Here is a 141,772-nt window from a genome sequence, read left to right as displayed (position 1 = left end):
ATAATAGCCACCGTTAGTCATATCATGTGCCCTCTTTAATGCCCAGCACCTAGTTACCCTCCCCCACCTCCCTTTCCTCACTCAGTTCGTTTCCCAGAGTCAAGAGTCTCTATGGTTTGTCTCCCTCTCTGATTTCTTCCCATTCAGTGCCCCCCATACCCCTATTGTCCTCTGTGCTATTCCTTATATTCCACATATGAGTGAAACAATATGATAATTGTCTTTCTCTGATTGACTTATTTCACTTAGAATAATCCCTTCCAGTTCCATCCATGTTGATGCAAATGGTGGGTATTCATCCTTTCTGATGGCTGAGTGATATTCCATTGTGTATATGAACCACATCTTCTTTATCCATTCATCTGTTGAAGGACATCTCAGCTCCTTCCACAGTGTGGCTATTGTGGACATTGGGGTGCAGGTGCCCCTTCGGATCAATACATTTGTATCTTAGAGATGAATACCTAGTAGTGCAGTTGTTGGCTCATGGGATAGCTCTATTGTAAACGTCCTGAGGGGCATCCATACTGTTTTTAAGAGTGGGTGTACCAGCTTGCATTCCCACCGACAGTGTAAGAGGGTTCCCCTTTCTTCACATCCTCTCCAACATTTGAAGTATTCATTTTTAAATAGACTGTCTTTTATGGTTGATGCATAGGAATTCTTTATTGACAAGTCTTTGTCAGTGTCTGTGCTGCAAATCTTTACTTCCCAGTCTATGGCTTGCCTTTTCATTTTCTTAATGGTCATGAGATAAGGAGAACCGTCACATTTTTATGAAGTCCCACTGGATCTTTTCAAAAGGTTAGTGCAGTCTGTGTCCCACCCCAAGATCAACATTTTCTACACATCTTCCAGAAACGGTCTAACAGTAAGCTATGCTCCATCTCAAATTTCTAAATTCCATTTTTAATTCTAATAGTGTATTTATAGACTATTTTGGATTGTCTGTGTACCCATCATATTATCTGTGTATAGTGACAATTATCCCCTCAATTCTTATACCTTTTGTTTCTCTTGCCTTATAACTCTGGGTAGATTCTCCAATGCAATGTTGAATAGAGTAGCATTGTTTGAGGATTTTAATATACCTTTCTCAGTATCTGATAGAAAAAGCAGACAAAACATTGGTAACAAATGTCACCTAATTGACATATATGGAACATTACCTAATAAGTGCAGGATACATTCTTTTCTAGTGGTCGCAGAATATTACCCAAATAGATGGTATGCTGGGTCACAAATCAAGTCTACAATTTTAAAAGCCTGAAATTAACTAGATTCTATTCTTAGACCACAGGGGAATTGAGCCACAGTCATAATGAAAAGAAAACCAGGAAGTCCCTCAATGTTTAAAAAATTAAATGTAACTTTGCTGCATATCCTAAGGGTCAGAGAGGGAATCGCAATGGAAATTCTCCACCTTTCCATGTCAGGGCTCACAGACAATGGCCCTCTATCTGTGAAGAGCCCTCACTATCCTAATCTAGATGGGAGATCAGATTCAGAGCTCTGCCTGCCCCAGCCACACTTAGCAGCCTTGGCCTGTGCCTCTGCCCCCAGCTGCCCTTTCTGGTGGCCCTGAGCTAAGGGGGTCAACATGGCCGTATGGTAATGGGAAACTCCCCACTCCTAGTGATGATGGTGCTATTGTATTGTCCTCACCACTGCAAAAACATGATTTCTCAGAGAAATATGACACAGAGTAGCTTCTTGACCTTCCTTCAGGTTTGAAAATCATCTGGTGAGTCATCGATTAGAAATATGGATTCAACATGTGTTCTTTCTTCTGGAAAAGAAATAGACCCAATAGTAATTATGGCTTCCTGAGCACCTGTTCTTGAGAGACATCATACTGGCTCTTTGTAGCATTCTCCCTCTTAAACTTCTCAACTAGGATGTAGATATTATTAGGCCCATTTTCAGATGGTTAGACGGGGACTCAGACAATACGAGCCACAGAGGATTTTAGTGTCAGAAACCTAAGTGGGATCCCCAAATTGACTCCAAATCCTTGTTATTTCATACAGGGTATTATTTCTGTCTTATCTCTGGTCTTCTCGATCTGGAAACCTATCAAGTATCAGGATTTTCTTGTCGTGTGGCCAACTAGAAGATTCAGCTGGCCTTTTAACCTCTGCCCATCATTAACATGAAGAGAATTATCTCAGTGGAGGACCTCCGGGTGAGATACTCAAAGATCCCTAGAAATAGAGACAGTATAATATTTTTCTGGTATTAAAGTTACTGAAAGGAACTATCTTTTTTAGTTGATTCAGGCTCTGGTATGTTCAGAGTGTGCTGTAAGACAGGTCTGAAATAGTATTTAAAAACAGTCATCTCAGCCTCTTGTACAAAGTGAGCCAATGCTTATAAACATGGCTAAAATATTCCCTTACCTGTGATGATTTACTTCCCAGCCATCGCAGTGTTTATATGGTATGACTGTGACTTCCATTAGTCAACATTTGCAGAGAAAGAACTTAGTGCATCCAGGGGGCACTTCATGTTTAAGTTAGTTTGTGACAATGAGCTGCTCTGTTTTACTCTGTAGTCCAAGGGAATGGTGCCAGACATCTCTAAGGTGTCTAGCAGTTCTAAAATTCTGATTTTATTTTATTTTTTTTAAAAGATTTTATTTATTTATTTGACAGAGAGAGAGACAGCCAGTGAGAGAGGGAACATAGGCAGGGGGAGTGGGAGAGGAAGAAGCAGGCTCCCAGCGGAGGAGCCTGATGTGGGGCTTGATCCCAAAGCGCTGGGATCACGCCTTGAGCCAAAGGCAGACGCTTAACGATTGAGCCACCCAGGCACCCCCTAAAATTCTGACTGTAAATGATCTGTGTGCTTCTGAGATTTGGGCAGGACAAGGGGAGGAGTCCAGAGACTGTGAACACTTCTGTTACCTGTGCTGACCATGGAGCAGGTAACCTTCTGTAGGCATCATTTTGATTTCTTGGTACTCTTGTGAAAGGTGCTTTTGTCTCAAATTCCTCCATTTAGTACTTATAATGATAAAAGTGATTTTTATCTTATATCATCTGTGGGCCCTGATCCTGGGCTCCCAGGGAAGCTATCCTTTAACATTTTACCCGGCTCAAAATGACTGGGCAAAACCTCAAAGCATGGGCCCTATTTCTGCCCCAAGCACATGTTGTACACCTGCTTCGAGAAGAAAACAATAACCAAAAATGCCAACATAAAGATAAGAAAAAATAAAGAACCTCTTTGGCTCCCGTAAGATTAAAGTCATACTGACTTGTACATACTGAAAACATAAGAAAAAGTCTGTCACTTTCTGGAATCTAAGAAGATCCTCATTGTGGTGTGTAACTCTGTACGTAAAACAAAACAGAAAAAATATATAACCCTGCCCCAAATGTTCCTTTCCCGGAGCACTCCCTTCTTGGTGAAGATTTTGTCTCCCAGGCAGCTGTCCTGACTTGGGTTTGAATAAAACTCTCTTCCTTTCTCTCTAAAATATTTATTTAGTTCATTTAGTGTCGACAATAACAATACGCTTTCTTTTTAAGTGAAAAATAAACGTTCCTGGTTCACAACAGCAACATCACAGAAGGGCGGCTGTTCTCCATCCTGGACACTTCCCTGCAGAACCAAGCAAGTGTATATAGATTCCAGCACAAATGGGCTCATCCTAGAAGGATGCGTTGAAAGTCTGAGAAGCACTCTTCACTCCATGGGTGAGACCAGAAGGCGAAGCTCTTCTCAATTAGAGCATTAGTTTTTAGGTCTTAAAGTTGCCTTGGAAATGCATGAAATCATTGCATTTCCTAAAGCCCAAGCCTTGGAGGGTCTGAGAGCAGCTGACCTTGCCCCGAACCAGGCACACCCCAGCAGGGAGGGCTGGTGCAGAAAGGGAAGGGGCAGGGCTCTGAGGGTGGTCTGCAGCTAGAGGGGGTCCTTGGAAGGGGCCAGGTGTATGTGTGGGGCCCGGCCCACGACCCCACCCACCCCTGCGCCAGGTGTTGGGGCGTGGAGGTGCCTCCTGGACCCCCTGCACTGGCAGAGTTGCGGGGCCTGAGGGCGGGTTGCCCGCCCTCCAAGGGGCTCGGGGCACCACCCTCCTGGACCAATCACCGCGTGGGGGTGGAGCTACATCTCGGCGGGCGGTCCCGGAGCTTCCCCGGGGTTGCAGACCTGGGGCAGAGGAAGGGGCACTGGGAGAGAGAGAGTTGCCCTATGGAGTTCCTGGCTGGGTAAGTGCGGGCTGTGCGCCGGGGTGGGGGTCCGGGGGTAGGGTGCACCCCGGGTGGGAGGCGGGGTTCTGGAAGGGTGCGTGGAGAGGGTTCATCGTGGGGACTCAGGTGAGTTTTCTTTTTCCCTTGAAAGTCTCTTCTGCCCGATGTCCGACAACTGGCCATATTCCCCAGACCCGTGAACTCCAGGGCGCCCGCTCACCTGAGCTTTTGTGGGATGGGTAGCAGAATTTCAGGGTTTCCCGTGTTCCCCTGGAAGAGTGCGGGTAAGGACCACACACAGTCCCCATCTTCAGTTGCCTGTGCCCCGGTTCCCTGACACAGTGCACTTGACGGACCTTGAGCAGTACCCCGAGTTCAGCAGAGTGTTCTCTGTTCCCCCAGGCACAGGTGTGGTAGTAACAAGCCCCAGAGCAGTCCCCCAGCTTCAGCATTGTGCCCCATGTCCCCTGGGGTTGGTGCTAATGGGGTGTCAGGATCCTGCAGGAGGGTCCTCCAGGTTCCTGCTGCCCCAGGCACAGGTGTGGCGGTAACAAGCCCCAGCTCCATCCCCCAGCCTCAACATTGTACCCCGTGCCCCGGAGTTGGTGGTATTTGGCTGTTAGAATCATGCTGGAAGGTCCTCCAGGTGGGGGCCTGGAGGCGGGCGTAAAGCAGACCCCACTGTAGTTGTATTTGGAACAGATGAGTTGAGGGTTTCTTTGGAAGAGTAATTCCGCTTTCTAGAAAAGGCAAGGTCATTGGTCTATTTAGAATGAAGATAATTACTAGTAAAAAACAAGTATGTGTTGCCCCTTCGCCCAGAAACCGAAGCAGGTGTGCAGGCTTTAGGTTAGAGGTGCCTTCTCCCCAGCTGACAGCACTTCTCTGCTCTGGCTCCACGAGACCCGAGGTTTTGAACGTCAGCATCTGAGTCAGTGAGGCAGCTTGTCACAGGACGCCGGCGTCCAGAGAAGGCACAGGTACGTTTGGCGAAATGTCCTATCTGCGTCAGACTGGAGGTAAAACCTCTCATTTTCCCAAAACCTCCTGGGCTTTTCTCTCTTCTCTAGCTGAGCCTCAAAGTAAAACGTAAGTAGCTGTCAGCATTCTGGATTTGGTGCAAGAGTTACTTAGTTTCCCTGCAGGTAGAACATTGCAGGGGAGCACAATTTCTCTGTCCATTTATTGCTTACAAATGTCTTTTGAACATCTGTTTCCTAGGAAATCCTCTTTTATTAGAAAGGGGAGGTGAGGGGCGCCTGGGTGGCACAGCGGTTAAAGCGTCTGCCTTCGGCTCAGGGCGTGATCCCGGCGTTACGGGATCGAGCCCCACGTCAGGCTCCTCCACTATGAGCCTGCTTCTTCCTCTCCCACTCCCCCTGCTTGTGTTCCCTCTCTCGCTGGCTGTCTCTATCTCTGTCGAATAAAATAAAGAAAATCTTTAAAAAAAAAAAAAAAAAAGAAAGGGGAGGTGAGATTCACTCTGTGTTTGTAAGGTCTAATTTGTTCCTTCATCTAACAGTGTTATTTACTTGGGCCTAGGATATAGATACGTGGCCAGCATCTAGAGTTAGGTGGCTTTTTGTCATCAGATACAGACTTAGATGATGTCATTTGTCAAAGCTGATGTTTCATCATTGGTTAGTCTTTTCATCGAAAGAGTTACAATTAGGGTCGAGGGAAAATTCAAAATTATTCAAGGCAGCCTTTTACTGTTTAAAAGTTGAGCTTGACTTTCTAGTTTTACTAAATGTATCATCTAGATATTTTGAGTAGCTGTTTTCTCTGTAGTTTTTTCGGTGGTGGAGTCAGAGGAGAGTCTGGGAATTCGTTTGGATAGAGGCATGCTGGTGGCTTCAAGGGGCTTGGGGTCAGGAGCCCTGGGGTGAATTGTGCAACTGCTTGCCTGACCCTGGGTGCATCTCACAGACGTTTTGTTTCCTCTTATGAAATTGCCGGCAGATAATGTTCTGCTTAAAGGGGAACCCTCCCATCCTGTTGGTGGGAATGCAAACTGGTACAGCCACTCTGGAAAACAGTGTGGGGTTCCTCAAAAAGTTAGACTTTGAACAACCATATGATCCAGCAATTGCTCTCCTAGGTATTTACCCAAAGGATACAAAAATGCAGATTCGAAGGGGGTACATGCACCGTGATGTTTATAGCAGCAATGTCCACAGTAGCCAAACTACAGAGAGAATCCCAAAGTCCACGCACTGATGAATGGATAAAGTAGATGTGGGATACATATATATAATGGAATATGACCCAGCTTCAAAAAGAATGAAATCTTACCATTTGCAAGGATGTGGATGGATCTAGAGTGTGTTAAGCTAAGCAAAATCAGTGAGGAAAGACAAATATCCTATGCTCTCACGCTTGCGGAATTTCAGAAAGAAAACAGATGAACAGAGTCGAGGGGTGATGAGAGAGGCAAACAAGGAAATAGACTCAACCTTGGAGAACAAACTGAGTGTTGCTGCAGGACAGGGGTGTGGGGGGAAGAGTTAAATGGGTGAGGGGTATTAAGGAGGGCACTTGTGATGAGCAGCGGGTATTGTATGCAGGTGAGGAATCACTAAATCCTACCCCTGAAGCGAATGTTACATGGCATGTGAACTAACTGGAATTTAAGTAGAAGAAGAAAAGAAAAATAGAGTGTTCTGCTTCCTGAAGAGTGAGGTAAAATAGTGATTTGGGCTGTGCTATTCTGTAGATGATAGGTGTAAAGCACCCTGTTGTAGGATACACTAGTTTCTTATCGCATAAGGAGTCCTCGGAAAGCTGCAATGAAAGATCCAGATCTCAGAGCATGTTCATGTTCCACTGATATGTACCAGTTTGCACAGGTAGGAAGGAAGGTGCAGAGAAATGCAACAGAAGGGGAAAGTAGGCGTGAACCTTTCATTAGTTAGCTTTGTAGCTTTGTCATGAAAGCCTTGCGCCAGTGTGATTTTGGAAGAAGAGGGGGAATCCGGGAGCTTTGCAGGAGACGGGGGAGTTCCAGGTCTGGGTAGAGGTGACGGGTCCCAGAGGAGAGCTGAGTGCATTCTGCAGCAGGGTGTGGGCAGGGCGGGCTCCAGGGGTGGCTGTGGGTCTCCCGTGTGAGAGTTGTGACAGGTGAGGGCTGTGAGCAAGTTCCTGGCTGAGGACAAGTGAGGCACAGGTGGAGAGCTGGCAGAGAACCTCTTCTGGGCCACCAGCCTCACCCAACACACACAGCCTCATCGTGTGTCCCTGTCACTCCAGTTCAGACTGTCAGAGTTGCCAGGCCAGATGTTTGGTGGTGCTGCTTTCCTTGCATGCGTGAGAAGTTTCAAACCAGAGGTGATGGACATGATGGGTCCTCAGAACATCTGTTACTCTTTTATTTCCTGCTCTACTTTCGATCACTGAAGTGAATCAGACCTGCTAGTGGAAGGGGTTATCTGTGCCTTTTATTTCCTGTTTTAATTAAACAATGGAAAAACAGTCTTCTGAAATATTAAGAGAATCCTTTGTGGGTGTTCATGTTTTTTCTTCTGCGAGCCACATTCCGATATGAGAAATTATTTGTTAAAGTAAAACAGCCTCAGAGCTGTCACAGGGTTTGGTGGCCTTTGTGAGAGGGCGAAAGGGAGAAGGAGTGTGGGTTCTTTAGGAGCTCGGGGAGTGCCACATTGTGCTCCCAAAGGAAATCGAGCCCCCCTCCCCCCATTACCTTTCCCGGGGTGGGGGCGGGGGGGTGCTGCTTACCTGGAGGCCCATCCTGGGCTCTGGAAGCTTGACCCAGTGAGTCACTTGCGACTTGAGCTGGGGAATTGATGAAGAAAACAATGAATCTGGGGGTTGCCTGTATCCTTTGGACGCAGACAACTCCATGTAGCAAAGGAACTCTTCACCCGTGAGGTGTGTCGGGATCCCTGAGGGTGTGGGGTTTGCTTCATGGGCTGAGGTTGTGTCTTCATCCTTATCTGGACCAGAATCATGTTGTCTGGCTGTGGTGATCCTAACCCTTAGGTGACCGTGTCATTATTATTATTGATGTTTTAAGAAAGCACTACAGACATTGACTTTGAGATACACATAGCAAAAGGAACAACACAAGGTCAAATATATACGTGATGATTGAACTCGTGGTATCTCTCATTGGTGTGGGTCTTGTAGGGCGGCCCGAATGAGAAAGACCAAGGAATTCGATGTGGATAGAAGTGTGCTATGCACGGGGAGTGTTTTATTCCATCATTTAACTTCTCTCTCTGAAGGGAAACTAGAGTGGTGTCTGGAGCTGGGTTTCTGATTGGAAGGACTGGGAGGCCAGTGAATCGAAGAGCAGTGTTCATGCTGACATGGTGCTCAGTGCCCAGTGAGCGAAGGTTGGACGCTTGGACTCGGAAGCGTTGGTGTTCAGGGAGGATGTTGTCTGAGTTTGCAGCACATCGAGTCACTTGGCTGGTCTGCCTAACCGGGCCAGTTTCTGCCTTTCTAAGGGCAGCTTGAAAATGGCTTGCAACCCTCGGGCATCTGCGGAGTGGTCTGCATGGGACCCCTGTGTGGGCCAGTGTAGACACAACCCAGGGAATTCCAGAGCTAATGATGAGCACTTTTCTGAGGCTGGAGATTGCTTCTCTGTGAGAAGGATTGAGCTGGAGTGAAAAGAAGTCTAGGTCTTAGGACTCAATGAGCGGGTGCCAGCCTGGCAGGGTGGTTGGATCAGATAGCTGGGGGGTTGTGACGTCTTGGACCATCGCTCTTGATGGGCAGGCCAGGTTGCTACAAGGATCGGGACTGGGGTCTCTTCACCCCACCCCCACCCCCCGCCCCGGCAGCACTCAGGCTGCATATGTGATAAGACAGTTGGTTCCTGATTGGTTCTCAAGCCCTCGGCTCAGCAGGGTGGTCAGTGGGAAGCAGCTCCCAGGCAGCATTATGGATTCTTGCCCAGTGTGCCGCACGTTTCCTCGGAGGACACACAGCAGATGTCCTCTGCCTGGTGTCTGAGTTCAGCCAGCAGAAGCACTTCTTCCAGAGCCACACCCCTGAGAAATCCTCTCTCCACGTTGCTGTGCTGTGTGGAAGAGGTCAGTGTTCCTTTGGACCTGAAATCTCCGCTCCTGCCGTTAGGTTCTGAGGCCACACAGGACACCAGTCTCCGTGAAGGTCCAGTTCCGTGTGGGGCCGTCGTGCGGGACTGAGGCTGAGCTGGGCGGCCTGTTGACGCTGCTGCAGGCTCCTTCCTGAACACCAGTTTGTGAGGACGTCACAGGAAAGAGGGACAGGAGCACCGCTCTGCCTGAGCACAGGAGGATTCCAGACACCAATCCCAGGTGGTTGGTGCAGGGAGGAGAGATGTCTCTTTCCCAGAACCTCAGCCAGAGGGAGATTTGGACCCTGGGATGCGTCTTTGCTCAGCTTTCTCGGATGAGCACCTCAGGCAAGGGGAGGAAGTGTGTGTGCTCACCTGTCATTGAGGAAGGTGTCTGGTTTCAGGTTTCATGTGCAGGTGGATTCCTCGTATGGCTCCCTTTCATGATGGTGTTCAGGGTGCAGTAGGTGGACTGCCGTGTCCCAGGCGTCCTGGCTGTGCAAGAGCCTGGGGCATCTTTTCCCCTGGGGATTTGGAGCACGACATTGGGAGAAGTCGGTAGTTAAGCGAACCAGTTTTTGCCTCGGTTTCTTGCTTGCCGAGATGGACTGGAGACATTTGATAAGTGCTATGGAAATATAAAACAGGAGACAGACAAGGGGAGGTGGGGGTGGTGTTTGCTATTCACATAAGGGCCAGGTGGGACTTCACTAAGAAGGTGTTACCTGAGTCAAGATATAAAGAAGGTGAATGATATCACATCAAGAGCATTTTTTAATAATAATTTTTTATTATGTTAGTCACCGTACGGTACATCCTTATTTTTTGATGTAGTGTTCCATGATTCATTATTTGGATATAACACCCAGTGCTCCATGCAATACGTGCCCTCCTTAATACCCATCACCAGCCCAGCACAAATCCCCCCTCCCCCTCCCCCTGAGGCCCTCAGTTTGTTTCCCAGAGTCCAAAGTCTCTGGTGGTTCATTCCCTCTTCTGTTTACCCCCCCTTCATTCTTTCCTTCCTTCTCCTACTGATCTCATTTCTTATGTTCCATAAATGAGTGAAACCATATGATAATTGTCTTTTTCTGCTTGACCTATTTCACTTTGCATAATCTCTTCAAGTCCCGTCCATGTTGCTGCAAATGTTGGGTAATCGTTCTCTCTGATGGCTGAGTAATATTCTATTGTGTGTATGGACATCTTCTTCTTCTTTTTTAAGATTTTATTTATTTATGTGACAGACAACCAGCGAGAGAGGGAACACAGCAGGGGAGTGGGAGAGGAAGAAGCAGGCTCCCAGCGGAGGAGCCCCATGTGGGACTCGATCCCGGAACACCGGGATCACGCCCTGAGCCAAAGGCAGATGCTTAACAACTGCGCTACCCAGTCGCCCCTGGACCACATCTTCTTAATCCATTTGTCTGTTGAAGGGCATCTCGACTCCTTCCACAATTTAGCTATTGTGGACAATGCTGCTATGAACAGTGGGGTGCCTATGGCCCTTCTCTTCACTATGTCTGTATCTTTGGGGTAAATACCCAGTAGTGCAATGGCTGGATCATAGGGTAGCTCTATTTTTTACTTTTTAAGGGACCTCCACACTGATTTCTAAAGTGGCTGTACCAACTTGCATTCCCACCAACAATGGAAGAGGGTTCCCCTTTCTCCACATCCTCTCCAACATTTGTTGTTTTTGCTTTGTCCATTTTTGCCATTCTAACTGGTGTAAGGTGGTATCTCAGTGTGGTTTTGATTTGAATTTCCTTGATGGCTGATGATCTTGAACATTTTTTCATGTGTCTGTTAGCCATTTGTATGTCTTCATTGGAAAAGTGTTCATATCTTCTGCGCATGTTTGATTTATTTTTTTCTCGTGTATTGAGTTTGAGAAGTTCTTTGTAGATCTTGGATACCAGTCTTTTATCTGTAGTGTCATTTGCAAATATCTTCTCCCATTCCGTGGGCTGCCTCTTAGTTTTTTTTTTTACTGTTTCCTTGGCCATGCAGAAGCTTTTTATCTTGATGAAGTCCCACAAGTTCATTTTTTCTTTTGTTTCTCTTGCCTTTGGAGATGTGTCATGAAGAAAGTTGCTGTGGCCGATGTCAAAGAGGTTGCAGCCTATGTTCTCCTCTAGGATTTTGATGGATTCCTGTCTCACATCGAGGTCTTGCATCCAATTGGAGTTTATCTTTGTGTATGGTGTGAGAGAGTGGTCGAGTTTTATTCTTTTGCATATAGCTGTCCAGTTTTCCCAGCACCATTTATTGAAGAGACTGTCTTTTTTTCCACTGGATGTTTTTTCCTGCTTTGTCAAAGATTAGTTGGCCAAAGAGCCGGGGGTCCATTTCTGGGTTCTCTATTCTGTTCCATTGGTCTATGTGTCTGTTTTTGTGCCAGTACCATCCTGTCTTTGTGATCACAGCTTTGTAGTACAGCTTGAAATCTGGCATTGTGATGCCCCCAGCTTTGTTTTTCCTTTTCAACAGTTCCTTGGCGATTCGGGGCCTTTTCTGGTTCCATACAAATTTAAGGACTATTTGTTCCAGTTCTTTGAAAAATGTCATTGGTAATTTGATCGGGATGGCATTGAAAGTGTAGATTGCTCTGGGTAGCACAGACATTTTAACTGTGTATTCTTACGATCCATGAGCATGGAACGTTTTTCCATCTTTTTGTGTTTTCTTCAATGTCTTTCAAGAGTGATCTGTAGTTTCTAGAATATAGATCCTTTACCTCTCTGGTTAAGTTAATTCTGAGATATCGTATGATTTTTGGTGCTATTGTAAATGGAAGTGATTCCCTAATTTCTCTTTCTTCAGTCTTATTGTTCGTGTAAAGAAATGCAACTGATTCCTGAGCATTGATTTTGTATCCCGCCACATTACTGAATTGCTCTATAAGTCCTAGTAATTTGGGGGTGGAGTCTTTTGGGTTTTCCATATAGAATATCATGTCATCTGCAAAGAGAGACAGTTTGACTTCTTCATTGGCGATTTGAATACCTTTTACTCCTTTTTGTTGTCTGATTGCTGTTGCAAGGACTTCTAGTACTGTGTTGAATAATAGTGGTGAGAGTGGGCATCCTTGTCATGTTCCTGATCTTAAGGGAAAGGCTTCCAGCTTTTCCCCACTGAGAATGATATTCGCCGTAGGCTTTTCATAGATGGTTTTTATGAGACTGAGGAATGTACCCTCTATCCCTACACTCTGAAGTGTTTTAATCAGGAAACGATGCTGTTTTTTGTCAAATGCTTTTTCTGCATCCATTGAGAGGATCCTATGGTTCTTGACTCTTTTCTTGTTGATGTGATCTATCACACTGATCGATTTGTGTATGTTGAACCACGCTTGCATCCCAGGGATGAATCCCACTTGGTCATGATGGATAATCCTTTTAATGTACTGTTGGATACTATTAGCTAGGATCTTGCTGAGAATTTTGGCGTCTATATTCATCAGGGATATCGGTCTGTAATTCTCCTTTTTACATCAAGAGCATTCTAAACAGAAGAGAAAACATATGCAAAGGCCGTGGGGCAGGAGCATAGAAGGCGCGTCCAGGAGCAGCAAGAAGGCCCTGTGGCTACAGGAGACAGCTTAGGACATGACCTCAGGGAGGTGACAGAAAGCCATTGCAGGGCTGTGACCCCATGGGACCCTGTTTCACCAGGCCATCCTGGCTTTAGTGTTGAGAACAGATGACAGAGGGTTGAGGATGGGCAAGGAAGGTCAATGATGACGCTTTTCTAGGAACTCAGGCAAGAGATGAGCTTCAGTGTGGACCAGACAGGTGGCCTTGGAAGGAGTAGTTAGTCCTATTCTGGGTACGTCTTGAAGATGGAGCTCACAGGATTTGCCGACAGCTTAGATATTGGGAATGAGAGAAAGGAGGAACTGGGGTAACTCCCACCTGTTGTGGGTTGTCCTGAGCTAGGGGAAGGAGAAGGTTTCTGGGGGTAGGAGGTAGTCCGTGTTCCGTATGCTGAGGAAGGTGCCTTTCCCAGTGGATCTGCTGAGGTTTGTGTCCAGGAGAACCTTTCACATCTCCTCCCTCAGCAACGTTCAAGTACAAGTCTCCCCCACTTTTTAAAAGTTCACGGTAAGACACTTGGCTTTCTTGAAAGATCTACGTTATTACCCGGCTTCAGTAACAGGAAGAGACCTGAAGAGGATTTCCCTCTTATGAAAAAAGTCGAACAGTGAGAATCGCGTTCCGCATCTGTTTTGGGGAGAAGCACAACAGAGGCGGTGTGCACCCCAACCAGCTCCTTCCGCTGGGAACTGCTCTCCGCGTCCAGCCACCAGCGCTTTGAATTGTGTCTATGAGGCTCTGCTGTGCTTTATCTCCATTTATTTTTGGCATCCGTTAGGAGTTGTGTCCTGAGGCCTAAGAAAAGCCAAAGAGAAGGAATTTTTGGAGTCTGAGCACGCTCTCTAATTTTTCCATATAAATTAATGGTCATTCCTTCTTGACACCATTTCTGCTGTGGAAGGTTTCCTTGGAACACTGTACTTTCAAAGAGCAGGGAAACCTATACCCCATCATCCTGTGGGGTTAGTTTTAGTCTCCCTGCTGGACAGAACATTCCATGACTGTCGGATTTTATCACTCAAACATTGAGTCTTTGAGCACCTTCACCCGTTTCTACCACCCCATCCCCGAATCTGGCACCTACCAATCTGCTCTCAGTATCTATGCGTTCAGTATTTGTTTATTCCATGTGGAATGTACATGAGAACATCTGGTATTTGTCTTTCTGAGTTACTTAGCATAAGGCCCCCAAGGTCTCTGTTTCCATGTCTGGTTATTGTGAATAATGCTGCAGTGAACACGGGAGTGCATCTGTCTTTTTGAGGCAGTGTTTTTGTGTTCTCCAAATCGATACTCAGTAGAGCCATTACTGGGTCGTGTGGTAGTTGTATTTATTTTTTGAGGAACCTCCATACCATTTGTCACAGCGGCTGCACCAATTTCCATTTCCACCAACAGTGCACAGTGTCTCCTCGTCTGCACACCCTTGACCCCACCTGGTGTCTGTCTCTGGGACAATTGCTGTTCCAACAGTTGTGAGGGGATAGCCGATTGTGGGTTTGACTGATGTCTCCCTGACGATGATTAGTGATGTCGAACAACTTTTTCTGTCTGTTGGCACCTGTGTGCCATCTTTGGAAAGTATCTATTCACATATTCCCCCCATTTTTTATAGTTTTTTTTGTTTTGATTTGTATGAGTGTTGTGTGCATTTTGGATATTAGCCTCTTCTCACATATATGATTCGCAGATATTTTTTTCTTATTGGGTCAGTGGCCTTTTAAGTTTTTGATGGTTTCTTTTGCCATGTGGAAGATTTCAGTTTGATGTTGTTCCACTTATTTTTGCTTTTGTTGCCTTTGCATTTGGTGTCCATTCTGAAGACTCTTTGCCAAAACCAATGTCGAGAGACTTAGTACCTGTGTCTTCTTGGAGGTTTATGGATTCAGGTCTTGTGTTCAAATCATTCATCCATTAAAAATTTTGTGTGTAGTGTAAGAAAGTGACCCAGTTATATTCTTCTGCATTTAGTGTCCAGTTTGCCTGTTACCGCTCACTGAAGAGACAGTCCTTCCCTCACGGCATATCTTCTGCTGCTGTGTCGTAAGTTAGGACCATCTACGTGTGGGTAAGTTTCTGAGCTTTCTGTTCTGTTCCACTGACCTGGTGTCTGTGTTTATGCCAGTACCATCCTGTTTTGATGACAACAGCTTTGTAATCTAGCTTGAAATCCAGGAGTGTGTTGACTGCACCTTTCTTTCTCCAGGTTGCTTTGGGTATTTGGGGTCTTTTGTGATTCCATACAAGTTTGAGGACTGTTTTCTATTTCCTCGAATAATGCCACTGGAATTCAGATAGGGATTTCATCACATCTGTCGATTGCTTTGGGTACGATGGACATGTTCACATAATTAACTCTTCCAGTAAAGGAGCATGGCGTATGCTTCCATTTGTTTGTGTTGCCTTCCAAATCTTTGACCCATACATTCTGCCCCCCTCGACACACATGTTTTTCATTTCTTTTCTGCCATGTGTTGAGTGTACTATGTCTTTCTCCTTCTTGGTTACTTTTATTCCTAGATTTTTTTGGATGCAATTGTAAATGGCATTGCTTTTTTAATTTCTCTTTGCGAAAGTGTGTCATCAGTATACAGAAATGCAAGAAGCTGGGTCATCTGGGTGGCTCCATAGGGGAAGCGTCTGCCTTCAGCTCAGGTCATGATCCCAGAGTTCTGGGATCGAGCCCCATGTTGGGCTCCCCGCTTAGCGAGGGTCTGCTTCTCCCTCTTTCTGACACTCCCCCTGCTCGTGCTTTTTCTCTTCCTGTCAAATAAATAAAATCTGAAAAAAAATAAAGACAACAGGTCTCTGTATATTGACTTTATATCCTGCAGCTTTCTTGAATTTGTTTATTCTAACAGTTTTTTTTGTGGAATCTTTCGGGATTTCATGTCATTTGCAAATAGTGACAGTTTTTCTGTATGGATTTCATATCTTTCTCTTTTTTTAAAAATTATGTTAGTCACCCTACAGTACTTCATTTGTTTTTGATGTAGTGTTCCATGATTCAGTGTTTGCATATAACACCTAGTGCTCATTATGACACGTGCCCTCCTTAATACCCATCACCAGGATAACCCATTCCCCTACCCCTCCCTTTCTGCAACCTTCAGTTTGTTTCCCAGTGTCAGTAGTCTCTCATGGTTCATCTCCCCCTCTCATTCCCCCCCTTCACTTTTCCCTTCCTTCTCCTAATGTCCTCCATGCTATCCCTTCCATTCCACATAGGAGTGAAACCATATGATAATTGTCTTTCTCTGCTTGACTTAATTTCACTTAGCATAATCCCCTCCTGGTCCATCCACGTTGGTGCAAATGGTGGGTATTCATCCTTTCTGATGACTGAGTAATATTCCATTGTATAGATGAACTACATCTTCTTTGTCCATTCATCTGCTGAAGGACATCTTGGCTCCTTCCACACTTTGGCTATTATGGACATTGCTGCTATTAACATTGGGATACAGGTGCCCCTTCTTTTCATTACTCTGTGTCTATGGGGTCAATACCCAGTAGTGCAATTGCTGGGTTGTAGGATAGCTCTGTGTTTAACGTCTTGAGGAACCTCCATATTGTTTTCAAAAGTGGCTGTACCAGCTTGAATTCTCAAGAGTAGTGTAAGAGGGTTCCCCTTTCTCCACATCCTCTCTAACTTTTTTTAATTTCCTGTCTTGTTAATTTTTTTTCAAGATTTTATTTACTTATTCCACAGAGATAGAGACAGCCAGCGAGAGAGGGAACACAAGCAGGGGGAGTGGGAGAGGAAGAAGCAGGCTCATAGTGGAGGAGCCTGATGTGGGGCTCGATCCCATAATGCCAGGATCACGCCCTGAGCCGAAGGCAGACGCTTAACCGCTATGCCACCCAGGTGCCCCCTGCATTGTTAATTTTAACCATTCTATCTGGTGTAAGGTGGTATCTCATTGTAGTTTTGATTTGTATTTGCCTGATGGCAAGTGATGTGGAGCATTTTTTCATGTGTCTGTTGGCCATTTGTATGTCTTCTCTGGAGAAGTATCTCTTTGTGTCTTCTGCCCAGTTTTTGGGTGTCGAGTTTGAGGAGTTCTTTATAGATCTTGGCTACCAGCCCTTTATCTGTAATATCATTTGCAGATATCTTCTTCGATTCCATAGGTTGCCTTTTTGTTTTGTTGATCGTTTGCTTTGCCAAGCAGAAGCTTTTTATCTGGATGAAGTGCCAATAGTCCATTTTTGCTTTTATTTCCTTTGCCTTTAGAGACGTGGCTTGCAAGAAGTTGTTGTGTCCAAGGTTGAAGAGTTCTTTTGATTTTGATATGAGACAGGAATCCATTATCTTTCTTTCCTGACTGTATCCGAGTCCTCTGTCTTTCTTGGTGAGTCTAGCTAAGTTTGTCAGTTTTGTTTATCTCATTTTCATTGTTTTTTTTTTTTTTGTCTTTTTAGTCTCTGTTGGATTTATTTATGCATTCCTTTTTGTTATTTCCTTAGTTCTACTAATTTGGGGCTTTGTTGTTTTATTTTCTACTTCTCTACCACATAAATCAGGTTGTTTACTGGAGAGCATTCTCATGGATTGATGAAGACTTGAATTTCTATGAACGTCCCCCCGTAGAGCTACTTTTGCTGCATCCCATAAGTTTTTGTAGGTTGTCTTTTTCATCAGTGTCAAGGTACTTCTAAAATTTTTTTTTTATTTCTTCTTTGACTGTTGGTTGTTCAGTAGCATGTTGTTAAATCTCCACATATTTTTTTAAGATTATTTAAGTATCTGACACAGAGTGAGACAGCGAGAGAGGGAACGCAAGCAGGGGGGTGGGAGAGGGAGAAGCGGGCTTCCCACTGAGCAAGAAGCCTGATTTGGGGCTCGATCCCAGGATCCTGGGATCACGACCTGAGCTGAAGACAGATCCTTAACGACTGAGCCCCCCAGGCCCCCCAATCTCCACCTATTTTTGACTGTCCCATTTTTTTCTTGAGACTGATTTCTAGTTTCATATCATCGTGGTTGGACAAGATTTGAAGCAGAAGGTGAAGAGAGCATTCAGATGAAAGGTTTGTTTCCTGGAGGGTTTTCTGAGGGCAGACCATGAGTTCCGTGGGGACGGAGGAAGGTTTTGTGAGACGGGGGGGTGGGGTTATCCCTTGTTAGAATTACTGACTACTACCATGCAGGCTGTGTGCTACCGTTCACACCGTAGTCCTGATGGACTTGTACTTCATTAGAAATATTTTCTAGGAGGTGTAGGCATAGCCTTCTCTAAAAGAAAGGTGCCATGTGGGTTCATGGCATGACCCCAGGTCAGCAACCAGGATGTATGGTATTGTGGGGGATCAGAACCAGGCTTTCTGTGGGAAGTGACTGAAATAGGGTATGGTGAGCTCCATGACCATAGGCGAGGTCCCGAGTGACCCACTGGGTGTTGGGTTCTGTGGATCTGTCTCATCAGGTGCCCCCAAATAGGCTCGTTAGGCCCCGAATCAAGATGGCGCCGCCCCCGTGCCCAGATGGCCGCAGCCAGGATCGGGCGAGAGAACGGGCAGGGCCCTCCAAGCCCCCGGCGACCTTCGAAGGCCCCCCCCGCGCAAAAACTCTGGCTCCCACGCTCCCGCTCTCCAGCCCTCACCTCGGCCCTCACCACAGAGCCGGGGGACAGGGCCTGCCGGCCCCTGGGGCATAACCCTAATCCTAGGTCAGTCCCTGAGGTGCCCCTAACAAGGGGCCTGGCACCGCAATGCCATGGATTGGGGACCCCGGAGCCCCAGCGCCGGACTCACCCTACCGCACCGCTGCCACCCGGGACGCTAGGGCACCTCCAATCATTCAGGCTGGGTTAATGGGCAGGCTCCTCCGAGCACCCGGCGACCTTCGAAGGCCCTCCCCGCCAAAACGCTGGGGCCCACGCTCCCGAACACCAGCGAACTCACCTCAACCCACCCCTCCATTCACCGCACAGCTGGCGGATTGAACCTGCCGGCCTCCTGGGGGCTAACCCTAACCCTAGGTCAGCCCCCGAGGGCCCGCTCCCAAGGGGCCTGGCACCGCACACCAGAGATTGGGGACCCCCGAGCCCCACTCACCCTGCCGCCCTGCCAGCACCTGGGCCGCTAGGGCAGTTGACGGTAATTCAGGGCGGGAGAACGGACAGGGTTCTCTAAGCACCCGGCGACTTTCGAAGGTCCCCCAAGCCAAAACGCTTGGTCCACACACCCGCTCGCCAGTGCCCTACCACGGCCCGCCCCTCCACTCACCACACAGTCGGCGGATTGGGCCTGCCGGCCTCCTGGGGGCTAACCCTAACCCTAGGTCAGCCCCCGAGGGGCCCCTCCCAAGTGGCCTGGCGCCGCATGCCAGGGATTGGGGACCCCCGAGTCCCAGCGCCAGACACGCCCCGCCGCCACACGGGGCGCTAGGGGCGTCGCCAGTCCTTCAGGGCGACAGAACGAACAGGACCCTCCGAGCCACCTGCGACCTTCAAAGGCACCCTGAGCCAAAATGCTGGGGCCCACACTCCCGCTCGCCAGATACCTCACCTCGGCCCACACCTCCATTCACCACACATGGGCAGATCGAGCCTGCCGGTCTCCTGGGGGCTAACCCTAACCATAGGTTACCCCCTGAGGGGCCCATCCTAGGGGCCTGGCGCTGCAACGCTGGGGATTGGGGACCCCTGAGCCCCAGAGCCGGACACACCCTGCCGCCCAGCCGTCACCCGGGCCACTAGGGGTGTCGTAGGTCATTCAGGGCGGGAAACGGGCAGGGCCCTCCGAGTCACCGCTTCCTTTCGAAGGCCCCCGCGCCATAACTCTGGGGCCCACACTCCCGCTCGCCAGCACCCTCACCTGGGCCCAACCATCTGCTCGTGGCACAGCAGGTGGTTTGGGCCTGCTGGCCTACTGGGGTCTAACCCTAACCCTTAAACCCTAAACCCTAACCTCTAACCCTAAACCTTAACCCCTAACCCTAAACCCTAACCCTAACCACTAACCCCAAACCCTAACCCTACCCCGACCCCTACCCCTAACCCTACCCCTTCAGCTAACCCTACCCCTAACCCGTACCCTAACCCTAAACTGTACCCTATCCCTAACCTGTTCCCTAACCCATATCCTAACTCTAACCCTAAACCGTAACCAAACCGTACCACAACCCTAACCCGTACCCTAAACCGTACCCTAACCCATACCCTAAACTGTACCTAACGCGTACCCTAACCCGTACACTAACCCTAACCCGTACTCCAACCCTAACCCTAAACCCAAACCCTAAACCCTAACCCATACCCTAAGCCCTAATCTGTACCCTAACCCATAACCCCTAACCTGTAACCCCTAAAGCCAACCCTAACCCGTACCCTCACCTTACCCTAACCGTAACCCATACCCTAACCCTAACCCGTACCCTAATCCATACCCTAACCCCGGGGATTGGGTACACCCGAGCCCCACCACGGGACTCAGCCTGCCACCCCTCAGGAAACCATGCCCCTTGGGGCACCACAGAGCATCCCGTGCAGGAGAACTGGTAGGGCCCACCTGAGCCCCCAGCGATCCTCGGCGGCCCCCTACACCCCAACCCTGAGGCCCACGCTCATCCCGCCCCGCACCTTCCCTTCAGCCTGCCACCGAGCTCGTCGCAGAGCCGGCAGATCAGGCCTGCTGGGTTCCTGGGGCATAGCCCTGACCCTAGGTCGGCTGGGGAGGGCCCCTCGCCCGGGGCCCGGTGCCGCAGCCCCGGGGACTGGGGACACCTGAGCCCCACTGCAGGACAAAGCCTGCCACCCCGCAGGAAACCGTGCCCCTTGGGAGGCTGTAGAGCATTCAGGGCGGGAGAACCGGGAGGGCCCCCAGAGCCCCCAGCAAACTTCAGCGATCCCTAAGCCCCAACCTTGAATCCCATGCTCACCCCACCCCGCACCCTCAACTCAGCCCGCGACAGAGTTCACCATATAGCGGGCAGATCTGGCCTGCGGGGTTCCTGGGGCATAGCCCTGACCCTAGGTCGGCTGGGGAGGGCCCCTCCCCCGGGGCCCGGTGCCGCAGCCGTGGGGATTCGGGACACCTGAGCCCCACCGCAGGACTCAGTCTGCCACCCTGCAGGAAACCGTGCCCCTTGGGAGCCCATAGAGCATTCAGGGCGGGAGAACCAGGAGGGCCCCCCGAGCCCCCAGCGAACTTCAGCGGCCTCCTGCTCCCCAACCCTGAGGCCCACGCTCACCCTCCCCACAGCCCCTGTAGCTCACCATACAGCCAGCAGATTGGGCCTGCGGGGCTCCTGGGGCCTAACCCTAACCCTAGGTCAGCTGTGGGTGTGGGGCCCTCCCCAGGAGCCTTACACTGCAGCCCCGGGGAATTGGGATACCTGTGCCCCACCGCAGGACTCAGCTTGCCACCCCACAGGAAACCGTGCCCCTTGGGGCTCTATGGAGCATACAGGGCTCGAGAACTTGGGGAGGCCCCCGGAGCCCATCCCCACTTTTGGCAGCCCCCGTGCCCCAACCCTGAGGCCCATGCTCACCCTCCCCCATGGCCTCATCTCAGCCCTCCACGGAGCTCGCCACACAGCCTGCAGATTGGCCCTGCCGGGCTCCTGGACCCTAACCCTTACCCTAGGTTGGCCACAGAGGGGCCCCTCCCCAGGGTCCTGGCACCCCCACTCTGGGGGAATGGGGACACCCAAGACCCACCGTAGGACTCAGCCTGCAGCCCACAGGAAACTGTACCATTTTGGGGCACAACAGAGCATTCAGGGCAAGAGAATTGGGGCACCCCCTGAGAGCCCCTGCTGGTGAACTCCGACCTTTGTGGGCCCTTCCGGATGAAACCCCAAGGCTCACATTCACCTGCCCTTGTGCCCTCATCTCAGTCGGCCTGGGAGTTCTCTGAGCACTGGGCAGTTCAGACCTGCTGTCTCTTGAGGCCTAACCTAACCCTGGGTCTTCTGCTGAGGGTCCCCTCCCCGTTTGCCTGCCTCCAAGGTACCAGGCATTGGGCTCACCTCTGCACGACTAGAGGACTCAGCCTGCCCCACAGCAGGAAACTGTCCGTTTGGGGCTGCAGCAAGGATTCATAGCAGGAAAATCAGAGGGCCCCCCTCAGCCCATCCCAGGGAACCCCCACTTTCAGAGATCTCCCCGGATCCAATTAGTAGCTTCACACTGACCTTTAAACTTGCTCTCCACGGAAATCTTTTGAAATTCTCCATGATTCCAACCGATGGCATCATCCAGCTCCAGTGCCTTACCCAGCTTTAGGTCTTGAGATGGATTAAAATAGGAAGTCACTTCACTGATGACGACGTACTGGTGACCAAAAGATACCTGCATAAATGCTTCATATCCCTTGGCTTCAGGGAAATGCAAATCTAAACCCCTATAGATGCCATATCACACGAGGCCGAATATCTAAAAATAAGAAGACATGAAACTATACATGTTGGAGAGGATGTGGAGAAACGGGAACCCTCTTACACCCCTGTGCGAATGCAGTCCGGTACAGCCACTCTTGAAAATGGTACGGAGTTTCCTCAAGACGTTATAAATAAAGCTACCCTATGTCCCAGCAATTGCACTACTGGGTGTTTACCCCAAAGAGACAGAGGTAGTGAAGACGGGACACATGCATCCCAGTGTTCATAGCAGCAATAGCCATAATAGACAAACTGTGGAAAGAGTGCAGATGACCATGGACAGATGAATGGATAAAGAAGATGTGGATCATATATATAATGGAATATTACTCAGCCATCAGAAAGGATGAGTACTTACCATCACACCGACCTGGGTGGAGCTGGAGGGTATTATGCTGAGTGGAATAAGCCAATGAAAGAAAGGCAATGATCATATGCTTTCACTCCTATGTGGAATATCAGAAACAGGGAAGAAGACCATAGGGGAAGGGAGGGAAAATAGAATGGGAAGTCATCAGAGAGGGAGAAAACCCATGATAGACTCTTTACTATTGCAACAAACTGATGATTGCTGGAGGAGAAGTTGGGGGGGGGCGGTAACTGGGTGAGTGGCATTAAGGAGGCCACATGATACAATGAGCACTGGGTGTTACACACGACTGATAATTTATTGAAGACTACATCTGAAACTAATGGCGTACTGTAAGTTGGCTAATTGAATTTAAATTAAAAAACAAAAGACCTCGAATAAACAATCCTAAACATTTGTATGGAACCACTAAAGATACTGAACAGCCAGTGCAATGTGGAAAAGAAAAACAAAGCTGGAGGACTCACAATTTCAGATTTCAGGTTATACTACAAAGCTGCAGTCATCCTAACAAGACAGTACAGCACAAAAATAGACACAGCGACCAAAGGAACAGGATACAAGTTCAGACAGAAACCCACAATTATGTGGTCCATGAATCTTCCACAAAGCAAGCAACGATATCAAAAGGGAAAAGGACAGTCTCTACAACAAATGGTGTTGGTAAAACTAGACAGCTACGCACAAAAGAATGAAATTAGACTGCTTTCTTACACAATACAGACAAACACAAAACAGTTTCAAGACCTCAATATGAGACCTGAATCCATAAAAATCCTACAGGAGGGAAGACAGTAACTTCTTGACATGGACCATACCAACGTTTTTCTAGACTGTCTCCTGAGGCAAAGGAAATGAAAGCAAAAATAAACTATTGGGAATACAGCAAAATAAAAAGTTTCCACACGGTAGAACAATGAAAACGTAAAAATAATAAGACAACCTACTCAAAGGGAGAAGATATTTGCAAAGATCATATGCAATAAAGGGATAGTGTCCAAAACATATAGAACTGATACTACTCGACCCCCCAAAAACAAATAATCCAGTTAAAAAATAGGCAGAAGACATGAACAGACATTTCTCCAAAGAAGAAATACAAATGGCCAACAGTGCCGTGAAAAGATGTTCACCATCACCCATCATCAGGAAAATGTAAATCCAAAGGACAATGAGGTATTACCTCACACCTGTCAGAATGGCTAACATCAAAAGCACAAGAAAGAGCAGGTGTTGGGAGGATGTGGATAAAGGGGAATCCTTGCGAACTGTGGGTGGGAATGCAAACTGTGGTGGCCGCCGTGGAAAACAGTATGAAGGTTCCTCAAAAAATTAAAGAACTACCCTATGATCCAACAATCACTCTACTGGTATTTACCCAAAGAATATGAAAACAGTAACTTAAAAGGATACGTGCACCGCTATGTTTCTTGCACCATTATTTACAATATCACAATATGGAAGCAACCCAAGTGTCTGTAGAAAAATTGACAAATGAGATGATGTGTGTATTCACACACCCACGCGCGCGCGCGCACACACACACACACACACACACACACACACAAAATGGAGTATTACTCGGCTTGAAAAAGAATGAAACCTTGCCATTTGCAGCCACGTGGATGGAGCTAGAGAGTATTATCCTAACTGAAATCAATCAGTCAGAGAAAGACAAATACCATACGATGTCACTCTTATGGGGAATTTAAGAAACAAACATAAATAAAGAGAAAAAAAGAGACACACCAAAATACAAACTCTTAACAATAGAGAACAAACGGATAGTTACCAGAGAGGAGGTGGATAGAGGGATGAGTGAAATAGATGAAGCGGATTAAGAGGACACTTTTCTTGACCACTGAGTAATATATAGAATTACTGAATCACTCTATTGTACACCTGAAACGAATGTAACACTGTATGTTAGCTCTACTGGAATTAAATTTTTAAAAAAGATTTTTCTTTCAGGAACGTCTTTGAAACAGCTTTTCCTGTGCAATGTGCATAAGCCCTACTTGGGAGGATTCACTCTACAATAATTATTCACTCTATGCCTCAAATTCAGATTTCACTGAGTTCTTACTGTGGATCCCAGCCCACGGGAGCCATGGTCCTTTTCTGTCCAGGCTCAGCACCTATGCATTCAAGATTAGAAGTAGAGACACATGTCACTTCACAGTCCAGAAAGCTATTATTGTTTCTGTTTCAGTGTGAGAGAGTCACAGACTTTGGGACAGGTTTCAGAGCAGGTTTATTATGGATCCTGGATCTCTACTTCAATGTTCATTACCTGGATCCATTTGGCTAATAGGTTCCCTGTGGATGGGCTTGCTTCCAAGCACATACATGGAAGATGCAAAGGTGGGTGGGCTTGGTGCGGGACAGGAAGAAGACCAAAATCAGACAAGGGTCCGACCCCTCCCCTGATCCAGGAACTGCTACAGGAGAGGGTACGGGAGGTAGAATCCATGCAAAACTCCAAGGTCACCAGCTGAACACAGGAGGCACAGGTCAAGGGATCTGGAGATGCAGGGGTTGAAGGCTGCTCTGAGCTACCTCTGGGAGGAAGGGAGGGAAGGAATGGGGAGACACTGCCTGCCCCTGGCCCATGCCAGCTGCCCACCGCTCCGACACGCATCCGTCTACACAGCTGACACAGCCTGGGCTCAGGATGGGCTGGCTCGGGTCCCTCGATCCTCAGTGGGACAGCTGGCCCCAGGGCTCAGAGACAGGCTGAGGGAGATGAGAGGGAAAGCTGCCCCACCCAGGTCATCCCCTCCTTGAGCAGACAGCCCTTCAGAACTGCTAAAAAAAAAAACCCACTAACGGCGTTGAAAGACATGCCATGGATGAACTAAGGCGTAGAGATATGTAAAATAACATTCATTTTTAAGTTCAGAGCTGTCAGCTCAGGAAGTGGGGAGAGCTTCCCTGAAGAAGACTGAGGGGAGGGCAGGCCATGCTGAAGAGGGAGACATGGCTCTCCTGATTGGGGACCTGCAGCCCCCTGCCAGGGCAGGACATCATCCTCGCATCACACGAGATCCATGGAAGTGTTCCATCAGTGCCAGATGTTTGTCTCGAGAAGGCTACCCTGGCATCGGACTGCACAGGGCACCAGGGACGAGGGCCAGATGGAGGACGGACAATACCCCGGAGGCCATGGGGCAAGAGCAGAGGCACATGACCTTGAAGATGATGATGAAAAGCAGGAGGTGGCAGCATGGAGCCGGCCCGAAAGTGCCATGGGAGCAGTGCCCACAGCTACACTGACTGGGGGCCTTCTGTGCCAGGTGTGGCTGACTTCAGTGGGCTCCAGACTAGTCCTGACCACAAGTCTAGGAAGTGTGCACCACCCCCGGCCTCCTCTCCCCTTGCAGCTGCTAGGAATCACGGTCACAGACGCTGGTCAGCTTTCGTGGAAACCAAGCAGTGGCTCCCCCGCACGCCGCACCTCTGGTGGTGGTCCAGTGCGACCCTCGTGCATGGCCAACACTGATGTCTACCTGTCTCCACACAAATCCACAGACAGGAGGGTGTCCCTGAATTCCACAGCACCTGATGAGACAGATCCACAGAACCCAACACCCAGTGGGTCACTCGGGACCTCACCTATGGTCATGGAGCTCACCATACCCTATTTCAGTCACTTCCCACAGAGCCTGGTTCTGATCCCCCACAATACCATACATCCTGGTTGCTGACCTGGGGTCATGCCATGAACTCACATAGCAGCTTTCTTTTAGAGAAGGCTATGCCTACACCTCCTAGAAAATATTTCTAATGAAGTACAAGTCCATCAGGACTACGGTGTGAACGGTAGCACACAGCCCGCATGGTAGTAGTCAGTAATTCTAACAAGGGATAACCCCACCCCCCCGTCTCACAAAACCTTCCTCCATCCCCACGGAACTCATGGTCTGCCCTCAGAAAACCCTCCAGGAAACAAACCTTTCATCTGAATGCTCTCTTCACCTTCTGCTTCAAATCTTGTCCAACCACAATGATATGAAACTAGAAATCAGTCTCAAGAAAAAAATGGGACAGTCAAAAATAGGTGGAGATTGGGGGGCCTGGGGGGCTCAGTCGTTAAGGATCTGCCTTCAGCTCAGGTCGTGATCCCAGGATCCTGGGATCGAGCCCCGAATCAGGCTCCTTGCTCAGTGGGAAGCCCGCTTCTCCCTCTCCCACCCCCCTGCTTGCGTTCCCTCTCTCGCTGTCTCACTCTGTGTCAGATACTTAAATAATCTTAAAAAAATATGTGGAGATTTAACAACATGCTACTGAACAACCAACAGTCAAAGAAGAAATCAAAAAAAAAATTTTAGAAGTACCTTGACACTGATGAAAAAGACAACCTACAAAAACTTATGGGATGCAGCAAAAGTAGCTCTACGGGGGGACGTTCATAGAAATTCAAGTCTTCATCAATGCATGAGAATGCTCTCCAATAAACAACCTGATTTATGTGGTAGAGAAGTAGAAAATAAAACAACAAAGCCCCAAATTAGTAGAACTAAGGAAATAACAAAAAGGAATGCATAAATAAATCCAACAGAGACTAAAAAGACAAAAAAAAAACAATGAAAATGAGATAAACAAAACTGACAAACTTAGCTAGACTCACCAAGAAAGACAGAGGACCCGAATACAATCAGGAAAGAAAGATAATGGATTCCTGTCTCATATCAAAATCAAAAGAACTCTTCAACCTTGGACACAACAACTTCTTGCAAGCCACGTCTCTAAAGGCAAAGGAAATAAAAGCAAAAATGAACTATTGGCACTTCATCCAGATAAAAAGCTTCTGCTTGGCAAAGCAAACGATCAACAAAATAAAAAGGCAACCTATGGAATTGAAGAAGATATCTGCAAATGATATTACAGATAAAGGGCTGGTAGCCAAGATCTATAAAGAACTCCTCAAACTCGACACCCAAAAACTGGGCAGAAGACACAAAGAGATACTTCTCCAGAGAAGACATACAAATGGCCAACAGACACATGAAAAAATGCTCCACATCACTTGCCATCAGGCAAATACAAATCAAAACTACAATGAGATACCACCTTACACCAGATAGAATGGTTAAAATTAACAAGGCAGGGGGCACCTGGGTGGCACAGCGGTTAAGCGTCTGCCTTCGGCTCAGGGCGTGATCCTGGCATTATGGGATCGAGCCCCACATCAGGCTTCTCTGCTATGAGCCTGCTTCTTCCTCTCCCACTCCCCCTGCTTGTGTTCCCTCTCTCACTGGCTGTCTCTATCTCTGTGGAATAAATAAATAAAATCTTGAAAAAAAATTAACAAGACAGGAAATTAAAAAAAGTTAGAGAGGATGTGGAGAAAGGGGAACCCTCTTACACTACTCGTGAGAATTCAAGCTGGTACAGCCACTTTTGAAAACAATATGGAGGTTCCTCAAGACGTTAAACACAGAGCTATCCTACAACCCACCAATTGCACTACTGGGTATTGACCCCATAGACACAGAGTAATGAAAAGAAGGGGCACCTGTATCCCAATGTTCATAGCAGCAATGTCCATAATAGCCAAAGTGTGGAAGGAGCCAAGATGTCCTTCAGCAGATGAATGGACAAAGAAGATGTAGTTCATCTATACAATGGAATATTATTCAGTCATCAGAAAGGATGAATACCCACCATTTGCACCAACGTGGATGGACCAGGAGGGGATTATGCTAAGTGAAATTAAGTCAAGCAGAGAAAGACAATTATCATATGGTTTCACTCCTATGTGGAATGGAAGGGATAGCATGGAGGACATTAGGAGAAGGAAGGGAAAAGTGAAGGGGGGGAATGAGAGGGGGAGATGAACCATGAGAGACTACTGACACTGGGAAACAAACTGAAGGTTGCAGAAAGGGAGGGGTAGGGGAATGGGTTATCCTGGTGATGGGTATTAAGGAGGGCATGTGTCATAATGAGCACTAGGTGTTATATGCAAACAATGAATCATGGAACACTACATCAAAAACAAATGAAGTACTGTAGGGTGACTAACATAATTTTAAAAAAAGACAAAGATATGAAATCCATACAGGAAAACTGTCACTATTTGCAAATGACATGAAATCCCGAAAGATTCCACAAAAAAAACTGTTAGAATAAACAAATTCAAGAAAGCTGCAGGATATAAAGTCAATATACAGAGACCTGTTGTCTTTATTTTTTTTCAGATTTTATTTATTTGACAGGAAGAGAAAAAGCACGAGCAGGGGGAGTGTCAGAAAGAGGGAGAAGCAGACCCTCGCTAAGCGGGGAGCCCAACATGGGGCTCGATCCCAGAACTCTGGGATCATGACCTGAGCTGAAGGCAGACGCTTCCCCTATGGAGCCACCCAGATGACCCAGCTTCTTGCATTTCTGTATACTGATGACACACTTTCGCAAAGAGAAATTAAAAAAGCAATGCCATTTACAATTGCATCCAAAAAAATCTAGGAATAAAAGTAACCAAGAAGGAGAAAGACATAGTACACTCAACACATGGCAGAAAAGAAATGAAAAACATGTGTGTCGAGGGGGGCAGAATGTATGGGTCAAAGATTTGGAAGGCAACACAAACAAATGGAAGCATACGCCATGCTCCTTTACTGGAAGAGTTAATTATGTGAACATGTCCATCGTACCCAAAGCAATCGACAGATGTGATGAAATCCCTATCTGAATTCCAGTGGCATTATTCGAGGAAATAGAAAACAGTCCTCAAACTTGTATGGAATCACAAAAGACCCCAAATACCCAAAGCAACCTGGAGAAAGAAAGGTGCAGTCAACACACTCCTGGATTTCAAGCTAGATTACAAAGCTGTTGTCATCAAAACAGGATGGTACTGGCATAAACACAGACACCAGGTCAGTGGAACAGAACAGAAAGCTCAGAAACTTACCCACACGTAGATGGTCCTAACTTACGACACAGCAGCAGAAGATATGCCGTGAGGGAAGGACTGTCTCTTCAGTGAGCGGTAACAGGCAAACTGGACACTAAATGCAGAAGAATATACCTGGGTCACTTTCTTACACCACACACAAAATTTTTAATGGATGAATGATTTGAACACAAGACCTGAATCCATAAACCTCCAAGAAGACACAGGTACTAAGTCTCTCGACATTGGTTTTGGCAAAGAGTCTTCAGAATGGACACCAAATGCAAAGGCAACAAAAGCAAAAATAAGCAAGTGGAACAACATCAAACTGAAATCTTCCACACGGCAAAAGAAACCATCAAAAACTTAAAAGGCCACTGACCCAATAAGAAAAAAATATCTGTGAATCATATGTGTGAGAAGAGGCTAATATCCAAAATGCACACAACACTCATACAAATCAAAACAAAAAAAACTATAAAAAATGGGGGGAATATGTGAATAGATACTTTCCAAAGATGGCACACAGGTGCCAACAGACAGAAAAAGTTGTTCGACATCACTAATCATCGTCAGGGAGACATCAGTCAAACCCACAATCGGCTATCCCCTCACAACTGTTGGAACAGCAATTGTCCCAGAGACAGACACCAGGTGGGGTCAAGGGTGTGCAGACGAGGAGACACTGTGCACTGTTGGTGGGAATGGAAATTGGTGCAGCCACTGTGACAAACGGTATGGAGGTTCCTCAAAAAATAAATACAACTACCACATGACCCAGTAATGGCTCTACTGAGTATCGATTTGGAGAACACAAAAACACTGCCTCAAAAAGACAGATGCACTCCCACGTTCACTGCAGCATTATTCACAATAACCAGACATGGAAACACAGACCTTGGGGGCCTTATGCCAAGTAACTCAGACACAGAAAGACAAATCCCAGATGCTCTCATGTACATTCCACGTGGAATAAACAAATACTGAACGCATAGATACTGAGAGCAGATTGGTAGGTGCCAGATTCGGGGATGGGGTGGTAGAAATGGGTGAAGGTGCTCAAAGTCTCAATGTCTGATTGAGAAAATCCGACAGTCATGGAATGTTCTGTCCAGCAGGGAGACTAAAGCTAACCCCGCAGGATGGGGTATAGGATTCCCTGCTCTTTGAAAGTACAGTGCTCCTGGGAAACCTTGCACAGCAGAAATGGTGTAAAGAAGGAACTACCATTAATTTATATGGAAAACTTAGCACGCTCAGACTCCAAAATCCCTTCTCTTTGGCTTTTCTTAGGCCTCAGGACACAACTTCCTAACGGAGGCCCAGCATAAATGAAGATAAAGCACAGCAGAGGCTCACAGACACAATTCAAAGCGCTGGTGGCTGGACACAGGAAGCGGTTCTCAGCGGAAGGAGCTGGTTGGGGTGCACACCGCCTCTGTTGTGCTTCTCCCCAAAACAGATGCTGAACGCGATTCTCACTGTTCGACTTTTTTCATAAGAGGGAAATCCTCTTCAGGTCTCTTCCTGTTACTGAAGCCGGGTAATAATGTAGATCTTTCTAGAAAGCCAAGTGTCTTACTGTGAATGTTTAAAAAGTGGGGGATACTTGTACTTGACCATTGCTGAGGGAGGAGATGGAAAAGGTTCTTCCGGACACAAACCTCAGCAGATCCACCGGGAAAGGCACCTTCCTCAGCATGCAGAACACGGACTACCTCCTACCCCCAGAAACGTCCTCCTTTCCTCGCTCAGGACAACCCACAACAGCTGGGAGTTACCCCAATTCCTCCTTTCCCCTGCTCCTAATATCTAACCCATCAGCAAATCCTGTGAGCTCCATCTTCAAAATGTACCCAGAATAGGTCTAACCACTCCTTCCAAGGCCACCTGTCAGGTCCACACTGGAGCCCATCTCTTATCTGAGTTCCTGGAAAAGCTTCATCATTGAAGTGCCTTGCCACCCTCAACCCTCTGTCATCTGTTCTCAACACTGTAGCCAGGATGGTCCAGCAAAACAGGGTCTCATGGGGTTATGGCCCTGGAATGGCTTTCTGTCACCCTCCGTCACCTCTCTGAGGTCATGTCCTAAGCTGTCTCCTGTGGCCACAGGGACTTCTTGCTGCTCCTGGACATACCTGGAATTCTCCTGCCCCAGGTCCTTTGCACATGCTTTCCCTTCTGTTTAGAATGCTCTTGATGTGTTCTCACTCACCTTCTGAGAAGTCTGAATTGCAGTGACAGGGACAGAAGATGAGGCTGTGTGTGTTGGGTGAGGCTGGTGGCCCAGAAGAAGGTTCTCTGCCAGCTCTCCACCTGTGCCTCACTTGTCCTCAGCCAGGAACTTGCTCACAGCCGTCACCTGTCACAACTCTCACACAGGAGACCCACAGCCACCCCTGGAGCCCGCCCTGCCCACACCCTGCTGCAGAATGCACTCAGCTCTCCTCTGGGACCCTGGTCAGCTTTACCCAGACCTGGAACTCCCCGGTCTCCTGCAAAGCTCCCGGATTCCCCCTCTTCTTCCAAAATCACACAGGTTCAAGGCTTTCATGACAAAGCTACAAAGCTAACTAATGAAAGGTTCTCACCTACTTTCCCCCTTCTGTTGCATTTCTCTGCACCTTCCTTCCTACCTGTGCAAACTGGTACATATCAGTGGAACATGAACGTGCTCTGAGATCTGAATCTTTCATTGCAGCTTTCCGAGGACTCCTTCTGGGATAAGAAACGAGCGTATCCTACAACAGGGTGTTTTACAACTATCATCTACAGAATAGTACAGCCCAAATCACTACATTTTTACCTCACTCTTCAGGAAGCAGAACACTTTCTCCTTTCTTCTTCTACTTAAATTCCAGTTAGTTCACATGCCATGTAACATTCGCTTCAGGGGTAGGATTTAGTGATTCCTCACCTGCATACAGTACCCGGTGCTCATCACAAGTGCCCTCCTTAATACCCCTCACCCATTTAACTCTTCCCCCCACACCCCTGTCCTGCAGCAACACTCAGTTTGTTCTCCAAGGTTGAGTCTATTTCCTTGTTTGCCTCTCTCATCACCCCTCGACTCTGTTCAACTGTTTTCTTTCTGAAATTCCGCAAGCGTGAGATCATAGGATATTTGTCTTTCCTCACTGATTTTGCTTAGCTTAATACACTCTAGATCCATCCACATCCTTGCAAATGGTAAGATTTCATTCTTTTTGAAGCTGGGTCATATTCCATTATATATATGTATCCCACATCTACTTTATCCATTCATCAGTGCGTGGACTTTGGGATTCTCTCCGTAGTTTGGCTACTGTGGACATTGCTGCTATAAACATCACGGTGCATGTACCCCCTTCGAATCTGCATTTTTGTATCTTCTGGGTAAATACCTAGGAGAGCAATTGCTGGATCATATGGTTGTTCAAAGTCTAACTTTCTGAGGAACCCCACACTGTTGTCCAGACTGGCTGCACCAGTTTGCATTCCCACCAACAGGATGGGAGGGTTCCCCTTTAAGCAGAACATTATCTGCCGGCAATTTCATAAGAGGAAACAAAACGTCTGTGAGATGCACCCAGGGTCAGGCAAACAGTTGCACAATTCACCCCAGGGCTCCTGACCCCAAGCCCCTTGAAGCCACCAGCATGAATCTATCCAACTCTCCTTCTGACTCCACCACCAAAGAAACTACAGAGAGAATATGGCGCCTCAAAATTTCGAGATAATACATTTAGTAAAACTAGAAAGTCAAGCTCAACTTTTAAAGAGGAAAAGGCCGCTTTGAATAATTTTGAATTTTCCCTCCACCCTAATTTTAGCTCTTCTGATGAAAAAACTAATCAATGATGAAACATCACCTTTGTCAAATGACATCATCCAAGTCTGTATCAGATGAAAAAAAGCCACCTAACTCTAGATGCTGGCCACTCAACCATATCTTAGGCCCAATTGAATAAACACTGTTAGATGAAGGAACAAATTAGATGTTACAAACAGGCACAGAGTGAAACTCACCTCCCCTTTCTAATAAAAGAGGGTTCCAAGGAAACAGATGGTCAAAATACATTTGTAAGCATTACATGGACAGAGAAATTGTCATCCCCTGCAAAGTTCTACCTGCAGGGAAACTAAGTAACTCTTGCACCAAATCCAGAATGCTGACAGCTACTTACGTTTTACTTTGAGGCTCAACTAGAGAAGAGAGAAAAGCCCAGGAGGTTTTGGGATAATGAGAGGTTTTACCTCCAGTCCTCACAGGGATATGACATCAAGTCAAACATACCTGCTGCTTTCTCTGGACGCCTGCGTCCTGTGACAAGCTGCCTCGCTGACTCAGATGCTGACCTCGGGTCTCCTGGAGCCACAGCAGAGAAGTGCTGTCAGCTGGGGAGAAGAAGGCACCTCGGACCTAAAGCCTGCACACCTGCTTCGGTTTCTGGGAGAAGGGGCAACACATACTGTTGTTTAGCAGTAATTATCTTCATTCTAAATAGACCAATGACCTTGCCTTTTCTGGAAAGCGTAATTACTCTTCTAAAGAAACCCTCAATTCATCTGTTCCAAATGCAACTAGAGTGGGGTCTGGTTTACGCCCGCCTCCAGGCCCCCACCTGGAGGATTTTCCAGCATGATTCTAACAGCCAATTACCACTAACCCGAGGGCACACGGGGCATAATGCTGAAGTTGGGGGACAGCTCCGGGGCTTGTTAGCACCACACGTATGCCTGGGGGAACAGGGAACACCCTGTTGAACTCAGGGTACTGCTCAAGGTCCATCACCTGCACTGTGTCAGAGAACCAGGGGACACTCCACTGAAGATGGGGACTGTGCGCGGTCCTTACCCACACTCTTCCCGGGGAACACAGGAAACCCTGACATTCTGCAACCCATCCCACAAAAGCTCAGGTGAGTGGGCGCCCTGGAGTTCACGGGTCTGGGGAATAGGCCAGTTGATGGACATCAGGCAGAGGAGACTTTAAAGGGAAAAAGAAAACTCACCTGAGTCCCCACGATGAACCCTCTCCACGCGCCCTCCAGAACCCCGCCTCCCACCCGGGGCGCACCCTACCCCCCCCCGACCCCCACCCCGGCGCACAGCACTCACTCACCAGCCTGAACTCCGCTGGGCAACTCTCTCCCAGCACCCCTTCTTCTGCCCCAGGTCTGCAACCATCTGAAACTCCGGGACCGCTCACAGAGACGTAGCTCCACCCCCACGCAGTGATTGGTCTGGGAGGGTGGTGCCCCAGTCCCTTGGATGCCGGGCAACCCGCCCTCACAGCCGGCAACCCTGCAAATGCAGGGGGTCCAAGAGGCGCCTCCTCTACCCAACACCTGGCGCAGTCGTGGGCCGGGCCCCCCACACACACCTGGCCCCTTCCGGGGACCCCTCTAGCTGCAGACCACCCTCAGGGCCCTACCCCTTCCCTTTCTGCACCAGCCCTCCCTGCTGGGGTGTGCCTGATTCCTGGCAAGGTCAGCTGCTCTCAGACCCTCCAAGGACTGGGCTTTAGGAAATGCAGTGGTTTCACACATTTCCACGGCAACTTTAAGACCCAAAAAGGAATGCTCTAATTGGGAAGAGCTTCACCTTCTGGTCTCACCCATGAAGTGGATAGTGCTTCTCAGACTTTCAAAGCATCCTTCTAGGATGAGCCCATTTGTGCTGGAATCTATATACACTTGCTTGGTTCTGCAGGGAAGCATCCAGAATGGAGAACAGCCGCCCTTCTGTGCTCTTGCTGTTGTGAACCAGGAACATTTATTTTTCACTTAAATAGAAAACATTGTTATTGTCGACACTACATGAACGACCTTTTTAAAACATTTTAGAGAGAAAGGAAGAGCGTTTTATTCAAACCCAAGTCAGGACAGCTGCCTGGGAGACACAATCTTCACAAAGAAGGGAGTGCTCCGGGGAAGGAACATTTGGGGCAGGGTTACATATTTGTTCTGCTTTGTGTTACGTACAGAGTTACACATGACGATGAGGAAGAAGATTCCAGAAAGTGACAGACTTTTTCTTATGTTTTCAGAGTGTGCAAGTCAGTATGACTTTAATCTTAAGGGAGCCAGAGAGGTTCTTTATTTTTTCTTATCTTTATGTTGGCATTTTTGGTTATTTTTTTCTTCTCGAAGCAGATGTCCAACATGTGCTTGGGGCAGAAATAGGGCCCATGCTTTGAGGTTTTGCCCAGTCATTTTGAGCGGGTAAAATGTTAAAGGATAGCTTCCCTGGGAGCCCAGGATCAGGGCCCACAGATGACATAAGATGAAAATTACTTTTATCATTATAATTACTATTAAATGGAGGAATTTGAGACAAAAGCACCTTTCACAAGAGTACCAAGAAATCAAAATGATGCCTACAGAAGGTTACCTGCTCCATGGTCAGCACAGGTAACAGAAGTGTTCACAGTCTCTGGACTCCTCCCCTTGTCCTGCCCAAATCTCAGAAGCACACAGACCACTTAAAATCAGACTTGTAGAACTGCTAGACACCTTAGAGATGGCTGGCACCATTCCCTTGGAATATTGGAATATTCCAATATTGGAATATTCCCTTGGAAAAATTTTATACCGTCTCTATTCCTAGGGATCTTTGAGTATCTCACCCAGAGGTCCTCCACTGAGATAATTCTCTTCATGATCCCCATGGGCAGAGGTGAAAAGGCCAGCTGAATTCATTCCAGTTGGCCACATGACAAGAAAATCCCGATACTTGTTAGGTTTCCAGATCGAGAAGACCAGAGATAAGACAGAAATAATACCCTGTATGGAATATCAAGGATTTGGAGTCAATTTGGGGATCCCACTTAGGTTTCTGACACTAAAATCCTCTGTGGCTCGTATTGTCTGAGTCCCGTTTAACCATCTGAAAATGGGCCTAATAATATCTACATCCTAGTTGAGAAGTTTAAGAGGGAGAATGCTACAAAGAGCCAGTATGATGTCTCTCAAGAACAGGTGCTCAGGAAGCCATAATTACTATTGGGTCTATTTCTTTTCCAGAAGAAAGAACACATGTTGAATCCATATTTCTAATCGATGACTCACCAGATGATTTTCAAACCTGAAGGAAGGTCAAGAAGCTACTCTGTGTCATATTTCTCTGAGAAATCATGTTTTTGCAGTGGTGAGGACAATACAATAGCACCATCATCACTAGGAGTGGGGAGTTTCCCATTACCATACGGCCATGTTGACCCCCTTAGCTCAGGGCCACCAGAAAGGGCAGCTGGGGGCAGAGGCACAGGCCAAGGCTGCTAAGTGTGGCTGGGGCAGGCAGAGCTCTGAATCTGAACTCCCGTCTAGATTAGGATAGTGAGGGCTCTTCACAGATAGAGGGCCATTGTCTGTGAGCCCTGACATGGAAAGGTGGAGAATTTCCATTGCGATTCCCTCTCTGACCCTTAGGATATGCAGCAAAGTTACATTTAATTTTTTAAACATTGAGGGACTTCCTGGTTTTCTTTTCATTATGACTGTGGCTCAATTCCCCTGTGGTCTAAGAATAGAATCTAGTTAATTTCAGGCTTTTAAAATTGTAGACTTGATTTGTGACCCAGCATACCATCTATTTGGGTAATATTCTGTGACCACTAGAAAAGAATGTATTCTGCACTTATTAGGTAATGTTCCATATATGTCAATTAGGTGACATTTGTTACCAATGTTTTGTCTGCTTTTTCTATCAGATACTGAGAAAGGTATATTAAAATCCTCAAACAATGCTACTCTATTCAACATTGCATTGGAGAATCTACCCAGAGTTATAAGGCAAGAGAAACAAAAGGTATAAGAATTGAGGGGATAATTGTCACTATACACAGATAATATGATGGTGTACACAGACAATCCAAAATAGTCTATAAATACACTATTAGAATTAAAAATGGAATTTAGAAATTTGAGATGGAGCATAGCTTACTGTTAGACCGTTTCTGGAAGATGTGTAGAAAATGTTGATCTTGGGGTGGGACACAGACTGCACTAACCTTTTGAAAAGATCCAGTGGGACTTCATAAAAATGTGACGGTTCTCCTTATCTCATGACCATTAAGAAAATGAAAAGGCAAGCCATAGACTGGGAAGTAAAGATTTGCAGCACAGACACTGACAAAGACTTGTCAATAAAGAATTCCTATGCATCAACCATAAAAGACAGTCTATTTAAAAATGAATACTTCAAATGTTGGAGAGGATGTGAAGAAAGGGGAACCCTCTTACACTGTCGGTGGGAATGCAAGCTGGTACAGCCACTCTTAAAAACAGTATGGATGCCCCTCAGGACGTTTACAATAGAGCTATCCCATGAGCCAACAACTGCACTACTAGGTATTCATCTCTAAGATACAAATGTATTGATCCGAAGGGGCACCTGCACCCCAATGTCCACAATAGCCACACTGTGGAAGGAGCTGAGATGTCCTTCAACAGATGAATGGATAAAGAAGATGTGGTTCATATACACAATGGAATATCACTCAGCCATCAGAAAGGATGAATACCCACCATTTGCATCAACATGGATGGAACTGGAAGGGATTATTCTAAGTGAAATAAGTCAATCAGAGAAAGACAATTATCATATTGTTTCACTCATATGTGGAATATAAGGAATAGCACAGAGGACAATAGGGGTATGGGGGGCACTGAATGGGAAGAAATCAGAGAGGGAGACAAACCATAGAGACTCTTGACTCTGGGAAACGAACTGAGTGAGGAAAGGGAGGTGGGGGAGGGTAACTAGGTGCTGGGCATTAAAGAGGGCACATGATATGACTAACGGTGGCTATTATACTGAACTAATAAATCACTGAACATTATATCAAAAGCCAATGATGTACTATTCCTCGGCTAAAAATTAAATTAAATTAAATTAAATTAAATTAAATTAAATTAAATTAAATTAAAATGGATGTTTCTCAAAAGATGGCCAATAAGAACAGGAAAGGGTGCTCAACAGGAGCTTCCAGGCCTTTTCTAAAAAAACATACACACCAACCAGTATTCCCTAGTTGGATGACGTCCTTATTTCTGAGGACAACTTGGAGAACAGACGAGCATCCAAGTCAAGTGATGGAATTCCTGACACTCAGAGGATGGACAATTGACCTAAGTTAGGGCTGAGGATCTCAAACTACAGTACAATTTCTAGGCATCATTCGGTCCTCTAAAGGCAGACAACTACCACACCCCTTCCTACACCACACAGGTTGTTTCCCAACCCCTACCATAAAGGAAGAAGATCAGAAACAGATAGGACTGGTAGGAAAGAGCAAAAATCACATGTGGGGATTATCCTGAAACACACTGGTCACATAACTAGTGTAAGGAAGTGTAGGGAACTAACATGGACGCAGACCAAGAGGTACTTCTTTGGGAAATGCTGTCTGACATTGTCACATGCTGGTACCAGCTAATGAGGGCTCTGAGCATACCCTAGAATGCGTATACTCACAAGGGTTTGCGACATGGTCTCTGAGGACTGAAACTCTTCAAGACCTCAAAGTTGACCGGATTGACTGCTGGACTAAGAGATTCCCATGTTCTGAGAACAGATACCAACTAATTGGAGGCTCACCTGGGCTCTCTCAGAGGCCCTACAAAAGGCTGGACCATTCACTGAAAATCAATAGGAAAGAAAAAAGAAAAGAAAAGAAAAGAAAAGAAAAGAAAAGAAAAGGAAAAGGAAAAGGAAAAGGAAAGAAAAGAAAAGAAAAGAAAAGAAAAGAAAAGAAAAGAAAAGAAAAGAAAAGAAAAGGACATCATGATACAAAAACTCCAAAAGGCTATTCTGGAGTGGGAAAAGCAGATTCCAGATGAACAAAGCAGAACCACTCCTGACCTTAAGTCCTACTACAGAAATGATACTTTTCTGAGTAGGACAGAGAGACAGAGAGTCAGTCCTACACATCCGATGAGGGTCAGCACAATATGCAAAACAAATAGCTAGAAAACTGGTGATTGATGAATCTGTTCAAGAAAACCAGAATGAGGTGTATCTATTCTCAGACTCATGGCAGTAACTAGTGACACAAAACTGTGGTTGGAAATAGGTCAGAAAAATGACTGTGCAGTAGAAAATAAGAACATAGGAGTTAAGAACATATGGCAGAAATTAGTGCTGGCTGGGGCCCCTGGGTGGCTCAGTCGTTAAGCGTCTGCCTTCGGCTCAGGACATGATCCCAGAGTTCTGGGATTGAGCCCCACATCGGGCTCCCTCCTCCGCTGGGAGCCTGCTTCTTCCTCTCCCACTCCCCCTGCTTGTGTTCCCTCTCTCGCTGGCTGTCTCTCTTTCTGTCAAATAAATAAAATCTTTTTAAAAAATTAGCCCTGGCTGATATTTCCATCTTCATCATGCATGTTTCTGTACCTCAGAAGAATAACTCTAAATTAACCAAATTAAACACCAGGCAGAGAACCTCATTAGGAAAATGAGTGAGGCCAAAATATCTAAAAACATCATTTAAAAAACCAATGATTTTTGGCAGAAGAGGAAAACAAATCAAAATGGAACCATCTATGAATACGAAGGATAATGGAATATGAAACCGGAACACATAGATATGGCAATCAATACAATCATTGCATGGGCACATCACCAAAGAGGTTATGCTGGCATAACAGAGAACATAGAGGAAGCAAAATGTATACTGTTACCAAACGGCTCACTGAGAGAGAGAGAATGCCATAATTGCCAAAGTTAAAACCAAGAGATCTCTAATGAATACCCACATAAAGTCAAAGCTGACAGACTCTTCCAAAATATACAAATTGAATATAACCAACCCTTGTCTGTATCAAAGAATAAACTATACCCATGTACCATTGTAGACACATGGTCAAAAATAGTGTTCTCCTATTCTTGCCAGAAAAAATGCTTTAAACACTATTATCAAAGCATTAGAAATCTGGATTCATTGCTATGGTATCCCAATCATTATCAAATCAGATCATGGCACCCGCTTCAGAGGAAAGCAAATACAACAGTAGGCTAAGGAACAAGGGATAATGTGGAACTTCCACTTACTCTACAACCCAACTACCACTGGGTCAATTGAAAGGTCAAGTAGCTTGAGAAATCAAGGAATCAATCCCATTTAAAATTGCACCAAAAGCCATAGGACACCCAGGAATAAACCTAACCAAAGAGGTAAAAGATCTACACTCAGAAAAGTATAGATCACTTATGAAAGCAATTGAGGAAGACACAAAGAAATGGAAAAACAGTGCATGCTCATGGACTGGAGGAAAAAAAATGTTAAAATGTCTTTGCTACCCAAAGCAATCTACACATTCAATGCAATCCCTATCAAAATAACACCAGTATTTTTCGCAGAACTGGAACAAACAATCCTAAAATTTGTATGGAACCGGAAAAGACCCCGAACTGTCAAAGGAATGTTGAAAAAAAAAAAAAAGGAAAGCTGGGGGTATCACAATTCCGGACTTCAAGCTCTATTACAAAGCTGTCATCATCAAGACAGCATGGTACTGCCACAAAAACTGACACATTGATCAATGGAACAGAATAGAGAGCCCAGAAATGGACCCTCAAGTCTATGGTCAACGAATCTGCAACAAAGCGGAAAGAATATCCAGCAGAAAAAAAGATGGTCTCTCCAACAAATGGTGCTGGGAAAATTGGACAGCCACATGCAGAAGAATGGCACTGGAGCACTTTCTTACACTGTACACAAAGATAAACTCAAAATGGATGAAAGACCTAAATGGGAGACAGGAATCCATCAAAATCCTAGAGGAGAACGTAAGCAGCAACTTCTTTGACCTCAGCTGCAGCGACTCCTAGCTAGACATGTCTCCAGAGGGAAAGGAAACAAAGGCAAAAATGAATTATTGGGACTTCGTCAAGATAAAAAGCTTTTGTACAGTGAAGGACAGAGTCGACACAACCAACAGACAACTTATAGGACGGGAGAAGATTTTTACAAATTTCTTAACAGATAAAGGGCTACTATCCAAGATCTATAAAGAACTTACCAAATCAACACCCAAAGAACAAACAATCCAGTCAAGAAATGGGCAGAAGACATGAATAGACATTTCCCCAAAGAAGACATACAAATAGTCAACAGACACATGAAAAATTTTTCCACATCAGTTGCCATCAGGGAAATACGAATCATAAGATACCACCTCACACCAGTCAGAATGGCTAAAATGAACAAGTCAGGAAATGACAGATGTTGCCAAGGATGTGGGACATCCTCAGGAATGGGACAGATGTAGGAACTCTCCTACACTGTTGGTGGGAATGCAAGCTGGTGAAGCCACTCTGGACAACAGTATGGAGGTTCCTCGAAAAGTTAAAACTAGAGCTACCCTATGACCCAGCAATTGCACTACGAGATATTTACCACCCAAATACAAATGTAGAGATCTATTTCCAGAAATAGAAACTAGACTGTTAGTAACCAGGAGATTCAGGGAAGGGGGAAAAGGGGGAAGCTGTGGTTTAATGGGCGCAGACATTCAAAGGCCCGTCAGAGAAAGACAAATACCATAGGATCTCACTCATATGTGGTATTTAAGAAAGAAAATAGATGAACATGTGGGAACAGGGAAAAGAAAAAAAGGAGAGAAGGAAACAAACCATAAGAGAATCTTCATGATAGAGAACAGAGGGTCCCTGGAGAGAGGGGGTGGGGGAGGGGCTAGATGGGTGATGGGGATCAAGGAGGGCACTTACTGTGATAAGCACTGGGTGTCGTATTAAGTGATGAATCACAGAATTGCACTCCAGAAACCAACATTGCACAGTATGTTAACTAAAATTTAAATTAGAAATTTAATGGCAAAATTAATGTTATGATTTTTTACTATTTTTTAAAAGTACATTTTGTATGATTCCATTTTTTAATAAAGATTTTATTTATTTCTTTTAGAGAAAGAGTGTGTGTGCCATGGGAGTGACAAGAGAGGCAGGAGGTGGAAGGAGAATCGTGAGCCCATGCTGCACTGAACACAGACCCTGTGTGGGGCTCGATCCCATGACCATGAGATCACATCCAGAGCCGAAATCAAGAGTCAGTGGCTTAACCGACTGAGCCACCATCCATCTCCTTGGGCATTAGTGCTGCTCCTTTCCCTGCTCTCTCCACCACCGCTGTGCTGAACACTCCTGAAAATACAGCCAAAATACTGGGCCAGAGTTCCTGGGGGTGAGTCCGAGGACGAGCGTGCTGGGTGATGGGTGCATCTGCGGCCTGGGATGGGTGCTGCTCGCTGTTCTCCCAGACAGGGGTGCCCGACACCCTTCTCTCCAGGGGACCTGTGGGGACCGCCATGTCCTCAGGAACCTGAGGGCCACCCGGCCCAGGAATTCACCTTCTCCAGCAGAGGACAGATGGGGCGTCTTTCTCTGGCCAGGAATAGGAACCCTGATCCCAGGAAAGGAGAGTTCTCCTGGACTCCTGGCCCAGCCAGGCAGCCGTGGGCACCGTGTATGTGACGGAGCCAGAGCGACTGGGCCTTGGAGGGAATAAGTGTCTTAAACCAGCGGTGCGCGGGACACGTGGGAGCAGCGGGCCCTGCTTCTTGGGGAGCAGTGATGTGTGTGAAAGGAAGGAGGCCAGGGCTGAGCCTTACCAGCCACACCACAGTCTCTCCCTTGGTCCTGAAACCAGCAGGAAGGGAGCCCCAAGGGCGGAGATGAGACTCCAGGAGGATTCCCATCCAGGGAAAGGGGACCTGCGGCCCCTGGAGGGCATTGAAGCCTCCAGCCCCACCAGCCCGCAGGCCATTTGCGCAGGATCACCTCCGGCACTTCCTTAGCACGTTGTCCATGTTCGTGTGTGGACAGTGATTGGCCCACTCAGTGCTGGTGCATTTCCAGAGGCAGACTAGAAACCGTCCAGTGCCTGCTAGTGGGACAGAGGACCCCCGCCCATAGAGGCTGAAGATGTCCCTTTTCCTCCAGCGCTGGGGAGGCAGTCACTGTCCTGGGGCAGAACCTGGTCCAGGTATGTGTCCTTTCTGAAGTCCCCGCATTCAGGGGGCATCGTTGTGCCTGAGAAAGGTCCCCTCAGCCTTAGAGTCGGGAGCAGTGAGGGGCTGTCTCTGGCCCTGGCCCAGGATCACGACCCGAAACCATCCTGTCTTTGGGAAAACATGCCTCTCTCCCCTCCCCAGGTCCAGGACGCCCGGGATCCTGCAAGAGTTCTTCATTCGAGGAGTCCTGGAGAGCATGTGTGTCTCATCAGCCCAGCAAGTGAAAGAACCAAACTCCCCCCCCCCAATGGTCAGGTTCTGCCCGAAGCAGAATTTCCATGTACTCTTCAAGTCCAGATTTACTGTGTGCAGCAAGGACACCTGCCCCTCCCCACTAGGTAAGTGGGTGCTGGGGAAGGGCTGTCTGGGCATGGGGACAGCCTCCTCCCCTCTTACATGCCCTTGGGGGACCCCAGGGAAAGTCTTCCTTGCTCTCCTTCCCTCAGAGGGAGGGGCTGGCCTCGTGTTCCCAGGGCTCCTGCTTCGTCCCAACTCCTGAAGAGCCACCCATGGACCTCGTATCAGAAGTGTGGTCTGCCACTGCTCCTGTGCTCCCAGCCAGGGGCCTGGAGGCTGCATGGAGGGGCTAGATTGCTTTTGGGGGGAGGGGTGCTCACTGGTGACACTTCACCATCCCCCACAGTGGTCTGCAATCCAGGCTCTGTGCCCAGCGTAGGTCAATCACCAGCACCCCACATGCTCCCGCCATGGGAAAGATCACTCAGCATCACCCCATTGCACAGAGGAGGAGAGCAAGGCCCAGAGAAGGGACGCAAATGGCTCCAGTCACAAGGCTCCTCAGCAGAGAAGCTGGAGGCCAGCCCTCCCAAGTCCCCGCTAGCCCACCCAGAGACTCCCTGAGCCCAGAGTGAGCCCTCCCCACCTGCCCAGCCACTCACTGGTCCCTGAGTTTGATGACGGCCTGTTCTTCTTGGCTCTGAAGGTGTTGCTGGTCGACTAGGAGGGGGAGTCCAGCTGGCGGGACAGGCGGTAGCTACAGGACAGAGCGACACGTCTGAGCTAGCAGGAGCCACACTCTGGTCTCCCTCCTGGACCCTGCCCGGGAGCTGGAATCTGGGTGCCCTAGGGCCAACACGCAACAGGGTCTGTGCTGACCAGGGAGCCATGGTTCCCAGGGAAAGTCCACTCTGTCCTCTCCCCACACCTGCCTGGCCTCACCTCTCCTCACTGTGGGGCTCCAGGACCCGGAACCAGGCCCCATAGGGCTGCTCGGTATCCAGCTTAATTTTGCAGCCCCTAAGCAGCTGGATTTCCTGGAGCTGGAGGGATGACTGGCTGCAGTCAAGGTCTGGGCTGGGGAGGATGCGGGGCCTCGTGGGGGGGCAGGATAGGGCAGGGGCTCAGTCCTGGGGACCCTGCTCATGTCTAAAAAGGGCTGAAATCCCTGAATGCCCACGGGGTCCCTCATTATAGTAACAACACCCTCACACTCAGGCGTCCTGGTGGTGGGCCCCTCCTCCCTGGCCTCCTTACCACCCCTCTGACTCTAGCCAGGGCTGCCACCAGGGGCAGGCTGGACCTCATTCTAGGTCCTGCCAGGAAGACTAGGCAGAATGAGGAGAGGAGAAAGGGCGGACTGATCTTTTCCCTGCCCTGAGTCAGCCTCCATTGCTGCCTTCAGGTCCCCTGGCCCAGCCGTGCACTTAGCTAGACCCTGGGAGGGAGTCTGCATTCCAGGCCAGCTGGGTGGGGTGGGGGGTATTCAGTGACCTTTGCGTCCCCAGATATCCAACCTACCTGGCCTTGCACCCTGAGGCTTGCTGCCCAGCGTGGGCATGGTTCTGGGGCTCAGCAGACTTTGGGGCCACAGAGCACTTGGTGGTGGTGAGGGAACATGAGGGACCAGTCAGGTGTGGGGCCATGGGTCTTGTGCACGTCCACAGCAGGACTGGGTCATGATACACGTGCTGTGTGCAGGTCCCCTGTGCACACCTAACCCTCTCAGTGGGGAGGCCTGTGTGCCTGGTGCACCTGTCCTCCACCTACCCCAGAAGAGCGGCCACGTTCAAGCATTTCCATGCCCAACCCTCAGGGACAGTTGGGAACCTGAGGTCCAGAGAGGCAGGGACTGGCCCAGGACAAATGAGGGGTGCAGAGTCCAAGGAGCAGGGCTGCTCTCCAGTCCTAGGCCAGCCTTAACCCTCCCATGAGGTTTGCTTTGGGGATGAGAGACCCTCAGATCCTTGGGGATAGCTCCCCACTCCGTCCCATGTGGGGACATGACCTTGGGCATCCCCAGGCAGGTAGAGGCATGTGCACCTGCACACACACACACACAGACACACACACACACAGACACACACACACACACACACCCCACTCTGCCCAGCTGGGGGTCAGAAGGGGAGGACACACTGGGAGCAAGGTGGGTGACTAAAAGAAGAAAGAGGTCGGACACAGCTGGGTCATGGGGCAGGGGCATCAGGACTCCTGGCCATATCCCAGATCCATAGCATGGGGAGGGGAGACACGCCAGGCTGATGGTCAGGGGGTCCCCAAGGGGCCCAGGAGGGTTGCCAGGGCACTGGGAGAGGACAGGGTCTGGGGTCCAGTGTCCATCATCACCCTGGGTACCTGGAAGTAGGAACAGAACCCCCCCCGCTAGTGTGGAGGGGGCTACAGCACAAAAGGCCTCAACTTACTCTTCTCTCAATTGGGCTGTAGAGATGGGTGTCCCTAGGGTCCCACAGGCTTGTAGAAGAGCCTGCTGGCCTTGGATCTCCGTCCCTGACCCACTGTGCTCCCAGTCCTGGGAAAATGCTTTGTACTCCCTCGAGGTCCTTCTGAGCAGAGGGCAGCCTGGGGGCTTGGGGGGCTGAGGACCTGGGTATGCAGAACGTGGCAGAGCACTGACCACTGCTCGGGGGACCAAGGTCAGGACCCTCCTAGGTGCAGCCTCAGGGTTCCCATTTGGAAGAGGTTCCAGAGTCAGTGCTCTGGGCATGGCGAGGAGGCCTTAGGAAGGAACTGAGCACCAGGACAGGAAAGGGAAACAGGGACAAGGGAGACTTCTGAGGGTTTCTCACATCGTCCCCGGAGCCCTCAGATCCTGCTCCTGTGAGACTCTCAGAGACAGAGACAGTGACTGAACACAGGAGAGAGGGAACCAGGAGAAGTCACAGACTTTCCTCCATCAGCTTGGAAATGACATCCCATCCATTTGCTCCATTCTCTTCCTTAGAGCGCAGTCACAGAGGCCATCCACCCTGGAGGGGAGGGGACTCCCCAGGGATGTGTGACCAGGATTCGGGAATGCCCGGGAACCACTGTGGAGACTGCCCCGCACATGGGCACAGACGAGGCCCGGGGACCTGAGCCTCAACTTAATGGGAGCCCCTGGAAGTCTGTGTCGTGAGAAGACAAGGTCAGAATCAGTTCATTGCAACCTTCCCACGGGGCCTGGGACAAAGGGGTGGTTTTGCCTGGACCCCAGAGCAGACCCAGCCCCTCTGAGCTGTGTTCCATGCCCCGCCCAGCCCCTGGCTCATCCTTGCATTGCCAAGTGTGTGCCCCAGCCTCCTGTGAGAGCAGGTACGGAATGTATGTAGAGGTCCTACCCCTGATGGTGTCCCTAGATGTAGAAGCCAGAACACCCTACTGTGCAGATGGGGAGCCTGGGGAGTCCCTGAGAGGCACAGGGTCTGTCCAGGGTCACGGCCCTGGTCACGAGCAGAAGCCCGGTCTGAAACCAGCTCTGCGTCCTCACAGCGGGGACAGTGGCTGCACCCAGGCCCCCTGGGGGCTGTGGGTGGGCGGTGTGGGTGTCACTGTATGGATGGGGCATGGGGTGGAGGGTGAGCATAGAGCAGCTGGGGGAGGGGGGCCCTTGGGGGCTCTCGTGGGAGAAGGAAGTTGGGCAAGGGAGCCCCAGGCAGTGGTGACCTCACTTCCCTGACAACAGAGCCCAACAGAACCCGGGTAACCAGGCACCCACATTCCAGAGCCAGCCCCCTGCCCAGCTCATTTCGTTGGAGATCCTTGAACGAAGAACATGTTTGCGTGTTGCATCCCCAAGTCCGGAGCCTGCAGGCTGAGGAAAGCGCGCCCTGCAAACACTTCCCCTCGCTGGGGATGTCCTGTCAGGGCTCCCCGACGCCTCTGGCCATTTGGCAGGAAGGACCGAAAGGTGACACCAGGAGGCCCAGAGCCAGCCAGCCCAGTCCCACACGCTCTGATCTGACTGTGCAGCCCTAGGTCCTGTGTGTGTGTGTGTGTGTGTGTGTGTGTATGTAAGAGGGGTCTTGTAGGGTGGGGCCACTCCGAGCAGGAGCAGGCTGATGAGGGGTCAATGTCCACTGGGCAGGTCATGTTCACACCCCAGGTCAAGCCTGGCTGGGTGGGACGGGGTGTGCGGGGGCTGTGCCCAAGGTTTATCCCGAGCCCTGCAGGGATGGGTCACTGTGTCCCAGATGCAGGGCTGTGCACGCACAGGTCTGTGTCTTATCTGGGAGCAGCAGGGGGCCTGGGCAGGAGGACAGTGAAGACAGCCGGGCAGGGCTGTGATGCCTCTGGGCCGGCTACCGGTCCCTGTCTTTGCAGAAGACCGTGGATGAGACTGAGAGGAAGCTGGTGGACACGCCCTCCTCTCCAGGAGCAGGGACAGGGGATCACCTGGGAAGGGTTCTGACTCCGCCCAGGCCACTGTCCCCAGTAGTCATTCACTCAGTGAGTGTGATCCAGGAGCCAGAGCCCACGGAGGCCGAGCCCGAAGGTGAGAAGGCTGGGGCTGGGTGTTTGTGGTGTGTGGGGATGGGTCAGTGCTGGCCCCACAGGGAGGAGCCCCCAGGGGCTGGTGTGGGTCCAGGAGCAAGGACCTGGCTCAGAGCACCCAGTGGGTGGACTGCAGTCGGGGACACGTCCTGGTCAGGGTTCCTTCCTGGCTGCAGCTTCTCTGGGAGCCCCTGGGCTGGGTTCTGTCTCTGCAAAGGCCACGAGAGGCAGGCAGGAGGGTGAGCTTTTCTCCTCTCACAGCTGCTCCACCATCTGAGGAACTAGAGCCGGCTCCAAGTTCATGGGCAGCTCCAGAGGGAGGGGTGGTGCCTGCAGCGACTTCAGCAGGAGACCAGGAGCCAGCAGGTGACCTGGCACCTGCCCACGGAGAGCCTGAAGCTGTGCAGGAAGAGCCTGCTGGAGACCCTGCCCACGGAGAGCCTGCCCCTGAGCCCGGCACTGCTCCTGCCCCCACACCTGCCCCTCTCTGTGTTCCTGTTCTTGCCCCTGCCCCAAATCCTGCCCCTGCTCCTGCTCCTGCCCCTGTCTGTGCTCCTGATCCTGCAAAGGATGAAACTCCTGCCCCTGCCCCTTGCTCTGCCTGTGCTCCTGTTCCTGCCCCAGACCCAGCTCCTGCCCCTGCGCCTGCCAGAGCCACTGCCCTTGCCCCTGCCTGTGCTCCTGTTCCTACCCTCCAGCTCTGGCCCCTCCTCCTGCCCCTTCCTCTACCCCTGCCAGAGCAGCTGCCCCTTCCCCTACCTGTGCTGCCGTTACTGCCCCAGAACCAGCTCATGCCCCAACTCTTGCCCCCTCCCCTGCCAGAACTGCTGCCCCTTCCACTGCCCCTGCCAGAGACCCTGACCCTTCCCCTGCCCCTGCCTGTGCTGCTGCTCCTGCCCTGGACCCAGATCCTGCCCCACCTCCTGCCCCTTCCCCTGCCAGAACTGCTGCCCCTTCCCCTGCCCCTGCCAGAGCCGCTGACCCTTCCCCTGCCCCTGCCTGTGCTCAGGTTCCTGCCCCGGACGCAGCTCCTGCCCCAACTGCCCCTACCCCTGCCAGAACTGCAGCCCCCTCCCCTGCCCCTGCCTGTGCTCCAGCTCCTGCCCAGGACCCTGCTCCTGCCCCAACTCCTGCCCCTTCCCCTGCCAGAACTGCTGCCTCTTCCCCTTCCCCTGCCAGAGCCTCTGACCCTTCCCCTGTGCCTGCCTGTGCTCCTGATCCTGCCCCAGACCCTGCTCCTTCCCCAACTCCTGCCCCTTCCCCTGACAGAACTGCTGCCCCTTCCCCTGCCCCTGCCAGAGCCGCTGACCCTTCCCCTGTCCCTGCCTGTGTTCCTGTTCCTGCCCCAGACCCAGCTCATGCCCCAACTCCTGCCCCTTCCCCTGCCAGAACTGCTGCCCGTTTCCCTGCCTCTATCTGTGCTCTGGTTCCTGCCCTGGACCCAGCTCCTGCCCCAGCCCCTACCCCTTCCCCTGCCCATGCCTGTGCTGCTGTTCCTGCCCCATACCCTGCTCCTGCCCCTTCCCTTGCCAGAACTGCCGCCCCTTTCCCTGCCCCTGCCTGTGCTCTGGTTCCTGCCCTGGACCCAGCTCCTGCCCCAGCTCCTGCCCCTTCCCCTGCCAGAACTGCTGCCCCTTCCCCTTCCCCTGCCAGAGCCTCTGACCCTTCCCCTGTGCCTGCCTGTGCTCCTGTTCCTGCCCCAGACCCTGCTCCTGCCCCAACTCCTGCCCCTTCCCCTGCCAGAACTGCTGCCCCTTTCCCTGCCCCTGCCTGTACTCTGGTTCCTGCCCAGGATCCAGCTCCTGCCCCAGACCCTGCTCCTGCCCCAGCTCCTGCCCCTTTCCCTGCCAGAACTGCTGCCCCTTCCCCTGCCCCTGCCAGAGCCGCTGACCCTTCCCCTGTCCCTGCCTGTGTTCCTGTTCCTGCCCCCGACCCAGCTCCTGCCCCAACTCCTGCCCCTTCCCCTGCCAGAACTGCTGCCCATTTCCCTGCCTCTATCTGTGCTCTGGTTCCTGCCCTGGACCCAGCTCCTGCCCCAGCCCCTACCCCTTCCCCTGCCCATGCCTGTGCTCCTGTTCCTGCCCCATACCCTGCTCCTGCCCCTTCCCTTGCCAGAACTGCCGCCCCTGCCCCTGCCAGAGCCACTGATCCTTCCCCTGTCCCTGCCTATGCTCCTGTTCCTGCCCCAGACCCTGCTCCTGCTCCAGCTCCTGCCCCTTTCCCTGACAGAACTGCTACCCCTTCCCCTGCCCCTGCCAGAGCCACTGACCCTTCCCCTGTCCCTGCCTGTGTTCCTGTTCCTGCCCCAGACCCAGCTCCTGCCCCAACTCCTGCCCCTTCCCCTGCCAGAACTGCTGCCCCTTTCCCTACCCCTGCCTGTGCTCTGGTTCCTGCCCTGGACCCAGCTCGTGCCCCAGACCCAGCTCCTGCCCAGCTCCTGCCCCTGCCCCTGCCTGTGCTCTGGTTCCTGCCCCAGACCCAGCTCCTGCCCCAGATCCTGCCCCCTCCCCTGCCAGAACTGCTGCCCCTTCCCCCTGCCCCTGCCTGTGCTCCTGTTCTTGCCCCTCACCCAGCTCCTGCCCTGGATCCTGCCCCTGCCCCTGCTGCTGACCTTGTCCCTCCCCTTGCTCCTGCCCCTGTCCCTGCTCTTGCACCTGTCCCTGCTCCTGTCCCTGCCCCTATCCCAACCCCTGCCCCTACTCCTGCTCTTGCAGGGCTCCCAGAGCCACATCCAGAGCCCACAGCCCTGCGGGAAGGGCTCCTTGTACAATTACCCTTAGTTCCTTCACCCGAACACGACGTCCCGCCAGAATGTTTCATCCCCTCCCCCCATGTTCTTTCTCTCTGGTACATATTGACTGTTACTTTATCTTTTCATGTTCTGTATACTGTTTATTATTTGTTTTAAGTAAAATTACTTGTTTTCAATTGAACACGTCATGCACATTAAGTATATTCACAATGTTGTGCCACCCCACCAGAGAACACTGCTGCAGAGTATCTCCTTCCCCAAAGGAGCCTGAACCAGAAGCCCTCCCTGCCCATTTCTCCCCCAGCCCACACCCTCAAAACCCCTAAGCTGCTCTCTCTCTCTCTGTTCCTTTACCTGTTCTGGATGTTTCTGTAAGTGGAATCACAAAATAGGTGCCTACATGTCTGCCCACCTATTTTCAAAGGGGACTCTTTTTTTCTGTGTTTATTTGACATAGCATTTCCCTTATTCGATACCGAAATCCCCGATGGATTACAGATCAGACATAATCATAGAGACCACTTTAGGAATTATGGGCACAATCTCAGGGCCGAGACCCCTGTTCCTGCTGGGACACCACGGCCTGACCTCAGACAGGAAACAGCTGGCTTTCCTGTGACCCACACAGAAATCAGGGAAATGCAGAAACCTGGTAGACACACCACAAAGGGCAAAAGCATTGCTCACAACCCAAGGCCAGAGAAAGGTTTCCCCTGCCTCTGGTCCAAACCGTGCTCCAAGTCACTGGGTTCCACAGGGACAGAGACCAAACACATGCAAGTCCAAGGGGGAGGATAGGCACGTGGGGAGTATGTGTCAGAGATGCGGGAGCTCCCGGGGAAGGACTCCAGCAAAGAAAACCCTATGGAGGCAGCACTGGTCACGTTCAGATCAGCAGGTTTCTGGTCCGGGGACCAGCAGCCCTGGGGAGAATGTGAGGACACAGAAGTCCCCCGCAGGTCCCCTGGAGAGAAGGGTGACAGGCACCCCTGTCTGGGAGAACAGTGAGCCGCACCCATCCCAGGCCGCAGGTGCACCCATGACCTAGCACGCTCGTCCTCGGACTCAATCCTGAAAATCTCACTCGATTTTTCACAGATGTATTTTCAGGAGTGTTCATCACAGCGGTGGTGGAGAGAGCAGGCTATGCACCAACACTAATGCCCAAGGAGATGGATGGGATCCTCGGTCCCAGTCCTCATGATAGAATGCCCTGTAGCTACTGTCACAGCTTCCTCTGGAGCACAGGATCGGGGAAGCCCCTCCTGAGACTCCCCTCCTGCCACCCTGCTCCTGGGAACATTCAGAATGGTCTGAGGAGGAGGTGGAGAGGATCCAGGATGACAGCAGGTCCGAGGAGAAGGACGGTCAGCACTGGGAGGACAGTTGGACGTGCCCTGAGCCACCATCCAGAGCCCGGGCTATGATGCCCTCGGACCTCACCCCAAATAATGGCTCCTGATGTAGGGACCCCACTTCCGTGGTTTCACTCCCTCCCTCCCTACATCATTTATTCACTCCGTCATTCATTCCCCCCGCCTCTTTCCTTCCCCTCCACCCCTTCCATCCTCCCTCCCTCCCTCCCTCTTTCCCTCACTCCTATCCTCCCTCAGGCCCTCCCTCATTCAGCAGAGGATCTGGGGGCCCTGCTGTGTACTGAGCACTGGGGCTTCATCAGTGAGCACCCTCCCAACCCACGCAGTCACGTCCACTGTGGGAGGTGACAGGGGCCAGTCCTCAGGGTGAGCAGGGGTGATGAGCACCAGGAATCTGCTCCTGAAAACAGAGACCAGTTGCACAAAGAAAAGAATGGAGAGACCCATGCTTAGCACTTCCTCTAGAAAAATCTAGTCCTGAAAAGTAAGTATGTCCTAGACTTAACGCAATGTGAGTTCTCATGGCAGGTACGCACTGATTCCTAGAACCAACGAAGAGTAAATCATCCAGTGTTGAGGGGGGTTTGTGACACACCTTTTCTGACCAAATGACAGCGATTCAGCCAACATCTCCAGGGCCTCTGCAATCCTCTGATTCTTCCATCGACCTCCTTGGGAAGCTCTGTCCTGTTGTCTTCCTCATCGCCTGCCTCTTCTGGAACCCTTCTGTGGCCTCCCCACCAGGGCCACCCTCACCGGGATTTCCCGTGACCCGTGGCTAGGTGCCCGCATCCTGTGCTGGGCCCCACGAGCCCCGTGCTTTGTGCAAGGCCTGTGTGCTCACTCTGGGTCACTTGGCATCTCCCCTTGCAGCGGGCTGCATCTTCCTGTGCTGGGTCTCCTCTGAGCAGTCTGTGAGGTCGGACTGTGCCCATGTCACGGGCACCGAAGTGCAAGTCTAGAAGGTCCAGGTGACCCACTCCCAGTCCCAGCGTGTAGAGCCTGGGCCCAAGGGTGGTTCCCGAGCAGAGGAGGACTTGGGCCCAGGGGGCTTGAGGGAGGGCATGGCATAGTGAACCTGCAGAAAGAGAGCGAGCACTGTGGCGGCCTGGTGCTCAGGCCTGCTGGGAGACCAGGTCCCACATGCACTGGCTCTGTCCCCAGGACTGGAGGCCATCAGGGTATCCACACTCCCAGGCTGCAGGCTGGCAGTGACTTGCAGGGGGGAGGCACTGCTGGTGCAGGAGAGAGCCCTCCACAGGAAGGAGGGGGCAGGCGCTCCCCCAGCAGCTAGAGGAACTCAGGGTGTCCACACTCCCAGGCTGCAGGCTGGCAGTGACTGGCAGCGGAGGAGGCACTGCTGGTGCAGGAGAGAACCCTCCACAGGGAGGATGGGGCAGGCGCTCCCCCAGCAGCAGGTGCATTGGGGAGGGCTGAGGGGGCATCAGCAGACAGCAGTGGCTGCAGCTGGGGTCTCCACACAGGCCCCTGCTTCAGGCCCAGCACGAGATTGGATGGCCTTTGTCCCCGAAACACAAAGTCTGGCCCAGGACCCCTCCCTCAAGCCCCCACTCCCAATCCTTTGTACTCAGCTCAAGTGACAAGAAATGGCCAATAGTTTAGGTGGTGTTGGGTGCACAGGGACATTTGTTTTTCTGGCCCATGCTGTAACACTGCTGGCATTTTAAAGATCTCAAGGCTTTGATTCAAAAACTGTAGGAAGATAGCTTTGTAGCTTTCTGGAAACCTGCCTCTGTGCCTTGCAGCCCTTCCACCCCACCAGCTCTGCTCAGAATCCCTCCAGGCCACAGACCCACAGTCTTGGGTCCTCAGATGGCCCAGACGATGTGATCCAGGTGGGGCAGCAGGACACACTGCGGATTTCAGCAAACACCGCCCCCCAGAAAGTGAGGGTACCACTGGGCGAGCTGTCTGAAAACAGCCAGGTCAGGGTTCCAGGAAGACACCAGAGGCACAGGAGGAACTGGGGAGCATCTGAAGGTCAGGTGGGGACAGTCAGAGCTTCCAGGCCCTATTCCCCAACACTCCTCATCACTCAGCCTTTCTTCCAGTGAGTCTGCTTGGTTTCTATTTGCCCCAACTGTTACCCGTTGCCCTGGGCAGCAGAGACTCACATATGCCTTTAAATGTTTAGGACATCGAATGCCCTCCAGTAGCCACCTCACTATAGTTGGTGGTAAGCAAGAAGTCACTGAGGTCTCCATGGGTCTGGACTTGGTGTTTCCCTCTTCTGAGATGGGGACACCTGTGGGAGGAGCAGGTGGCCAGCTGGGGGGGCGGTGCAGGCACCTGACATGGACGGATGGGGTAGGTGAGGCCCGAGGCCCCGGGGGTGTGTGTCCGGCATCTGGACTGAACAGGTCTTCAAAGCTGCAGATTGGTTGGTATCATCTTCAGGCTGAGAAGGAAGATGAGGGGAGCAGAGGGGAGCAGAGGACGCTCAGCTTAGACAAGAGAGGGCTGAGCCACTCCGTTGGGGGAAAAGTGGGTCAGGTCCAGGCTCATGGGGACAGACCTTAGGCCACTGTGTTACGTGAAATAAGCCAGTCCCGAAAGGACAGATACTGGAGGACCCCACTCGTGAGGGACGGACAGCACTCTGATTCATAGAGATGGAAGGAGCTGCTGGGTGCCGGGGCTGGGGAGGGGGAATGGGGGTTAGGGTCTCGTGGGTAGAGGTTCAGTTTGGGATGACAATGAAGTTGTGGCGATGGATGGAGGTGGCAGGTGCAGAGCAGTGAATGTACGTATTGCCACTGAATTGTACCCTGAAACGTGTTTAACGGTATCAGTCGTATGTCCACTACACCACAATAGGAAAGTAGTGAGTCAGGAGGACGGGGCCATCGCGAGTCCCAGGAGGGCCCTGGAGCAGGGACCCTGTATCTTGGTTCTCGCTCTCACGCTCTGCCCCTAGTTGGTGACCGAGCTCACAGTAGGCACTCAGTGAATGCTTGCTAACACATAGTGCAGAGAGAGTCCACAAGTGCAAACCCTCCAGTGGGCACTGAGGGACCCCAACAGGACGCGCATCCAGACGGAGCCAGTGCCCACATCTCACAAACACCAGCACAGAGATAGCCATTTAAAACCAAGGCAGGAACCAGAAATAACCCAGAGGGCTCCATGCTCCTGGAGGTCACAGCCTCTGGCGGTCAGGGGACTGGGGGTCTGAGAGGTGGCTCGGCGCACCCCTGACCCTGAAAGCCCATGGCTGCCGCGAGGTGCAGGGACTGGGAGGAAGACCCAGCCAGGGCCCGTTCTGGCTCCAAGGCTACTGCAGGGCCGCTCCCAGCCCACCAGGCCGTGTCTGTTTAGAACCAGGGAGAAAACCTTTTCCCTCAATTGTTCTTTTTAAAGATGGTTGCTCAGCATTGACACAGAAAAACATTCGACATAAAACCGGAGCCGTTCGCAGCTGCAAATGACCCAGAAATGATCGAAAGGCACTGACCACAAAGAAAGGACCTTGTGCCCCAGGCAGGCCTCCTGTGCATGGGGGCAGCTGGGGGCCCTGGACGTGCCCGAGCGGGCAGTGCTGGACTCCACAGTTGAGGGGACAGAAGAAGGAATCTGCTCTTATGGCTCCGCTCAGAGAGGCCACCCTGACGGAGACGGGGCGAGCCCCTCATGCGTTCTGGATGTCCTGGTGATTCTTGGGCACTGCCCGAATCTCAGCATCTTCATGACCCGGGTGGGGGGAGGGCAGCCCAGCAGCCTCAGGTCCCACGTGGCCTCCAGGGCTTGGTGGGCTTGTGGTTCAGGTGGCTCTTGTCAGGCCACATGGCCTCCATCCCATTGGCCAGGTCGACCCCCATTGCCTGGTGACAGGCCAATGTCAGTCAGTGAACCTCCACCACTGACCCCCCCAAAAAGGCCCCCATATAGTAAAAGTTGCCCTGGTGCCTGGGGGTGTGGGCCTGGGACTGCGGCCAGGGCGCGTAGCGGAAGTTCTCATTGGCCACCCAGTAGAAACTGGGGTACAAAGTGACAAAGGGGGGGACAGGATCTCCACACCCACATGGTCGCGGAACTTCATGTCCACATCCGCGCACACCAGGTCGTCCACCTCACGGAGGAAGCACTGCTCACAGAAGCGGCTGATCATCGCCATGTGCTGCATGGACACATCCTGCCAGCGCGGGGCGCCGCGGACCTCGAGGACCACCACCCTCCGGCCTTCCCGGAGAGGCACACAGGCCCGGCAGCTGGTGGTTCGTGAAGACGTACTAGGGGACCCTGTGTCCACCATGAGGCACCGCAGACCTCAAGGACCACCACCCACTGGCCCTCACGGAGGGGCACATGGGTACGGCAGCTGGCTGATCGCTGAGACGTACTAGGTGACGCTGTGTCCACCATAAGGACCACCGCCCTCCGGCCCTCCCAGAGGGGCACACAGGCACAGCAGCCAGCTGGTCAGTGAAGACGTAGTAGGTGACCCTGTGTCCCACCATGAAGTGCTTCTTCGCCGTCTGCAGGACTAGCTCCAGGAAGACCACATAGCTACGGGGACAGGGGACAGGGTTAGAGGAGGGTCACTGCCAGAGGCTGGCAGCAGGACCCCGAAGCTGAGGGCCATAGACCTGTGTACCTTCTTCAAGGGGGCAGGCCCTGGGCTGCTTTAAGCAACAGCCACTCTCCTGGCCTCTCCTGAGTGAGTCTGCCCATGGGGCCTCCCTACCTTCTGCTCCCAGAGATGGGGGCCATCAGCACCCCATCTTACAAAGGGGTGCCTAAGGCTTAAGAGGTTGGAAGCCCATGCAACCCCACATGGGCTCTAGCATGCTGGAGCCAGGAACACTCCCCCTGGGCTGAGCTCCCGGGCAAACCCCCAGGTCCTGTCCCTACCTGCCAGGAGCGGAGCACCTTGGGGCACAGCCCTTGTTTCTATGCCCTACAGTCTGGGTAGAACCAGCAGGGCCGGCCACCAGCCCCATTTTGTTTTGAGTGGAATGTCACCGGCCCCCACAGAGCTGTCTCCACCTCCTATAGGGTCCTCCCTTGAAGGCTACTGGGCATCTTGCTGACAAGGTCCTCAGTAAACCCCTGGTATTCCTAGGAGGAGTCACCCTCAAACTCCCCCAGGTCAGCAATCAGGTCCAGCCCATGGTCAGGGAAGGGGAAAGAGGACCTCTGGAAGAAGACGGAGCTTGCTTAGGCCCCAGCCTTGAATCCAAGGGTGTAAGCTTCCAGGTCCAGGTCTACATCTCCCCAGACAAGAAGTTGGGAGTCTTGTCCAACCACCTCACATGGCTGGTCCCCCTTTGAGGGGACTACTTGCTCCCCACCATAGGGACAGCAGCTCCCCCATCATCAGGCAAGTTTGGTGAGCCCCTCTGAGACTGATTTTTTATGCAGACACTAAGGCTACGTCCTTACACCTGCCCCATCACGGGCAGGTTAGCAAATTGCTCACATTGGGAAGGCGGGCACTACATTTAAATAGCGGACAGGCACATTCAACCAGCAGACGTGAGTCAGGTCATCAGGGGGCAATTCGGGGCCCAGCCAATGGGGAAACAAGCCAAACATGAAGCAGGGGGAGAGAAGAGTGCTCCTGGCAGAGGGCACAGTGAATGCAAAGTCTTGGACTCAAGCCTGAGGCACATGTGGGACAATCACACCCCTGGGTGGCCCACGGAGGGGCAGGCCGTGGTGGGAGGGTGAGGCTGGAAAGGATGGGCAGGAGGGGAGCAGACCCCAGAGAGGCCCAAATGTTATGCGTCAAAAAGATCACTCTGGTTACTGGAGGAGAATGGGCTCTGTGCAGAAGAGGACAGGGAGACCCCTAACCCTAACCCTAACCCAACCATAACCCTAACAACCTGTAACACCAACCCTAACCACTAATACCAACCCCAATGAAATCATCACAAAATTGGCAAATACATTCCTACACCTGTCTTAAAATAGATGTAAGAAGCCTGATCAGAAAAATTGCAAAACTAGAGCTCTTAAATATATTGTACATCATAAGTGTCTCTTCACAAACATCTCAAAGGTTGTTCAATATACTGAAAACAAGCAATGTTATACTCCGCCCTAAATGTTTAAGTAAAAACATGTGGTCACATTAATTGATGCAGAAAAGGTTCTAACCAAAATCCAAAGTCTGTTGCTGATATAAACACTCATGAAAACAGGAATAAGGGGTAATTTTTTTCAATAAACCTATAGCAAGCACCATGCTCAAGTCTGAAGACTGACAGCTCTACTCTGAAATCAGGAACAAGGACAGGATGCTGGCTTTCACAGCAGGACAGACACTGTGTGATTCCACCTGGAGAGGAAAGGGGAATGGAGAGTTGGTGTTTCATGCATAGTCTCACTCGGGGAGAAAGAAAAAGTTCTAGAGAATGATGTACAACCGTGTGAACTCAGCTAAGGCCAGAGAACTGTGAACCTGAAATGTTTTAAGTGGTAAATGTTACTATGTTTAGTCACAGTGAAGAAATGAAGGACTGATGCATGTCACCACGTGGACGGACACCGAAAACAGCCCAAGCGACATAAGCCATCCAGAGAGGCCACCCAGATTGGAGTCATCTGTGCTCCTTAAATCCCTCAGGGTTGTGCAAGTACAGGAAAGTCTCGGGAGCAGTTGCAGAAGAAGAAAACTGGATCCGAATGGAGCAGGACATTTCAGACAGCGGGGCAGGTGGCGACAGTTCAAGTGGACCTGTGGTCTGGATTATAATATGGAAACCACGATGATTTCCTCGTTCAGGGCTATGTGGTGGTTCCGCGGGAGCGTGTCCCTGTTCGGGGTAAAACGCACTGAAGTATCCCGTGTGAAGTGGCAAATGTGGTAAAGAAACGACAGCTGGGGAGCCCGAGTGTGGAGATAAAGCGTATTTGTGCTGCTGTGACAGGTTCACTGCACCTTGAAATCACCGCAGTCAGGTACTCTTAGGAACAACCACGTCAGCACCAGGTCACAGGAGCAGAGACCCTATCAAGCTTCGTGATGGAGGCCAAGTCCTCCCAGACCCGGTTCACCCACCACGGAGAGGCCACTCACCAGGGTAGGAGGCCACACGTTAGCAAGAGACTCGTGGGAGGATGACATCGGGGGCCCCTGTGTCTCCGGTGCAAGAGAAGCAGCAGGATCTGGAATTCGAATTTTCCACAACGCTCCACCAAAAACTGGTTAGAACTGTGAAAATGCATGAAGGGAAGGCTCAGACAAGTGGACTGGGGCCGCCAGAAGGGGCGCTGGGTGGGGAGCCAACCGCTCAGTGTCAATTACACGAACAACTGTCAATTACAGACCCCACATTAGAAGCCCCACAGCAGAGACTCATCAGTCACAGGCCCCAAAGGGGAAGACGCGGGTTTTACCTCCTCCAAGAAGTCAACACCCCTGCAGCTCAGTGGATGAGAACCCTCCACACCCCGAACCCCGCTTTTCTCCAGAACAACGCTCCCAACTTCCTCCTCCTCCTCCATGAAATACTGAACAGGGGACAGCCCTGCTCTCGGACACCCGTGAGACACCGATGACAGACGGCGAGGGAGATGGACAGCCCTGTCCTCGGACACCCGGAGACACTGACGACAGACGTCGAGAGAGATGGACAGCCCTGCCCTCGGACACCCGGAGACACTGACGACAGACGTCGAGAGAGATGGACAGCCCTGCCCTCGGACACCCAGGAGACACCGACGACAGACGTCGAGAGAGATGGACAGCCCTGCCCTCGGACACCCAGGAGACACCGACGACAGACGTCGAGAGAGACGGACAGCCCTGTCCTCGGACACCCGGGAGACACCGACGACAGACGTCGAGAGAGACGGACAGCCCTGTCCTCGGACACCCAGGAGACACCGACGACAGACGTCGAGAGAGACGGACAGCCCTGCCCTCGGACACCCGGGAGACACCGACGACAGACGTCGAGAGAGACGGAGAGCCCTGCCCTCGGACACCCGGGAGACACCGACGACAGACGTCGAGGGCGGCACGCGGAGACCGGAAGACACTCTGCGCTCGGGGAAGAACCGACCCCGTGAGAACACCTGCTCTCCCCACAGCCGTCTGTCTGCAGAGCGCGCGCTGTCGCTACCGAACCTCCAGACGCCGAACCGACTGCCCGGACCGGCTGTGGACGCCGGAGGACCCTGCGGGGCCGAGGCCGGGGGAGCACGAGCACCGGGTGGGCGGCCGGAGGCTCCCCGATGGCAGACGCCTGCGGAGCCCCCGGAACCGGATCCGTGTGCTCGTAAACACGGACCCGCGGACCAGCCCAGCGGATCCGAGCCCAGAGAGGGGAGACCCCACAGCCCCTCGCGCAGCCCCACCAGGGACCCCACGGCACCGCACAGAAACCACGGAAACCCCACCGTCTACACCGCGCGCCCTGCCTCCGCGGGCTCCTGTGAGCACGGACCTCTCGGCAGTCCCCGCTCAGGCGGCTGCTCCTCACCTTCTCCTCCCGCGGCGGGTCCTGAGGAGACCCGGGTCCTGTGGGTGTGCACGCGGCCCCACGTCCTCCCGAACTGTCCGCAGCGGGTCCTGAGGAGGCCGGGCTCCTGCCTGCGTGCACGCGGCCCCACGTCCTCCGGAAGTGTCCGCAGCGGGTCCTGAGGAGGCCGGGCTTCTGCCTGCGTGGACGCGGCCGAACGTCCTCCCGAACTGTCCGCAGCGGGTCCTGAGGAGGCCGGGCTCCTGTCAGCGTGCACGCGGCCCCACGTCCTCCGGAAGTGTCCGCAGCGGGTCCTGAGGAGGCCGGGCTTCTGCCTGCGTGGACGCGGCCGAACGTCCTCCCGAACTGTCCGCAGCGGGTCCTGAGGAGGCCGGGCTCCTGTCAGCGTGCACGCGGCCCCACGTCCTCCGGAAGTGTCCGCAGTGGGAGCGGCTCCGGTTACTACAGGCGGACAAGCCAGGCTGAGCACGCAGGCCCCGCCCGGGTCAGGGAGCTGTGCTCCGGCGCCCCCTGCGGGCGGCGCAGGTAGTGCAGGAGGCAGCGCAGAGTATGGTGCACTCAGTACCACGGATGCACCTGTCCCCTTCCCGGGTCCAGCCGAACCCAATAAACCTTGGAACTTTCTAACTGAAATGGAGTACAATATCCCGGCTTCTCCAGAAATACTTAAGGAACAATGACTTGGAAACCATATACTATGAAATGAAATGTAGACAAAACCTTTACAACTTCCACCGAAATTCACTCAAAATTGTACGTAAATTTAAAATATACAACTATCAAAATATCAAAAAGAAAACATAAAAGAAAATCTACATTACCTTGGGTTTGGTGATGAGTTTTTTTTATATAAGATTTTATTTATTTACTTGTCAGAGACAGAGAGTACAAGCAGGGGGAGGGGCAGGCAGAGGGAGAGGCAGACTCCCTGCTGAGCAGGGAGCCCAATGCCGGACTCGATCCCAGGACTCCAGGATCATGACCTGAGCTGAAGGCAGATGCTTAACCCACTGAGCTACCCAGGCATCCCGGTGATGAGTTTTAATACACAGCACCAAACACCGATCCAGAAAAAAAAAATTGATAACGTGAACTTTATAAAATCAAAACTTCTGCTCTGTGAAAGACCTTGCTCAGAGAACAAAAAGACAACCCAAAAACTGTGAGAAAATATTTGCAAAACACACATTTGATAAAGGATCTGTATTCAAAATGTACCAAAAACCCTCAGAACTCAACAGTAAGGATACAAATAACCTAATTATCAGTGGGTAAATATCTGAACAGACACCTGGACAAAGAAGATGTACAGATAATAAGCAGGCTCTACATCCTCTATCATTAGGAAGTTACCAATTTAAACAACAGTGAGATAGTGCGGCACACCTATGAGAAATGCTAGAGTCCAGAAAATGAGGGTACCAGTTGTTCAAGGGTGAGGAATGACACGAACACTTCTTCATGCTGGGGATACCCATACGGCCACTTGGGAAGACAGTTTGGCAGTGTTTCCAAGGCTAAATAAATGTCACCTGAATATCCAACAATCACACTTCTAGTATTTAGACAACTGCCTTGAAAACCTGTTTCCTCACCAAAACTAGCATGCAATTATGCACAGTAGCTCTATTCATCATAGCTAAAAACTTGAAGATCAGGGTGTCCTTCCACAGATGAATCCATAAGCAAACTGCGGTGCATCCACGTGAAGGGTGCCAGGAGGCCCCACCAGTCTGCAAGAAGGGTGCCCATGGGGATGGCTGGGCCCCTGCACCCAGTCCTGTGTAAGTTTACACGTGTCTACTGAGTGCTCTCATGGGTCAGGGCTTTGCTGGCACCTGGAGCTGCCCAGGCAGAATGGGGCCAGCAGCACTCTTCCCAGATGGGAGAGTGGAAAGAACATTATATGACCTCTGACACCCTCCACAGCCCTTGACTGGGGTTGGGTTGGATTTGAAACACTCAGTGACCAGGTAGACATTTCACTTTTCTGTTAGAGCCCAGGACTGAGGGCAGAAAACCAGTGCTCCAGCTCAACCCCGGACTCATGTGTGACCCTGGGCAAGTCCTGTCCACCCTGGAAGCCCAGGGAGATGGAGGAGGAGGAGAAGAGGGCCAGTTATGTTTGAACTTAACCCTGACCCTGACCTCAAACCCCTAACCCCAGACTCTGACCCTAAGCCCAAACCCGAATCTCTACACCTTATTTCCTAACCGCATACCAGAACCACCTGATCCGCACTATTGAAGATCTATGCCGTAAACTGAGCATGTAGCCCTTTGTGATAACGTGTGACTATGACAAGCTGTCTTATTTTCTCTGCCTGTGGGAGATCACCTCTATGTTCAACAGTTCTCAGGACAATAATCTTCCAGTTGTTTTGAGATCTTGTTTATTTTCTTACTGTTCCTTCTTTATCTAAATGTAGGTTAAAAAAATACTGTAATTTGATTTCTGGATTTATATGCAAATAATAATAATTCTGTTTATTTTAAAAACTAAATTATGACATATTTCTGACATACAAAAGTATAAAGCACAATTTAGTAAACACACGTATTTCATCACCTTGCTTTGGATTAGGGTTACCTTACAACACAAGTAACCACTACCCTTTGGGGGGTTTATGATTTCTGTAACTGTATGATAAATACTGTTCCCTATGTTACAAAACATTCTACATTATATATGTGTTATTGCTTTATAAAATGTTAAAACATATACATGACATCATAACCCAAACCTTTACATTTAATGTCTAAAATGTTTCATAAATTGACAATAACTTGATTATAGCTCTTTGGATTGTTAAGTCAGTTCAACGGGGACTATAAATGTAACTCATGTCATTGTTAAGCGTGTTATCTATATTCATACCAATAGCTCCTTGGTATAGCAGAATGCTGAAGAGTGTCCCTGTCATCAATGAAGTTTCTTTAGGAAGAGAAAATTCTGATTTATGTTTTCATGAAATGTATTCTGGAAATTCTATTTTCATATTTAATTAGAAGGCAAGAACAGATGGTCAGGTAACATGATGAAAAGAAGTTACTAAATTTCTCCAGTTGCGGCTTTTTCTTACTTGTACAAAACAAATAAACAGTAAGAAAGGTGTTGGTCCAGTAAAAGCAAACAAAACAGCTCACAAATATGAGAGGAGGTTTCAGGAGAGCATGATCGAGACTGGACAGCACTGCGGACATTCTGAGCCGTTTTGTGGTGTCTGTAACGGATAGTCACCATGTAGATACTATTGCATCTAAACCAGGGAGAGAAAGAACAAATCTCGAATGGATGTAGAGAGTCTGTACTGGAGCCAGGCCCACTTAGCGTGGCTTGCAGTAATAGTCACTGCCTGAATGTATCGTGCAGGGCAGTCGTGCGCAGAGAAATACTCAGGGGAACTCTGAATATACAGCACGATTCTACATCCAGTATCCCCGTCTCCATGGCTAGGGAATGAAAGAATGTACAGGAAATTGGCCTGATTTCTTTTTTATTATTGTTACAGTTGGGGGTGACAGTTTATACATCCTAGCAGGGGACTGCATGCTTTGAATTTCCTACTGGTGCCAAAGGAGGGAGAACTTGGGATTTCTTATCACTTTGCCCAGAGTTGAGGCACAGCGAGAAGAATGAGGAGGGAAGCCTGAAAGCTGACCGCAAACAATGGGGGAAAAAAGAGTTTAACTTATTATTGCAACTATCCACCCATCAGAATAGCTACGATTTTACAAGTGGCCGTAGCAAATGTTAGCAGCAATGCAGAAAATTCACCGCTTGTATACATCTAGTTGTAATGTAAAATCTTGCAATCACTCCTGGAAAAGAGTTTGGCAGTTTCTTCACAAAGAACTTCACGTACAATTACCACATAACTCAGCAGTAGCACTCCAGGGAATTTATCCCACAGAAATGAAAAATTATTTTCACATAAAAACCTGTATGCCACTGTAGATAGCACTATCAACTATACCAAATCATGGGAACAGCCCAAGTGTCCATCAACTGCTGAATGCACAAAGAAGATGTGGTGTATATATAATGGAATATTACTCGGCCATAAAAAAGAACATAATCTTGCCATTTGCAAGGACATGGATGGAGCTAGAGAGTATTATGCTAAGCGAAATTAGTCAGTTAGAGAAAGACAAATACCATACAATTTCACTCATATGTGGAATTTAAGAAACAAAACAAATGAGCAAAGAGAAAAAAGAGAGAGGGAGGCAAACCAAGAAACAAACTCTTAACTATGGAAAACCAGCTGATGGTTACCAGAGGGGAAGCGGGTGGGGGATGGGTGAGGCAGGTGATGGGGATTAGGGAGGGCACTTGTTATGAGAAGCACCAGGTGTTGTATGGAAGTGTTAAATCCCTCTATTGTACACCTGAAACTAATATTACACTGCAGGTTAACTGGATTTAAATAAAAACTTTAAAAAGTAATAACTTATGTGTAGAAGCAGGAAAAAAAAGGAAAAATTCAAACAAACAAACCCTGTAACCTAACGTTAATAGCAGGGTCCTTCATAATAGCCAAAAACTGGAAACGACACAGACATCTTTCAATAGATGAATAGCTTAAACAAACTTTGGTACATCCGTATAACGGAATATTTTCTGCAAACAGAAGAGCAAAGTATTGGCACACACCGCAAATTCTACGAAGCCAGGGAATTATTTTGAGTGAGGAAAGCCAATCCGAGAAGGTTACATACTCTGATTGTGTTTATGTTACATTTTTGCAATGACAAAATACAGAAATGGAGATGGGACTAGTGCTGTTAGGGTTAAGAGGGGAGAAGGGGTGACAGGGGAGAGGATGTGCCTAAAGGGGCAACATGAAGCGTCCTTGCTTTGACGGAACGGTCTTGACTGTTTCGATGCCAGCATCCCGCTTGTGATATCATACTGCATTTTTGCAGATGTCATTGGGGAAACTGGGTGCAGGGTGCATGGGATCTCTCTGTATTATTTCTTTAAACTACATGGGAATATACAGTTATCTCAAAATGAAAAGTTGAGTCGATATTTAAAAAATCACAGTAGGAGGAAACATCCAGTACCATTAGGTATGATGTTGGCTGTATGCTTTCTTAGATATCCATTTTTTTTAGTTGAACATATATATTTTATTATTACTATTTTTTAATTCAATTAATTAACATATAATGTATTATTGATTTCAGAGGTAGAGGTCAGTGATTCATCAGTCTTATATTAACACCCAGGGCTCATTACATCCCGTGCCCTCCTTAATGTCCATCACACAGTTACCCCAGCCCCCCAGCCCCCAGCCCCCAGCCCCCTCCCCTCCAGCAGCCCTCAGTTTGTTCCCTATGATTAAGAGTCTCTCATGGTTTGTCTCCCTCTCTGATTTTGTCTTGTTTCATTTTTTTCCTCTCTTCCCTTATGACCCTGTTTTGTTTCTTAAATTCCACGTGAGTGAGATCATATGATATTTCTTTCTCTGACTGATCTATTTCACGTAGCATAATACCCTCTAGTTCCATCCACGTCACTGCAAATGGCAAGATTTCATTAAAAAAAAATTTTTTTTTTGATGGCTGAGTATGTAGTTTTTTGGTACCCTTTATTGAGTTAAGAGACTTACCTTCTATTCCTATTTTACTGACAGTTTTTCTTATAAATGTATACTGAATTTCATCAATTTTTTTCATCATCCATAGAGATAGTCATTTAATTTTCCTTATTTTGTTTGTATGTGGTTTACCTTGATTGATTTTCAAATTTCAACCAAACTTTCATCCCAGGAGCAACCCTAATTTCATTGTGATGGTTTTGCCCTTTATTATATATTGCTGGATTCAATTTGCTAATACTTAGCTTGGGATCTTTGTGTCTGTGTTCATGTAAAAGAGGCCTCTCGTTTTCTTCTGTTGTCTAGTTCTTATTTAAATCCAGTTAGCTAACATGCAGTGTAATACAGTTTCAGGTGTACAATGTAGTGATTCAACAATTCCATGCAACACCTGGTGCTCACCACAACGAGTGCACCCCTAATCCCCATCACCTGCCTCACCCAGCCCCCACCCACCGCCCCCCTGGTAACCACCAGTTCGCTAACAGACACTCACCACGAGGTGAGTGATGACAAACTAAGAAAACACCAAATATTAACGATACAACAATACTGGAATTAAAATTAAAAACCTAGGGGCGCCTGGGTGGCACAGCGGTTAAGCGTCTGCCTTCGGCTCAGGGCGTGATCCCGGCGTTCTGGGATCGAGCCCCACATCAGGCTCCTCTGCTATGAGCCTGCTTCTTCCTCTCCCACTCCCCCTGCTTGTGTTCCCTCTCTCGCTGGCTGTCTCTATCTCTGTCAAATAAATAAATAAAATCTTTAAAAAAAATAAATTAATTAAATTAAATTAAATTAAATTAAAAACTTAATTAAAAAAGAGTCTGTTTCTTGGTTGGCCTCTCCTTTTTTTCCCTTCGCTCATTTGTTTCTTAAATTCCACATATGAGTGAAATGGTATGGTATTTGTCTTTCTCGACTGACTTATTTCACTTAGCGTAATCCTTTCTTAGCTCCATCCACATCATTGCAAGTGGCAAGATTTTGCTTTTTTATGGCTGAGTAATATTCCATTCTGTATATATACCACATCTTCTTTATCTATTCCTCATTCATTGGACCTTGGGCTGTGGATTGTAAGGTGTTTCTATTTTTTAATTTTTGAGGCTAGACCACTTTTTTATACCATACACAAAAATAAATTCAAAATGGATTAAAGACCTAAATGTGACCTAATTAAAGACCTAATTTTTTAAAAGATTTTATTTATTTACTTGACAGCGAGAGAAACAGCCAGAGAGAGAGGGAACACAAGCAGGGGGAGTGGGAGAGGAAGAAGCAGGCTCCCAGCAGAGCAGGGAGCCCAATGCGGGGCTTGATCCCAGGACCCCAGGATCACGCCCTGAGCCGAAGGCAGATGCTTAACGACTGAGCCACCCAGGCGCCCCAAAGACCTAAATTTTTATGAAGCTATAAAAATCCTAGAGGAGAACACAGGCAGTAACGTCTTTGACATCAGCCACAGCAACTTCTTTTTACATATGTCTCCTGAGGCAAGGGAAACAAAAGCAAAAATAAACTATTGGGACTTCATCAAAATAAAAAGCTTCTGTACAGCGAAGGAAACAGTCAACAAAACTGAAAGGCCACCTACAGAATGGGAGAAGATATTTGCAAATGACGTATCCTACAAAGGGTTAGTATCCAAAATATATAAAGAACTTACCACACTCAATACCCGAAAAACAAATAATCCAATCAAGAAGTGCCCAGAAGACATGAACAGACATTTCTGCAAGAAGACATCTAAATGGCCAACAGACACATGAAGAAATGCTCCACAGCACTTGCCCTCGGGGAAATACAAATCAAAACCACATGAGATACCACCTTACACCAGTTAGAATGGCTAAAATTAACAAGACAAGAAACAACAAATGTTGGAGAGGATGCGGAGAGCCCTGTTACACTGTTGGTGGGAATGCAAGCTGGTACAGTCACTCTGGAAAAGAGCATAGAGGTTGCTCAAAAAGTTAAAAACAGAGCTACCCTATGGCCTAGCAATTGCACTACTGGGTATTTACCCCAAAGTTACAGATGTAGTGATCCGAAGGGGCACCTGCACCCCAATGTTCATAGCAGCAATGTCCACAATAGCCACACTGTGGAAGGAGCCGAGATGTCCTTCAACAGATGAATGGACAAAGAAGATGTGGTCCATATATACAATGGGATAGTCCTCAGCCATCAGGAAGGACGAATACCCACCATTTACATCCACACGGATGGAACTGGAGGAGATTACGCTAAGTGAAGAAAGTCAAGCAGAGAAAGACAATTATCATATGGTTTCACTCATACGTGGAACATAAGGAATAGTGCGGCAGACCACGGGAAGGGAGGGAAAACTGAAGGGGGGTGTGGAATCAGAGAGGGAGACAGACCATGAGAGACTGTGGACCCCGGGAAACAAACTGACAGTTTCAGAGGGTAGGAGGGTTAGGGGATGGGGCAACTGGGTGATGGGCATTAAGAAGGGCATGTGATGTGATGAGCACTGGGTGTTATATGCAACTAATGATCATTGAACGCTACATCAAAAATTAATGATGTTGGCTAATTGAATTTAAATTAAAAAAATTAAGTCAGAATTTATAAACATCCTTAGCACTGCTTTTGCCACATCTCATAACTTCCGCTATGTTGTGTTGTCATGTTTGTTGGTCTCAGGATTACTTTTTAGTTTATTTTTATTTTAGAGAGAGAGAGAGTGAGAGGGCTAGGGGAGGGGTGGGGGGGAAGAATCCCAAGCAGACTTCCCACAGCGTGGAGCCTGACATGGGGCTCGATCCCACGACCCTGAGATCATGACCTGAGCCAAAACCAAGAGCCTCCCAAGCACCCCTCACTCTCACTTTTGATTTCAAGCTGGTGTTTCAACAGTGCGTTAAGATCCAGCTCTCTGCGAAACTTCCAGTTTTCCTTCTACATTGATTTCTAGCTCTAGTCCAGAGGTCAGGAAAGGTGATCGGTATTTCAATCTCCTTCAGGTGGTCGACCCATCGGTGCCCTCGAGTGTCATCCGCCCCGAGGGGCTTTGCCGAGAAGGCTGTGCCCTCTGTGGCTGAATGACCTTGACCCTGACCCCATCCTGACCCTGGCACCACCCTTAAGCCTAACAGCCCTACGGCTGACCCTCCAGCCAGCGCTCCTCTGTCGAATCCCTGCAACAACAGAACTTTCCTTCATCTGGCCCTCTGTTTGTTTTATGCTTCAAATATGACCACTCTGGCTGATAAACCAGATCTTTATTTGATGGCTTTTAATTAATTTAAAGGGCTACATGTCACTAGTGCCTTCCATTTTTGGACAAAGCACCAAATGGTGCCCTGCAAGTAGGCTGGGCAACAAGCAGCACATGCATAGTGGGTCTGCCGCCTCACGCTCCCCCTGCCGCGTACGTGCGTATCCCTGCCTCCGGGTTTGCCACAAAGGAGACCAATGGGAACGTCCATCTCCTGGCCAATGTGTCCCTAGGGAATCAGGGCTACATGGCCTGTGGCAGTGACTGGAAAGCCCAGGAGAGTTCCCTGATGTGGCTGTCAGGACCCGGCCAGACCACCTCCAACTTCAAGCCCCAGGTGTCCCTGCAGGGACCTCCCAGCTATTTCTTTCCAGATGCGGACGCTGACAACCTCTGCAAATTCCCGCAAGTGGAGATGAGGGTGGGGTGGGGCAGAGCTGAAAGCCTGTCCTCTCCAGAATTGGGAGCGTGTCTTTATACCTCGGTCACCATGGAAAACCAGAATGCACCGGACTCAGGGAGTGGGGTGCTCTTCATCCCAGCAGGGACGATGGGGAGGGAAAACCCCACAGGCCGCAGTGACCCTCAGCAGGTCCTAGAAATAGCTCCTTAGCAGGCCCGTCCCCGTAGACCTCGCAGTGATACTGAACACGGAACTGGCCGTGAACAAAACCCAGGCGGGCTCATATCTTACAGAGAATAAGACTGTTTAATACACAGAGCACTTTTCATGGCAGGTGAAAGGAAGGTGTATTTTTCAAGCGGATCTCACAGAAATATCCTCTCTGGATTCTTTCCTCTGAAAAGAAAATGGAACCAGGTGGCCTCTGGGGATGCCACTCTGGCCGCGGCCATGCTGCTGCTGCCACAGGGTGGTGGGACCCGGTGTGGCTGCTTGTCTCTGACACTGTAAGAGGTGAGCAGGTCGTCTGGGGGCCGGGAAAAGACACGACGGGGAGGAGCTGTGCACCTTCATACAGCAGGTGCCTGTGGTCAGCAGTTCCAGCTTTTTACCAACCGGAGATTCTCGTCCAAAGCCCTGGATTCACCCAAAATCGGGCTATTAAGTGTATAAACTGGGCTGCTTCTTCCCACAAACCACAACTGTTAAAAATAAGGCTAGCCGAAATCCTGGCCTGTTTGGGTCAGACCCGGCTTCGAGTCCACCTGCTGATAGAGCCCCAGGAGCTGTCCAGCTGCTGAAAACGTGTTGCGAGGATTAAGAAAAATCCAAGGTTTTTAAATTCTACAGTACAATGTCTCCCTCCCTCTCCACTTACAGGTGCTCAGAGTGACAAAGGCACGAGGCTGTCACACCGCTGCCTGTGGCTAATGAATGGGGAAAACTGCCTTCTTATTATCAGGTGGTAACCAATATTCATTTTTAACTATATTTAATTTATATTAAAGATTAATATAATCTTGTTTTTCAATCAGGATTTTATGTTGTTGCAACTTAAATAGGGATCTTTTGGGAAATAAGAAATGCATGGATACTGTTTAACTTAGGAAAATTCACTTGGGCAGAATTCTCCTTGTTTGGATATAAAAATATAGTACAGGGTGACATAATGAACAAACACAGAGACTTTACAGGTATTATAATTTTGCCACATTTGCTCCATATTTCGTATTGTGAAAGCTTGTAGGTTACAGACATCGCACAATCTCACCCCTCATTACTTCAGCGTGCACCTTTACCAAAGGAAGCAGGATTTCCTACCCTAGCATTTTGCACCTAAAAAACTCAAAAAGAAATTCCTGCTTTTCAGGAAAGTTTCCAAAAGTCAGTTAGGAAGGGTTTTTCGAAAAACATCAGAAAGTAGGGGAAATGTTGGGCATGTTCCCATGGCTAAGAATCTAGGAGTTTCCGAGGAGAATCAACAGAAAAATCCCCTTTGTAAAGAAGAGGAACAGAGACTGACTATTGTCTCCATGAAACCGTAAGGAGTATAGCCCTACAATTATGTTCGTGAGAGCTTCCCTGCATCTCTGCCTGGTGTACCAAAATGTCCCAACTTTTCCTCATCTCTACGAACCAGGAACCCAGAACGTGCATCTCTGCTTTCTCATCGATGCAGACAAGCGCGCGAAGTGTCCAGACAATCGTGACTCAAATCGTAAGCAAGCAGCTTCCTGTGACCAGAGGCTGTGACCTTTATGGAGACAGGTCTGACCAGCACAGATGTCTGTCCTCACAGCTGTGGTCCTGGGGTCCCCGTAAAGCACCGAGGCCCTATCACGGTCAAGGCCAACAACCGGACCCTCAGCTACGTCCCGCTCACCTCCCTCACCTTCTGTTTTCCCTGCTCCTTACTCCTCATCGCGGTCAAACTGCATTCAGAGTGGTTTAGACCACGGCTGGTACCACTGTTCTGGTCCAAAGCCTCACTGTGGTCTTGGCCTTCAAGGCCGCCGCTCCAGGGAGGAGAGCTACAGGGACGCCGGACTCTGTTATTCCCGTCTGCTCCCCGTGGGTCCTGGCTAGGAACCTCGCCCCCTTCACTGACACGTAACCGAACCTGGGTACGTCCTCCTCGCGTGCAGCCAGGGCTCGGGCACTGCCTTCTGCCACGTCCTGGGATGCCCAGGCTCCCCAGCCCCGAGTGCCTTGAGGTCCTGCGTGGGGGCGTCCTGCGGCGTCTGGGCCTCCCTCCTCCCCCCCGCCCCCGCCGCAGCACCGAGAGCGAGGTCGTGGCGGCCGGGGACACCGTCTCCATCCCGCGTCCCTCACGGGTCATGGCGGCCGGGGACACCGTCTCCATCCCGTGTCCAGCACGGGGCTGCGAGGCTGCATCTTTGCCCCCAGGCTACGTCATCACGCTGAGGCCCGGCCGAACACCCTGCGACGGGTATGGAACAAAACGGCTTCTGGGGACAAATAGAACATGAACACTTAAAAATAAGGAAACTGTTTTACACATATTTAGTACAAAAATCAAACCCACAGTTGACACCGTCCTTGAAAAGGTGAGCTCTACATGTGCTGCCATCATCTCAAGGTGCCAGCCCCTCGATGACCCACCCCAGAGGCCTGGTGCCCCTCACGCATCTTCCCTGCCCCAGGGACCCCCACTCACAGTGCCTTTTGAGTCTTGAGCCACTGCACTGGCCCAGACGCCAGCTTTTCCTCAAGTTCACTTTCTCTGTTTTCCCAACTACAAAAGGCTTCCCCTATGCTAAGGTTTTGAACACATCTTTTTTTTTTTTATTTTATTTATTTATTCAAGAGAGAGCACAAGCAGGGGGAGCAGCAGAGGGAGAGGGAGAAGCAGATTCCCCGCTGAGCAGGGAGCCCGACATGGGGCTCCATCCCAGGACCCTGGGATCACGACCTGAGCCGAAAGCAGACACTTCACCCACGGAGCCACCCAGGCGCCCCCACATCTCCTTTTTTAAAAAGTATGTATTTCTAGCAGTTAGTCTATGTTACTTCCACACTGCTGACCTCTGTGAATGGCGGAGCGTTGTCACTTGAGACAGAGGACGAGCAGCAGGAGCCCCACGTGCACGACCAGAGGGGAAGAGTCAGGCCAGGTCCTCCAGGAAGGCCGGACGTGGACAGACTTGGAGCCCCAGGTACGTCCATTAAAGGTGGGCACTGCCGAGATGGGAGGATCTGAGGACAGGGTCCCCATCCGTTGGAGGGAGGGTGTATATCCCAAGCAGAAAGGGGATAAGGAGTCCGGCCCCAGGCCCACACCCCACGTGGGACCTTCCAGGCCCCACCGAGGCAGACCTGGGGCACAGCCCTGCAGGCCATCCAAGGAGGCTGCAGGCGAGGACTCCAGCCCCTCCGACTAGGCTCTGAGCTCCATCTGAATTCCTGCCCCAGTGTTTCCATTGGGGGCCTGTACTGGGGGAGGGGGGCTTTCAGCAGAGGCCTCCCTACCATGAGGGGAGGGCCACGGAGACAACTTTCTGCACCCTGACTCGAACTCAGAGTTTCCCCAACCCTCGCCCTCCCCGGTGCCTGGACAACAGTGGGAGCCTGTGGCAGGGATGCCGGACCCTTGCCCTGGGCGCTGTGCCAGGCTGTGCCTGCTCCCTCCAGCCTTCCCCCTTGCTGACAGGACCAGAGGCAGCCAAGAGGGCTTGGCTGTTACTTTCATTCACCTTGTTGACTTAACCAGTTCACAAACAACAATTCTTTCAGTTTCCACACCCAATTTCAATATCGGGGTGGGGGGGTTGTCTGAGAACTAAATTCATACGGCCTGCCCCCAGACAGCATCAGGTCATGCCGGTTAAGTACTCAGTCGCACGAGGCCGCCACCAGCCCCAGGCCGTTACCCGTGCTTCCGACCCACCGACTAGACGGCACGTTCCCACGACCTGCTCCCTAGGACTCACACAACTCAGGGAACACTGAGGTTTACCAGCTTATTAAAGGGTGTGACCAATCGGCAGCCAGATGAAGACACACACGGGGTGAGGCCAGGGAGGGAGTGGGCCACTCTCCCCATGTCTCCAGACGACAACACCGCCACCAGCCGCTCTGACGCCTGAGCTCCGCTGAGCCCCAGCAGGGAAGCAAGCGTCCTCCGTCTGCTGTCGGAACCGTGCTCAGAACGGCCGTAAGGAACAGAGGCTGACACCACGTGTCGAGCAAACACTCTCTTTTACTAAAAGTCCAGGTATACATTACACTTTACAAAAACAGCATCTATCCGGAGCTCTCGGCTCCCCTCTAATCCAACAGAAGGGGGTTCTGAGGGAGCTGAGAGCACAAGGTCCCCTTTCCGTGCACTGGGGCAGCCCTGTGCACCCCCAGACCGTGGGTCCAGTGCACAGGAGGTGGGATTGGTGGGATGCCGGCCGGCAGCAGCACGTGGGCACCTGGAGCCCATCCAGAGTCCCCATCACCACCCTGGGGGAGGGCCCCACCAGGACCACAACCGTGCTGATGCCCAGCCGGACCCACAGCCGGGGGCCCTGCCTCAGGAAGAGGAGACCGGGTACCCATAGTGGTTGCGGTCAGCCTCACCCAGGGTCAGCGTCAGTGACAGGCTGGGCTTCCGTCCCAGCTCTTCTTCCTCCAGGCAGCGCTGTGGGGGCCGGGACTTGAAGAAGTCAGAGATGTAGCGAACCTAGGAGAGAAAGCAAGAGCTGCTGGGGCAGAGGAAAGGGACCTGGGAAGCGAGTGGGGGGTGAGGGATGGGCTCCGAGGGAAGCCTGGAGTGGGGAGGACAAGAGGGCCCAGGGCGGGGCTGTCAAGCCCAGGAGCTCACAGTGAGGCCGGCCACCAGCGCCCCCTGCAGGAGGCCAACGAGGACATCACTCCAGTGGTGCTTGTGGTCAGACACGCGGGTGTAGCCAACGTAGAGCGCAAAGGCCAGCAGGAAGACCTGCACTGTGGGCCGCAGCAGCCGCGCCCACTTCCAGCAGAGCCGCGCCTGCACATAGAGCTGGGGGACAGAGGGCGGCCATCAGCCTAGGAGCCTGAGGGCCTCACCCCACGCCCAGGGCACAGATGGGAGCTCCGGGGCCGCAAACATGGAGCCAGAAGGCGCGGGGCCTCCGGAGTTCATGAACGTACCAGTCGGCCCCACCCATCACCACCTCCACCCACCCCTTCTACAGAAGGAGAAACCGAGGCCCAGGGCAGGCAGGGACTTGGCTGGTCCCACAAGCCAACCCTGGGAAGAAGACTCACCGCCAAGAACACCATGCAGTACATCCCGAAGGAGGAGTGTCCGGAATAGAAGGACAGCCTGAGAAAGGAGAGGACGGGCGTCAGGAGGGCTGCAAGGGGAGCAGAGCCCGGGGCCCAGGCTCAGACATGGGGCAACGCACTCCCATCTCTGCGTTTGAAACCCCCGGGGCCCACTGTGTTTCCCATCATCTGGGACCCAGCACAGGGAGGGTTTTACAGGGAAACGTGGCCCCTTTTCACTTCTCTGACCATGCAACAGAGAGTCTCCAGCTGGGTTCACGTTCTTTAAGAAGGACATCCCAGGCCAGAGACTCGGAACCAGGGCAGACAACAGTGACAGGCGAACGGTTAACGCCACACTTTCAGGATTATTTCCCGTCTGTGGTACTTGACACAAGAATTAAATTCAAGTTTTAGCAAAAAGGGCATCGGTGGACAAGAGAAAGTGGCAGATAAAGAAACTCCAAAGCTCCAGCCGTCCATAAGAGAAATGAAAAACACCTGTACAAACAGTCGCACTGACAGTGACCACACGTACCAAGGGCGGAGCAGATCTCTTTGCACAGAATTGTGATAGTGTGTTTGGACCCCATCTGGTAGATCTGGGGGGCTGTACCCCACTCTCCTGGTGCTGAGGCAGCTAGCTGGGGCATTGCTCTGAAACATTTCCAGCAAATGTTGGTCACTGCTGTCTGGGGTTGTGCACAGCGGCTGAAGCATGAAGACCCACCAGGAAGCTCAGGAAAGGAGCCCTTCACTCTCACCTCTGGCTGACCCTCAGCTGCCACACAGGGAGCCTGGCTGAGCGCTGAAGGCAGCCCCAGCACAGCACACAGAGCCCATCTGTACACTCTGAGAGATCCGCTTCTCCCGGGGCCCGGGGTTTAAGGAAATCTCTGTCGAATCACTAGCTGATCACCCAGCTACCAGAAAGAACTGCCTGACCACACATGACAAAGAATACAGAGTTTGCAAAATTAGTTCAGAAAGATCACTTAACCAACTAACCAACGGCAGCAAATGCCAAAAACAATGCCCAGGGAGGGGAGTTCAATCTGATTTCCAGAGATGCTACGTACACTATGAAAAATACCCAATTTCAACCAAATAAGTACAAAGCATGCGGGGGAAAATGTGTGTGCAACACCCAGGCGGAAAACACCTGTTAATGGAAGCCATCCCTGAGGAAGCCCAGGCGCTAGACTTACTGGAGAAAGACTTTTCAACCGCCATTTAAAACCTGTTCAAAGAGCGACATGACGTCTCACTACATAGAGAATACTAACAAGGAGACAAAGGTTATCTAGAGGAACCAACTGGACATTCCAGAGCTGAAAACAGTAGTATCCAAATGAAAAGATCACTAGCAGATCTGAACGCGCAGAAGAGTGACCATGGAAACAAGTTGACGGAGACGACTGTCGGGTGAGTGGAGAGTAAAAAGAAGGGAGAAACTGACGTGGGCACCAAGGACACCACCCACTCCGTGGGAGCCCAAAGAGAGGAGAGGCACACAGGGGCAGAAAGAGTCTGAAGAAATAATGGCTGAACACTCCCTAACTGAATCAAAAATATTAATCGACACCCCCAGGAAGCTTGATGAACTCCAAAAGGAGAAAGCCACAGAGACACAGCGTAATCAACCTGCCAAAGGACAGTCACTGAGAACCGTGCAAACAGCAGGAGAAGAGTCCTCCTGAACAAGGGCCCTCAGGACAATTCGCAGCCGGTATCTCATCAGAAGCCATGGAAGCCAGAGGAGGTGGGATGGCACAATCAAGAAACCAAGAATTCTACATCTGGCAAAGTTATCCAAATGTTATCTCCATCAAAATGAAGGAGAAATTAAGACTCCCAGATAAACAAAAACTGAGAATTCATAGCTCCAATACCTGCCCTGTAAGAAATACCGAAAGGGAATCTTTCCAGGAGAAACAAAGGGTACTAGACAGTAAGTCAAACTCACACAAAGACCTGAGAAACACCAGCAACGGTAATCACACAGCACGAACGTCAGTATTAAGATACTCGGGGCTTGTAATTCCCGGTTTGTCTAATAATGTTTTAACTGCGTATCTAAGTACAGATGTTAGCTAGATTTACTGCAGTGACCGCATCACGATAAATACAAATGTTGTCTCGTGCACCTAAAATTAACGTGGTGGTATAGGCCAACTAGACCTCAATTGTTTAAAAACAGCATAAAACAGTAATTGTAAACCTAAGCTGACGAACACGTATGCATAAAAATATAATCTGTGAAAATAATCTCAGAAGTGGGCAGAGCCACATGGCCACAAACTCTTTGCATCGTCAATAAATATTTAACGTAAAAGAAGATAGTAATGAAGAGACTTAAAAGTCAGCATAAAAACAAAGAATATGTAGAAAGCAAATAACAAAACAGCAGAAGCCCTTCCTCATTAGTAGTTACAATGAATGTAAATGGATTAACCTCTCCAATTAAAGGCAGGGATTACAAAATAGGTTTACAAAATAACCTAACTTTACTCTGTGTACTAGAGACCACTTTAGGTCTCAAACACATACATAGGTTGAAAAGTACAAAAATGGGGAAAATATCCCACGCAAACAGCAACCACAAGACAGGCCAGAGCGGCTACACTGCTGGGAGACAAAACAGACACTGAAAACAAAACCACGAGGAGAGACAAAGGACGTTACCCAGTGAGAAAGGGCACATCCGCCAGGAGGAGAAACAATCACACAGATACACCCGCGGAACAAGAGCCCAAACAGGTGCGGCGAAAAGACAGACGCTACCACGTGGGTAAGCTCCGAGACATGAAGGAAGCCAGACATGAGAGGCCACGTGGGGAGTGACTCCACGTGCGTCAGCAGAGGCCCGGCCACAGCAGCAGGGGGCTCGTGGGCACGGGGGCTGGGGACGGACCGACGGACACGGAGCTTCTTTTTGGGGTGATGAAAATATTCTGGAATAAGATAGTGGGGATGGATGCACAACATTGTGAATTACTAAAAATCAATGAACTGTACACACTAAAATAGTTAAACTAGTGAATTTTAGCTATGTGAAAGTTTTAAAGATTTTATTTATTTATTTATTTATTTATTTATTTGAGAGAGAGCGAGTGACCGCACAAGCAGGGGGAGCAGCAGGCAGAGGGAGAGGGAGAAGCAGGCTCCTCGCCCAGCAAGGAGCCTGATGCGGAACTCGATCCCAGGACCCTGGATCATGACCTGAGCCGAAGGCAGATGATCCACCCACGGAAACACCCAAGCGCCCCTATGTGAATTTTATTGCAATCTTTTAAAAAGGAAAGTAAGTGGGTGCCTGGGTTGGTCCTGGCTGACAGAAAGTGTCCACCTTCGGCTCAGGTCATGATCTCAGGTCCTGGGATGGAGCCCTATGTGGAGCTCCCTGCTCGGCAGGGAGTCTGCTTCTCCCTCTGCCCCCTCCCAACCACTCGTGCTCTCTCTCTCTCTCAAATGAATAAAGTCTTACAAAAACCTGATATATCGCAACACTTACTAAAAAAAATAAAATAAAATAATAAAAAAGGAAAATTAGAATGGCATTTAACGGAAAGGTTGGTCAGAGACTGTGAGAGCGCAGAACAGAGAAGCCAGCACAGTGGGGCCCCACATCCCGGCACCCCCCCCCACAGGACCCAGGCCCACGGGCCCCACCCGGCCTCACCCTCCCGCCTCCTTAACCACCTCACTCTTCCACATTCAGCTCCTGAGGGTCCTCCTCTAGCTGCCCCTCCTCCCCCAGGGGTGGGACATCTGTGGCTGGAGCCCCCCGCATGGCCCACAGTGAAGGCTGCTGTCCCAGCACCCACCTGGACTCGGTGACGTTGGCGGGGTTTCCCCTGCACACCCTCTCCACCTGCACATACATGGAGCAGTTGACGCGGCTCCAGTCAGGGTCACACACCGCCAGGAAGTTGGGCCGCAGGCGGCCGATCATGTACTTGGCCAGGTCTGTCAGCGACTGACTCACTGCAGCCCCAAACAGGAAGGTGCCCAGCACCTTGTAGACCGCGGCCACGTAGTTGTTGAAGTCAGAGCGCGAGTAGAGGCGGTCTGTGTACACCAAGTAGGCCTCTCCGGCTGAGACCTGCACAGGGAGCAGCTGAGGGCCCTGCCGCGGGGCTGGGACGCCGGCTGTGAGCATCTCCAGCAGCCCTGTCTCCCTGGGCCTTGGCCCTCCCCACAGAAAGGGGGTCAAGCTTCCCAGACTCCCTGAGTCAGCTGGGGTTCTGGGAACTCCGAAGGGGGTCTTCTTCCCCAACGACCACCCCACCCCCCCGCCTCCCACCCTCTAAGCCTCTCCTGCCTTACAAGGATGATGGTGGCCGTGATGGTGACCCCGGCCATGAGCCCATGTGTGATGGTGTCTGGACGGTAGGGGTACCGGATGGAGTCATCTCCACAGTAGAACCCGCGCTTATACGGGGCGTTCACAAGCGTCAGGATGGCAAAAGGCAGAGAGGCTGGGGACAGGGGAGAGAAGCCATGGCCACGTGGTTCTCCCCCAGCTGCATGCTCCCACCAGCCAAGCCCCAGGGCCCCTGCCTTGGCCCCCTGGTTTCTCACCTCCACACCAACCTAACAAATGGGAGGCTGCTGCCCCATGAAAACCCCCCTCTCGATTCCCCATCATCTGCAGACAGACACCAAAATCCTCCCCAGGCCCATCGTACAGCTCCCACCCCACATCTCCCACCCCCTCCCCTTCCTCACTTCCCTCCAGCCTCCTGTCTCCTCCCTGAGCAAACTACACAGGCACCCAACCCAGGATCCCGGCACCTGTCCTCACCACCCAAAACATCTTTGGCTGACTTCCCTCCAACCTGAGCTCCACCCAGCCCTCCTGACCGCCCGCCCTGGCACCCCTTTCCTAGCTGAAATGTCTGCTCGCCGCATCTCTTGGCACTGTATGTATTTAAGCATGGCGTGATACCTGAGTTCACCAAGCCCCTGAGGGGGGTCCACATGCTCAAGGCTCAGGGCTTGGCCTGTGCAGGTGTTTAACAAGCATCCTTTAAAAGAGAGAACTCCCTGCCCTTCACTCTAAGGCCAGCCGGAGAGACCGGGCACACACCACAGAAAGGGACAGAGCTGAGAGGCCTGCAGACCGCTGGGCAGACCCCTGGGCAGACCAAGGGCCTCCACAGCTCGGTCCAAAGACACAGTCAGGAGCCACAAGTTCCCGCAGAATATGAAAGGTATCACTGTGGCTCTGGGGTCCCAGGGCCCTACTGAGCTGCGGGTGACAAACGCAGGCAGGGCGCCCTTTGCCCCCAGCAGGGCAGGTGACAAGTATGAAAGGGTGTGACTCTTCTGTGGTCTGAATACCACAGGAGGCAGGAGCAAGGCCAACTCCTCCTCCCAAGAGACCAAACTTAGTGCTGAGTCTGGGGAAACCCAGAGGTCTGCCCTCGGGCCTGTGAGTGGCAGGGACAGCAACTGGACTCGGGGAGGCTACGGGCTTGTCAGGCAGGCCCCACAGAGAAGGTGGCTTGAGGGAGCTGAGGAAGTGAGGGCAGATCTGGGGAAGAGCGCCAGGCAGAGGGAACAGCCAGTGCAAAGGTCCAGAGGTGGGCCCATGCCTGGAGAGCCGCAGTGCTGGGGGCTGGGGGTGGAGGGCATTCTCAGAATGGGAACCTTGCTGAGTGAGGCGGGAGACACCAGACAGTTGGGAGCAAAGGAACGGAGCATGTTTCTGTAGGGTCCCTCTGGCTGTGGTGAGTGATGGTGAGGGTGGAGGCAGAGAAGCCGGGGAGCAGAAACCCCCAAAGTTGGGGGTGGAGGGAGGCCAGGGCCAGAATATGCTGAGACATCAAGTCAAGCCTCATCCCTGCAACCAGAGCAGGGCAGAGCCTGGCACAAGGTGCCTGGGCATGGAGGTCAGCCTCCCAGTTCCTGTCCCCCAGCCCCAGCCCCTTCCACTGGAGACTCAGTCACCCTCGACTGGAACCTGAGCTGTGGGTTTGGGAAGTAGAGCTCCGAGCACTGGATTTGGGGCCTATCTCTGCCTGGGTCACTGGCTCACACCCTCATGGCAGACGCTCCCAGAACCTCCCTGCCTTTACATCACCCCCCCCACACACACACACCGTATTTTCATCAGGGCCCCCTTGTCACCCTATGAAACTCAACTTTTTATGAGCTGAAGCTTCAAGAATGGGAGCGGGGTCTGCCTGAACCTCTAGCACCTGGCACAAAGAAGCAACCCACATACAACCTAATCTCAGCACCACCTGACCACCTGCAGCTGCTGTGTGACCTCCAGCAGGTGCCTGAACCTCTCTGGGCTGAAAAAGAACCTCCCTTACAGACTGTTTGGTAGAAACGGTTTCATTAATTTGCATGTCACTTCTTGTCCGGCATACAGTAAGTGCCACACAGATGTTGATATAAATAACAGGTACTCAATAAATGATGGCTAGGGCTGGCAGACGCCCCCTGCGGACCTCTTCCTGCGGCCAACCGGCCCACTCCAAAGGGGTTAGGGTTAGGGTCTGGTGCTCAGGAGTAGGTCCTGGCCTTTGCAATCCGCCAGGGATTACCCCTCCATCCCCGGCGGAGGAGCAGGAACCCCATGTGGGGGCGGGGAGGGGGATGTGAAGTGGGCCCGACGGGCCCCACCCCGCGCCCCAGGGTAGAATTCTGGGGCCATTGTCCGCACAGCCCCAGAGCAAACACTCGGCCTTTGTTCCCAGGACCCTGGGGGAGGGGCGGGGAGGGGGACCTCCGGCCGCCCCCTCCCCCAGCCTGGCCTGCAAACCCGCCCGACAGGTTTGGCCCGCGCCGCCCGAGGCGCCGGGCTCACCGGTAGCCCGGGGCCCAGCCTTTCTCTCCATCTCTCCCCCGCCCGAGGAGGGGGTCCGACTCCCACCGACCAGCAAGCTGTGTGCCCGCTGGGGACGTCGATCCCGGGACAGGGGGTGGAGGTCCTCCCGGGTGACCCGCGGCCGCGCCCCAAACCCGGACCGCCGCCCTTGTGAATCACCGCCGCGGCCGGGCGCGGCGGGGAGGGAGGCCAGTGCAGCCCCTCGTCGGCGACTTCCTGCTGCCGCGGGCTGGGGGCTGCTCGCCCTCCGGGACCCGGGACGGCCGGGAGAAACCGAGGCCCGGCAGGGCGCACGCAGACACAGGGGCGCGGAGGCCGTCCGCGGGGGCCCCCCGCCCCCAGGGGCCTCCCCGACCCGCCCCCACAAACCAACCTGCGGGGACCCCGGGCGCGTGCCGCCGGGGGCGGGGTCCTCCCCCAACACACGGGTCCCCGTGGCTCTTACCGACCAGCACGCACAGCACGTCGAGCAGCACGAAGACCCACCTCCGCTCCATGCCGCCCCCGCCCCCGCCCCGGGCCGCGCCCGCGACCCCCGACGCCAGTCCCAGCGCGTCCCGTCGCGCCCCGGCCAGGCCGCGGGGTCACATGGCCGCGGAGCCAGGCCCTGCCGGGGCGGGGCGGGGCGTGGAGGGGAAGGCAGGGGAGCGGCGGGGCGGGGGCGGAGCAGCCCGAGGGGAGGGGGCGGACTCTGCCCCCGCCCCGCCCCGCTCGGCCGGCTGCGGCGAGCCGGGAGGAGCGCGGCGGAGAGGGCCTGCGTGGGAGGGCGGGAGACCCCAGCCGGGCCCGGAGGCGGGTGGGGTCGTCTGCGCCCCGCACCCCCCATCCGCAGGCGGGAGGCTGAGGCTGAGGCACCGCGGTCCAGAGCCCCCCAGGGCGTCACCCGCAGATTGGGCCGGCTGGGTCGGGGAAGGGGCGGGTGGCGAGAAGGAAGGAAGGAACGGACGAACACACGGAGGAGAGCGCGAGAGGGCAGACCCGGCAGGACGTGTCCCCGGGTTTCCTCGTACCCAGATGTGCCTCCGAGTCAGGAAGTGCCCCAAAACTGTTGGAGTGTCCTGGCTTCATTGCAGGGGCTTTTCTTCACGCCTAAGGCTTAAAATGCTGGCGTTCCCGGGAAGGTCAGGTTTCTCACCTCCGGTTGGCACCGGGCCCCGCCCCCATGTGGCGCACTCACTACCCCAACCGTACAAGAGCGAAGGGGGGGCAGGAGCCCCCCGCCCCCACTAGGGAGCCCTGAGCTGGGAGGCGCCCAACAGTCAGGAGCATCCAGGGCAGGGAGACCGAGGCCCAAGGGGCCATTACTAGATCCTTTGGGTTGAGACGATCTGAGAAGCCTTGGAGAGAGTCCCGCCTTGACCTGGCAGGACACATGACTTGTGAGGTTCTGTCCCTCCTTCAAGGTCACACAGTGGGAAGAAGCAGAGCTGGGACTCCAACCCAGGGGGCCTGGGCACAGGGTCCGCTCCCTTGACCTCGAACACACATTCACCACCCCCGTTCTTCCAACAATCCTAAAACAGACGATGTTTCTCAGCCCTTTTTAGAGAGGAAGGAAGTCCGATCCAAAGACAGGCAGCCCCTGACGCAAGGTCAGGCAGCTGGGGCTTCCACGCAGAGCCCCAATGACCCTGCTTCCTGGGAAGATGACCGGACACCGGCACTTGCGGGGTGCAGGGGGTTCCAGGAAGGAGCCAAGGTGTTGGAAGTCGGGGGACAGTGCACAGCGGATCTCGGGCTCTTTGGCCATCAAATTGGGGGGCGGCGGGATGTCTGAGGGCCAGCTCCTCTGTTCCCCAGACAACTTTCCCCGCTCTGAGCAGCCGCCAAAGGCACTCCCCCACACGCACACCCAAAATAACTCAGACCCCCCCCCCCAGGACATGACAAAGTCCAGCATGGAAACTTCTGGACCGGATTTTCCGTCTGTGGTGTGGCGGAGGGATGGTGTGGGAGGCATATTCCCAGCACCCTCCCCCCTTTCCAACCGCACAGGCAAGGAGTTGGGGGCGGGGGCGCACCTCCTAAAAAAATGCAGCTTCCTCCGCCGTCCCTAGACTTCTTCCTGGGGGGGGGGGGGGGTCCGGTGTCTGGTCTGGGGCAGGGCTGTCTCAGGGGTCCGCTTTCAGGCTCAGCGGGATCCAGCGCTTCTCCGACTCCAGGTGGGCTCAGCCTCTGCTCTCCGGCTTTCTCACGGAGCGGGGTGGACCCCAGAGAGAGGCAGGTCCCAGGCTCCACTTACTTCACTCCTTCACGGTAATGGATCGTGGTTTTTGTGAGAATTACCAGATCAGTCACATGTGAGCAGCCCGCACGACGCCTGGTGAAACGTCCCGTAATGTCACCTGGCCTCCTTATTTCTGAGCTTTTCTCACTTTGACCTTGGGATGACTACCTATTCTCAGGGTAAAGTGAAGCGCTAAAGGCAGGGTTTTTTATTGAGCACCTATTGTGTGCTGGGTGGGGAGATCCCTGGCAGGAGCCTGCCAGAGGGGGCGTGGCAGCGGGGAATGGCCTGAGTCGGGGCTGCAGGTGGGACCCAGGAGGTCTCTAGGGGAGACCTCTCTAGGGGCACAGAGGCCATGAGTAGGAAGGAGCATGCTCTGTTCTGGATGAGCCTGGAGAACAGCGTGGCTGGAGGGCCCCCAGGGGCTGGAGTAACTACCCTCCCCGCTGACCTGAGTCTCACCCTGTCCTTAAAACACCTGGGCACGGTCAGGATTAAAATCTGATGAGGGCAGCGAGGATTAGGGTTAAGGTTAGGATCAGGGTCAGGGCTCCTGCATCTGCTAGCTGGGGTCCTCCACATTTCAAGGAGTCTTCACACCTGGAATCTGCTTTAACCCTTTACAAATAGAGCCCGAGGCCAGTGAGGCCTGCGCTAGGGTCAGAGCCCAGGCTGGGGGCCAGACCTGGACAGCTCCTCCCCCACCAGCAGGTGACAGACTGAGCCTCCATCTGGGTCCCAGGGACTTGCCTGTGTCCCCTAGAGACGGAACCAACTCCTTGTGCGTGGTGACCCACCAGGGAGTGAGTTCAGGGCTCAGAAGGTGGCCCATTCTCATCAACCTGATGGGCTCCAGCTGCCTTGAAGGGCCGTGAAGATTACGGAGAGGTGCCTGGGAGGTAGGTGGGCAGAAAGGGGCCCGGCACACAGTGGTGCCGCCTGAGTGCACCACTTCCGGCCTTTCTACTTCTCTGGGGGCTACGTTCCAGCCCCGTGTTGGGTGTAGAGATCACTTGAAAGTATACTCTTGGGGCTCTTGAGAGGCCACAGTGGGAGTTCTTCCTGACTTGGGGCTTTGCCACCTGCTAAGGTCCTGGAGTCGAGCCTGTACCCCTGGGGGGCTGTGACAGGCAAGTCTGCGTGGATGCCGCCTCAGTCTGTCCATCTATGTAACGGCCACTGGAGGGTACCTAAGCCCTAAGATTGTACTGACCTGCTTGACTGGGAGCCTAACTCCTTAGGAAGCACCTGGAGGGTTAACTGAACGGGAAACAGTGGGGCAGGTACTTGGGGTCACCTTCAAGTTAGAAGCTAGCATCGGCAAATTCCAAATCCCGGGTTGAGTTGCCACCTTGTGCAGACCCCCTGACTGCACAGTCCTCTCCCCCGCCTCCCCCACCAAAGCCCACCTCCTCTAAGCTCTGGCACCATTTCTCTGTGTCTGCTTATCATCCCCTCCTCCCAGACCTGAGCTCCAGGGGCAGGGGCCAGCTCCCGGCAGGCACCCAATCAGTGCCGACTGAACGACACATGGCCTAGTGACTAAGGAATGACTTAGCACCCGCAGCCTGCACCAGGGACCCTCAGCCTGGGGTCAGCGCTCACTGAGTCATGGCCAGAGAGCAGGAGCTGCTTACTCCTTTATGGGCGCTGTCTTCACAGCCAGCCAGCACTGCCCCGTGATGTCCACTCCCAGCCAGTCTCCCTAAAGCACACCTCTGCTCCTGCTACCTCCCAAACACACCTGCCATTTCTTACCTGGCCCTACGCGGCCCCTCCAGAGCCAGCTGCTGCTCCCACTGTCTCATGCTCCCTGCTCCTGCCCCCCTCCACCATGGCCACCGGCCCCTCTCTGGGAGGCCGGTTCTGCCTCTGTAGGTGAGCAGCTGACCCAGGCCTGGCCGGTCACTCGTGCAGTCCCAGGCACACGTCTGCTGGAGCTCCTGGGGAAAAGACACACGCTTCCTGCAGGGACTGCAGAGGCTGCCATCTCAGAACTGAGGAAGACGGAAGCCAACTGTCACAGAAGCCATGGTTACGGGACAGCCTGGTTGGGGCCTTCGTGTGTCCGCGACAACACGAGGAAAATGGCTCGTTGAAAACAACCAGCACAACTTGGGGCGTCTGGGAGGCTCCGTCGATGAAGCGTCTGCCTTCAGCTCAGGTCATGATCCCAGGGTTCTGGGACAGAGCCCCACATCGGGCTCCCTGCTCAGCGGGGAGTCTGCTTCTCCCTCTGCCTCTGCCTGCTCCCCCCGCTTATGCGTGCTCTCTCTGTCAAATAATCTTTAAAAAAAAAAAAATGAAAGAAAAAAGATACTCTTAAAAAAAAAAAACCACCACCACCACCACTGGAGAAATGGGGACCCACAATCCAGAGGAAAACGGTTAAGAGAAGTATATCCAGTAATGACCCACAGGCGAAAACAGCAAAGATTCAAGTAAAGTTTCTACAGGAAAAGGTAGAAAATGAAGAATTTCAGTAGAGAAACGGAAAAAACCACGTACAAATACTAGAACCAAAATATGCAAGTGCGAGTTAAAGAAGGTGGGGGACTGGTCCGTGTCTGGGAGGTTGGCCCCTGCGCGCCGGGGTCGGGCTGTACCCAGAGTCCTGCGTGCGGCCAACGCTAGGGGGCAGCAGAGAGTCCGGAGAAACACCTGCCCTGACGCCCCAAACTCGGGAAAGGCACCACCTCTCAGCTCAAACAGCTCCGCAAACGCGCCTAAGTGCGTCCCCGTCAACCTGCTGGCTCCAAACCCACGACAGACGTCACCACCGGAGGAGACAGACTGCCCGACCTGGGGGAACACAGGAATTGCTCATCAGGAACAGCAGACACCAGGACTCAATGGAACATATTTAAAATGTTGAAAGAAAGTCAACCAGGAATCCTGCATCCGGCAGAAATAAAACAGACAAGTGCTTCAAAAGTGGAGGGACCAGGGCCTTCTCAGGCCAGCAGCGCAGGCCTCACAGGGACAGACAACCACCTCAGCCGCACACCCGGGCCCCAGGGAGAAGGGAGCACAGGGCACACCAGCCATCTTCAAGAGCCCCGGACGACGCTCGTCGCAGAACGGCCCAAATCCGGAACGCGAAAGCCCCAAGAGCTGACGAGGGTGCAGAGCGGCCGGGGGAATGCAAGACAATGCCTCACAGCACTAAACGTACCCTCACCCTTCGATCCAGCGCTCTGCGCATTTGCCCGAGTTGAAAACTTGTTTGAAAACCCGCACACACGTTCACAGCGGCTTTATCCACAAGTGCCCAAACCTGGACGCGGCCACGGTGTCCGTCGCAGAGACTGGGTAACAAACCGCTGTCCGTCCGGTGCTGGAATACCGTTCAGCGCTGAGACAGCAGCCGTCAAGCCACAAAACGACAAGGGGGAACCTGGAACGCACGACCACACTGCACGGACGCCGCAAGGCACCCCCGATCCGGCTGCTCCCAAGCAGCCAGAAAGCCCTATTTCCGGGCCCCACACAATGACACACGGGCCTGTGACGTCTTTGCTAATTTCTCCAGAAAACCCAAATGTTTTAGGATCCATCTCTCCAGGGTGAGAGCACCACGTCAGGAGGCAGCATTTATGAGGAAATCAACAAACAGCGGAGTGACATTAAAAGGATACTTCTAACAGCGGTAAAGGAGAAGCAAAGATATGAGGGGACCCATTATTGAATAGGGAGACAAAAAAAAAATAGCCTGAAAGATGAAAATCTTAAAAGCGGAGTAAAAAACCACACGAAGACAAGATTTTCTGCTGTAAGCACAGCCAACCAGAAGACAGACCAACTTCTCTCAAGTACTGGGGAAAACACTCCAATTGAAATCCTTCTAAAGTCCCTCTGGCATCACCCACCCCTGCACACACCCTGCCCCCTCCCAGCCAGACTGCCCCCCCACACAGTGTCTCCTGCCCACTCCCAGCCAGGCTGCTCACCACCCACCCCAGTGTCTCCTTCCCCCTCCCAGCAAGGCTTTGACCCCCACTCTGTGCAGCCACCACAGGGAGCTATGAAAAGTCTCAAGCCCCTGCTTACCCCTCCAGGGGCCCCAGACCCAGAACAAAACCGACCATCCCTGGCCCACCCAACCACTACCCTCGTGCTCTCACCCTGGGCCTCCTCCGTGGGACCTGGGGCTCTTCCCGCCCCTGCGCTTGCTGTGGCTTCTGTGGCCTTGGCCCGCCCCATATCAAAGCCGGCCATCATGTCAGTCATCGTGACCAGCCCCCCACAGCCCCATGCCATCCGGGTCACGACTTAGCACAGACCACAGGGTCCACCAAGTGGCCGGCCGTCCCCAGCAACCCCGTCCTCCCAATCTACCACGAGGCACCCGTGGGCTTCAAATCAAGTTTAATAAATAAAACAGCCAGGGATTCAAGGCAGTTATCACTTCACAGTGTGGTCCTTGGTGGGGTGAGGGAAGGTCGAGGCCAACTCTGCAGACGGGCTCGAGCCAAAACCCTCTCCTGCTGACACCCGGGGCTGGGGGAGCGCTGCCCTGGCCCCGTGGAGGACCCCACTCCAATTTGTAAACAGAAACATAAATAAAACGAGGGAAGCGAGGAAAGAGAAGGACCAGGACCCCAAACCATCTTGCTGGGGAGCTTCAACAGAAGTATGACCCACGGGGTCAGGGGAACGGACTGGAGCCAGCCCCTCGGTGCTGCAGGCAACGGCGCCTCGGTACCAAGAGGGTGCAGGTCACCTGTCTCCTCGACCCTACACCCGAGGCTGCTCCGGGCTGGAGACAGGGAGGAGGCGGGTGGGGCGTAAAGTGCGGCGTTTCCTGAAGTGGAGAGCAGGATGGAGGTCGAGGGTGGGCGGGGCCGACATCGAGGTATATGGCTCTGTGCCCCACGGGGTTTGGCACCGAGTAGCAGCTGCCCACGACCCCCGCGCTGGGGCAGCCTGTGGCCCTGCCAGGTGCAGGGAGATGGAGCCAAGCGGAGTGCTGAGGGCGCCCCAGGCGGAGGCTGCTGGTGGGGGCAGCATCCTGCCCCATCTCCCCACCTCCCTGCTGGGGCAGGGACACCTTCCTTGACTCTGCTGGCTAGCCGGGGCTGGGCCCTCCGCCTCCGGCCGCCCAATGGGTCCTGCGCTGGGGGCAGCAGCCTGGACAGCACGGACAATGGTGCCGGGCACCAAGGGTGCCAGTCTGTGTGTGAGGAGGGCAGGGCAGCGGCCCGGCCACCGCTCACCCTGTCCTTGACGTGTTCTGAAGCAGAGGAGACGTGACCCGAGGCCCACGAGGAGGGGAGGGGTCGGGAAGACTGGCAGAGGCAGGCCCCGCGGTGGCCCACGTCCAGTCCGGGCCACGCACGCCTGCCCGTGGCCAGGGATCAACAGGTCATCACGTTACAGCTGCAGGGGGAGAGACCGAGAAAGGGTCAGTCCAGTCCTACAGACGGCACGGCCTGGGTGCCGTGGGCTGAAACCGTGGCTCCCAACCTTGCCTCCCCCAGCAGACCGTGTTTTCACTTGTGCTGGCAGACAGGCTCCCCAAGGCAGCACTGTCCTTGGCGCCTGGGGAGGGCTGGTGGCTGGGGCAGGGGTGGGAGGAGCCTGGCACTGGCCCCGTTTGTACCTTTTTGGATTTTGAACCATATGAAAGTATTACCTAGTCAAAAAAATAAATAAGCCAAATTAAAAGTACAGAATAAAAGTAAAGAAACCAACAGAGCCTGCTCCATGTGGCCAAGCCATCCTCGGGCCCTTGGGGCACAGCCCTCCCCTCTCCACAGCGCAGCCTGAGGCTACGGGGGACCCAGGGTAGGGGGACCGGGGGCAGGGGCCGCACTCACTGTGACAGGGGCTCCGAGTGCAGCCCGGGGGCTGGGCACGCTGGGTGGGCAGCCAGGAAGGGATTCACGTCCCCAATGCCGATGAGTCCAAACTCGGTGACCGACAAGGCCACCTGTGCCGGGGCCACAGCCTCCTCCGGCTCTCCGTTCACATCCACGCGGCTAGAGATGAGAGGCAGCTCCTCGGGGAGGGCCCCGGGCAGGGCCAAGTCCACAGCCAGTCTCGGGCTGCTGCCAGGCTCCGGAGGGGCTGTGGCCGGGGGGTAGAAGGCTGGCTCGTCCAGGGCTGGGGGCCGCCTGGGCAGGGGAACAGCTGGGGGCGTGTCCAGCTGCTGGGACAGACGAGGCCCCGGCTCCGAGGACGGGAGGCTGTCGGAGCTCTCCCCAGGCTCACTGAGACTGCCGGCCGCACTGTCCACACTCAGCAGCTCTGCAGGGGAGAACACAGCTCAGGCCGGGCCCCAAGAGCACCACAGCAGCTCTCCTGGGACCCGTGGCCACCCATGCGAAAGCACACCCAGTTACAATCACACTCGTGCTTTCAGGCTGCAACCTCCACCGGGCTCCGGCCCAACCCGTGCAGGTCCAGCAAAGCCCATGGACCCTCCACACGGAGCTACTCCCACACACAGACAAAAGAAACCAGCAGGTCGTGACTCCTGGGTTTTGAAACCGAGACCAGGACACAACAGGTTCAGAGACATTAAAACAAATCAAACAGAATAAGAGAAGCTTGAAAGGCAAAGTGCAGATAAACGTGGAACCTGAGAAACGTCCGTACACAAGTCTGTGAGAAGCAATTCCACAAGGAGGCAGATGTGGTCCCCCTTTTAGGCAAACCATGGAACCAACCAGATTCTGGGACAACCTGAACCCCAGAGTACAACAGACTGAGTCAGTCCTCATCCTTAGCTCTGTGGTCACAGTAAGAAACTCAGTCCCGAGTCAGGCCTTGTCTTGCTCCCACGTGGCCCTGAACCCAGACACCAGGGAGCCTTGGACACTCATGCAACCGCCCACATGGCACCCAGGGCCACGGGACACACATAGTACCCTTCCACACAACAACCCAGCAAGTCCCCGTGGCCGCTCCTGCATGTGACACCCCACCTACTAGTCCTGGGGTAGAGCCCCGGGGGTCCCAGGTCAGAGCACCAGTGAGAAGAGGGTCCCCCAAAGGCAGGGACCCACCCCACATTCTCACCTGTGTGCATCCGTGCCAAGGGGTCCTGCTCAGAGCCCAGGCTGTCAGCAGCAGGGGGCAGAGGCGGCGAGGAGCGGGGGCGGCCAGTGCCGTCGGGGTCACTGCTGTCCAGGTCCTGATCTGCATCCCTGTGGGGAGACTGCACTGTGAAAGGGAGAAGCCTGCCCGGGACGCCCAGCCGCCCACCCTGGGGCCCTGGGAGCCCGCCGCACGCACGTGGCTCCTGACGGGCCATATTTCCTCCGGCCCAGCCTCGTCTGCTGGGAGAAGTAGTCGTAGCGCTCAGATTTCTTCCACAGGTAGTAGTACTCCACACACTCGCCCACAGACCGTGTGCGCACCTGCAGGACAGCAGACGTGTCACCTTGGCCCCCAGACACACAGAGACGGGTCCTGGAATCAGTACTCTTGGACAAAGCAAGATTCCACCTGCAGCCCCCACCACCCGCTTCCGAGCCGCCCCCGAGGCACATCCCCTCGCTTTAAGCAGGACAGAACCCCATCTCAGAGACCCCACCACCTACGGGCACAGACCTGGCACCCTGTTCTTCACTTCACGCCCACGTGTCCAGTGTCTACCTTCCTCTCCTGAGACCACAAGCTCCTGGAGACAGCGGCATCCACCCTGCCCCTCGCAGCTCCCAGCAGAGAGGGGCGAGACGACCCCTGGTGCAGACCCCGGGGACAGAGCACCGGCCCAGAGAGGACCATGTGTGAGCCCACGTCTCCCACTGAGTGCAGAGTGTTACTGACACTCCACGGGAGAGCTGCCCACGAGTGCAAACAAGATACCGTCAAAGACACGCCATGGGGTTGTGAACCCAACTCAAGATCGTATTTACAACAGGACACGGAAAACCAAAAAAATCCTTGTACATAAAGTATCCTGGGAGGAAAAGGTGCCACAAACACGTGTCCAGCATGCAGGTGGAGTCCACCTGCAAAAGCTCTTAGGGCACAAGATAAATCACGGCGACAAAACAACCATCACAGGGAATACAGTCAGCGACTCCGTAACGATGTCGCACAGCAGGAGAAGGCGACCACACTTCTCGCGCTGCATGCGGACTGACGCACGGGACTGTCCGTCATGATTCCATATGCCTGGTGCACGCCTGACACTAACGTGACCTTCTGTGTCAAGGACACTTCAATTAGGAAAAAACTCTTAGAAACCTCTTCTAACGATTGGGGGCATCTTCCCACTTTGGAGGTGGGGGTAAGTCCTCTGTGGTCTCCTGGGGCCAGCTCCAGCAGAAGCTTGAGAAGGAAACAAAGGCACTGTGCCAACGACACTGAGCTTAGGGAAGCAGCTGGGCTGTGGTGGGAACACAGGGTGCAGGGAACTACATCAGGCCACGAGGCACACATCGGACACCACGCTGGGCATGGTCAGCTGAGCAACATCCTTTCCTACACCAGCCCTGAGCAGCCCCCTCCTTCACCCCAAGCTCCTGGGAGAAGATGCTGAGGCCTGAACACGAGCACAGTTTCCACCAGGCCTTTCCCTACTGCCTATGTTCCCGGGAGCCGTGAGAAGGAGCCAGAGCTCCTGGCCCTAGAAGGACAGGACGACAGACTAGATGAGGGGTGAGGTGGGAGAGCCCCAGGGAGATGGACCGAGGGAAACTCAGACTCTGACACAGGACCACGGAAATATGCCCAGGCAGATGCCTCACGCTGCATGGCAGAGGGGCCAGGGCTCTGCCGAGAGGCCATTCTGGGAGTCATTCACAAAGCCACGGGCAAACGGCATCACCGTGGGATGTGCAGACACCAGCAACGATCCAGGTCTAGGGAAGGCATAGGAACCTGGCACTCAGCAGGGACCCCATCATGAGTTTCCTGCAGGTGGCAGAGGAACCCACGTCCTATAAGGAAATTAGGAGATCTGGGGCTGCAAGTAGGATCGAGGTCAGAGGTCAGCACTGCGGCATGGGCCCTGGGCACTGCACCAGGGATATGGCAAAGCAGTGCCCATGGACCACGAACAGGCAAGACTATTGAAGTTCACCCCTAAGAGTGGAGCCTTTGTTTGGGGACTGGAAGGTGGCCCAGCAGACATCAGCAGAGACTAGAACAAGACGCCAAGGGGCGTGTGGTGAGCCAGAGGTGGGCACTAGGGCTTCAGCCATGGCTCGCAGGAGTCTGCCCTGAAGCCGGTGAGGGGAGCCCCAACCTCACAGTGGGGTGAAGGTGATGTGTGCCTGGTCTCCTGAGCCCCTCCCAGCCCCAAAGAGCCCCCAGTAGAGCCCAGCGGGAGCAGGGTGGACAATGTGCTCACCTTGTTGGCCTGGATCAGGTGGAAATTCTTCCCATGCACTCGGAAGCCATGCTCAAAGTTCCTGCACTCCTCCTCACTCCAAGAACAAAACCCATCTGCAAACAGGAGGGAAGGCACAGCGGCATCAGTGGTGCCCAGGACATGGCAACAGCAGGGGGCAGGAAGGCCAGGGCCACACGCTCACCTCGGATCACCTTCACGTTGAACCGCAGTCTCCTCAGGGCCTCCTCTGCATTGAAATTGCATTTCACCAGCTCATAAAGCGCCTGGGAAGAAGCCACACTGACTTCCCACCTGATCGCCTCACCCGACCCACCCAACCCCAGAGCAACAGCCAGAGCTGTTCACACCACCATCCGGTACAAGGACACGGTGGGGGGGGGGGGCGGGGGTAGTCAACCTCCCTCCACGAGTGCGGATGTCAGGGGTGGTTCACAACACAGGAGTGGGGATGGGGGCATTCACACCACCTTCAGAGATGAGGACATCGGGGGGGCATTCACACCACCCCCGGGGCAGGGATGTTAGTGGGTGTTCAAACCACCCCCAGGAGTGAAGACTCTGGGGGGATGTTCACACCATTCTCAGGGGCAGGGACGTTGAAGGGTATTCACACCACTCTCGGGGGGGGGACACTGGGGGCATTTACACCACCCCCAGGGCAGGGATGTTAGTGGGTGTTCACACCACCCACAGGAGTGGAGACTCTGGAGGGATGTTCACACCTATCTCAGGTGCAGGGATGTTGAAGGGTATTCACACCACTCTCGGGGGGGGGCTACTGGGGGTGTTCACACCACCCCCAGGGCAGGGATGTTAGTGGGTGTTCACACTACCCCGAGTGGAGACTCTGGGGGGATGTTCACACCATTCTCAGGGGCAGGGATGTTGAAGGGTATTCACACCACTCTCAGGGTGGGGACACTTGGGGGCGTTCACACCACCCCCAGGGCAGGGATATTAGTGGGTGTTCACACCACCCCCAGGAGTGGAGACTCTGCGGGGATGTTCACACCATTCTCAGGGGCAGGGATGTTGAAGGGTATTCACGCCATTCTCAGGGTGGTGACACTGGGGGTGCTCATCCGTCATTTCCCCCATAACGAGTGTTTTTTGTTTCGATTTGCCAGCATCGCACGACCACACTGGGCAGAAGCCTCATGGCACACCACCCCCACCGCCCTCCTGGGGTGGCCTTTCCATTCCCCATGCCCCTTCATGCCTGAACACCCCTCCCCTCCTGCCCTGTGTGGTCCCCGGAGACACCTGAGCCGCTGACCTCTGACTCAGGGTGCTCCAGCGCCACGGCCCTCTGCACCCCGTGTGGCAGCCCCACCTGCTCGCTGTCTTTCACCGTTTCCCCCTCCGGGAGCTGCGAGCCCGCCATCTCGTGCCACCTCCGTTTCACCGCCCGGTACAGGAACTCCTCCACCTCCCTCTCGGGGAGGATGTTGGGGTCCCAGAGCAGCTGGTCATCGTTCTCGTAGACTGGGGAGAAGGAGGGCTGGGGTCACACCACAGGCACGCCGTCCGTGCTCACGCCAAGGGGCTCCCTCCTCTGACAGCCGTCAGAAGCCCCTGCCAGGGCACCTCCGGACCACCCGCCCAGTTCCTGCACAGACAGTACTTCGTGGCCAGTTAGAGTTCACTCCGGAACGCAGGTTGGTGTAATGTCTGAAAACCCATCAACATGAGGATGAAAGAGAAAAAACGACCGTCTCAGGAGACACAGAAACATACGAGACAGAACTCAAACCGTCAGCTGCTAACAGAAGGAAACGCCGTCCTCCAACAAAGAGCATCTATGGCAGCCCGCAGCCGACGACATACCAAACGGGACACTGAACACACCCCGAGTCTGCGAACAAGACAAGACGTCGTCCCTCACCCCCTCTCCCCTTCTGTCCTCGAGGTGTCACCAGTACGACACGGCGATGGAAAGAAACAGAAGACACAAAGATCGCCAAGAACGGAAGAAAAGCTTCAAAGTCACACGACCACATACGTAAGAAAATACCTACAAAGAACCTACAAAGTATTAAAATTGGTAAATAAGTTTAGCAAAGTCACCGTGTGCAAGATCATTCAAGACAACGAACTGCATTTCTACCAACAGAAATCCAGCAGACGTGAATTTTTCAAAAGATCTCTTCTAACAGCACAAACGGGCAATCCGGCGCGCACGAGACCGCTACAGACACCACCGCTGCATTTCGAGAGGGGAACCACACGTGTGGCCTGCAAGTGTCGACGGTGTCACCACACAGAGTCTCCACAAAGCAGTCTCAGGATTCCGACAACTCTAACCAACACCGAGCAGCCGACAAGCTAATTAGCAACTTCTACGGACGTACAAGCAGCTTCCTGAGGCTGGAGGGCTGGCATCGTCTCAGACGTGGGTCAGACAGCGTGGCGCCCGCCAGGGTCCCACAGGGGAGACCAGCGAGCAGAAGGCCCACAGACACACACGCGACAGACACTCCGCCCTGACAGCACCCTTGGCGGCGCGGCGCGGCAGGACGGCGTGCTCAATCGCGGAGCCCGCGCAGTGCACGGGTTGAAGGCTCCTAACCCACACCTGCAACCACACGCTCATCAGTACATCAAGTCGGAGCATCGCTTTCCACGCGACGGGGAAAATAAAGGGGAACAGCTTCCACGAAAACTCCTTTCACGGCACACACACAGTATGGTCAGAGCCAACTGCACCTCGGACATCATTGCGACTGAAGACACTGCCAACAGGGAGAAAACGTGGCGGTCCCGCGCCGATGACGGTCTTGCACCCGGAACGCCAGAAGGACCCCACAAGTCAGAAAGAGAACGGCAATTCCGTTTAAAAATGCGTAAAGAGCCTTGAGCAGTGCCTCACAAGAGATCTGCAAACGGCCAGTAAACACAACCCCTTTCCAGAGAATTGCCGATGAAAGCCCCAACCAGACAGCCCTCGTCACCCACAGACCCCGTCACGTGTGCGCGAGGACGTACACCAGCAGGGACTCCCACGGGTTGCTGGAGGGAGCCCGAGCAGCACGGGACAACTCCCAGCCATCTGTCCAGAAAGGTGCACGTATGTCCGCGGAAAGACACACACACAGACGTTCGGAGCCACGCACGGAAACAGCCGCCCTGTCGACCCACAGTACAACAGACGAGCAACGCGCTCCATCCGCACCAGAAAACAGCACACGACAGCATACGAGGTCCACACGCCACACGGACAGATTTAACGTCTCTGGGCTGGCGTGGAGGGAGACACCAGCTCCCCTCCCCTCAGGACCGAGGACCAGCCGTTCCCTGGAAAAGGCCTGGATGCCACACTCGGCCAAGGCTGGGGTTCCACACTGAGGTCTGTCCGCGCTCAGGACCCTCTGAGGGTGTAGCTAGGAAGCGTGCAGTGCTGCCTTCTTCTGGAGGAGGGTCTCAAGTGTCATCAGGGTCACAGAGATGCACCTCCACAGTCCCGTGACCCAGCTGACCTGCACTTTCCTGTCTCCTCCTTTACCCAAACTGCTTACGGGGGAGCAACCAACACATGCCACCAAGCCCACGTCCCAGCTCCTAGCCCGAGGCCTCAATATCTCTGCGGAGAGTCCATCTCCTCTGTCTGTCCCACCTCACCGCCAATCTCAGCGACTGAATAATCCTGGGAGAGACTCCTAAGCCAGGCGTGCCAGCCCTGGGCCCAAAGGGGCTTTGAGGCCAGGAAAACAAGACTTGGGTCAATAGCCAGGTGACTTCACTTTCCATTTTCTTCACCTATAAGCGAACACGGCAATGCCTATCTCAAAAGACCACGGGCCTCACTCCATTTTCCGGAGAACGAGGACAGACAGACATCAAGTCTGGGACAGAGAGCACCCGGTCATCTGGGACAAGACCTGGACACAGGACGAGCTGGGCAGGGAAAGGTGTGCACGCCTGGAGAGACGAGGACTGGGGCCTGGGCAGGAAGGGAAGGAGCAGGACGGGGTGGACAGAGCCGAGGGCAGGGGAGTGGGGTGCTGGCTGCACAGGGTGGCAGGACCACACAGCGCTGAGCTGAGGGACAGTGAGCAGGAAGGGGACACAGACTGGTCCACGTCCTCCTGCCCCTCAAACTCCCTCCAAGGACTGGGGAACTGGCTCTGGGTAGGCACGCAGCGAGTTCCTTCCTGGCTAGACTGGAGTTCTCCTTCTCATATCCCACACTTACTAGGCCCCACTTACGTTTCTCACCGTGACGGTCCAACTGCAGGCTGCTGAGGTCGGCTTGGAACTGAGGCCCAACCATGATCTCCTGCAAAGGCAAAGGCCCAAGACAGTCAGGGCTGATGAGAGGCCTGGCCACAAGGTGCTGATGTGGGCCCCAGGGCGGCCGTCCAGAGCCCAGGGCTCATCTTTGCCATCTCCCCACAGATGCCAAGTCCTGTGGTCTTGAGCACAAGAGGCGGAGGAGGGTGTGGGTGGGTGTGAGTGATGGAGTCTGCACCCACTTGTCCACCTGTCTGGTATAGCCAGTCACGTGGCAAGGGGGGGTGAGGCCCAAGGACCCTGGTGTTCTGAGGTCCAACCCAAAGGCCCCAGGACAGGACAGGGACAGGACAGGGACAGGAGCAGCTGTGTAAGTCCCAGGTCTCAGGAGCACGGTCAAGCCCCACCCCCGCTCACCTCTCGGGAGCCACGTGCTCAGCCCTGCCCTGAAGGGGCAGAGACCCACGTTGAGGGCGCCACTGGGTCAGAGCCACTCACCTTCTTACATTTGTTGGCAGGAAGAGGGTCCTCCTCTGTGTCGGACGACGTGGAGGAGCCAGGGTCTTTGTCCGCATCAGCCAGGAAGCAGGCTTTGGGGAAAGGGGAGCAGCTGAGTCACACCCACGGCACCGGGTGGCCCACCCTGGCTAGCGGGCTCTGGGGCACCACTGCACCTCCCCGACTCTCCGTCCACCTGACCCCATGTGACCCACACCCTGGCCAGATGACAGATGTGCAACGGGCACAGGACTGGGGACTCAGGAGGCTCCCCCTGCTGCGGGCGCTACCCCGCCAAGCCCGGAGCCTCAGCACCTGCCAGCCTCACCGGCCACACAGGCAGGCAGAGCCGAGGGGAGCACGGTCTCAGGGAGCTGCCCCAAATCAGACAGACTTTCAGTTACAGGAACCAACTCCCTCCTCAGGTCAACCAAAGCCACTCAGTCTCCGCCCACAGGTCATCAAGAAGGTGGGAAGCCCACAGGAGCTCAGACTGTAATCAGGGCACCCACGGGGTACAAGGCATCTCTGTGCACAAGTGCCTGGCCCCCAGCAGCCCGGGCCCCTCCATCTGCATCCCCAGAGCCGTGCCTGGCCAGCCCAAGGGCAGGAGCAGGAGGGACACCTACGTCCACTCTGGTTAGGAAAAAGGTCGGAGGCCTCATGGGAGGTCACGGATGGGGTCAGGTCATCAGCTGAGGACTGTGTCTCTTCCTCTTCTTCCCCTGAAAGCAAATCCTTCGCTATTTGTTCCTTTTAACAAGAAAGCAAAGAATGTGTTTGTGGTTTGTTTCAACGATCTCAAGATAACACACGGTAACGGCAAACAGTGCTGCTGATACCGTGACTGACACCGCGAGCCCCACTCTGGACACATCTGAGCGCGCCTGTGGGCCGCTCTCCCCCTCTGCAGACGAACAACCCAGGCGCGTGGGCAGGCCAGCAAGGGGCACTCCCTGAGCCCGGTCCTGCAGTCCAGGAACGAGACAGTCCCAGCTCTCTCCACTAAGCAGGTGGGTTTCACCTCCGGTGATAAAGCCTGCCCTGCTGACACCCGCCCTGTGACCTGGTCAGGACCCGGAGTGCCTGGCCCAGGAGAACCGAGCTGCATCTCTCCTCCCAGTCTCCGCTCCGCCCCTCCTCCAGCCCCAGCCCGTGGCCACTCTGACAGTCAGCTCTGACTGTTGGGGGGGGGGGGCTGTCACACCTGTCCTCCCTGAACCCTGGCCCCAGTCCACTCACCTTGTCCAGGGTCATGTCCGGGAGGTTGGCTGTGGTGTCACTGCCCTCGCTCTCCCGCTCCGAGATAGGGTCTGAGGCCTCATAGCCATAGAGGGCAAGCAGCTCGTCAAGGGGCATGTCGCTGCTCTGCAGGGGCAGGGTTGTGTCAGGAGGGGCTGCTCGGGGTTCCGTGCCTCCTCACCACACTCATGGCAGCTAACCCCCGCCAGACCCCCGTCCTGCACCCAAGGACTCCCTTAACCCCGGGGAGAGGCAAGGGCAAGACACCTGCACCCAGAGAGATCAACTCGGTGCCTGAGGTCCCCAGCCTTGAAGGGTGGGGCCAGCACCGGCCTCTCCCTCCACAGGGTCCTGCCCAGGCTTAACCCCAGCAACGGAAGACGACTAGCCATCTGTAACCCACCACCACACCTCGTGACGTCAGTGAATCAGAAGGGAAAACATGGCCGTGCTGATCAACGTGAAAGAAGTATCTGGTAGAATCCAACACCCGCGTCAGGTTAAAAAAAACTCTCAGTACAAGTAAGTAGGGAGCAGTCCGCCACATGGATACGACAGAGACGCCGTCAGCCCTCGCCGGCAGAGCACCCCCACTCCAGCTGAACGAGAAGGGAGGCTCAAGCCCACCCCAGGGAACGGACACGGTCTGCTGCTCCAAGCCGATGCAACGTGAGGAGAAGTGGACTGGGAAGGAAGACGTGAACCACCACCACCTTCCTCTCCAGTCCCGCCACCAGGTCACTGCTTCCCACGCCTGCCTCCCTCCTGCTGACGCCGGCGCTGTCCAGCCGCACCGTGTCCTCACCCCTAGTTCCCGGTCAGCCTCCCAGACGTCCTCGCTTGATCCCCCAAGATGCCAGTTCCTGCCCTGCCTCACCCCCCACTGAGCCCAGGACCCCGCTGATCGCGATGTTCACGCCACCGCCCACACGTTCTGTGTGCATTTGCTGGGGGACTAACACCGGAGCCCAAAGACCCCCGTGGGCCTGGGGCCCTTTCGCAGCGACTTTCCTGAGAACACGACGACATTATTTCCGGCTGTCTGTGCCGACACTCCTGCTGAGGGAGCACGTCACGGGTGGAGCGCGGCACCCTACAGTCGAGGCAGGAGCGCCAGAGTGCGCGAGCCGTCCACGGGCATCCCTCTTCTCCACCCACTCAGCTGTAAACGTGCTGCTTGTCCTCAAGAATGCCCTGTGCGAAGTTCCTGGGCTTATTCTCTCTCTCTGAGCAGACGTCGTTTTAATTTTTCACACGAGGAATGGGGAAGCACACGGAGTGCCCGCCACACCCCAAAATGAGGGTTGGTGCAGAAGCGCCTGAGTGCTGCGGTGGCAGCGCCCCCACCACGCAGCTCGACTCTCTCGGGACAGACCGACTGGCAGGTGATGACGGGCCTCCTGTCTGGCCCTGCGCAGACGTCTCAGACATGAGCCAAGTCGGCCATCCCTCCAGACGAACGACTGTGCTCACTGTAACAGCAAAACTCAGGCTTTTGAGCAAAAAACTTTAATTTTGGGAAATCGGGATCTAACGTGAGCTTGATAAATTTGCAACGTCACTTGTGAAGGTGATACAAAATGGCAGCGTTTCTGCTTTTATCTCGGAAATTACAATCTTTCTTAACTTGTTTTTTGAGTTCAGGTTAGTTAACACATAGTGTAGTATTGGTTTCAGGGCTAGAGCTCAGAGATTCATCAGTTCTAATAACACCCAGTGCTGATGCCATCACGTGCCCTCCTTGAGGCCCATCCCCCAGTTACCCCATCCCACCTCCCCCCCCCCCCCAGCAACCTTGCTTGTTTCCTAGAGTTTGGCGTCTCTTATGGTTTGTCTCTGTTTTCATCTTACTTTATTTTTCCTTCCCTTCCTCTGCGTTCATCTGTTTTGTTTCTTAAATTGCACACATGAGAGAGATCACATGGCATTTGTCTTTCTCTGATCTTAACCAGTTTTTAAAAATTATAACTGAAGAAAACCTAGATGAGGCATTTAACTAATACATGCCTGATTTTAGTTTTTAGTTAATTTTGAGATGTTTTAAACTCATTTTAAACCTGTTTAAACTGTTTTTCCTTTTTTGAAGAAAAGACTTCTGTCTTTAGTTATGAGACCAAACTGGCACCAAGCAATACATGGCACCAAGCTAGGTAAATGCCCCATGATTACTACTTAAAGAAAAAAAAATTCCCAATACTTGAAAGATGTTTGATGAAATCAGTGTTGATATTGTAATGAACTGAAAATCCACGTGCCGAAGTGCTAACCCCAACGTGACTGTATCTGGAGACTGACTTTTGCATCAAGAATCACAGTTAAATAGGACGTGAGGATGGGACTCTGATCCAGTAGGATTAGGTCCTTAAAGAGACCCCAGACAGCATGCCCGCTCTTGGCCACGTGAGGACACAGAGAGAAGGCAGCCACATCTAAGCCGAGAAGAGGGCCCTCACCAGAAACAACCCTGCCTGACCCTGAACACAGACTTCAGGCCTCCACAATTACACTGTTTAAGCACCCTGTCTACAGTATTAACAAGCAGGTTTCTTAGGTTTGGTAGTGTGAACTAACATTTGCAAGATGGACAGGCTGGAGAACCGGTATGTTGCAAACATCTTACAATGCAGAAGGTAACAGGATCTCAGGGGGGAAAAGCCAGTGACAAGCTCACCACCAATGGGTTCTAACATAACCACATCCAGAAAGTTCACAGGGTACAGTTGTAGAAACCACTCTGCAACCACCACCACAAAACTACCACTTACTGAACTTGGGTGCAGCATCAAGAAACGTGCACAATTCTCTGAGATGGTGGCCAAGTACCCTCCCCTCTTCCAAGAACAGATCTGTATGAGGCCAGGTTTATACTTCAGAACATATCACGACAGATTAACGTCTGCCTTGAAGACAGCAGCTGGGCTCTCATGTCTGCTTCTGCATTCTGCATTTGCAAAAATATAAAGCTATTCCATTCTTCTCTCCAACCTGTTTTTGGGTTTTCTTTTTTTTTAAAGACTTATTTACTCCATTTTTTAATACTTTATTTAAATTCAATTTAGTTAACATATAGTGTATTTTGGTTTCAGAGGCAGAGTTTAGTAATTCATCAGTCTTACATAACACCCAGGGCTCATTACATCATATGCCCTCCTTAGTGCCCATCACCCAGTTACCCTAACCCCCCATTCCCCATTCCCTCCAGCAACCCTCAGTTTGTCCCCTATGATTATGATTAAGAGTCTCTTATGGGATGTTTCCATCTCTGGTTTCATCTTGTTTTATTTTTTCCTCTTCCCCTATGATCCTCTGTTTTGTTTCTTAAATTCCACGCATGAATGAAATCATATAATTCTCTTTCTCTGATTGGAATATTTCACTTAGCATAATACCCTCTAGTTCCATCCATGTTGTTGCAAATAAGATTTTTTTGATGGCTGAGTAATATTCCATTGTGCGTGTATATATAAATATAGATGTACATATAACCCACATCTTTATCCATTCCTGTGTCGGTGGGCATCTCGGCTCCTTCCACCGTGTGGCTACTGTGGACATCGCTGCTGTGAACATGGGGTGCACGTGCCCCTTCGGGTCACTGCATCTGTATCTTTGGGGTAAACCCCCAGTAGTGCAGTTGCTGGGTCATAGGGTCGCTCTACTGCTAATGTCCTGAGGACCCTCCACACCGTTCTCCAGAGAGGCTGCGCCAGCTCGCGTTCCCGCCAACTGGGTAGGAGGTCCCCCTTTCTCCACATCCTCGCCCACATCCGTCGTTTCCCGACTTCCTGATTTTGGCCATTCTGACGGGTGTGAGGTGGGATCTCAGTGTGGTCTTGACTGTGTTTCCCTGAACTGAGTGACGTGCAGCATTTCTTCATGTGTCTGTTGCCCATTTGTATGTCTTCTTTCGAGAAATGTCTGTTCATGTCTTCTGCCCATTTTTAATTGGATTATTTGTTCTTTGGGTGTTGAGTTGGAGGAGTTCTTTATAGATCCTGGATACTAACCCTTTACATGATAAGATATCTGCAAGAATCTTCTCCCATTCTGTCGGTTGTCTTTTGGTTTTGTCGACTGTTTCCTCTGCTGTGCAAAAGCTTTTTATCTTGATGAAGTCCCAATAGTTCATTTATTCCAGAGAGATAGAGAGTGAGAACATAGGAGAGAGGAAGAGAGGGAGAGAGAGAATCCCAAGCGGACTCCCCTCTGAGTGCAGAGCCTGACATGGGGCTCAACCCCACCACCACGAGATCAGGACCTGAGCCAAAACCAAGAGTCGGGCACTCAACCGACTATACCACCCAGGCACCCCCAACCTATTTTTGTTTTAGAAAAGTTACTTTTTCATCTTTTTTCAAGATTTATTTATTTCAGAGAGAGAGAAAAAGAGAGAGCTGGGGGAGGGGCAGAGGGAGCCAGAGAAGCAGATGCCCCACTGAGCACAGAGCCCGATGTGGGGCTCGATCCCACCACGAGATTGGGAGCTGAGCCGAAAGCAAGAGTCGGACGCTTCACTGACTGCGCCACCCAGGCGCCCCTATTTTTTTTTCATTTTCATAAATGTCTGTTGTTTCTATTAAAAATGCATTTACTGTATAATCTACATAAAGCTCTTTGAAATCCTCAATAATTTTTAAGAGCAAAAAGGGGGTACTGAGGCCAAAAAAGAGAGAACAGTGGGTTTAATACTTAGAGCCCTAAAGCCCCAGAGCCCCATGACCAGGTCTGGCCTTACCCCCCGTGACCTCAGCTCCTAGCACAGCACCTGGCGCTTCAGAGACACTCAGGCGTAACTTGTCCCTGTGAGCAGCCCGGGGACCGGCTCCACCAAAGGCAGAAACAGTGAGTGACCCAGAGGTCCCAGCCACTCAAGGGCAGAGGGACCAGCTTAGCCAAGTACCTGAGCAATGAAGTCCTTCTCCAGCCCGCCCTCGGGCTTCTCCGGGCCTCCCGCGGCCTGCTCGCACTGCTCCCGGATGCCGTAGTTCTGGGAGAGGATCTCTACGAGGTTGAACTGATGGTCTGCAGAGCCCATGGACACCACTGTGGAGAAGACACCAACCTGCATGAGCTGCTCACCCCACACACCCCAACCATCGCGCAGGGCAGAGGGCGGCTGGGGTAGGATGCGACAGAGGCCCAGCTGTCACCAGGCACAAGCCCCACAGCCGTGGCCATGTGTACACATGTGTTCATGTACACACACGGGAAGGTCTGTGTGTGTGGTCAGCACGGCCAGTCACCACGGAGGAACCCCCAACAGAACGACTGCAGAGAGAAGAGCACGCCCGGCTAGCTGTACACACACGTTCTGGAAATGCGGGGGATGTGTTCTCCAGGGGGCTCGCTCGGTGTCCCCTCACACAGACACCTGTGGCAGTGTGGGGAGGAGCCCACAGACTAGGAAGAAGTGAGCACCGGGGGAGCCCGGGCACAAAGAGCAGAAGGACCCAAGAGGGCCAACGCCCCGAATGCGGTGCCCTCAGCTCCTGGAACACGGAGGTGATGCCGCACGCACACATCCATGCGTCACTGCAGGGACAGCACGGTACAGGGAGACACACAGGAGGCCCGACAAACGCCAGTCCTTCCTCCTTCCTCAGTGGAGCCACAGCACGACCACCTGCACTGGTCAATGACATGACCAGATTTTTGGTTTTCCCAAAAGAACCAGGATGCGTTCGTTCATCGCTCTCTCTCCACCCTGGTCTTCGGTCAGTCATATTTAAAGAAAACAAAGACGAAAGGAAATGGCGAGGGCTCCATCCACCCAGCCCAGGGAGCAGCAAAGGCTGCGGCTGGCCTCCTCCCTCCACCCGTTCCACACGCAGGAGGGGGAGCTGCAAGGGGCCAGCTTGGGGGCGGGGGGTGCAGAGCACCTGGGAACAATGCCCACCTAGCACCAAACAACCCAGTTTTCCTGCCTTGGCTGAGGTGCTTGCCAAGCCAGTGGGCCACCCCACGATGGAGGCCCTCTGGTCCTCTCCTGGGCTGCCCTGCCCCCATAGAAGATGAGAGAGTCTCAGCCACTCGGCCCACACACACGTCCTTGGACTCTGGGAGCCAGCACACTGTGTCCAGTTCTGCCCAGCTGAGCGAGATGCGCTCTCTTACAACCACAGAGGCCCCGGTGGCTGTGGGCAGGGGAGGAGCGGGGCAAGGAAGGTACCTGCTGCCGTCTGCAAGCTGGGCTCCCCGGGGCACAGGCTGTGAGTGAGGCAGGAGGCCACGCCAGGGCTCTGCCTTTCCAGTGAGGAGGCCTGCAAAGGAACAGAAGCAAGGTTGGCTCGGCTGTCTTGACCCGCTGGCGGAGGCCTCTGCAGGACGCCTGGGAGCTGGTACAGCTCAGAGCCCAACTCCTCAGGCGACCTCAGGAAGTGGCCTCAGCTGGGAGAGTCTCCTGTGGCTTCTGTGCAGAAACTGACAGATTCCAAAATACATACAAAAAGTCAAGGGACCCAGAGAAGCTAAAACAATCCTGAAAGAGAAAAGTTCCTGATTTTGAAATTACTACAAAGCTCCAGTGGTCAGAACAGTGTGGCACTGACATAAGGCCAGACGCGGAAATCAAAGGAACAGACCTGAGAATACAGAAACAAACCCACAGTCTTGCTGCCAACGGAATCGCAACAAAGGTGACAAAACAACTCAGTGGGGAATGAACGGTCTCTCTGATAAATGGTGCTGGGACAACAGGAAGTCCACAAGCAAAAGAATGAAGCCAAGAGCCTACCTCACACCACACACAAAGGAGCTCAAAACGGACCCAAGACCTTCAATATGAGAGCTAAAACTACAGAAGAAAACACAGGAATCAATCTTCTGTGGCCCTGGACACACGCCGCAGTTTCGTGGATAGAACATCAAAAGCATAAGCAACAAGAGGAAAAATACACCAACAAAAAATGTTTCTCCTGAAAGGACATCATTGAAGAAGTGAGAAGACGACCCACAGAGGGAGACGAGGTCTGCAGATCACGAGAAGGGGCCCATATCTGGAATATGTGAGGAACTCTTTGACTCACTAATGAAGAGGTAACTCAATTTGAAAATGGGAGAAAAGGGGGAGCGCCTGGGTGGCCCAGCTGGTGAAGCGACTGCCTTCGGCTCAGATCATGTTCCTGGGGTTCCAGGATCGAGTCCCTGCTCAGTGGGGAGCCTGCTTCTCCCTCTGACCCTCCCCCCTCTCATGGTGTCTCTCTCTCTCTCTCTCTCAAATAAATAAAATCTTTAAAAAACAAAAATAAAATAAAATAAAATGGGCAAAGGATCTAAACAAACGTTTCTCCAAAGAGACACGCAGGTGGCCAATAAGCACACAAGAAAATGCTCAACAGAAGAAGTCAATCAAAGGACGGAATGCAACATGGGGCAGGTGCTCTGGGAGACAGTCAGCAGTCCTGCAGAAGGTAAGCAGGTTACAGACGACCCAGCAAGTCCACTGCTAGGTGGACACTGGAGGGCTCAGACTGTGTCAATACGCCACTCTGGTGCACGGGGTATTCTGAGATGACGCCAACCGAGCAAAACCAGACACAGGATGAGCTTCAAAGCGGACGTAATTCCGAGTGGGTGCCTCCCCCCAAGCCCGTATCCGACTTCCCACGACTTGTGCCCACACAGACTCAGTCCTTCTGTCACGTGTACCGCTCTTCTGAAGAGGTGCCCACAGGACCCCAAGCCCTGACCACCCCTGGGTCACTCACTACGACTTCTCCCACGGGGTGGGTGCTGCATGTGTTAACCGACTGCTTAGTTCTCTCTCGACAGCCTGTCTTCTGTCAGTCTAAATCACAGGGCCCCCACCTGAAAACCGAGGACGGGCTGAGGGAGAAGGGACACACATCTGCACTAAAGCTCACACGTGAACGTTCATGGTGGGACCTTCATGAGAGCTGAAGGTGGGAAGAACACAAACGTCCATCAGCTGATGAAGACAAACCAAAGCAGAACAATGGAGCGTCCCTCGGCTGCGAGCAGGAGCGAGGCGCCCACACGCGCTGCCCCGGGGACGGACCCCGAGCCCCAGACGCTCAGGGAGGGAACCAGACACAGAAGGCCCCGCGGCGTGTGAGTCCACGTGGGGGACACGTCCAGAACAGGCTCCTCCACGGACGGGAAGGGGGCTCGTGGGGGCTGGAGGCTGGAGAGGGGATGTGGGGGTGACTGCTGATGGGGACGAGTTCCTTTTTGGGGTGATGGAATGTTCTAAAGTTGACCGCGGACAGTCATACAGCTCTGAATGTACTGAAAACCACAGTTCTCTGCACGTGAAAGTAAGTGAATTGTGTGAATATACCTCAGCAAAGCTGTCTGCACGCACGTGCACAAACACACACACACACACACACACAAAATCTGAATATTTAACAAAATTAAGCTTAGGATTTAGAAAAAATTTTCTAAGAATTTCCTCACTGGGTCCTCAAGAAAACCTCAAGAGGTTGTGTAATCTTCCTCCCACTAAGAGAAACAAGGGAACTAAGCTCAGAGAGATCAAATCACTTAACCAGAGTCACACAGCATGTAAGCAGTACAACTACAAACTCCCACGCAGGCTCTGTGGCTCCAAGACCCTTTACAGACCCAACACCATAAATCAAAGTACAGCAGAGTCCCGAGAAAGAGCTGGGAGACAAAGCCAAGCCACCGGCACCTGAGCACGGCAGGCTGGGGCAGACAAGGACCATGGTGCAAAGACGAGGAACATGCCGCCGGGTGGGACTGAGGCCCCAGCTCCCCTGGGAGCAAGTGTGGCGTGCGTGTGTGTGTGTGGCCTCCGCCAGGACTGTGGAGAGTTCTGAGCTCTGGGCAGGCAGTGTCTTAGGAAGCGTAGCCCCAGGGTGGCAGAGGGGGTCAGTGGGATGGACCTGGGACCCCCCAGCAGGGGCTGGAAGCAGGCAAGGAGCAAAGGGCACGGTGGCCGGCCGCAGGGCCTCACCTCCAGGGCACAGGGGCTGCCATCAGCCCACGTGGTTTGCACCCATGGGGCCAGCATCCTAAGTGTCTCTGAAATCAGACCTGCTGACTCGCCAGCCTCCCGGGGCTCCCTCTGCCATCTCAGCCAGGGCATCTCAGCAAGGGCTGGCTTTCTGTCTCCTGCTACCAAGAGCTCTGACTAACAGGGGAAACGGAGCAAGGGCAGAGTGCAGACAGCCCATCTTCCAGGGACAGTCAACTCTGCTCCCATGCGGCACCACCCAGGAGGGCCTCAGGTGTGGCGGTCTGAGGTCCCTGACAGGGTCTGAGAAGCACGCGGCCCTCATCTGACACAGAGGTTCAGGCAAAGGAGGGGAGAGGAACAGCTGGGAGTGACAGAAAGGGCAGCAGCGGGAAGCCCGGCCCCCTAGGGCAGGGGCTGGGGGAGGGGGTGTCCGTCTCCAGGCGGGGGTGGGGGGACTGCTAGGAGCACCCAGTGGCCTCAGATCCCCTAGTTCATTCCCAGATGACTCCAGGGTCCTCGAAACTCACCAAGGAACACAGACTTCATGGTTCTCTTCCCTCCCTGCCCCAACATCTGACCTCTAGATGTGAGCCCACCCCCAAAAGTGGGATTCCCACGCGCTCCACTTCCTTTGTTCAGAACACTCTGGGTGTTTCCATCAGAGGGAAAGCCGTCCATTTTGCCAAGGTGGAAAAAAAAAAAACAAAAAAAACAGGATGGGGAGCAGGCTAAAGGAATTCTGGGTAACAAAAAGTAAGGGAGTGAGGAGGAAAGGAACTGTGGAGACATGGTTCCAAAGAAGTGGGGAACCCAGGTCTTGGCAAGGACAAGAGAGCTCATCCGTCCCGTCTCAGGTGGACCCTGACGGCTCGGCTCCGATGTGGAGGCCAGTCACTAGGAGAATGGAATGCAGGGCCCTCCTCCCCGCCAGCGTCTGGTTCCTCCCACTGCCCTTCCGGGCACAACCCACAGCAACACCGTGGCAGACTGCACACTCCAAATTGGCAGCACCCACGTGCTCTTCTCCCACTGAGATGCTGGCTGGCCTCCCCCCTTCCAGAACTGAGGTTCTGTGCCCCCTCCCTGGGGACCTGGATGGGCCTGGGACTTGGGGCGGGGGGCTCCATGTGACTTAAAATGCAGCTCTTCGGTTTTCTTCTGGGACAGTCACCCAGCCACCACGCTGTGAGGAAGCCCAAGCCACACAGAGAGGCCGTGGGCACGTGTCCCAGCCCGCAGCCAGCGTCCACAGCCACGTGTGAGCAGGGAAGCCTCCTCCACCCCGGCTGGCTCCAGCCCCAGCTACCAGCCCACGGCCACAGCAGGAAGACCCTGAGTGAGAGCCGCCCGGCAGAGCCCAGCCAACCCTCTGTACCACAGAAGATAATAAAACCATGGCCGTTTCAACACCACGAATTTGAAAGCGATTGCTTACACAATGACAGCAAGAGCCTCCACCTAGCCCCGCTGCCCCACCATCCACGGAGCACTTAGGCTGGGCCGGGTGAGGCAGCAGGCCCTGGGTGCCCTGCAGTCAACGGGGAAGCAGGTTCCGCCTGCCTCCGCCCACACGAGTTACCAGTGTCACCAGGACACAGGGAACAAACCAGTGGGAGCGGGCATGCACAGCACTGAGGGGAGACCTTGCAGTGCTGGGACAGCACGGAGACAGCGGAGTCCCTCCGAGGAGGACACAAAAGGGAGCCAGAGCAGGAGTGGGGGCAGGGGGAGGTCTGTGGGGACCCAATCGCTGGGCTGAGGATCACAGACAGGAGATGCACTTTACCCAGAGAACAAAGGAAAGCTCTGGAGGGTTTTATGGACAAGACAAAGACAGTGTACTTGGGTCTTTCAAAGATTCATCTGGTATGGTGAGGCAGACGGTACAAAGCTCTCCCATCTTTCCTCATGGTGCTGAGGGTTACTGCAGCACCACCAGAACTCAGGCAGCTAACACCGATCAGGCACTTACTGGGACCTTACACACTGCCGTCTTCAGTGCTTAGAGACTGCTCGTCACCGGTAACTTCGTAAGGGTCAGCCTCCCCGTGCACGCCACTGGGAGACCTCTTGACTCTAGGGTCTTCCCATTTCAGAGATGGGGAGACAAAGCTGTGGACATTCAGTCATCTGCCCAAGGTCACAGACAGTGGGAGGCTCGAGCAACAGGTGTCCTGGGCCCAGGCTGGCTGCACTCATCACTTCCAACACCCTCACACTTGCCGGTCCTTTACTGACCAGCCTCTCGGGCCCTTTAGGACAGGCACCGTGGGGTCTGTGCTCACATCGAGACCCTCGGGGCCTCACACAGAGCCACGCACACGGGGGAGCTCACACACAGCCCTCCTGCAAAACCAACTCAAATTCACTCCACGGGGCACCACCGCACACAGTGAACAGGTGGGACACGGACACCCTGGGCAGCTGGCTGCTATGAGGGCTCCAGGGGCTCTGCACCGGGCTAGGCAGAGTCAAGACCCAAACCCAGCAGCTCTGCCAGGCCAAGCATGCTGCCCAAAGGCCACCCTTGTCCCTGAGCCAGAAGCACACACAGACACCAACACACTACCACCACAGCCCTACTGGCTTCTGCCTCTGATCCCAAGGCCAACCACCGCCCTATGAGGCCTCAGTTTCCCTAAATGCCCCCTCAGAAAGGAGAACAGTCTAAGAACCCTTTGGATACAGCCACCCAGCACAACTGGCTGCTGAGGTCTGGCCTTGCACCCAGACACCCACACCCTCTTTGGCGCAAATGCAGAGCCTGTTGCTGGCCCTCAGAAGGTCACTTGTGGGAGAGAATGGCCACTCCCACCCTGCACCACACCCACCCGTGTTGTGCTACAACATGAAAGCCCACTCAGCCCCACCACATGCCGAATACCCCACACACGTGCTAAGTCCGGCTGGGTGGGTACCTTCTCCTCTCCGGGCCTCCGGGGCCCCGCCCATCTCACGAGGATCGCTTGCTGAGCCCGAGGCCCTTGTGGGGTTGGCCTTAACTTCTGCGTGCCCAGACCGACACGTCACGTACCAAGAGGCGCATTTACTGAGCCCCGGCAGGTGCACCGTCTCGTCTGACCCTCAGCAGGGCCCTCAAAGGTGAAGGCAGTCCGCCCTGTCTTAGCCAACATTCCAAAGTCAAAAAAAAAGGCCCACCCGAAGTGAAAGTTTTCCGTCCCTGGTTTGACGTGACGTGAAGCTATTTGCTGACTGTGTTTGCCCAGACGGTCCTTGGCGGGTCTGATCAAGCGTCACGGTTCCAAACCCTACACATCCTCGAATCGGAAAATCTCTGCATCCCAAAGCGCATCTGGCCCCAGGGATTTCGGGGAAGGGGTCTTAGGCCAGCTTCACGGACCAAGAACGGAGGCTCTGAGAAGTGAGGCTGGTCGGCCCGCCCGGAGGAAGCCCCGACGCCCTAGGCCCCCACCGCACCCCCCGCCCCGTGCCGGGGATGCTCAGGGCGGGCCCAGCGTCGGAGTTCGAGTCCCGCCCGGGGTCTGGGCGGAGCGACTGTGCGGTGCCCCGCACCGTGGGGGCTCGCGAGCAGACTGCGATGCGGGTCCCACCCGGGGTCCCGACGGGCGAGCGCCGCGCGCCACGACCGCGCGCCCAGGAAGCGCACTCCGCAAAGTTGGCCAGCGCGGGGAGGGCAGGGCTGCGCGCCGCCGGGAGCGGGGGTCCAGGGCCGAGGCCCGCGGAAGCCGCGCTGGGGATCGAGGGCCCGGGAAACCGCGCAGCGCAGCGGGGCGCGCGCCCCCACCCCGCGTCCGCCCTCTCCCCGCAGGCCCGCCCCGCCCCTGCCCACCCCACCCCGCGCTCCCGCCCCCCGCCCGCACATGCGCACTGCACCCCGCGATGTGGCAGCCGGCGGGGGGGGGGTGGTGGCCGGGGGCGGCCGCCGACGGAGCTCCGCGCCCCTCGGGCCCCGACGGGCGCGGCGCCCCGGGCCCGGCCTCCGCGCCCCGGGGCGGGGGGTATCCGCGCCCGGAGCCCCGGCGCGGCCGGGCCCTGCGGCGGGGGCCGCGGGCGCGCGGGGGCGGGGGGCCGGCTCCCCCGGCCCGCTCACTCACCTCCGCCATGGCCGTGTGTGCGCGGGAGGCGGCGGCCGCGCCGGGATCCCCGGATGCGGGGCCGCGCGCTCATTGGCTGCAGCGCCCGGGAGGGCGGGGGCGCCGGGCGGGGCCGGGGCGGGGCCGGGGCGGGGCGCGGGCGGGCGCGTAGTAGGTGCGCGGAGCTGGCTGTGCGGGGAGCGCGGAGCGGGCGCGCGGATGGGGTGTGTGGGGCCGCCGCCGGACGCCGGCCTGGGCCGGGCCTGGGTGCGGGGTGCCGCGGACCGAGCCGCTGGGCCCTGGCAACCACCCCTGCGCGGTGAGCCCTGTCCCGTTTCCTCCTTGCGACCCCCTGGCTAAGTACGGTCAGTGCCCCGAGTGGGGGCCGCGGCCGCGGGTCGCCCGTGCGCAAGTGCTGGGGCCAGAATGGAAGGCTGGGCAGCGTGCTTCTGGAACTTTCTGCACTTTTGCCCCAGCGAGGACCCATCTCGCGTGCCGCAGAGTCGACCGAGGCTGCCGAAAATGTGCCTGTAGACGATCCTGGAGGAGGTGGCTGCCCGGTGCTCGGAGCCAGTCCCGCAACAGGGAAGGATCCGAACCCGGGGCCATTTGGCTCTGAACGCCCTTGCTGTTTTTAGTTTCTCGATTAAATGTCCGTGGGCCGTGTTCACGTTCCGAACCTGTGCCAGGCACTGGGGTGGGGGGGGGGACTTTGAACCCGACAGCCCTAACATTTTAAATTTCATTGAAACATTCGCCACATTTTAGATTTCAGGCTGACAGGGCCTGTGAGCACCAGGAAAGAAGGTGTAACAAGAGAGGTGTCATCGAAAGCAAGAAAGGAGGGGCGCCTGGGTGGCACAGCGGTTAAGCATCTGCCTTTGGCTCAGGGCATGATCCCGGCGTGATGGGATCGAGCCCCACATCAGGCTCCTCTGCTATGAGCCTGCTTCTTCCTCTCCCACACCCCCTGCTTGTGTTCCCTCTCTCGCTGGCTGTCTCTGTCTCTGTTAAATAAATAAATAAAATCTTTAAAAAAAAAAAAAAAGAAAGCAAGAAAGGACGCAGGGAGGCCAGTGGGAGGCCATCAGCCAGCAGAGAGGTCATCTGGTGACTAGGGTGGAGGGGTGCGGACAGAGGTGGATAGTTTGGGAAGGTAGACCCCAGAAGACCCCCGATGCAGTGAAGGGGAACAGGGTGTCAGGACAGCTCCCCAACTTCTGGCTGGCACAAAGGAGTGGATGGTGGTTCCCACCAAGACTGGGGCGGTGGGGAACTCAAGAGCCTGTCTCTTTCCCAGCTCTCAGCCAGGGCAGTACTGAAAAGTTGAGATCCATCGGGGCTGATGCTGGGTATAAATGCATTATCCCAGCTCACTGAGAATCCCCCGGTCAGGAGAGAGAACCACTCTTGAACCATCTGCCCTGCCCTTGACAGTTACAGGAGTCAGTTAGCTCCCTACTCCTTCTGTTGGAGGTGCAGGCCATTGTGACTGAGGGTCCTCACTGATCCATAGAGTACTTAGTCATTCACTCATTCATTCATCCACTCATCCGTTCACTCATTCCGTCAATCAATGAACTAAAGCACCTCTCCCCTGCAGCCGTCAACTAGGTACTGGGCTTGCAAGGGTCCAGCAAGGCAGGGAGATGACCAACGGTACGGTGAGAGGGGGTGTCTCTGTTCTAACACATGGCAGAAACCCAGGAAAAGGGTTTAAGTCAACCTGGGGTAACCAGAGAAGACCTGGTGGAGAGGGCTTTGACAAGAATCATCAGAGAGATGTGGAGGGGGAGGGGAGGGACCCAGAGGAAGAGAAGGACCTTTTTAAGGTCTGAAGGTCTCTCTCCACAGACTGATTATCAGTTACAGTGTAGTAATGAGGCAACATTGACCCAGTGATAAACAATGAACTTGTAGTGAGGGGAAGATGGATGCCATGTTCCTCCCAACGTGATACCCTGAGAAGGACACTACACGACTTAATCTGGCCGGGAATGCATAACCTGTATCTGTACTTGAGAAAACTGCAGACAAACCCCAAGTAAGGAACAAAGAAGGACTGTATTCTTCAGAAACGTTCATGCCATTAAAAACCAGCCTTTCAGACAAGACAGCTAGCAGTGCAGAGGGAAAGGCTATAAGGAGCATTATTGGGTCAGTTGACAAAACCCGAATTCAGATGTGGGTTAGATAAATGTATTACATCGATGTCAAGTTTACGAAATTGATAACTGGTCTGTGGTTCTGTAAGAGTATTCATATGTTCAAAAAATTTACACTGAAATATGAAGGGGTTAATATAGACTGAATGTCTGTGTGCCCCCCCCCCCCAGAATTCATGTATTGAAATCTAGTCCCCAGTGTGATAGTATTAGGTGGTGGGACCTTTGGAAGTTCAGGAGGGTGAAACCCAGATGAATGGGATGAACAGCCTTATAACAGAGACTCCAGAGAGCACCCTCGCCCCCTGCCCTGTGAGCATGCTGCCTATGAGCCACCCAGCAGGTCCTCACCAGACACCAAATCTGCTGGGACTTTGATCGTGGACTTCCCAGCCTCTAGAACGGTGAAAAATACATTTCTGTTTTTATAAGCCACCTGGCCTGTGGCATTTTTGATAGAGCAGCCCAAAGGACTAGGACACGGGTGAGATTCCATGATGCATGCGAATTCTGTGGCTCGGAAAGCGTGATTTGTGTCTATGCAACACACACGGGGGTGGGGATGGGAGGGAGCCAATGATAAAGCAAATGGGGCAAAATGTTAGCGGAATCTGGGAAAGTAGGTGGAGACTTCTTTCCCCTATAAACCTGAATGGTTTTCAAAATAAAAAGTAGAAGAAATAAAGCTAAGAACACAAAAAGCAGTGTCCTGAGCTGAGTCTTAAAGGAGGGAAAAGAGAGGCCGGGAGGGCCCCCCGGGCAGTGGGGACGGCAAAGGCAGAGGCCCGGAGGCCTGAGTGGGTGTGGGCGTCTGTGCCCATGCAGCCTCTCGGCTCTCGCCTGCCCAAGCATGGTGGGAAGTGTGCAGCACCCGTGGTCTGACAGGGGCTGGTGACAAAGCACTCAGGCCCTTTAGGGACTGGGGTCTGGGTCAGCCTCAGACACCAGAGAGAGAGCAGTGGAGAATGTGTACGGGGGGGGGGGGGGGGGGTGACAAGTTTCAGCCGCGGCTTGAGGTGGGTCTGCAGGTCGCAGCTCACCCCGCTAATCTACATCTTGCAAGTTTTCCCTCAGAAAAAGAGGCCCAACACAATCCTGGGTGAAATGTTTCCAGAACATACCACATGGAGCTGAGCGGTTCTGGGTGGACCTGGTAGGCGCACCACCCAAGCCCCACACACGTGCAGGCGGCGCTTCTCCCAGCTGCCCGGGGTGATGGTGGCTGACGGCTCTAAGCTGAGTGTCTCCCGGGCCCTGCCTTCAGCCAGAGGGTGTCCCCCTCCTTCACAGGGGCTCCCCACACCCAGGGACTCGTCCGTGCAGATACATAAAGCCGGCACGTGTGGCCAAGAGGGGACCACTCGGGGCTCCAGACGCCCCCGTAGGGTCAGCTGAGACCGTCATCACGGAGGCCTACCGTCCCTCTGTCCAGCCCTTCCTCCTTCACTGCCTGGCCAGTGCAAGGGCCCCAGACACCCTCCTGCCCCTAATCTTGGTCTCAAAGTCTGCTTCCTGAGGGCATAACCTCTGACACAAGGCTGGTCCTAGTTTGAAAGATTTAAAGAAGAAACAAAAGAAGTCAGGCAATTTTAAAGTGCAGCAGAATGCTGACCACAACCGAAAGTTTGTCCCGAGATGTAGATAAGCCAAACTCGGGGCACTCTCAGGGCACGCCCCACGCACGTGCTCTAAAGGAGGGAACGAAGACAAAGGCAGTCGGTCACTCGGCACTGTCTTCCACCAGTACACACCTTCCCGGTTTACCAGCGTTCTAGAAAATTCCAAACTGTGGGGACAGAGAACAGAGGAGTGGGCATGGGGGAACTGGCTGACAGCAGAGCAGCACCGGGGAATTCGGGCGGCAGACGAAACTGTTGTCTCTCTCGACTGTGCGCCGTGCTCCTGAAACTGTACCGGACAACGTGGAAATCTTGCTGTCTGCACTTTCTGTCTCGACAAGAAAACACGCACGGTAGGCAACATGCATGGCTCTTCGTCAACGCCTTAAATCTCGAGATAAGAACTTAACCGGAGCCTAGTTGAGTTTCATTTTGTGAAGATACAGTGGAGGGCAGCTCGTGTGCTCTCTGCTTGAATGAAAGCGCTAGAACACGAGGGGTCTTCGCCGGGAGAGCGCACCTCGCTTTGGACATTCCCTTCATGTAGAGCTTTGGGGCGCCCACTGGCTCAGTCGGAAGAGCGTGGCTCTTGACCTTGGCGTTCCGGCCCCACTCTGAGTGTGCAGATGACTTAAAAATAAATCTTAAAAGAAAACAAAACTTTTGAAGCTTTCGTTTTGTCTTGTTTTGAAGGTCCCTAAGGTTGGCAGTGCCACCGTCCTCGTTGGCTGGTGGCAGCCAGCTGTGCGGCCACCACGGACGGTCTTCCTACTCTGCCTCGTGTGAGGGGTCGGTCTTGAGGATCGCTCGTGCGGACCAACCTCCTCTTGCTGCCGCAACAACTTACCACAGAATCCACCCATAAAAACCACACACACTGGTATCCCCTGGGCAGGACTCAAGGTGCCCACCAGGGCCCGAAGGGGAGGACGTGTTCCCTTTCGGACCGGCATCCCTCCGCCCAAGTCGAAGCATGACATCATGTGGTGGTGTCATTGGACCTTCTTTTTCTGGAGTCACATTTCCCTCCCTCATGAGGACCTGTAATTGTACTGCACCCACCGGGGTGTTAAAGGACAAACCCCTTATCTCAAGGTCTTTCGTCTCATTCACAAAGTCCTTTTTGCCAAATAAAACAACATGGTCACAGATTCCAGGACATCTCTGGGGCCTTATTCAGCTGACCCCACAATCCAATCTGCTGGATTCGAGATGGGAACTGACAACATCAATAGGGGTTTGAGTCCTGGTTGGCCAGTCCCGTTGCTCCTCACAAACGCTTCCATCCTCTCACCCAACAAATACTCTCTCATCATCTCCCTGCCCTCTTGGAGACACATTTATGCACGGTGCCTGGCTGGGACTCTTGATCTCCGGGTCGTGAGTTCAAGCCCCACATTCGGTGTGGAGATTACCTAAAAATAAAATAGATTTTTTTTTTTAAAGAAACGTTTATGCAACAATCCCCACAGGCTCTACGCTAGGAGCCCAGTTTCCTGAATGTCAATTATCTGTCGGTTTGTATCATTGTATCAAGAGGATGTGGGTGGGTATTTTTTTTAACTTTTCACTTCTGAACACCTGTCTGGTTCTGCCCCTATAAGTATTCAATAAGTATTCTTTAAGTTACTGAATGAATTAATGTCTTTAAATAACTTAGAGTCTGGTAACACTTTTGGATTCTCTTGGCGGGCCTGGGGGAACCCTTGTGGAGGGATTCTGCAGTCAGCTGACTAACGGCTCTCAAAGATGCCCACGTTATTGTACCAGGAGCTGGGACGTGTCGCCTCACATGGCAGAGGGGACCTTGTCAAGGCCCTGAAGGGGGTTGACCCTGGGTTTCGGGGGGGCCCGGCATCCTCACGAGGTCCTCATGAGAGGGAGGCAGAGGGCGGGAGGCCCAGAGACGGGCAGACCCCGTGCTGCTGGCAGTGAGGATGGAGGGGGGGGGCGGTGGGCCAGGAAGAGGCAGGAGCTGGGTCTCCCTGCGGCCCCGGGAGGACCAGCCCTGCCCGCGCCTGGGTTTTAGGACTTCCGACCCCAGAACTGTCAGAGAATCGGTGTGAGAGGTCATCTGTGGCAGCAGCCCCGGGAGACTTGGATGAGGCTGTGAGTCTTTCCCAACCCCTTTGAGCCTCAGTGTCCACCTCCATAAATGGGCACAATTACAGCCCCCCTTCCCTGGGTCACTGTAGAGATCAAGAAGTCATACAGTAGGCATCAGCTGGTTTTAGTATGGAGGTCACTGAGTTTGACGTGTACAGAGACACCCAGGATGTAGTTGGATAAGCAAGTGTGGGCACAGAAGACTCAGAAGGAAAGTTCTGGAGTTGAGGGAGGCGGAAGTCGGGCATCCGAGAAGCAGGAGAGGGCAGGAGACAGTGATTTGAAAAATAACAGGGCCATACACATTGCAGGTTGGATGCAAACATACATATTATTATTTTCCTCCTCTTCCTCCATTTGGCCATCCAGCCTGCCCTCCCGCCTTCAGGCCAAAACACTCAGAGCCAACCACACACATGGTTACGATGCACTTGGGTGTTTACTGGGAATGGGATCTCAGAGGCCAGGCCCAGGTCGCTCACACTTTTTTGGTGATGTTCTTGGGGGTGGCGAGCTCGTACAGCCGAGGGGATGCCCGAGCAACCAGGGACGCTGGGGAAATATGGTAGGGGTCGTAGCCCTCATTGAGGTCCTTGCGCACTTTGGGCTTGGCCAGGGAGACGATCCGGGGACTGGCCACTGCCTTCTTGGTGACATCCAGCACCTCCCAGCGCGGATCTCGGTCAGGAACACACTGGTTCGACTGGGCCTTGGGTGCTGGAGAGAGCGGAAGAGGGGGACCGAGTCAGGCACTGGCGCCTCAGACGTGTGGCCACTCAGGCTTGTGGAGGTCAAAACTCCCAAGTCAACGGGCTGCCCACTGACGGAAGAATGGATACACACAACATGGCCCATCCACGCACCGGAGCGTCCCTCGGCCGCGAGCAGGAGCGCGGCGCCCACCTGCGCTGCCCCAGGGACGGACCCCGAGCCCACGACGCTCAGGGAGGGAACCAGACACAGAGGGTCCCACGGTGTGTGAGTCCACGTGTGTGACACGTCCAGAGCAGGCTCCTCCATGGATGGGCAGGGGGCTCGCGGGGGCTGGGGGCTGGAGAGGGGGTGGGGAGTGATAACTAATGGAGAATGAAATTGGGGTTTCTCTTTAGGGAGATGAAATTCTAAAGTTGATTGTGGTGATGGGTACACAACCGATTGTACTAAAAACTATTAAATTGTACACTTTGTTTTTTTATTGCGGAATACTGTACACTTTAAAAGGGTGAATTGTAAAGAAAAACTATTTCAAATGGCCACGGGTCCCAGACAGGGGACACAGAGGAGCCAGCCTAGCGGTCAAAGGTGAGGAGGGCGCCTGACTGGCCCCTTCCCCTTGTCCCCTCCCCGCCGAATGCTGCAGTGGGGAAGGGGCGCGAGGACAGGTGTGGGGCATCTCCTCTCCCCAGCTGGTGCTGCACGCCCTGTCAGTGCACCGAGGGGCAGCTCCCAGGCTGCTTCGGGACTCGGCACCAGCTTCCTGGCCGAGGCTGTCCCAGCCCCTCTGGGCTCTGGCTTTCCGTACTGGGTGGCGTGGCTCCCACCAGCCATGTGTGACCAGAGTGCCTGATATGGGCTGGAGTTTTATTTGATTTAATTGTAATGAAATTGATTAACTCATTTAGATCAACCGGTTGATTGGTTTTAATGTCATTGAAATAGCCACACAGGGCCAGTGGCTGTTGTTGCGGACTGACTACTATCAGGAACAGAGGCCTGTGGCTCAGCCAGGCTCCCTCTTCTCACCTCCTGGCACCCCAGGCCTCACATGCTGGTCTGCCCCTCCTCCCCTCCCCCACCATCCCATTCCGCTGCAGCACACGGCCTGTCTGGGGACTAGAAGAGGGTGGTCACCAGTGGTCACTGCCTTAGCCTTCATCTCTGGGAGCTTCAGGACCCTAGGGATGGAGGGATGCTACAGTCTTCTTTCCAAGCCCCCTTTGCAAATGGAAAAGGGCCGACCACCTTCTCAGCAGGCAAGCCCTCGGTGGAGAGACCCTGGGGAAAGGGAAACAAGGTCCCTCCCACCAGGCAGGCACCCATCCACGTGGGGCCTGGGGCAGGGGACACCACTGGGGCTGGACAGAGCTGTGAGGTGATGCACCCAAAGGGAAGGGGCCAGGCAGAAGGGTGGCCCCTCGGGGACAGGAGGACCATGCCCAGACCCAGGCTTCTTCGAATTCCTCTGAGAATTCAGGAGCACTCCCACCATCGTGACATCCAGGCTTTAAAACTCTGCCAATGACAGGGCGCCTGGGGGCGGGGGGGCATGGTCCGTTAAGCGTCTGACTCTTCGTTTAGGCTTGGGTCGTGATCTCAGGGTTGCGAGACCAAGCCCTGTCTGGGGCTCCACACTCACAGCAGAGTGTGCTGGGATTCCCTCTCTCTCTCTCAAATAGATTAAAAAACAAAACGAAACAAAACTCTGTCAGTGGAACCTTGACGGTGGAGTGGTGACGGTCCCCTGCCACCCAGCACACGGTGGACACACGCGGAGCAGCAAGCAGCCGCGGACTCTCCCCTGCACAGCCCCACGCGTGTCATTTCTCTCCTGAGTGCGCCGGTCACGACCACAGGTGGACACGAGTCCGCTGTGCGAACAAGACGACCTCGTACCACCGTGACGGGCACAGTTCACGCGTGTCTGTGTCTGTGCGCATCTGAGGCACACATGCATGTACACGCAACTGCACGTATGTCTGTATCCCACGTGTGAGAGACGCGATGGCCCAACGCAGACGCGCACACGTGCGCACGCGCTTCCTTCTGCTTAGCCGTCCATTGAAGGGGTATTAAGGGAACAGACGAATGAGTGAATCAACAAACAGAAGGCGCCCCAACCACAGTTAAACGAAGAGAGACAGACTGGGAAGAGGTTATTTTGCAATGTGTTCAGCAAAGCATTAGTGATCAGCTTATATAAAGAGCTGCCCTAAATCAATAACCAAAAAAAAAAAGAAAGGAAATAGGAAATAGGAAACCTGCAAACTGATAGAACAGAGTGAGCCAAAACGGCCAGTCAGGCTCTCTGGTTGTTAAGTGCCTCTGACACTTCGGGCCTGGCATGTAACAGACACACATGATAAAGAGACACAGAAATGCATGGTAAGGCATGATAGCAGGTGACAGGTGTTGTGGGGAAAGAGCAAGAAGTGACAGGGGTTCACAGGTGCCCAGAGCTGGTCACAGCTTGTGGAGTGAAATAGGGCACTGATGGGCCTCACCAAGGGGGCAGAGGAGTGAGCCGGTGTCTGGGGGGTGCATTCCAGGCCGTGGGAAGGGCCAGTGGGGAGGTCCAAGCAGAATGGAGGCAGGTCAAGGAGGCCAGAGGACAGACCACAAGGTCCCGTGGGCCACACTAAGAGAGGCGGGAGCCCTGGGAGGGTCATGAGCAGAGAAGGCCAGAATCCGAGTTGAGTTTAGCAAGGTGCCTCTGACGGCCACGTGGAGATAGGTGAGGGCAGTGCCCAGGTTCGGTCAGAGACTACAGCTCTGGTCCAGAGATGGATGATGGGCCTCAGAGGGGGTGTGAGGGGAGGGGCACGGGACAGCTGTGGGCGTGCTCAGAAGGCCCAGCCCACAGGAGTCCTTTGTGCCTCGGACGTGGAGGGCGCGACGGGAATGCCAGGCCAGGAGAGTGTCTAGAAGGGTGTGCCCTGGCACACATAGACACGTGGCCCCACGACTTTGTGGTTCTGTGTGTATACCATGTGCATGTACCCCAAACTCATTATCTCTGGATGGTAGGGTTCCTCCTTCCTTATGCCCTCCTGCACCATCCGATTCTCTACAATTCATGTGTGTTACTTTTGTCATGGTCTCATTTGCTTTAAAGGAAAGGGCAAGGGGGCGCCTGGGTAGCACAGTGGTTAAGCATCTGCCTTCAGCTCAGGGCGTGATCCCGGTGTTATGGGATCGAGCCCCACATCAGGCTCCTCCACTAGCAGCGTGCTTCTTCCTCTCCCACTCCCCCTGCTTGTGTTCCCTCTCTCGCTGGCTGTCTCTCTCTGTCAAATAAATAAATAAAATCTTTAAAAAAAAATAAAAATCAAAAATAAAGGAAAGGGCAAGAATCAGGTCGATGCCATTTTCAAGCAGCCCTCAGACCTCAGCTCGGCACTAGGGTTGGTGCCTGGCCCCGCACCCCACCTTGCTCTCCTGCACCTGTGCGCCCTTGCCAGGAGACCCACTTGGGCCACAACCCCTCTCAGTTCTTCTCCTGGGGAACGGCCCCCTCTGCCAGCTCCCAGGACAGCCTGAGTGGGCCGTGCTATGAATGACGCACAGGTGTTTGGACACCTAGTCTGCAGTTTCGGGAGAAGATGAAGGAAGAGAGAAGCGTGAATCTGGAGGAAGCAGACCTGGAGCCCAGGTCTTTTGACTGTACCCCACCCCATGGCCTGTGGCCCACGGGGAAGGACACAAGAGCCTAATAAGGAGCGACGCCTCAGTGGAACTACTTACTGGCCAAGTGAAGGAGGCGATTGTAGTCTGACACATATGGCTTGGGCTTTGGCATAGGGTCCCACTCTTCCAACCGGGTGGCTGGGACCCTGGGCTTTGCCAGCCGTAGGATCCTTGGGCTGGGGATGGCCATCTGGGCTGCCCTGGATACCTGGGACACCTGGAAACAATTATAGGGGAAGAGTACAACAGTCCATGATTCCTCAAAGGCCCCTGGATCAGAAAGACCCCATAAGCAACAGTAAGAGATGCAGGACTCACTGGGAAGAAGTCAGTTTGCAATGAGTTCAGCAAAGGATTAGTAGCTATCATATATAAAGAGTTCTTCTAAATCAATAACCCAAAAAACAATAGGGGACTGGGCTAATCATACAGGAGAGTAAACCTAAAGGATCAATAATCCTCTGTTGACCAGGGAAATACAAATAAAAACAGCAAAATATCACTCCGTGCCAACAAATTTGGCAAAACCGAAAAAGTCTGAAAAAATTATCAAGCCCTGGCAGGAACATGGGAGGAGAGAAATCCTCATACATGGCAGGTAGGAGAGTAAATTAGTAGAAACACTTGGGAAAGCATTTGTCCTTCTCAAGTGGAGCATGTGGACACTTGAAGACCACCACAGAGAGAAACCCCTGCCCTGGGGCGCAAGGAAATGATGGCGGTGGTAGTCAGACACTTGGGAGCAACCAGGCTGTCCATCAGTCGGGGGCTGGGTAAATCAATCACGTATATCCGTCCGGTAGCATGCAACCCAGTAGGTAAAATGTTCGTTCTGTATATATCATATGCCATGTTCGAGAAAGCAAGTATTGAGGCAAAAGCAAGAAAGTTAACACGCCATGTATGTGTGTTAAAAACACAGAATGCTATGACTGTAGCTGATGGGTCTAGATAATAATAAAGTTTAAAATGATGGCAATGGGGGCGCCTGGGTGGCACAGCGGTTAAGCGTCTGCCTTCGGCTCAGGGCGTGATCCGCGGCGTTATGGGATCGAGCCCCACATCAGGCTCCTCCGCTATGAGCCTGCTTCTTCCTCTCCCACTCCCCCTGCTTGTGTTCCCTCTCTCGCTGGCTGTCTCTATCTCTGTCGAATAAATAAATGAATAATCTTTTTAAAAAAAAAAGTGATGGCAATGAGGCTGAGCTGCTCAAGACGGGGGGGGGGGGAGGGAGAGCCCTGACAGACATCTCACCGAGAAACTTGACCCACTTGCTCCGTGGATGACTTCTTAGCGTTCTCCAAAGGATCCAGGCACTACCAAAACCGTCTGCTTTGATATTGGGTCAGCCTACTCAAAGGCAGCCCCTCGACGGAGCTCTGTTAGCCACTAATCATCGTCTCCCGACCCCCCAAAAAAGTGCACTCAAGACCCAGTCTTCCCAGGCTGTGTCCTCTTGAGCATACGCCCTGTCCCCCTCCTTGCCTTGACCCGTCTGCCCTCCAGCTGGCTCCCTCACGTGGGCAGGCTGCCTGCCGAGGAAGTGGGGTGGGCAAAGTCACGTTCTGAACATCTGGGGCTGTGACAAGGGCAAGATGAGCTGGCCATCCTGCTGCCTCTGGAGAGGGAGGGAGGAAGCCAGGGTAATTGTTGAAACGTTTTATTCCTTAAGGAGGAGGGGGAGGTCGGAATCAATCTGTCAAAATGTTGGAGTAGGTCCAGTGCTCGTGGTGGGTGCCGGTATTTGCAACATTTCGTGCCCCAGGAAAGCCCTCGGCACAGTAGTTTTAGCGGGAACCTTCTTGGAAGCAGGGGTTGGCTGAAATGAACTCCAGGGGTCAGTCAGAAATTTGAGTCCCTTTCCTCTTAAAATTGTCTTCCCTAAAAATCATAAGTGCTACTTTTATCAGACATGTTGGTGTTTATCATGTTATGTCCCACTCAACCCTCCATTTCCTCCCTCCTTCTCCCTTCGTCTCCCCTCCTCCTTTCTTTCCCCATGACAGACACAGCTCAGGCTCATGTCCCCCCTGATGTCAGTCCTGCCTGGAGGGCTGGGCGGGCAGGTGGACATTCACCTGTCCGTGCCTGAGACTAATACCGATTGCCACTCTGTGCCTTGCCCAGGGTAAGACAAGCTGAGGAATGCGGCCACAAAAAGCAAGAAGGTGCGGTCCCTGTCCTCGGGTTGCTCCCAGGCTGATGGAAGAACCAACAGTCCATCCAGAAACTGTGCTGGGGCTGCGAAGGAGCAAAGCAACATGCAGGGACACTGGAGGCTGGAAGTGGGGCTCCCACCAGACTGGCTGGGAACAGAAAGGTCGGGCAAGGAGAGGAGGGTTCTTGAGAACAAGGGGGCTAGACAGAGAGGGGAGAGGTGTTCCAGGTAGCAGTCCCTGCGTGGCCAAAGGCCTAGAGTCTCGTCGACGGTCCCGCATGTAGCCCAACAAAGCACGTGCATGGAGGAGGAGGGGTCAGGAAGCACCGAGTCTCACTAAGCCTTCGGTTCTCAGCTTGGGAGTCTGGAGTTTCCCGGGGACTGGGAACCACGCAAGGGTTTGGCGCACAGAAGGGAGGAGGCATCAGGGCAGGCTTGAGCTGCCAAAAGCAAGGCAGGCAGCCCAGAAAACAGCAGGTGCGTCTCAGGTAAGAGGCGGGACAGGCCAAGAGGACAGCGCCCTCCTTAGGGTCCCCGTTTAACCAAATTAGCCAAAAAGGCTTTTGGGGGGACAACTGGGGAAAGTGAACACAGACTGCGTATTTGGACGTTAAGGTGTTATTGTTTAATGTTTTAGTGGATCATTGTTATTACGGGTGTCAGTTAGAAATGCATACTGAAGTAGTTAGAAGAGAAATGGTCTGATGCCTGGATTTACTTTAAAAAAATCGGAAGTGGGGGTTCTGGAAAACAACGGTCTGAAAAACCCCATCAACACACTTAGTGCCGATTAAAACCACAGTGAGATGCCAGCTTCACGGCTGCTTTCTCTGTTATAGCCAAAAACCTGGAAACAGCTCAGAGGTCCTTCCGGGGCTGGCGGGTCCCCCCATGTGACGACACATGACCCAGGGCTCAGAAGGCACAAGCTGGTAAGGTGTTCGAGACTTCAGATACCTTCGCTGGGCTGCAGGGCTCGTTCCCTTCACGCGGTGCGCAGGAGAAGGGGAAGGCGTGGGAACGGGGACATGACGTGGTCGCCAGAGGCCGTGTCGGGCCCGAGTGGGGAACTGAACCGTTTCGCGACCTCTGAAATGGGCAGGGAAGGGGGGGTCCCTGAGCGGCTTCGGGGCGGTGCTGAGAGGAAAACCCAGCTCCATCCTGAGCAGACGACACCAGTGAATCCTGCTGGGGCCACTGAGCGGTCATGTGCGGCCCGCCCCGGGGTCTGTGCCCTCCGACCTGGCCCCGCGCAGAGCCAGAGGACAGCAAGCACCTACCTCAGACATGTTTATGCTCCAGATGTTGTTCCGGACCCTCGGGGCAGCCAGCTCCCTCAGGCGACTCGAAGCTTGGTATTCCAGGGAAGACCGAGGAACGGGCCAGATGGGGGTGGTCCTAGGGGACAGCCACAGTTGACACAGCTCCTCAGCCTGGGGCGCGTCTCTGTCTCCTGCGTGTGTCATGTTCTCTCAGCCTGTCTCCGAGTCCAGGGATAAGGGACAGCCTGGGACGGTGGAGCGTTTTGAAAACACCTCCAGGAAGGGATTCAGAAAGAATCCCTGAAAGAAAGCCCCTGAGTGTTTTCAAGGCAGAGCTACCCTCTCCCAAGGTCATCCCAGCTCAGTGTGCAATGGCCATCCTCCCGACAGCTTCCCTGTCCCCCTCTGTGGTGACAGTGGCTCCCAGGGCCTCTCGCCCACACCCCTGTCTTTGGGGCTGGGGTCAGCATTGGACACAAGGAATAAAAGGGTGTGGGCCCGCGTCTCCTGAAGTCAGATGTCAGGTCTGTCTCTGCCCCGGAAAGAAGGCTACGTTTCATTGATCTGAGGCAGACGGTCCCTATTTCCTCATCTCTGAGGTTGGAATGCAGCTTATAGATGCTGTCAGCCAAACGTCAGAAGTTCCCTGGCCATCCTCGCCTGCGTGCACTCCGGGCTGTTTGTTGGCACTGAGACGGCCTCAGCTGAGTTATATGCATTCTCGGATCTACAGATGTTAAGTCTAATTGCAGTTTAAATTATCTTCAGATTCCACGACGATTCAACATTAAAATGAAAAAGTGGCCGTCACAAAGACAGGCATAAGCACAGTGTGTAGAAACCTGTCAACATCTCTGAGTTAAAAGGTGATTCAAAACTTTCAGACACAGTTTAGCTAATTTATTTCAGTTATTATTTTCCCTTCTATGTGCATAAAAATAGGTCATTAAAATCTGTGTCTAAATAACTCTAAAGATCACTTTTAACCAGCACGAAAGTTCCAAGTGGTAAGAAGAAGGTATTGTGTTAAAAGTTGTACGTGCAATAATGTCTTAGGATTGCTAGCGTTTGGCGCGAACGAAATCCATAGCGGTGATAAGTAACACTTACTGAGCGCTTGCTAGGTCAGGCCCTGTGCGGAGTCCACCTTTTGAGAATGCTCTCCACCTGCACCCATCCCGCAGGTGGAGAGCTGTGGCTCACAGGGTCAAGTGCCTGCCCGCGGGCATCCTGCTGGGGAGCAGTCCCACCCAGTTTGAAGTCAGGTCATCTACTCCCAGGACCTGGGCTCTCCCCGCGCCACACTGTCCAGGGAAGGGCGAGGTCCTCCACCAACTCTGCCTTCAGAGTGCCTGCCCAGCGCTCCTTCCTTTACCTGTTGTTGTTGTAATACTCCCAGTAGAACCTTTTAGGTCGAGCCAGTTCCTCCACTCGGCGGGACACCTCTATGCAAAATAGGAAACAGCCCCAGCTGAAACCCTGCCCACCCTCAGGGGTTTCCTTCTTGCTTAGATTAGGGTTCCACTAGCTAGAGTGAGAGGCACAACGTGATGTGAGGCACTAAGGGCCTGGAGAGTCGAGAGCCAGATACCTTGCAGGGGAGTGACTTTCGCTATCCCCGTCCTGGGGACAATGGCCTCGGGGGCCTGAAGCCCCTTACTCAGGGCACACAGGATGGCAGCAGCAGGGCTAGAATGGGAGCTCAGGCCCCTCAGTTCCTCAACAGACATCAGTGTGGCTCCAACAGCCCACTGGTTGGGAAAGTGGATTTTGGTCTGCGGTCAGTACACGCCTAGGGTTTACAGGGCCTTAGTGTCCACTCTGAGGAAGATTCTAAAACCCCCAACAGAGATCCTGCCCTATTACTTCCCTCCAGTAAAAGATTTCTTGAAATGTTTTATTTGAAGGGATCCACTGCTCTCAAAAAGTGTAGAAACCGTTGCAGAAGGGAAGGCAAAGAGACTTTCAATAAATTTAATACTAACCCCCATTTTGGCTGCAGTGCAAACGGGGAGTTCCCCTGGGGAGTTTGCCCCACACCCCTCACACCAAGACCAGCTTCCTGCATTTCTGGCTCCTCAGGAGACAGAGGCCAGAGATGAGCTAACTGGGAGGTGGGGGCTGGGGGAGCGGCAGTACGGAATTCTGGTGAGGTTAGGGCTGGGGAGACCCCAGCTGGATCTGGGGCACAGGTCGGAGGGGAATGGGGGTGACCCACTCCTGACCCTGGAGGCCAGGGGCAGCATGTCAGACAGGGTAGCCAGGCACCAGAGTTGGGAAGGGGCCACCTCCGGCCCACCCCTGAGCGAGGTGACCCCTGATGGAGAAGTGGAGGTGGGGGGTGGGCTCCACCCACCTGGCACTGTGATGGTAAGGGTGGTGTCTTCGAGAAACCTCTCTGTCCAGTACACAGACGGCCTGGAATACACGAGCGTGGCTCAGGGTCAAGGAAGCTGGGGCACAGGTTCCTGGGCCTGCTCTGAAACAGAACTCAGGGCACCTTACGAACACAGACACGCACAGGAGGGAGACAGCGAGGCAGGGGTGGGGTAGCTGGAGGAAGGAGGAAGGAGAGACCCGTTGAGAGAACGTGGAGCGGGGTAGGTCAGAGAGGCGTGTGAGGAAATGTAGATGACTCCGAGCAGCGCTGATGTTCAGAGAAGGGGGAGCTGGAAAAAAAAAGGCACAGCTAAGAGCAGGACCCAGGGCGCCATCATGGGAGCGGACCCACTTCTCAGCTGGCGGACTGGCATCCAGAGCACCAGGGAGGAGCTGGGAACGGCCCTGGGGCTGAGGAAGGCCCCATCACAGGGCCCTTTCTCCCCATCCTTGCCCCTGGTGAGAAGGAGGGGTCCCCTGGAGCATGCCCCCCATGGCAGGAGATGGAGGGGCACCCTGGGACTTACCAGTAGACACAGAACTCCAAGCTCCTCCTGCGCGGGGACACCCAGGCATAGCCCTCACAGCAGCACCCCAGCCTGCGATGAGACAGGCCCGAGCCCCTGACTTTGCTCTGTGGCCCCACTTGCTCAAAGGCCTCTCTGTCCTTCACCGTCACCGGAAGCCACCCCAGTCCCACCTCTGGAACCCTGACTCCTCGCCTCCCCCGTACCTGCCCCCAGGTCATCGTGTGGGTGACAGATGGGACGAGGGAGCCCAGCGGCAGGGGGCTGCACAGGCAGACCACCCAGAGCTGCCCTCCTCCTCCTGGGCCCCACCCCCGCCTCCCGCGAGGCCGCCCGCAGGCCTCACCTGTCTTTCAAGACTTGCCAGTTGGTCTTGGGCTTGGCCAGCTCAAAGACCCTCCTCCTCCTCTTCCTCCCTCTGACTGAGGAGAAGCTGGGGAACCTCTGGGTGATGGACAGCCGGCTGTGGGAAAGGCAGGCGCTGAGTGGGTCAGGGCCCTGCCCAGTGAGAAGGGACCTCTCTGGGGGCGGCGTCTGGCAGGGCAGACCCCGAGGGAAGTCCAGGCTCCGAACGGCTGGGCCACTCCGGTGCTGCCCTCTGCAAAGTGGGGAAGCCCTGCTCCCGACGCGCCAGGTTGCTGAGATGACTAAAGCCAACCAAATCTCATGAGCAGGTATTAAGTGCCAACTGTGTGCCAGGCCCCCGGAAGCCCAGAGGCTGGGAGGAATAGGGTGTCTGGGGCTGAGACACCTGCCTGTTCCCTCGCTGGGTGCCGCCCCTGGCCCAAATGCCCTCCCCGAGGCCCCCGACCTGGCCTGCGCTCTTTCTCCCACAGCACATGTCGCTGGCCCCCACCTGCCACACCACGTGTGTGGAGGGGGGGCACAGGCTCTGTGAGAGTGGAGGTTGGGGGGTCCATCTGCAGTGTCGGGGGAGGGGCCAAAGGGAGAGGCTCTTCCGCCGGAACTGGGCCTGGATGAACCCAGAGCGCGACCCAGGGCAGGGCAGGCGGGAGGGACCAGGGTTCCCGCAGAGAAACCGAGCTCGGAGTCCCGCAGGCCTGCTTCTTTCCAGGAGTTCACAACCTGCCACAAATCACTCCCCACAAACGCGGTTACCACTTGAGCCCAGCGGAGTCCAGGCCGTCTCAAACGTTTCTGGGGGGTTGAGGTACTTGAAATCGTTTCAGCTTTGAGCTGGGAGGTTCTCCCTATTTCTCCTCCTCTCTGACTGAGGGCCTCTGCTCCTGACCTCCCAACTCTGGCATCCGAACCCTGTCTGTCCAGCTCCCCAAATCAGTGCTTTTGTAAGGTTTCCAATCCTAAACCCCAGCCCCCTGGACGGAGCCATGTTTGCCTCAGAGGCCACTGAGGGGCCCCCCTCCCGTCCCGCACAGCTCACACTCAGGGCACCCCAGCCCCGGCAAGGGCACACGGGGCCACCCCCGGGGCCGGGGTGGGGCTGCTGCTCTCCCTTCACTGCCCCCACCCCAGCTGGGCAGGCCCACCTCATCTCAGAGACGCCCTCCTCCGCATCTTTCTCCAGAACCCTGTCCAGCTGCTCGAGGGCCACCTCGGGGTTCCGGGGGCTGGGGACTTCTTCCCCAGTCACCTCCTCTGGGAGGGTCTCCTCTTCTTGGTCTTCAAATCTCAGCTCCCCGTCATGTGGGTGCCCGGTGTCCGTGGTCCTTCGGCTTCTGGACACCATGCCCTGCATGCCCATGCCCAGGACCTCATTGTCCCGGCCCCCATCTGGCCTGCCTCCGGCCTCCGAGCTGCGGTGGTTGAGGGGCGAACTTTGCCACTGGTCCCCCATGCACTGGGCCCTCCGCAGTCCTGCAGCCTTGCTCCCCAAACACCCAAGTGTGTCTGTGGTCACCCGGCGACAGGAGAATGGCCCAACCGCATTCTGGGCGCCCACATTCCACTCCCAGCATGGCCGCACGTGCCACCACCCAGACGGTACCGCAGTTCCTCATGGGGGCCTGCTCACCCACCAGACCTTAGCCCCCTTCTCTGTGTTTTCCTGGCTAAACCAGGAGTAGTACCCAACCCCATTTGTTCAAAATAGGCTTTCTTACCTTGTCCAAAGTGGTCGTTAGGATAATTGAAGTATTTTTGTGGCCCCCAGGACACACCCCAGGCTCCAATTTTGGAAAATTCCCTGGAGGCCATCAGAGGACCGGCCTTACTGCCTCTGCCAGGCCACACTCCTACCTATCACAACTTTCCCTTTCTCTGCTTGGCTGTTCCCTGCTCATTGTTTAAGACCCCTCCCTTGCCCAGCTCTGCCCGCCAGGTCCTGCTCCGTTCCCCCGGCCCAGGCTGGTCATCCCCAGGGCCCAAGGGAACCCTCCCTGTGCAAACTGTCACGTTGCAAAGTCCTTTCCAGTTCTCCATCCTGCCTCCATAAGGCTTTGCCCCACCGTCGCCTCTGTCAGGAAAGGGAGAGAAGGAAGGAGTCTCTTGGATGATTCCAAAAGAAAGGCTTTTGAGGGCATCTGGTTCAATCTGGGAGATCCTTACAAAATCCCCTTCAGTGGGGTGAAGTGTCCTAAACCCTCACCTTGCCCTCAGTGATTTATTTTTCCCTCTTAAATTAAATCCGACCATGATCCACAGGTGCCTTTCACCAAAAGTCCATATTGCTGCAGTCAGAGGGACCTGTCATCATTGCAAAGTTCTGTAAGCAATCTCTTCACCCACGAGTCCGCTTTAGGGGATGGGCAGACTAGGCGAAGGGGCTTCAAGGAACAAACTTCCAGTTATGCAGTAAGTAAGCCGCAGAGATGGAAAGTGCAGCGTGGGGATGTGATAACACCATCATGACATTGTTTGGTGACTACCCTTCCCGTGATGGGCGCTGAATAACATGTAGGACCGTGGAGTCACGGTGCCGCACACCTGAAACTAACGTAACACTGCGTGTCGGTTGTACTTCAATAATAAAAATTATTTCTGAAGTCCACTTTCCTACTAGAGACAGCTCATTAAACCTGCTTGGCACGACATCAAGCCTGTATCTGCCACGTCGAACCTCCACAAGCCCCGTGAAGGCCAGGCATTGCCTTGAACTTACACGAGGCCAAGGAGGAGGTGCCGGAGGGGCCAGAGCTCCACCAGCCCTGAAGGGGGGGCTGGAAGGTCCGTATCTGCTACCAAGTGTGTGGAAAGGCAAGAAGGTTCACAGCTGAGGAGACCCATCAGGGTGGTGATCTGGATATGTAAGATGTTCTGAATGGAAAACAGAAGGGGGCCGAACTGACTGCGGGCATGTGCGGAGTTTGGTGGGCACGGGGGAGGGCAGCAGGTGGAGGGGAGGGAGGGGCACCTCACTGCACCGTGCCAGGACCTGGGATAAGCACATAGCAGAAGACAAATTAGATCCCTCTTAGATTCCTTTCCTGGTGTGGGTAACTAAATGCTGGCAAACTTTGAGGCTTCGACAACAGCAATTCATTATCTGGCAATTCTGGAAGTCAGAGGTCCACAGTGGGTCCCACCGGGCTCCGATCGAGACATCGGCAGGGCTGGGTCCTTCCGATCACGGCAAGGGAGGATCCGTTCCCTGCTCACTAGGGTGCTGGCAGGACTCAGCTCCTTGCGGTGGTAGGCCCGGGCTCCCCATCCCCCGTGGCTGTCGGCTGAGGGCTGACCCAGCTTCCAAGGCACTGCAGCCTTAGCCCATGGCCCTTCCTCCATCTCTGGCCAGCAGTGAGGCCTGTCCCTGTCCTGCTTCCTCTCACGTCTCTGGTCTCAGCCAAGAAAGGGCCCCAGGTGCTAAGGACCCATGTGATTAAATGAGGCCCAGCTGGGTAACCTAGGCCAGTGTGCCCAGCTCGGTCTCTAACCTGAATCACATAAGCACAGTCCCTTTTGCTACATATGGTCCCACGTTCCCAGGTCCCAGGGATGAGGATGGGGACGATGTTCTTTCTACCTCACCCACCTCACACCACACACACAATTCACCCTAAATGATTTCAGGATCTGAATGTCAATCAATAAGGAAAAAGGTAAACCAATGAAAAATAGGAAAAAGACACAAAGAGGCATTTCACAGAAAACATGAACAGGTGATATTCAGTGCCTGAGCAACCAGTCAAACGTTGCAGAGAATGCTCTCTTTTGTACATGGAGGAATTTGGTCTAAATTTGGAGAACAACTTGGCATTATCTCATAAAGTTGAATGCATGTGAGCCCCAACACCCAGCAACCTCCCTCCTGGGTTTAACCCCCATGGGAAAACACCACGGGAGACCTGATCAAGGACGCGCACGGCAGCACCACTCACCGTGGGGACTAGCGGAAGGCCCCCCGGGGCCCGGCTGTGGGGAGTGGATAACGGGGGGTGTGTGCAGTGGAGGGCCATGCGGGGTGAGCAAGAATGAACGCTAGTCGCCCACAAGAGCGCAGACACAGCGGCGGGGTATCACATAGGATGAGAAGAGCAATTTCTCGGGCTCCCGTGGGCAGGTGACGAGACCTGTAACCAGAGGGAGAGCAGTCGCTGTCCAGGGGACTCAGGATGGCATCGTTCATGGGGGTCGTGGAGGGGAAGTGACCGATGGGTTGCCCATGCCTGAGCCGGGCAAAGAGCACATGGGTGCTCTTTAGGTTGGGAAGGAGTGAGTGCCTGGACCAGCAGCAAACAGGACGTGAGACTTACAAGAGGGTCACGGGCGGACGGACAGCGATGGCATCTAGGAAGGACACATGGTCGCCACTGGGATCCCGCACACCTGCCTGGGACAAAGGAGAGGGAGGAGGAGGATGGAGGAAAGAGATGAAGGAGCGGTGGAGAACCATAAAACGTCCTCCGCCTAGTTTACTTTTAAATAACTCCAAGTGGAGCAGGGGCTGCAGGGAAAATTTACCTCATACACCTGCTCCTTTCAAAAGAAGGAGACCCGGCCCGCTCCGCAGGTACGCGCGTCGGCCCCTCGGCAGCAGGGACACACCGCAGTGACGCGAGGTGTCCGCCAGAGGTCGCCCCTCTCAAGGGCATAGAGGGCTCTCCGCGAGCCGGGCCCCGCCTCCTCGAGGCTCCGCCCCCCGCCTCCTCGAGGCTCCGCCCCCGGCATCGTCGCTCCTCCCCCTTCCTTCCAGGCGTGCTCCTGCTCCGGAGTCTGCACGGGGCTCGGACGCACAGCGTTCGGCGCGGGGCTGCCTCGGGTGGGGCCTCCTGCTGGAACCGCATTTGCAAAATTCCGTGATGATGGAAAATGCACTGGACCAGAGATGACACAGGGAGCAGGGGCTTCCTGCGTCTAAAGTAACCTCACTGGAGACCAGCCCCAACTGTGCTCTTCCCTCACACCTGCTGCCAGGGTATTTCCCAAAGCAGGGGCAGAGACTGGTGTCTTCAAGGGGCTGGTAAGCAGGATACAGGCCCAGAGCTAAATGACATCAAATAAGGTGATGAGAAATCACTCCCTTTTGTCCTTAATTACAATCCTTCTAGGACTGAAATATCAGCTAGCAGCTAACTAACCCAGGTTTGACTTCCTCGGTTTTGTTCATTCTTTTTACCCAAGAGAGAGCAGGTCCCGTCTGGGGCTGGCTGTGAAAGCTGGACTCTAGTATTAAACTTGTTTTGTTCTTACTGCTGTTGGCACCTTCTTTCTGCTTCTGTTTTGTGATTGTTTCAAAATAATTGCAAACTTTCTAGAAAAGTTGCAAGAGTGTACTGAGAACCACCATGGACTCTGAGCCCAGATTCACCGACTATGAACAGACTGACACACCCCTTCAACGTTGTCTGTATGTAGCTCTTGTCCTGACCGTTTGAAGACAGTGGCAGCCACCATGACTCTTTACCCCCCGAACACTGGGTGTGTGTTTCTAATGTCCCCTTCCATAACCACAGCATGGTTACCAAAATCAGGGTGAAAATAGCATGGATAAAGTACTGTTACCTAGTCACAAATTCTTTTTTTTAAGATTTTACTTATTTGTCAGAGAGAGAGAAAGAGAGAGAGCGCACAAGCAGGGGGAGCAGGAGAGGGAGGAGAAGAAGCAGGCTCCCCGCTGAGCAGGGCAGCTGATGCGGGACTCGATCCCAGGACCTGGGATCATGACCTGAGCCAAAGGCAGACGCTTCACCGACCGAGCCCCCCAGGAGCTCCTAGTGAAGAATTCTTACTCATATATCACAGGTTGTCCCAATCATGTCCTTTTCCACTGTCCCCCCGCCCCCAGCTCCGGAGCTGTCCAAGTGAGGTGTCCCATTTTCGAGCCTCTTCAGTACTCTCTACTCTGGGACAATTCTTCACTCTCTCTTTCATGAACAACACACTTTTGAAAATTTTGTCCTGTTATTTTATAGAGGCTCCTTCCGGTCTGGGTTTCTCTAGTATTTTCTCGGGATCGGCGAGATATCAGTGCCTAAAATGAGATAAAATGCATATTGGTGCATTTGGGCAAGAGTCCCTCAGTGGGTGCTGTCCAGAGACACGTGGTGCGGGCATACCTCACCACAGCTTCTCCATCCTTTGACCCAGGTGGTCTGCTCAGATTTCTCCAAAGTAAAGCACATGTTTTCCCCTTGAGATTAGCAGGTAATCTTTTGAGAGATACATTAAAACTATGCAAATCCTGTTTCCGGTCGTCAAGCGTTCGTCCACGACATTTACTTCTTTCCTTTTAGGGAAAGTTGTGCTGGTTTCCCATTTCCAGACATGATACACCCTTTTTTGGTACACGTTTACTTGTATCTAAGTTTACTTAGATAACAGAAACGAGTGGAGGCCTGACTTAAGCATATCAGGCCATGAGAGCACATGTGGCTGGGCCAAAATCGTGACCGGAGCTCGAGACTGATGGAGACGCACAGGCTGTATGGTCTCCTCCAGATGAAACGCCAGGCCCCTCTCCCAAAATTCCTGCTCAACGGGAACATCTCTCCTCAGGCTGCGGGCTCCCCAGTGGCAGTTCCCAACTACATAGACTGGTTTTTGGAGATTCGTGAATTGCCCGAGCACGAGCTCTACAAGGGGAGCGATGTGTGACAGCTGGGGGTCCTGCTGCCCACAAAGCCCACGGCCTGGCCGTGTTGGGTGAGTCTCCTGCAGCTGCTTTAGCAAATGGCCACGAAGGGACTGGCTGGGAACAGCCACATCTATCTCTTATGGTTCTGGGGTCAGAAGTTAACTGGGTCTGACTGGGTTAACGGCAAGGTGTGGGAAGGGCTGGTTCCCTCAGAAGGCTCCAGGGGAGAGTCCGTTCTCACAGATCTGAGAAGCCAGACAGGGGATGGGGTGTCAACTTAAAGATGAGCCACATCAGGGAGGCACTACGACCATCCCACTGTCAGAGGCTCGCGCAGAAGCCGCCTCGTGGAAGCTGGGGCCGCGCAGGCCTGTCTGGGAAGCCGGAGCCCCAGAGGTGATGCCACCCGATGCCAAGAGGAAGGAGAGGGACACACAGCCCAGCCTCTCCTCCCTAGGTTTCCCGTTGGTGTAAGTGAGAGGGCGGGGGTTCTGGGAGGTGTAGATTTCCCCCCAGCACTGGGCAGCGCAAGTGGGGAGGGCAGGTGCCGATGACCCACACCTGTCAGCACTCCGGATCACCAGCTCTGGGCTGGGCAAGGGGACCTCAGCAAGATGGAAATCCTAAGTCCCTTCGTGTGTGGCAAGATTGTATTTTGTTATAATAATTAAACTTGTCCGCCACCAAGCCATATTTCTAAACCTCTGTGACGATGGGAAAATGATTACACAGAGGCCCCAATTCTTCGCCTGCCCTCTACCCATGCCTTTTGTCACATGACTTTGGAGTCCCTCCTCCAAAGCGGAATATACTTCTCAGTCCCAAGACTGGCCTTGACAAACAGAATGCGGGAGAGTTGGCTGTGCCTGTTCCAAGCCTCGTGCGTCTCCTCTTGCCATGGCCGTGAACACATGCCTGGGCGAGCCTGCTGGAGGAGGAGGGACGTGTGGGGCACAGCGGGGTCGGTGCGGCCCGGCGGCCCCAGCCGTGTGGGTAAGCCCGGACAACGCCCATCACGCCGACAGCAAGAGCCTGCTGCTGAATGCCGCTCCCCGCGTGTGTGGCTTTTCTCCTCACAGTGGTTTTGTGGCAAAAACTGAAGGATGTACTGCCCTTCCTCCTTCTGGGCAGCTGGACCACACAGTACCCATCACATCATGGAGGGAGTGTTCCAGGGGAAACACACGCAGGCTTCTGAGTACCAAGACTCTTCCCCTCTGAACCTCAAAGAACCATGCCGTCCCTGTGAAAACACAAGGGGAAGAAATATATGATAAGCAAAGCTTCCAGACCCCACCATCGGTAAGACTCAATCAAGGCCACCCCAAATGGAGGGGTAAGTGAGTAGGGCATAAGTCCACACTGGGGGTCCTGGGAAAGCCAGCCCATGAGCCCTACCCACCTGCCCTCCACTCAAGTGGTGGAGACCACAGAAGGACCCAGCGAGGTCAGCAGGGTCTGAGAGTGGGGTAGACTGGGACTTGCTTGTCCAAACAGCCCTGTTGGAGGGGGCACCAGCTGCACATTTTATTAAGATACAACAGGTTTCTCTGTGTCAGCACTGTGGACATTTGGGTCATTCTCTGGGGGGTGTTCTGGGTACTGTAGGGGAGTGCCGGGAGCTCCCCGGTCGTGACGGACACAGACATCCCCAGACATGGACCCATGTCCCCCCGGGGCAGGACAGCCCCCCAGTGAGGACTAGCATGTGGGTGACGCCTGCTGCGGTGTGTGCCATCGGTAGGACAGTAGGGAGAAGTTCATGCCTTCTGCTCTCGTCTGAAATAGAAAAACCTCCCCCACTCCTGTTGAAGAAACTTTGACCCTGAAAAGGACGCTTGTCCTGGGTTTGATTTCTCTGACGCCAGTGAGGACAGAGACAAAGTTGCTCCCGGGCTGCAACAAAGACCCAGAAGGTCCCTAAGGTTCTCTCTCACACAAGTCAGGGTCCATGCACTGCAGCCCACGCCCAGCTCAAGAAAGAGGAGGAAGGCCAGGCTGTGCTCTCGCTCTGGGGTCTCTGGTTTACTTTTCACAGTGGGACAGCAGGTGTCCTCCCGCGGGGGCAGGTGGGACAGCAGGTGGGGCAGCAAGTGCCCTCCTGCAAGCTCCCGGGAGCCCTCGGCCCCTCCGCCTTCTCTCCCTGCCTCCTTCCGACTTCGGTCCGCATCCCTGCGCTTTGACTAGCCCTGCATCAATGGAATTCCTTTCTGTCTGGCCTGTGAAGCTCAAAACTGCGTGAAATTCCTCCTTCTCGGCGCTGAGGAGAGTTGCGTTGAGGAAACACACCACCAGTCTCCCGTCCCCTCCAGCGAAGATGGGAACCGGATGGATTCCAGGTCTCAGAAAAGCTGTCACTCTTACTCACGTCCCATTGGCTGGAACATGGTCACATGGCCACACTTGGTTGCAAGGGAGGCTGGGAAATGTAGTCTTTTTGAGACACCTGAAGCGATAAACTGGGGCTCTCTTTCAAGGTCATTTAAGGGCATTCTCCGCTGTAAATCCCTTCAGTGGTCAGCAACAGAAAATCCTGCCTCAAATGGGCTTAAGCAATGGTGCACGTATTTTCTCCGCCCCCCCCCCCCGCAATGGCTCCTGAATGGGTCCCAGCAGGCCTCCCTACTTAGAACCCCCCCGGACTCCTCTCTGCTCTGCTGCTCTGTGATTCTCTTGGTTCTGCTCCTTTTTGCATTTCGTGCTTCCTCAGATGGGCACCAATGTGGGTGCAGCTGCTCAACAGACATCTCATCATGAAGCTGCAACAGCCACAGACACTGGCCCAACAAGGAACCTTTCTGTGGTCAGCAAATAACAGCCTCAAAGACATTCACATCCAAATCCCCAGAGCCTGGGAATATGTTATGTTGCACGATGAGGGGGATCAAGGTTGCAGATGGAGTTAGGGCTGCTAATCAGCTGGCCTTGAGGTGGGGAGATTATCCTGGATTATCTGGATGGGCTCAGTGTAATCATAAGGGTCTTGGTGAGCAGAAGCGGGAGTCAGGAGAGCCAGAGGGATGGCGGCAGCATGAGGAATCAGCGCGCATTGCTGAAAGGCTCATAAGCAGAGGAATGCAGCGGCTTCTGGAAGCTGCCCCCTCCTCCCCGCCCCCACGCGTGTGAGCGCGCACGCACACACACACACCCCAAGACCTCTGTCACATCTCATTGGCCAGAAGGGGGTTACATGTCCATTCATAAACCAATCCCCACAAAGAGGCAAGAACCTGGTGAAGATTTATGCCAGCACCTGGATAGGATGGGCTTCCCTGAGTCACACACTGGGGAGTGGACATCCAAACAGTATCCAGGCTGTGTCCACAGGGAGGAGACTGGCAGGTGGCTGGTGTCCAGCAGTGTCTGCCCCTGGAGCACGAGAGGCTGGACCAAGAGGAGGCAGCGTCATGTGCAGTGGAGAACCAGGGGACAGCTCAGAGATACCCTACATGGAATGATAATAACAGAGACAAGACACCCACCGCCTTGCCCGGCAGTGACTTGGTTAATATCTCAACCCTGTGCACTCAGGGATTTGGACTCCACTTGTCCTGGGTTGAACTGGGTCTCCCCAGAAAGACATGTTCAAATCCCAACACCCCCTCCACACCAGTGATCCTAGAAGACCAGGAGGGACTTCACTCTATGGGCTCCCAAAGGCTCCATGAACCCTGACCCTGGGGCAAGGACCATCTCCAAGCACGCTGGGGGCTCCTCCTGCCCTCTCAGGGCCCTCCTCTCCCAGGCTGCTCCCCAGGAGGCACAGCCCAGGCTCCTCTGGGCTGCTGCCTGCTGACCCCTCTGCCAGCATCTGTTGCCATGGCAACCGGCTCAGCTACCAAGCCCCCCCCCCCCGTGGGACATCATGGGAGCAGCTGGTGACATTTGAATACGGACAGTGTGTTAGGTATGAGCACAGTACCGATGTGAAAGTTCCCAGTCACAAAAACCGAAGTGGGTTCTAACAGCAAATCCTGGTGTTTAGAAAATATACTGCAGTGTGCTATGTGTGAAGGGGCATTGCATCTCCAGTCTTAAATGGTTCAGAAAAGCACATTTAAATATGAGTGTGTGGGGGCGCCTGGGGGGCTCAGTCGGTTGAGCGTCTGCCTTCGTCTCAGGTCCTGATCCTGAGGTCCTGGGATCAGCCCTTTGTTGAACTCCCTCCTCACGGGGGGGGGGGGGCTGCTTCTCCCTCTCCCCAACCCCTGCTCATGCTCTCTCTCACTCTCTCAAATAAATAAAATCTTTAAAAAAATAAAAAATAAATATGAGTGTGTGCATACAGACGACAGGCGTAGACACAGAACACAACAAAGCAAACGGGGCAAAATGCAACCAACCTGTGAATCTGGGCACAGTCTACAGGAGTTTCTGCAATTAATCTTGAAATTTTCTGTAAATCCGAAATTATATCAAAATTAAACTCCCAGAACCTGTAAGAGAGACCTTATTTGTCCTGGAGTAGGGCCCCTAACCCAATGACTGGCGTCCTTATAAGAAGAGGGAGTGAGGAGAAGGATTTGGAGGACAGAGGTGGAGATGGGAGCAAGTCTGCAAGCCAAGGAAGCCAAGGACCGCAGGCACCACCGGGGTCTGGGACAGAGGCTTGGAGCAGGGTCCCCCTGAGCCCCCAGAAGGAGCCAACCCGCCAACACCTTGATCTTGGAGTTCTGGCCTCCAGAGCGATGGGAGAATGCATCTCTGTTGTCCACACTGCCCAGCGTGCGACCATTCGGTGCAGCAATCCAGAGGACAAGCACAGAGGACATCTTGGGCAGGAAGGTGGGGGGAGGGGTAGCTCAGCTCCCTGGGTCCCACTCAGCCCATTAGGGAGCACTGGATCCAGATCCAAACACGTCTAGGAAGAGCTGGCCATGGCCCTGGATAGTCAGTCAATTATTCACAGACGCTTAAGCATACATTAGGCACCGACTCTGTGCGCACCTTGGCAGAGTGGGGACCTAGCTATGAACAAAACCAACAAAATATCTCGCCCCTCCTGGAGCTGACCTCTCACCTAAGGTGACAAGGGTCACAAGGGAAGTGAGTTAAGGGGTTAGGAGGAGACGCAGGGTGGCATGGGGACAAGTTAAATAAGGTGGTCATGGGAGGCCTACCACGAAGGGAAATTAGAGCAAAGGTGGGAAGGAAGTGGGGCATTGAGGGGCGGTGCACCGGCAGTACAGCCAGAGGAAAGGCGCGGAGGTGAGGTATGTTGGAGCACAGAGCAACAGTGAGGCCAGAGTGGAGTGAGAGGCTGAGGAGGAGGGGAAAGGGGACCCCATGACATTGGGGCTGTGACTTTGCAGGGCCGGTCCACGACCCTGTGTGTGGGTAGATGTGTGTGCGGGGTGCGCCAGGCGTACCCCTGACCCCCCCCAACTCCCCTGACCCCCCACTCCGCCCCCCCCCCCCCTGGCCTGCAGGCAGCCGCCCACGGGTCCTGGATCACCTGCACA

General features: G+C 53.2%; 3 protein-coding genes, 1 long non-coding RNA gene and 1 pseudogene across 8 annotated transcripts; 1 reads left to right on the top strand and 4 right to left on the bottom strand.

Moving 5' to 3' along the window:
- The first annotated feature begins 17,395 nt into the window (after positions 1-17,395).
- Positions 17,396-18,910, top strand: LOC148109004 (uncharacterized). Its single transcript, XR_015726569.1, has 3 exons — positions 17,396-17,515; positions 17,823-17,897; positions 18,293-18,910. It is a non-coding gene; the product is annotated as an uncharacterized LOC148109004 (long non-coding RNA).
- A 36,746-nt stretch (positions 18,911-55,656) lies between these two features.
- On the bottom strand, positions 55,657-56,922 carry LOC123794032 (histo-blood group ABO system transferase 2 pseudogene; annotated as a pseudogene).
- A 17,375-nt stretch (positions 56,923-74,297) lies between these two features.
- Positions 74,298-82,787, bottom strand: PLPP2 (phospholipid phosphatase 2). The gene is made up of 6 exons (XM_045804834.2): positions 82,639-82,787; positions 79,679-79,830; positions 79,177-79,454; positions 75,350-75,407; positions 74,925-75,101; positions 74,298-74,783 (listed from the first exon to the last, which is right to left on the bottom strand). Exons 1-6 carry the CDS (start codon positions 82,688-82,690, stop codon positions 74,634-74,636), a joined length of 867 nt encoding a protein of 288 aa, XP_045660790.1. The 5' UTR covers positions 82,691-82,787; the 3' UTR covers positions 74,298-74,633.
- A 5,984-nt stretch (positions 82,788-88,771) lies between these two features.
- MIER2 (MIER family member 2) lies at positions 88,772-112,766 on the bottom strand. 5 transcript variants are annotated; one of them, XM_087867476.1, is made up of 14 exons: positions 112,721-112,766; positions 105,870-105,960; positions 104,601-104,743; positions 99,701-99,826; positions 99,088-99,211; positions 98,459-98,550; positions 97,937-98,006; positions 95,007-95,215; positions 93,912-93,993; positions 93,728-93,822; positions 91,660-91,784; positions 91,444-91,571; positions 90,240-90,669; positions 88,772-90,055 (listed from the first exon to the last, which is right to left on the bottom strand). In XM_087867476.1, exons 1-14 carry the CDS (start codon positions 112,727-112,729, stop codon positions 90,052-90,054), a joined length of 1,728 nt encoding a protein of 575 aa, XP_087723602.1. In that variant the 5' UTR covers positions 112,730-112,766; the 3' UTR covers positions 88,772-90,051. The 5 variants fall into 5 exon arrangements, with proteins under 5 accessions (XP_087723602.1, XP_087723600.1, XP_045660789.2 ...); XM_087867474.1 differs by having other exon boundaries at positions 88,772-89,799; XM_045804833.2 differs by having other exon boundaries at positions 88,772-89,799; positions 95,064-95,215.
- A 6,301-nt stretch (positions 112,767-119,067) lies between these two features.
- On the bottom strand, positions 119,068-131,135 carry SPMAP2 (sperm microtubule associated protein 2). The gene is made up of 8 exons (XM_087866680.1): positions 130,828-131,135; positions 129,666-129,782; positions 129,320-129,391; positions 128,770-128,831; positions 127,789-127,858; positions 126,432-126,549; positions 123,051-123,210; positions 119,068-119,306 (listed from the first exon to the last, which is right to left on the bottom strand). Exons 1-8 carry the CDS (start codon positions 131,133-131,135, stop codon positions 119,068-119,070), a joined length of 1,146 nt encoding a protein of 381 aa, XP_087722806.1.
- Positions 131,136-141,772: the final 10,637 nt, after the last annotated feature.

The sequence above is a fragment of the Ursus americanus genome, chromosome 14, assembly GCF_024610735.1.
Source record: "Ursus americanus isolate L20-20 chromosome 14, mUrsAme1.1.p, whole genome shotgun sequence".
Lineage (NCBI taxonomy): Eukaryota > Metazoa > Chordata > Mammalia > Carnivora > Ursidae > Ursus > Ursus americanus.
This window is presented reverse-complemented; position numbering and strand designations above follow the sequence as displayed.

Coding starts and splice junctions, on each gene's coding strand:
- PLPP2 (XM_045804834.2), bottom strand. CDS start 82,690: ATGGAGCGGAGGTGGGTCTTCGTGCTGCTCGACGTGCTGTGCGTGCTG. Junction 79,455..79,678: donor TCACGGCCACCATCATCCTT/GTAAGGCAGGAG, acceptor CTCCCTGTGCAG/GTCTCAGCCGGAGAGGCCTA. Junction 74,784..74,924: donor CGCTGGTGGCCGGCCTCACT/GTGAGCTCCTGG, acceptor TTTCTCTCCTAG/GTTCGCTACATCTCTGACTT.
- MIER2 (XM_087867474.1), bottom strand. Junction 91,785..93,727: donor ACCTGATCCAGGCCAACAAG/GTGAGCACATTG, acceptor GCTGTCCTGCAG/GTGCGCACACGGTCTGTGGG. Junction 90,670..91,443: donor CTTGGCACGGATGCACACAG/GTGAGAATGTGG, acceptor TCTCCCCTGCAG/AGCTGCTGAGTGTGGACAGT.
- SPMAP2 (XM_087866680.1), bottom strand. CDS start 131,135: ATGGGGGACCAGTGGCAAAGTTCGCCCCTCAACCACCGCAGCTCGGAG. Junction 127,859..128,769: donor CCTTACCATCACAGTGCCAG/GTGGGTGGAGCC, acceptor TATTTTGCATAG/AGGTGTCCCGCCGAGTGGAG. Junction 123,211..126,431: donor GGAGCATAAACATGTCTGAG/GTAGGTGCTTGC, acceptor AATTGTTTCCAG/GTGTCCCAGGTATCCAGGGC.